Source organism: Schistocerca americana, chromosome 1, assembly GCF_021461395.2.
Source record: "Schistocerca americana isolate TAMUIC-IGC-003095 chromosome 1, iqSchAmer2.1, whole genome shotgun sequence".
Lineage (NCBI taxonomy): Eukaryota > Metazoa > Arthropoda > Insecta > Orthoptera > Acrididae > Schistocerca > Schistocerca americana.
This window is the reverse complement of record NC_060119.1, coordinates 137962943-138107121: the sequence shown is the minus strand read 5'-3', so window position 1 is coordinate 138107121 and position 144179 is coordinate 137962943. Positions and strand designations below refer to the sequence as shown.

The 144179-nt window shown below is 40.1% G+C and overlaps 1 protein-coding gene and 1 long non-coding RNA gene across 7 annotated transcripts; one reads left to right on the top strand and one right to left on the bottom strand.

The window, feature by feature from the left end:
* Positions 1-33882: 33882 nt before the first annotated feature.
* On the top strand, positions 33883-87560 carry LOC124550889. Its single transcript, XR_006967746.1, has 2 exons — positions 33883-34093; positions 87267-87560. It is a non-coding gene; the product is annotated as an uncharacterized LOC124550889 (long non-coding RNA).
* Positions 87561-87895: 335 nt separating this feature from the next.
* LOC124550852 lies at positions 87896-142255 on the bottom strand. Of its 6 annotated transcripts, none has more exons than XM_047125596.1 (7): positions 142227-142255; positions 141142-141285; positions 140951-141019; positions 137595-137885; positions 102412-102784; positions 99459-99502; positions 87896-90495 (listed from the first exon to the last, which is right to left on the bottom strand). In XM_047125596.1, exons 1-7 carry the CDS (start codon positions 142245-142247, stop codon positions 88069-88071), a joined length of 3369 nt encoding a protein of 1122 aa, XP_046981552.1. In that variant the 5' UTR covers positions 142248-142255; the 3' UTR covers positions 87896-88068. The 6 variants fall into 6 exon arrangements, with proteins under 6 accessions (XP_046981552.1, XP_046981543.1, XP_046981567.1 ...); XM_047125587.1 differs by having other exon boundaries at positions 87897-90495; positions 137595-137888; XM_047125611.1 differs by lacking the exon at positions 142227-142255 and adding an exon at positions 141987-142155 and having other exon boundaries at positions 87897-90495; positions 137595-137888.
* Positions 142256-144179: the final 1924 nt, after the last annotated feature.

Sequence of the window (144179 nt, the reverse complement as noted above, 5' to 3'; positions counted from 1 at the left end):
CCAAAACAGGAGGGCTTTCTCCGAAACATTTTGCTGTCTGTTGCAGTCCAGGAAGCTGCAAGATTATGTTGTGTTGCCTTGTTCTTACGTTAGCTGGTGGGTGCTGTTTTCTCCAGTAAAAACATCTGTTCTTGTCGAAGTAGTAATCTTCTCCATTGTCATCAGCTATCACATCTTCATCACTTTCAGTTTCCTGCTCTAAATTAGTGTTGTGATCACTAAATATCTCAAAATCAAAGTCATTATCACTGCCATCAAAGTCTTCACCTGAGGATTCACTGAGATGCTCTTGAACATCCACATCTGTCTTACGTAAAACATGTTGCATAGAAAGTCCAGCTCTTCCCGCTGTGGAGAAATGGTAGCATTCAACAGAATGATGACACATAAACACTATGGTACTTCTGTAAGATTTCTCAAGGGCCATAAATAACAAACAAAGAGCAGCAACACTGCAGGAGTTCTGGCACATGTAGCTTGCCATCCAATAGGAAGGTACACAGAAGATTCCAGTTCGCTTCGCAGGGATGTGTGAAATATAGGCAAAAAAATCGTAGCGGCCTGAGAGATGGTCCTTAGTAGTTAAGAGCTAGATTCCTCCCCCCCCCCCCCCCCCCCCCCCCCCCACTCACTGGCAATATATTTTTGCGGTTTTTCGGTTACACCTGGTAAAAGACACAATATTGAAAACATTGTCCTGTCAAAAATTGTAGGGCCTTAAATTCTGCATTAAATGAGACCAGATGTATATTTTTTGGACCGCCCATTCCCTTACTAATGCTCATCAGAGTTGGACAAATTTCACATATTTATGAAAAATTCTCATTTCAACTTCTGTTTTCTTCGTAATGTCATCTAAACTAGCCCATGTGTGAATAAAGTGGTCCATAAAAAAGTTTTAGAGGAATAAATTTAGCATTTATGAAACCAAAAGTGAATATCTTGTAGCACCTGTTTCCATACATCTCTTTAAAGTGGACCATTTCTCATCATCAGTGAAGACTGTTTATACTGAAGTACTTTAATAAGCATTACTTACACTGTATTAAACATAGTACTGTAGCACTCCATTGTTCCAGTCTTTTACTTAGGAGATGTAGTACTACAATAAAATATTAAAATTGTAGAATACATAAAAAGACAATACTGAAAAACGTTTTCCTGTAGAAATGATGAGATCCATTCAGCTGATATGAAGATGGAAGGAGGATAAGAAACACAGTTCTAGAAATGAATTAGTGATGTTATATTTCGTAATAACAAAAATTGTAGTTAAAGATATGAAGATGAAAAAGGGAAAAAGTTGATAGGTACAAAAATTTCACAGGTGCTGATGTTTGACTGTCATTGGGCCACTCAGCTGCTCAAAGTCTGTAATTTTCGATTTGGGGTCCATCGCTACCTCAGTCGGCTTCTCAAAGTCTGAAATTTTTCTCACCCAATATTATACAGTCCAGGCCTTCATCAACATCGGGTTTGTCAATTTCATCTAGTTGAAAGGAGCTAGCACGGGAATTCTCCTTGCAGTTAGCACACATCAGTCAGCACTTAATCCCAATCTTCTGACACCCACAACCACCTGCACACCCTTTGTTGCAATTGCAGAAAATTGTGGAGACAAAAGACTGTAGTGCTGGATCCTTGGAGGTATCAATGGGGTCAAGACCAAACTTTGAAGCCTGCCATCCTCAGAGTAGCGGACCCATCTGGTGTCCTAACCACATTTGTAGTTGTCTACATCTGCATCTATATCTATACTCTGAAAACCACTGTGAGGTGCATGGCAGAGGGTATGTCCCATTGCATCAGTTATTAGGATTTCTTCCAGTTCCATTCACGTATGGACCATTGGAAAAATGATTGTGTGAATGCCTCTGTGCATGCAGTAATTATTCTAATCTTATCCTCACAGTGCCTATGTGAGCAATATATCGGGGGTTGTATATTTTGAGTCATCATTTAAAGCCAGTACTTGCAACTTTGTTAATAGACTTCCTTGGGATAGTTTATGTCTATCTTCAAGATCTGACAGTTCATTTCTTCAGTATCACTCTCTCACAGATCTAACAAACCAGTGACCATTCGTGCTGCCCTTTTCTGTGTACATTCAGTATCCTCTGTTAGTCATATTTTGTACAAATCCCACCAACTTGAGCAATATTTTAGAACTGGTTGCTCCAGTGATTTGTAAGCAGTCTCCTTGATAGACTGTTTGCACTTCCCAAGTGTTCTACCAATAAATCGAAATCTCTACCACCTGCTTTGCACACAATTGGGCCTATGTAATTATTCCACTTAATATCACTACAAAGTGCTACACCCAGTATTTGTATGAGTTGGCCAATTCCAACAGTGACTCACTGATATTATAGGATACTAAATTTTTTTCATTTTGTAAAGTGTAAAATTTTAAATTTCTGAACATTTAAAGCAATTTGCCAAGTCTAGTGCCACTTTGAAATCTTGTCATGATCTGACTGAATATTTATGCAGCTTCTTTTAGATAGTACTTCATCATAGATAACTGCATAATATGCAAAAACTCTGAGGTTGCTATTAATATTGTTTGCAAGATCATTAATTTATAGCATGAACAGCAAGGGTCCTAACACACTTCCCTGGGGAATACCTTAAGTTGCTTGTGCATCTAACAATGACTGTCCTTCTAAGGTAACATGCTGTGTCCTCCCTACCAAAAAGTCCTCAGTCCAGTCACAAATTTCACTTGATACCCCATATGATTATACTTTTGACAATAAACATGGGTGTGGTACTGAGTCAAATGCTTTTTGAAAATCAAGAAATGCATCATCTATCTGACTGCCTTTATCCAAAGCTTTCAGTATGTCATGTGAGCAAAGTGTGACTTGGATTTCACATGGATGATGTTTTCCGAACATATGCATATTGGCACTGAGGAGATCATTCTTTTCAAGATACCTAATCATGTTGAGCTCAGAATATGTTTTAAGATTTTACAACAAATGGATGTCAAGGATACTGGTCGGTAGTTTTGTGGATCACTTTTACTACCGTTCTTGTAGACGGGTGTGACCTGTGCCTTTTTTTCCAAGAAGTGACCTTTTTTTTGTTCGAGGGATCTGGGACAGATTGTAGTTAGAAGAGGGGCTAACTTAGCTGCAAATTCAGTATAGAATCTGATAGGGATTCCATTAGGCCTTGTAGCTTTTTCAGTTTTAAGAATTTCAGCTTTCCCAATATCACTGATATTAATAATTATCTCATTTATCTTTTCAGTTGTATGAGGATTAAATTGGGGTAATTCCCCTGGATTTTCCTTTGTAAATGAACATCTGAAAATGGAGTTAAGCATTTCAGCTCTTGGTTTGCTGCCCACAGTTTCAGTTCCTGTCTCTTTTGCTAAGGATGGGACACTAATTTTGGTGTCAGCACCAGCCTTTACAATGAGTGAGGTGGTGCAGTTGTTAGCACACTGAACTCACATTCGAGAAGATGACGGTTCAACTCCACATCCAGCCATCCTGGTTTACAGAATGAGATTTTCACTCTGCAGCGGAGTGTGCGCTGATATGAAACTTCCTGGCAGATTAAAACTGTGTGCCTGACCGAGACTCGAACTCGGGACCTTTGCCTTTCGCGGGCAAGTGCTCTACCATCTGAGCTACCGAAGTTTCATCCTGGTTTAGGTTTACTGTGATTTCCCTGAATCCTTTCAGGCAAATGCTGGGATGGTTCCTCCAAAAGGGCACAGCCAACTTGCTTCCCCATCCTTCCCTAACCCAATGGGACCGATGACCTCGCTGTTTGGTTCCCTCCTTCAGAACCAACTAACAAAGCCTTTACATCAGACCAGAATTTCTTCAGGCTTTGTAAAATTCGTTTGACAGTAGTGCCATGGTAGTTATCGAAAGCATCGTGCATTGCTGTCTTGACAGCCAAATATGTTTCATTCAGCATCTCTCTATCTATAGCCCTGTGCTTTGATTTGCACGTATTATGCAGTAATCTCTCTCTATTTAGAAATTTCTTTACAGTGGCTGTATACCATGGAGGGACCATCCCATTATGAACTGTACTACTGGGTACAAATCTATCCAATGCATGGTCAACTATCCTTTTAAAATTGAGCCATAGTTACTCTGCATGTTCCTGTCCTTTGCTGAAAGTTTCAAGTTCCTCATTGAGATATGACACTACTATTTTTAATCTAGTTTACTGAACATGTATGTCTTTCCGCTCGTTTTAGCTGCCATTGTTGCCACAACAGCATCAGGGCCACTAATACCAATTTCAATGTGGACACCCTCAGAGAGGTCAGATCTATTTGTTGCCATTAGAATCCAATATGTTGTCATTGTGAGTGTGTTCCTAACTATCTTTTCTTGGTAGTTTTCAGAGAAGGCATTTAGTAATGTTCCACTGGATGTCTTATCATGCCCACCACTAATAAAATTGCAATTTTCCCAATTACTTGTTGGATGATTAAAGTATCCACTGATGGTTACAGTATGATTGGAAAATGTGCAAGTGCAATGAGGTTTTTCCTAAAGTTTTTGTTTCTATCAGGAGATGAGCTTGGTGGGCAATAGAAGGATCCAGTTATCATTTTGTGCCTACCCCTGATAATGAGTCTTGCCCAAACAATCTTACATGCAGCTTCAGTTTCTATCTCAGAGGGTCTGAGTTTCTTGTCCACTGTGACAAATACACCACCTCCATTTCCAATTTGCCTATCCTTTTGATATACATTTAAGTTTTCCCCAAAAGCATGGTTTCAGAAAACATCATTCTTGTGCAACGCAGCTAGCTCTTTATTCGCACGAAGTAATGGCCGCTATCGACGGGGGATCTCAAGTTGATTCCGTATTTCTAGATTTCCAGAAAGCTTTTGACACCATTCCTCACAAGCGACTTCTAATCAAGCTGCGGGCCTATGTGGTATCGTGTCAGTTGTGCGACTGGATTCGTGATTTCCCGTCAGGAAGGTCGCAGTTCGTAGTAATAGACGGCAAATCATCGAGTAAAACTGAAGTGATATCAGGTGTTCCCCAGGGAAGCGTCGTGGGACCTCTGCTGTTCCTGATCCATATAAATGACCTGGGTGACAATCTGAGCAGTTCTCTTAGGTTGTTCGCAGATGATACTGTAATTTACCGTCTAGTCAGGTCATCCGAAGACCAGTATCAGTTGCAAAGCGATTTAGAAAAGATTGCTGTATGGTGTGGCAGGTGGCAGTTGACGCTAAATAACGAAAAGTGTGAGGTGATCCACATGAGTTCCAAAAGAAATCTGTTGGAATTCGGTTACTCGATAAATAGTACAATTCTCAAGGCTGTCAATTCAACTAAGTACCTGGGTGTTAAAATTACGAACAACTTCAGTTGAAAAGACCGCATAGATAATATTGTAGGGAAGGGGAGCCAAAGTTTGCGTTTCATTGGCAGGACACTTAGAAGATGCAAAAAGTCCACTAAAGAGACAGCTTATATTACACTCGTTTGTCCTCGGTTAGAACATTGCTGCGCGGTGTGGGATCCTTACCAGGTGGGATTGATGGAGGACATCGAAAGGGTGCAAAAAAGGGCAGCTCATTTTGTATTATCATGTAATAGGGGAGAGAGTGTGGCAGATATGATACGCGAATTGGGATGGAAGTCATTAAAGCAAAGACGTTTTTCGTCGCGGCGAGATCTATTTACGAAATTTCAGTCACCAACTTTCTCTTCCGAATGCAAAAATATTTTGTTGAGCCCAACCTACATAGGTAGGAATGATCATCAAAATAAAATAAGAGAAATCAGAGCTCGAACAGAAAGGTTTAGGTGTTCATTTTTCCTGCGCGCTGTTCGGGAGTGGAATGGTAGAGAGATTGTATGATTGTGGTTTGATGAACCCTCTGCCAAGCACTTAAATGTGAATTGCAGAGTAGTCAATATAATGGAAGGAAACATTCCACGTGGGAAAAATTATATATAAAAACAAAGATGAGGTGACTTACCGAACAAAAGCGCTGGCAGGTCGATAGACACACAACCAAACACAAACATACACACAAAATTCAAGCTTTCGCAACAAACTGTTGCCTCATCAGGAAAGAGGGAAGGAGAGGGGAAGACGAAAGGAAGTGGGTTTTAAGGGAGAGGGTAAGGAGTCATTCCAATCCCGGGAGCGGAAAGACTTACCTTAGGGGGAAAAAAGGACAGGTATACACTCGCACACACGCACATATCCATCCACACATACAGACACAAGCAGACATCTGCTTGTGTCTGTATGTGTGGATGGATATGTGCGTGTGTGCGAGTGTATACCTGTCCTTTTTTCCCCCTAAGGTAAGTCTTTCCGCTCCCGGGATTGGAATGACTCCTTACCCTCTCCCTTAAAACCCACTTCCTTTCGTCTTCCCCTCTCCTTCCCTCTTTCCTGATGAGGCAACAGTTTGTTGCGAAAGCTTGAATTTTGTGTGTATGTTTGTGTTTGGTTTTTTTGCAGAGTAGTCATGTAGATGTAGAAAATCTCACTACCAACTGCAGGTTTCAACCAGTCATCTGTACCAGTTAGCTTCACTGCTTTCCATGAACGCTTCAAACTCTGGCACTTTGTTGCGAATGCTTCGGAAGTTTACCATTAGGATTTTAATATTTTGAGCTGTGGGAGTCATTTCTTTCTATCCTTCTCTTTTACTTCTGGGTTTCCTACAGCTGTCGTTACCTGGATTGGATGCAGAGTTCCCTAATCTAAAAAACCCTTGTGTGCACCCCACACTCAGTAAGCTGCCCGAGTAGTAGCCTCTGATATGTAGGGCACACCTATTTAGGGTAAGTTCTCAAGTAGGTAAGTTCTCAAGCAGTGTTGGCGGGCTGCTTCAGATGTTGGTGGTTAGGGATAACAGGTTGAATTCAGATTTCATGAAGGCTTTCAAAATCAGGTTGAAATTCAATTTATCTAAAGTATATCCCACACTACCTCCATAGAAGGTTATTAAAAATTGTAGGTCAGTTTCAGCAATAGCTTCAGATTGAGTGTCATACTCGAAGAAAGGTCTGATTTATTCTAGAGGACATTTATTTTCGATCAGCAGCTTCACCACCTTCTTCTTGCCCTGCTGGAATGGTGCTGAAGTTATGTCACATAAACTTATTGGTTGGGGAAATATGAGTGGTCTTCTGACTATGTCAGCCACTTCCCTAACAACTTTGAGGCATTCTTCTTCCTCATTTGGCTGTAGGATTTATACTATTGCTGGGACAAGATTTTGTAACTAGTATTGCAGAAGAAGAGTACTGTCTCTCAGTGTTGACCAACTGGTATGATGATGTCAGTCCCAAATGGTCTTGCAACCTTTTCTTCAGAGATTTCTCACTTACTTTTGGGAAATCTTTCAGGACCTCTTTCAAAGAAAATTGGCATTCATCTCCCTCACTGTAGTTTAACTTTTGGGAAATCTTTCAGGACCTCTTTCAAAGAAAATTGGCATTCATCTCCCTCACTATAGTTGTAAACATATTGTGGAAATACAGAAGCGTCCGATCTTACCCGTCGGCTTTGACCCATGACGTCACAAATACCGCGGAAGCGACTATAAACAATTCCAATATGGCGGATATAAAAACATCGCATACGTATTGTAAACACTGAAATACACAAGTTTCACAAAAAGCCTAATGACTGTAACGGGACAAGCGTGGGAAATTAGGGGTTTTTGGGTGCGGAGAAACTAAATATACAGAAATGTAGCCACCGACCGCCATTCAAAACCACGCAAAACAACGAAATAAATCAACATCACAAAACTGACCAAATACCAAAAAACACATTCCTATCCATAATCGGACACTTCCCTTAACCTATATAGCTCAACAGAACCTACCGATCACATCCCCCAATAGAAAACTAAGAAACGAAAGCTTCCCTTACACCTACATACATCGGCACTTATGCAGTTTAGCAGGTACGGAAAAAATTTTTCATTTTTTTTCAAAATTTGATCATCATGTGTCGTTATGCGGTGGGGGGAGTCTGCAGTGCCCCCCCATCCCCCCACAGGCTTCATTAGTGTCAAATCAATATTTTCGAATCATAGGCGGCCGCTGCCGCGGCCGCATTCCAAAAAAAAACTCCCAACCTAACCTCAAGTGGGCTACGCTACAGATCAATATGTTCATCAAATTGCTTCATATTACGTATACATGTTCATTAGTCTCAAATCAATATTTTCGAATCATAGGCGGCCGCTGCCGCATTCCAAAAAAAAACTCCCAACCTAACCTCGTATTCAGGGCTACGCTACAGATCAATGTGTAGGTCCCTTACGTCACGGGTCAAAGCCGACGCGTGAGATCGGATGTTTCCAACCTATACCCAATACACAAAACATACATAAATAACCAAAAAAAAAAACGGAACTTACCTCAAAAAAGTTCCAGCTCCACAAACTAGTTTGGCCACCACAATCACACACAAATGCACACACGCACGCACACACACACACACACACACACACACACACACACACACACACACACCAACGAAAAAATACTGATCCAACACCTGAGCAACAGAAAACTGACCCCACCACACGAAACAAACGAAAACCATGAACACACCACCAGAGAGCACGACAAACAAAAACAAGACATCTACAAACGCGCCACAATCGCAAATCAAACTCCGCGCCGTAATAACGTCACACACCACAACACGCTTACGTCACGGGTCAAAGCCGACGGGTAAGATCGGACGCTTCTGTTGACCCCATATTGTAAAACAGTAGTGACACCTTCATCCTGGGGGCCTACCTTTGATGTTTGTTGAACGTACTGGTAAGAAAAATTTTCTCACGCAGTTCTGATGGTATGTCCCCTCATCGGCAATCGAATCATTCCTCACTTCTGCCCACTGGTCTTCCGGGCAGCTACCATTTCCAAGGCACTGTCTCCAAATTCTCTAGTGGTTATGGTACTGACAACAACCCACCAATGAGCAATCAGTCTTAGCTTTTTGGAAATGAAATCATCACTGGCATCCGTGTTACAAAGAAACATGCTGACTGACCTGATCGGACTCGATGTGCAACTCTACTTCCACTAACTTTCTCTGCAGACGCCACATTTTTCTTTCTGGTGTAAGATTTATGACACTAGGCGTTACTTTTACGGTATCACGTGTCTTAAAAAGAGCATCCTTTTCATCACGTCTCTTCTTACTGCACTCCAACAAAGTGCTGATTCCTCTTGCTTTCACGGTCACTGCCTCATTCTCCTCATTTTCTTTTCACACACAGGACACAGGTGCATCATTTTTACATCTGCGTGTTTCCAACATTCAATAAAATTAATTGTAAATTTCAGATTTTAGTTAAATAACATATTACTATATTTACTAAGTACAAGACTAGTACTATGGTGTGTTATAGTACTATGTTTTACCCTTTACCTAACTTCAATACGAAATAGCGTGCAACAAAAATTCCCTACTCTTCCCCACAACCTAAACAACCAATGTGAGTTGGTCCAACTTTCAGATAGAGCTGCACAGGAATGGGTGGTCCAAAAAATTCACTTTCAGTCTCATTGAATGCAGAATTTATTCCTCTACAACTTTTGTATCAACAACTTTTTAATAGATGATTAGTTTGGATGATATTACCAAAAAGTAGAAATTAAAATGAAAATTTTTTGTAAATATGTAAAATTCATCTACTTTGGTGAGTGCTAGTATGGCAATGGGTAGCCCAAAAAATATGCATCTGATCTCATTCAATGCTGAATTCAATGCACTACAGATTTTAATGGAGCCATGTTTTTGATGTTGTGAGTCCGTAAAACCGCAAAAATACCCCTTTTGGAGACCCGAGAAACCTTCATCAATTTTTTACCTCCTCTCCCCCTCTCCCTCCTGACACACTACCACTACTTAAGCTCAATTCCATCGGCAGAGGCGAAAACCTAGAATATCCACTGCAAATGCAAATGAAGCCATTAAAACACTAACATGTTTTGTAGCAATTATTTCTGATTTGGATTTAAAGGATGCCGGCATGGAAAGACTTCTCTGTAAAAACACTTGGTCAATCATTTGCCCTGGAGGAACAAATTCTTTATGCACAGTGTCCTTACTGTCAAAAAAGGAAATCAGCATTGATTTGGTATTTGATTTGCTCATTCAAACTGTTTTTGGTCAAGGAGATGTCTCAGTGTTCCACTCCTTACTGTGGCACTATGTCTCAGGATCGTACTATAAAATCCAGTGTTCATCACCTGTGATCACACGATCGAACCTTTCATCGTCATCTCAAGATGATCAACACTCACGTTTCTTCGATTATCCTTCTGCTCAGTTGTGAGGTTTTTCAGCACCATTTTTGCACAAACCTTTCACATGTGTAAAGCTTCAGTCAAAATTTGATATATGGTGAAAGTGTCGAAGTTTAACAGGTTACACAATGTCCTTATTGTTAACCATCAGCCTGATCTCACAAAGTCTCCGTGAGTGAGGTGCCTCTTCAAGAATGATCTGTGCCAGCAGAAAACTTGTGTTCTTGATAAGGAATGTTCTCTATAGACCTATTTCAATTTTTGAAATGTCACGCTCATGGATTCCCTAATTTTTTAACACAGAACTGGACGGCGTAATGTTGCTCTATATTGTGCTGTTCCATTTTTGTAAAACACAATGAAAACACAACTTCACTGATGGCACTCTAAAAAATCACGTAATGGCTGTATGGAGCTGAAACTCAGACAGAGGATCTGGAAAGGATGAACACATCTGTCTGCACATCCGTGTGTAGAACAACACAGCATTGTCAGATTGCTCGCAGTGTTGCAATTACATGACTTTTCTCACACACTTTGTAAGTAAAGGAACTTATGTCTAACACTAGTATTGTAATCAATCAAAACATACATATAGGAACAGAAGAAATGGTAAACTAAGTTCTTAAAAATATTATTGAGTGGTGTTTCTGAAAATGAAATTACTCTCAATTTAAAAAAAATAAAAAATAAATAAATAACTAAATAAAAAAAGCAAACATGGAAGACTCAGTTCTGCACATCAAGATGCACAATGTCAGTGGTAAGTGTAACACATTGTGAGGAAATAATAACCGTGGCAGAAACTTCAATGGAATGGAACCCTAAAACAACTTAGTTTGGTCACATTTGTACTTTCAGTCATTGCAAATCGTGGGGAGAGACAAATCAGTAAGATAATTGATTTTCCATATTTCCATTCAATAATGTCATAAGGGATAATGATCTGGGGTAATACTCAGCTGTAAGAAAGATGGCACTTATGTTAAAAAATGCGCTGTTAGAATAATATGTGGTGCTCACCCAAGATCAGCTTGTAGACATCTGTTTAAGAAGTTAGGGATTTTGATTACTACTTCACAGCATATTTATTCCATTATGAAGTTTGTTGTAAACAAGCTACTAGAGTTCGAAAGGGACGATGATGTAAGTAATTAAAATACCAGAATAAAAAAATGACATTCATTACTCTACGTTAAGGTCAACTGTAATACAGAAAGGTGTGCACAATACTGCCATCAAAATGTTTGAAAGTTGTTTTTCTTGACAGGCAAGTATTTTCATGCACCCTTGGTTTAATCAGCTCCAGCTATTTTATTTACATTTCAACATTTCGTATACTTGAGCCCAGCTTTTTTGCATATTAGTAAGCAAGCTGTCATATTTGTTTATAAGGCAGTCCATGATTCATATTTTTACTTTTGAAAATGTAATCATGAAGCTTACCTTCTTCATCGACAATGATAACTTGTTGAAATGTTTAGTTTGAGTGATAACAATGTATGATGTTGATGTGTGATTACTATTTCTTAACTTAATATCTGCTGTGTTACTTCTTCTTAGTATGTCAAATAAAGTAGAATAGTTTAGCCCGAATAGTTCTGCAGCTCTTCCAAGAGACATGATATCTTTTACTGATTTCATGGCGATTGCAACTTTTTCCTCACTTGCTTTTGATATAATAGTCCAGTTAATGAAGGAAAATTAAAGGAAAAAATCGTGAAGTCACAAATTTTGTCACAGTGCTAGGAGCAATGTTCTAAAATCCTGACCAGTGAGGTGTGAGCATTTGGGTGGGGGAGCATTTGAAGGCCACATTTTTCTGTTTTTCTCAAATAAATTGAAAACCATGGCTTGTAGCATAGATGTTTCCTGGTCTAAAACTAAATTACATTCAGTTTCCTACAAAAAAGGTCCTATTCATTTTTCCTCAAGAAGTAATAGTTTTCGCATTGCAGGGGACAAAAATCACAGGCTGTTAAAAATATTGTTTTAATGTTTAAAATTAATTTTTATCTATAAATGAAGTGGGTTGAAAACAAATGTTAAATGAGTGTACCACATCTAAGTGCAGTACAGCCGCATTAAGGGACAAATTGTACTCCAGGGGTGTAACTGGATAGGGGGTGGGGGGGATAGAAGCACAAATGAAGAAGGTAGGTTGGCAGGTTGTGTTCATACTCTCCCCTCCTTCATAGGTCTGCAAATTTAAGGTGAAGCAGGTAATTCCCCACTTTGTATACCTTATTACATCACAAGAAGCTACTACATGTTGTCTCACAAAGTGTTCCTGACTCCCCACAGCACTGGTGACACAGTGTGCCACCAGGCCTGAGGGATGTTTATTTTCCACAAAATCCATTAACACAACATAGAATGCAGATATAAGTTACTAACAACACATAATAAATGCAAATAGACAGAATTTATATAAATCTTTACACACTGTTCTATAATGCAAGAGGGGAAATTGACTCTGTCATTCTGTGTGTTTGGTGTACTGTGGTACCGCACAAGAAGAATTTGTGACATTTAGTACCAGAACTACCATGTATGTATGTTTGCAGCAGGAATGTCGCTTTGCACAAACCAATCACGCTGTGCAGATCACGTCCGTGGAGGGAGGGGGGGGGGGGGCAATGACAACGGGAAGAGAGATGTGTGCTTAAGTCACCGTGCGCAAGCAAAAATTGTCAGTTGCAAGTTATGAGTCAGGACAAGTCGTGCTAGGGAGTTCCTGCAGAAAGTTCATCATGCCTTCAAGTGAGATAGAAACAATGGCTGACAGATTGACAGTGGTTAGTCTTCAGTAGAAACAGACATTGAATAGCATAACTGAGTATGGACAGAGACCACCTGCCTAGAGATTTAAATGAGTGCTGTTAGTTTGGAACTGTTCTTCGAATAGTGCATCAAGACAGAAGATTAATTTTTTCCAACTTTAGTTCAGAGAACCTTATTTAGTTTGTGTTCGTGGACCTGTAGTCAGCACAGGACATATAGGTTAAACCTGCATTCTACAATTGCTGTAACCAGTGTTACCAAAGTTGAATAATATATTTTACTATTCACTAGTCTGAAATACTTTCATTGTGTGTGTGTGTGTGTGTGTGTGTGTGTGTGTGTGTTCCCACAGTCCACAACAGGACAGCCTTTAAAACAATAGCTGAAAAGTGTTTGATCTGTAAATGTAATGTTGTCAGTGACCTATGTAGTATCGGTGGGAAAGGAATTGAACTGATAAATGGGACACCTTGCTGCTGTGTATTGTCAACCGCAAAGCAGTGTACTTGTTAATGGTAGATAAATACCACCTCAGATGTATTGTAATATTGTGTTACAACTGGTTTCATTCTTTGAACATCTTCAGATTACAGAATTGTGCTAAAGTCATGACATAAATGGTCTGGTTGTTGCAGGTAATGTTAAAGACCAAATCCAGAAGACTTTTAGCCAGCAGCTGCTGGCCATGACAGGGCAGCAACAGGGAAGTAACTGATTTTTGTGACTTTTATAAGTTCCCAACTGGAAGCAAATTATATACTTTGATATGTGTGCATTGGTTGTTTAGTTTTTAAATTACTGCTTGTCAATTTAATATTTGATAGATGCAGTTATCGTGTTTTCATTTGTGTTGAAAAGTAAACCGATTTTGTGACATATTGCAAGTACCTAAACAAGAGCAAATTATTCAGTCTCACCTGAGTGCCTTGGTAGTTTAGTTTGTGAAACTCTGTGTGTTACCTAATTGTTTAGACACACTTATTGTGTTTTTATCAGTCTATAGTAGCTCTGCATCACGTGTTGATAGTGCTTTGTTTGTCTGTGTTGTGCTGTCTTCCATGGTCTTTAGTATGGATAGGGACTGTGGTTGCTGTGTGTGGATATGAGCTAAGTTGGTGACACTTTACTCTCAGCTCCAGGCTTCAGTTACACTACTTGAGGTTGCAGTAGATGGGTGTCACTGCTATGGGCCAGCAGTGGGAGTCCAACAGACATCCATCATGACCCACGAGTTCGCCAATTGGCCTACCCTGGTGGCCAGCCCAGTCACTGCTTGCACTGAGGTTGACTTCTCACCTGTAATCTAGTGGGAGACCGCCTTGGGTTGTGGCAGGCTGCAAAAGACTTCCTGGGGGCCGAACATAAGGCCTTCTTGGTAAGTCTCACAACCAGTTTCCAGGTACTGTCTGTGGCTGACACTGTCCCTCAGCCAGATGCAGTCATTTGTCCTGTTTCAGAGGAAACCTCTCAGCCTGCAACATCCGGGCAGCCACAGAGGATGGGATTATTGGTAGTTGAGAGCTCCAATGTTACGTGCATTATAGAGGCCCTTAGGGACATGGCTGCTGAGGAGGGGAAGAAAGCCAGTGTGCACTCCATGTGCATACCAGATAGAGTCATTCCAGATGTAGAATGGGTCCTTCCAAATACCATGAAGAGGACAGGGTGCAGCCAACTGCAAGTGGTGGCATTCATAAGTACCACTCATGTGTGTCACTTTGGATTGGAAGAGATTCTCTCTGGTTTCGAATGACTATCAGAAGTTGTAAAGGCTGCCAGTCTTGCTTGTGAGATGAAAATAGAGCTCATCATTTGCAGCAAAGTCCACAGGGCCATTTGTGGACATCTGGTACAGAGCCAAGTTGATGGTCTGAATCAGAGGCTCAGATGGTGCTGCGACAAAGTAGACTGCAGATTTCTTGACTTGCACCATATGGTGGTGGTGTTTTCGGTTTGCTAAATAGGTCAGCTTCCCCATGAACCATGGACCTTGCTGTTGGTGGGGAGGCTTGCGTGCCTCAGCGATACAGATGGCCGTACCGTAGGTGCAACCACAACGGAGGGGTATCTGTTGAGAGGCCAGACAAACGAGTGGTTCCTTAAGAGGGGTAGCAGCCTTTTCAGTAGTTGCAGGGGCAACAGTCTGGATGATTGACTGACCTGGCCTTGCAACATTAACCAAAACGGCCTTGCAACACTAACCAAAACGGCCTTGCTGTGCTGGTACTGCGAACGGCTGAAAGCAAGGGGAAACTACGGGCGTAATTTTTCCCAAGGGCATGCAGCTTTACTGTATGGATAAAAGATGATGACGTCATCTTGGGTAAAATATTCCGGAGGTAAAATAGTCCCCCATTCGGATCTCCGGGCGGGGACTACTCGAGGATGTCGTTATCAGGAAAAAGAAAACTGGCGTTCTACGGATCGGAGTGTGGAATGTCAGATCCCTTAACCGGGCAGGTAGATTAGAAAATTTAAAAAGGGAAATGGATAGGTTAAAGTTAGATACAGTGGGAATTAGTGAAGTTCGGTGGCAGGAGGAACAAGACTTTTGGTCAGGTGAATACAGGGTTATAAACACAAAATCAAATAGGGGTAATGCAGGAGTAGGTTTAATAATGAATAAAAAAAATAGGAGTGCGGGTAAGCTACTACAAACAGCATAGTGAACATATTATAGTGGCCAAGATAGACACGAAGCCCATGGCTACTACAGTAGTACAAGTTTATATGCCAACTAGCTCTGCAGATGATGAAGAAATTAAAGAAATGTGTGATGAGATAAAAGAAATTATTCAGGTAGTGAAGGGAGACAAAAATTTAATAGTCATGGGTGACTGGAATTCGACAGTAGGAAAAGGGAGAGAAGGAAACATAGTAGGTGAATATGGATTGGGGCTATGAAATGAAAGAGGAAGCCGTCTGGTAGAATTTTGCACAGAGCATAACTTAATCATAGCTAACACTTGGTTCAAGAATCATAAACGAAGGTTGTATACATGGAAGAATCCTGGAGATACTAAAAGATATCAGATAGATTATATAATGGTAAGACAGAGATTTAGGAACCAGGTTTTAAATTGTAAGACATTTCCAGGGGCAGATGTGGACTCTGACCACAATCTATTGGTTGTGAACTGTAGATTAAAACTGAAGAAATTGAAAAAAGGTGGGAATTTAAGGAGATGGGACCTGGATAAACTGACTAAACCAGAGGTTGTACAGAGTTTCAGGGACAGCATAAGGGAACAATTGACAGGAATGGGGGAAAGAAATACAGTAGAAGACGAATGAGTAGCTCTGAGGGATGAAGTAGTGAAGGCAGCAGAGGATAAAGTAGGTAAAAAGACGAGGGCTAGTAGAAATCTTTGGGTAACAGAAGAAATATTGAATTTAATTGATGAAAGGAGAAAATATAAAAATGCAGTAAATGAAGCAGGCAATAAGGAATACAAACGTCTCAAAAATGAGATCGACAGGAAGTGCAAAACGGCTAAGCAGGCATGGCTAGAGGACAAATGTAAAGATGTAGAGGCTTATCTCACTAGGGGTAAGATAGATACAGCCTACAGGAAAATAAGAGACCTTTGGAGAAAAGAGAGCCACTTGTATGAATATCAAGAGCTCAGATGGAAACCCAGTTCTAAGCAAAGAGGGGAAAGCAGAAAGGTGGAAGAAGTATATAGAGGGTCTATACAATGGCGATGTACTTGAGGACAATATTATGGAAATGGAAGAGGATATAGATGAAGATGAAATGGGAGATACGATACTGCGTGAAGAGTTTGACAGAGCACTGAAAGACCTGAGTCGAAACAAGGCCCCGGGAGTAGGCAACATTCCATTAGAACTACTGACAGCCTTGGGAGAGCCAGTCCTGACAAAACTCTACCATCTGGCGAGCAAGATGTACGAGACAGGCGAAATACCCTCAGACTTCAAGAAGAATATAATAATTCCAATCCCAAAGAAAGCAGGTGTTGACAGATGTGATAATTACCGAACTATCAGTTTAATAAGCCAAAGCTGTAAAATACTGACACGAATTATTTACAGACGAATGGAAAAACTGGTAGAAGCCGACCTCGGGGAAGATCAGTTTGGATTCCGTAGAAATATTGGAACACGTGAGGCAATACTGACCTTACGACTTATCTTAGAAGAAAGATTAAGAAAAGGCAAACCAACATTTCTAGCATTTGTAGACTTAGAGAAAGCTTTTGACAATGTTGACTGGAATACTCTCTTTCAAATTCTAAAGGTGGCAGGGGTAAAATACAGGGAACGAAAGGTTATTTACAATTTGTACAGAAAGCAGATGGCAGTTATAAGAGTCGAGGGGCATGAAAGGGAAGCAGTGGTTGGGAAGGGAGTGAGACAGGGTTGTAGCCTGTCCCCAATGTTATTCATTCTGTATATTGAGGAAGCAGTAAAGGAAACAAAAGAAAAATTTGTAGTAGGAATTAAAATCCATGGAGGTTCCCTGATTACACTGTAATTCTGTCAGAGACAGCAAAGGACCTGGAAGAGTAGTTGAACAGAATGGGCAGTGTCTTGAAAGGAGGATATAAGATGAACATCAACAAAAGCAAAACGAGGATAATGGAATGTAGCCAAATTAAATAAGGTGATGCTGCGGGAATTAGATTAGGAAATGAGACACTTAAAGTAGTAGATGAGTTTTGCTATTTGGGGAGCAAAATAACTGTTGATGATCGAAGTAGAGGGGATATAAAATGTAGACTGGCAATGGCAAGGAAAGCGTTTCTGAAGAAAAGAAATTTGCTAACATTGAGTATAGATTTAAGTGTCAGGAAGTCTTTTCTGAAAGTATTTCTATGGAGTGTAGCCATGTATGGAAGTGAAACATGGATGATAATTAGTTTATACAAGAAAAGAATAGAAGCTTTCGAAATGTGGTGCTACAGAAGAATGCTAAAGATTACATGGGTAGATTATGGAACTAATGATGAAGTATTGAATAGAATTGGGGAGAAGAGGAGTATGTGGCACAACTTGACAAAAAGAAGGGACCGGTTAGTAGGACATGATCTGAGGCATCAAGGGATCACAAATTTAGCATTGGAGGGCAGCGTGGAGGGTAAAAATCATAGAGGGAGACCAAGAGATGAATACACTAAGCAGGTTCAGAAGGATGTGGGTTGCAGTAAGTACTGGGAGATGAAGAAGCTTGCACAGGATAGGGTAGCATGGAGAGCTGCATCAAACCAGTCTCAGGACTGAAGACCACAACAACACAACAAATAGGTCAGGAGTCCATTACATGCAGAAGGAAGCTGCAAGGGTAGTGGGGGCTGTGTGGCATGGACTGGGCCTTTTTTATGTTAGAGGATATCAGGGAAACATAAAAAGGGCTTCAGGCTCAAAGGCTGTTGGTCAAACACAAAAAGAATGTAGCTTTAGGAGCCATCGTTATGGCATTTGTAAACTGTCATAGCTGTGTAGGGAAAGTTCCAGAGCTCCAAGCACTAATAGAAAGCACTGATGCTCAAATTGTTACAGGCACTAACAGCTGGCTAAAGCCAGAGATAAGTTCAGCCAAAATTTTCGTGAAGGACCTAATGGGGTTCAGAAAGGATAGACTAAACACAGGTGCAGTGGTGTGTGTATTGCTGAAATTGGAGTAGATAGTTCCTGTAAGTTTGTACAGGCAGAGGTCATTCTTGGCAACCAGAATAAAATAATAATTGTATCCTGTTGCAGACCTGCCAACTCAGATGATACAGCTGCTGAAAGTTTCAAAGAAAACTTGAGTATAATTTCAAACACCACTCGAGTCATACAATAATAGTTGGTGCTGATTTTAATTTACCTTCAGTATGATGGTGAAGGTACAGGGTTATTACAAATGATTGAAGCGATTTCACAGCTCTACAATAACTTTATTATTTGAGATATTTTCACAATGCTTTGCACACACATACAAAAACTCAAAAAGTTTTTTTAGCCATTCACAAATGTTCGATATGTACCCCTTTAGTGATTCAGCAGACATCAAGCCGATAATCAAGTTCCTCCCACACTCGGCGCAGCATGTCCCCATCAATGAGTTCGAAAGCATTGTTGATGTGAGCTCACAGTTCTGGCACGTTTCTTGGTAGAGGAGGTTTAAACACTGAATCTTTCACATAACCCCACAGAAAGAAATCGCACGGGGTTAAGTCGGGAGAGCGTGGAGGCCATGACACGAATTGCTGATCACGATCTCCACCACGACCGATCCATCGGTTTTCCAATCTCCTGTTTAAGAAATGCCGAACATCACGATGGAAGTGCGGTGGAGAACCATCCTGTTGAAAGATGAAGTCGGCGCTGTCGGTCTCCAGTTGTGGCACAAGCCAATTTTCCAGCATGTCCAGATACACGTGTCCTGTAACGTTTTTTTCGCAGAAGAAAAAGGGGCCGTAAACTTTAAACCGTGAGATTGCACAAAACACGTTAACTTTTGGTGAATTGCGAATTTGCTGCACGAATGCGTGAGGATTCTCTACCACCCAGATTCGCACATAGTGTCTGTTGCTTCATCACTGAAAACAAGTTTCGCACTGAACGCATCCTCTTCCACGAGCTGCTGCAACCGCGCCGAAAATTCAAAGCATTTGACTTTGTCATCGGGTGTCAGGGCTTGAAGCAATTGTAAACGGTAAGGCTTCTGCTTTAGCCTTTTCCGTAAGATTTTCCAAACCGTCGGCTGTGGTACGTTTAGCTCCCCGCTCGCTTTGTTCGTCGACTTCTGTGGGCTACGCGTGAAACTTGCCCCACGCATTCAACTGTTTCTTCGCTCACTGCAGGCCAACCCGTCGATTTCCCCTTACAGAGGCATCCAGAAGCTTTAAACTGTGCATACCATCGCCGAATGGAGTTAGCAGTTGGTGGATCTTTGTCGAACTTCGTCCTGAAGTGTCGTCGCACTGTTACGACTGACTGATGTGAGTGCATTTCAAGCACGACATACGCTTTCTCGGCTCCTGTCGCCATTTTGTCTCACTGCACTCTCGAGCGCTCTGGCGGCAGAAACCTGAAGTGCGGCTTCAGCCGAACAAAACTTTATGAGTTTTTCTACGTATCTGTAGTGCGTCGTGACCATATGTCAATGAATGGAGCTACAGTGAATTTATGAAATCGCTTCAATCATTTGTAATAGCCCTGTACATGTCTAAATCAGAAGGTAGGCATGAAACATCATCCAAAATTGTGCTAAACCCGTTCTCTGAAAATTATTTTGAGCAATTAGTTCGTGAGTCTACCCAGATTGTAAATGGTTGTGAAAACGCACTCGGCCTCTTAGCTAATATACAGGGTGTCCCAGCTATCTTGTCCACCCAAAATATCTCTGGAACAATAACAGCTATTGGAACACGACTTTCACCGGTATCAATGTAGGGCTGGGGCCCATGAATGTACATATTTGGAAACATTCTAAAACGAAAGCATATGTGTTTTTTAACACAAACATGTTTTTTAAATGTACCTCCTCTATTTTTTCTTCAGCAATCCATAGTGTGACAAAGCACATACACAATGGCGTTGATTGCAACGCAATATCCCATTACATCCTGAGATATTGAGACGCGAAGTTGACGCTTGAAACACCCGACATGCGCTGCTAGCGCACGTCCTGGTAGGTGGATTGGATGAGGTGACCCAGTTAGGTGGCCTGCCCGATCTCCGGACCTTACACCGCTGGATTATTTTTTTTGGGGAGCAGTGAAGGATGCTGTTTACCAACATGAACCAACAACACCAGAGGACATGAAGCAACGCATTATTGATGCTTGTACAGCCATCAAAGAGGAAACAGTAGCACGAAGTAGGGCACCTCCTTCATCCGCAGAGTGACCCTATGTATGCAAGCCAACGGGCATCACTTTGAGCATGAGATGTGAACGCTATGTTTAGTATGTAGTACTGGTATCACAGTGGAAGTTTCTACAAAGGGCCATTTTACCCAGTGATGTTAAGAAACATTTGTTTGCAACAATTTGTCATTTAATGCATTAGATAAACATAACATTGATAATTATGTGATAATAAAACTAATTGGTTAAACATGTTTGCATTCATCTTCTATGTCCTACCTGAACTTCCCAAATCAAAACATTTTTACCTAAACAACAGTAAAACTTTTAGTCCACTTGCTCGTTTCACTAAAACCATCAACATGAATTTTACTATTACGAGTGAATGATTAACTGTCACTTGCACTAGATCTACAGTAAAGTAAAGTTTTAACGTTGAACGGCATTACCTTTTTAGTAACGGATTAACGATAAGCGAAGTTAACTTTGTGACTAATGTTGCGGTACACAGATATGTTACAGAACCGCATCGCCCCTAGCCTATGGGATAAATACCTGCTGGAATGTACGACGTTAATGCAGGATGGCAGCAGACCGTATTATTCGTTTCGGACCTCTTGATAAGTATGTAAGTGTGATTACGCATGTCAATCACATCGCGATTACGGGCAGCATGGGGTTCACGCCTGAGCCTCAGGACGTGCGCTAGCAGCGTATGTCGGGTGTTTCAAGCGTCAACTTCGCGTTTTAATATCTCAGGATGTAATGGGAATATTGCGATGCAATCAACGCCATTGTGTATGTGCTTTGTCATGCTATGGATTGCTGAAGAAAAAATATAGGAGGTCCATTTAAAAAAACATAAGGTTGTGTTAAAAAACACATATGCTTTCGTTTTAGAATGTTTCCAAATATGTACATTCATGGGCCCCAGCCCTACATTGACACTGGTGAAAGTCGTTTTCCAATAGCTGTTATTATTCCAGAGATATTTTGGGTGGACAAGATAGCTGGGACACCCTGTAGATATATATAGATATATATGGATACAGGGGTTGGTGAACACAGGGTTGTCATAGCAAGATTGGATACTGTAACTCCCAAATCCTCCAAAAATAAACGAAAAATTAATCTATTAAAAAAGACAGATAAAAATTCTCTTGACAATTTCCTGAGAAACAATCTCTACTCCTTTCAAATTAACAATGTAAGTATAGACCAGATGTGACTCGAATTCAGGGAAATGGTGTCAGCAGCAGTAGAGAGATTTACCCTAAATAAATTAGTAAATGATTGAGCTGATCCCTCATGGTACACAAAACAGGTCAGAACACTGTTGCAGAAACGACAAAAAAAGCATGCAAAGTTTAAATGAACACAGAATTCCCAAGACTGGCAATCTTTTACGGAAGTTAGAAATGTAGTGCGGATTTCAAAGTGAGCTGCTTATAATAGTTTCCAAAATGAAACTTAGCAGAAAATCCAAAGAAATTCTGGTCGTATGTAAAGCGTGCTTGCAGCAAGACACAATCAGTGCCTTCTCTGTGCAATAGCAAGGGAAAATGACAGTGCTGCTAAAGCAGAGTTACTAAACACAGTCTTTCAAAATTCCTTCATCAAAGAAGAAGAAGTACATTTTTCAGAATTTGAATCAAGAACAGTTACCAATATGAGTAACGTAGAAGTAGATATCCTTGGAGTAGTGATGCAACTTAAATCACTTAATAAAAGCAAGTCATCTGGTCCAGATTGTATGCCAATTAGGTTCCTTTCAGAGCATGCTGATGAAATAGCCTCATTCTTAACAATCATAGACAACTACTTGCTCGACGAAAGATCCGTACCTAGAGACTGGAAAGTTGGACATGTCATACCAATATTCAAGAAAGATGATAGGAAAAATCCACTAAATTTCAGGCCAGTATAAGTAATGTTGATATGCAGCAGGATTTTGGAACATATATTGTGTTCGAAGATTATGAATTACCTTGAAGAGGATGGTCTGTTGACACACATTCAGCACAGATTTAGGAAATATTGTTCTTGTGGCACAAAGTTTTGAATGCTATTGACAAGAAATTTCAAACTGATTCCATATTTCTAGTTTTCCAGATGGCTTTTTGACACCGTACCTCACAAGCGGCTTGTAATCAAATTGCGTGCTTATGGAATATTGTCTCAGTTATGCAACTGAATTCATGATTTCCTGTCTGGGATGTCACAGTTCATAATAATTGACGGCAAGTCATCAAGCAAAACAAGTGATTTCTGGTGCTCCCCAAGGTAGTGTTATAGTCCCTCTGCTGTTCCTTACCTATATAAACAATTTAGGAGACTATCCGAGCAGCCCTCGTAGATTGTTTGCAGATGATGCTGTTGTTGATCATCTAGTGAATTCATCAGAAGATCAAAACATTTGCAAAACAATTTACAAAATTGTATGGTGTAAAAATTGGCAATTAACCCTAGTAATGAAAAATGTCAGGTCATCCACATGAGTGGTAAAAGGGATTCTTACCAGTTAGAATTAATGGAGTAAATTGTTTAAGTTAAAAAAAGGGCAGCACATTTTGTGTTACCGACAAGTAGGGGGGAGAGTACCACGGACACGATACAGGATTTGAGGTGACCATCATTAAAACAAAGGCGTTTCTCATTGTGGCTGAATCTTCTCACAAAATTTCAGGCACCAACTTTCTCCCACGAATACAAAAATATTTTGTTGACAGTGACCTACAAAGGGAGAAATGATCATCACCATAAAATAAGGGTAATCAGAGCTCATGTGGAAAGATATAGGATTTTGTTTTTCCTGCGCACTGTTTGAGAATGGAATAATAGGGAATTATTGTGAAGCTGATTCGATGAACCCTCTGCCAGGCTCTTAAGTGTGATTTGCAGAGTAACTATGTAAAAGTAGATGCAGATGCAGATTGCTTATAAACATTCTGCTGACCACCTAGTGCAAATATGGTGAGCTAAACTGTATGCTTGCCATACTTCTGCCAGGCAGTCAGCAGAATATTTATGAACAGTTTTTTGGGTTGGTGTTTTTGATGGTCAAAGAACAAAACTAGTCATAACACAATAGATGTGTAATAATGCAGCTGAAATGGTTTTTATTAATTATTAACATTGGCGTCAGCTGTAAGCTAAACATGATCAACGTTATTTCCATGTAATTGTGTTGTAGTCACTTGGTGGTGAAGTAATGAATGGCCAGAAAGTTACTACACTTCTCTCACTGGTAAACTACATAAATCTCTTACATTCAGGAAATGCTGGCACTTGTAGAGTTGGCTTCACTGAGTGGAGCCACTTATGATACATGCACAGTGTGTCTCCCAACATAGAATGGAATGGGAATGATGATGTTTAAGTCTAAAATCCGCTTATATGCAGTGCTTGATTTATGTTGAAATACGAGGGGTGTTTGAAAAGTCCGTGCAAAAATAAAAACTACTTAGATGTTTGGGGTAAACCTTTTTTATTTTTGGACATAGTCTCCTTTTAGACTTATACAGTTCATCCAATGCTGTTCTAATTTGTTGATCCCTTCCGAGTAATAGGAACTGTCCAAGTCTGTAAAATAGCTATTAGTTGCTGCAGTCACCTCCTCGTTCGAATAAAATCTTTGTCCTGCCAGTAATTTCTTCAAATTGGGGAACAAATAATAGTCCGAGGGAGCCAAGTCTGGAGAATAGGGGGGATGTGAAATGAATTGGAATCCTATTTCCATTAATTTTGCGATCACAACTGCTGAGGTGTGTGCTGGTGCATTGTCATGATGGAAAAGGACTTTTTTGCGGTCCAATCATCAGCATTTTTCTTGCAGCTCGATATTCAAATGGTCCAATAACGATGAATAATATTCACCTTAAATAGTTTTACCTGTTTTCAAATAGTTGATGAGAATTATCCCATGCGAATCCCAAAAGACAGTCGCCATAACCTTTCCAGCTGAAGGAATGGTCTTCGCCCTTTTTGATGCAGATTCTCCCTTGGTAACCCATTGTTTAGATTGTTGTTTGGTCTCAGGAGTATAGTAATTTATCCATGTTTCATTCAAAGTGACGAAACAATGCTTAAAGTCACACGGATTCTTCCTGAACAGCTGCAAACCATCCTTGTAAGACTTCACACAATTCCGTTTTTGGTCAAGCGTGAGCAATTGCAGAACCCATCGTGCGGATAGCTTTCTCATGTCCAAATGTTTATGCAAAATATTATGTACCCATTCATTCGAGATGCCCACAGTACTAGCAATCTCGCGCACCTTAACTCTTTTGTCATCCATCACCAGTCATGGATTTTATCAATGATTTCTGGAGTCGTAACCTCCACAAGGTGTCCAGAACGTTCAGCATCACTTGTGCCCATATGGCCACTCCAAAAATTTTGAAACCATTTATAAACCGTTCTAATAGAAGGTGCAGAGTACCGTAAAGTTTATCAAGCTTTTCTTTAGTCTCCTGAGGTGGTTTGCCTTTCATAAAGTAATGTTTAATCACCATACGAAATTATTTTTCGTCCATTTTTTGACAATCACTCGACTTCCTTGATTCACACGAATGCCAAACACAAAGAAATAGATCAATATGGCTGAAACTTGGTGTGCGTCCCTTTCAAAGATGCTACTAACTAAACATGCGGAAAGACTTACCTGTCCTTTTTTCCCCCTAAGGTAAGTCTTTCTGCTCCCGGGATTGGAATGACTCCTTACCCTCTCCCTTAAAACCCACTTCCTTTCGTCTTCCCCTCTCCTTCCCTCTTTCCTGATGAGGCAACAGTTTGTTGCGAAAGCTTGAATTTTGTGTGTATGTTTGTGTTTGTTTGTGTATCTATCGACCTGCCAGCGCTTTTGTTCGGTAAGTCACCTCATCTTTGTTTTTTATGGATATATAAAAAAATATACCCAACTAGCAGTGGCAGGAGAAAACACATATAAAAGGCATTACAACTGCAAGCTGCTTATTGTGGCAGAAGGGTTGAAGGGAGAAGGAAGAGGAATGACAGAAAAGGACTGGTAAGGTTTAGGAAAAGGGGTGGAGTTTGGAAAAGTCATCCAGAACCCTGGGTCAGGATAGACTCACCGTCTGGTCTCTTGCCAGAAGAAGGAGCTATGGTGCCAAAAGCTTGCATACATAATACCATTTATATGCCTGTTCTATTGCCACCACTTGGTGAGTAGATTTTTTTATCAATTCTATGTTTAAGTGATATTTCTAGAAATTTTTGTCACTCTTGATTGTAATTACGAGATCATGTTACACATTCTGTGTGGTCCTCCAAGAAGTGTGCGGGGTTACCAGAGTTTTGTCAGATATTATTTCGTTCTCTTTAAAAATTAAATGACATTTGAAGCTTTATTGTTTCACTGCTTGTCTCTTTTTACGTCTTAATTGCAACAGCTCACATCAGTGCAGGTTAGTTGAACTAGCTGGCTGGCCAGTTCTGTTCAAGTTAAATACACAGGTAAAACTGAGTCCCATATTATCACTCAGTTGATGTGTACATAATGCACAGCATAAACTATATCCCTATTACCATACTTGACTCTGCGCGAGACGGCGTGGCTTCCACTCCACGTGAAATGAAATCCAATTAGATTCCAGCAAATGTGGAAGAATACATGAGATGTCGTTTGCTTCAGGTTTATTCTTATGATGAAACAGTGTGGCAGCCATGGGCATCAACGTCAGTGAGGCCATAGAAGGCTGACAGTGGCCACCTGCTGCCGGCGGTGTGTGACAGGCACATCTCCTGGCACCTTGGATGCCTCGTGGTCACTGCGTACAATGCAAGAAAAGACAGTGTTTAAACTGTAGTTCCAGTATGTTTGTGTTTAAAAGTGTATGCCCACACTAGGCAGTGGCCAGCAACAATGGTCACCTACAGAGACTGGCGATCAGCAGCAGCATAGCCAGGCAGCCCATAGCCCAGACTCGAATTCTCGACCCACTGGGGAGGTGCCCCCCAGCAGAGCATAGTCCACATACAAATGCCAGCTCAGCACACACCTGCAGCTACTGGAGTCAGACTCCGTCGAATGTGGCTGGCTGCTTCGTCAGTACTGCAGTGGTCCCATCTTGAAGTTAACAGCTGGCTTAGATTGTCACATTCAGCATCACTATTGTCATGTACGAGAATGTCATTGAGCACTTGAGGCTGAGAGTGAGAGTCAAATCTCGGGGAGTACGTACGTGAACTGGCCGGTTAGTATTCCTCCAACAGCAGCACTTGTAGCATGCTGGAGCAGCAGAGTATTCCCTTTTGACAACGATGGCGCCATTTTCTCTTAATTTCTTGTTTGTTCAACTCGTCCGGAGCCCTGCTGGAACTGTAAGATGTCTCAACTTTGCCTTCTGAGGCATAGGTTGGCATCTTCCACAATGTCAGCATCCCAAATAAGTGCTTTTGTACTCTGAATACACCTTCTTGAATAATGGTATCTGGACTTTGGGTAGATGATTACTTCCTGCTGTATGATGTCATTCTGCTGATTTCCATAGACAGTTGATCATCCCTGCAGAAGTGTAGTACAATATTCCTCCCTCCATTAAAAAAATCTGGTCTCCAGATTTTTCCCTGTTTAGATTTCTGGACAAAAAATATCTTAACACATGTTTTATAAGTTGACATAAAAAGTAAAGGATTCCCCTCTTCTCCTTCTTCTAATTTAATGTATACAGGATGGTTCATTAACTGTTCCTTGATGTAAATGCTATTTTGTATAATTACATAAAAGGTAAAATAAAATTATGAGATTCTCCCATCTTAACAAATTCCTTGATCAGTTAACATCAGATGGTACCATTTGGTTAATTTCTCATGCTTGGAATTTCTCCTTGTGTATCAACTGTTTTCTTAACTCTCTGCTTGGTATCATCATCTGGAATTTTGTCTTTGCAACAAAAATTTACTTTATGTTTTTCTAGAAAATACATATGTAATGGTTAGCTCTCACAATATCCATGCAAGATACTACCACACAAACTATACTGGTCAGAAGCTGCACTTACTACCATTACTTCAAAGCTAATTAAAGACTGATTACTTGCACTGCTATTCTTTCTTATCCCTCCACACACCAAAAACAACTTCCTTGTGCCCTTTGTCATTTTGTCACATGAATTAAATCTTAACAATTTTGTTTGCAGTTTAGTTGTACTGTTGTGATGGAAGAACTTGTGACAGTGTATCACTGGTAGTAGACTCCTTCAGCTGAACCAATGTTCCCTGAATCCGACAGTGCGCTGCCGAAGAACTGTGATGTAACTTTTTTTTTTAACCTCAGTACCTATTTCACTGCAAGCATCATCAACTTTATGCACCTTCTGACCCTTATGTACACACTCATAAAATAATTCAGTCTTGTCAGTTTGATTATTAGCCTTACAAACATGTTTCCACTTTCTTCTCATCCTCCCCTCCCCTCCCCCCCCCTCCCCCCCCCCCCTCTTTCCCAATCCCGCCTGCCCCCCACTTCTGAGGAGGTGACAAATCTGTAGCCAATGGAAATAATGTGCCAGTACCACTTCCTCATTCCTAGCATAACTAACATCATCAGTAGCTTTCTGTGCATCCCTCATAGTATCTACAACTGCAGTGCCACTTTGCATGACAAAAATCACTGAGTGAGGTGGCACAGTGGTTGGCTCACTGGACTCACATTTAGGAGAATGACAGTTCAAATCCGTGTCTGGCCATCCTGATCTAGGTTTTCCATGATTTTCCCAAATCACTTCAGTCAAATGTTGGGATGGTTCCTTTGAAAGTTGCCTATTTCCTTCCCCATACTTCCCTAGTCCGTTGGGACCAATGACCTTGCTGTTTGGTCCCCTCCCCCAAACAAACCAACCAACCAAGACAAAAATCAGTGGCACATTTACTTCCCCAAATGTCTGGAACAGGCTCCAAGGCCACCATACGTCACACTCATCACACAGTGGGTAAATACAACTGCATGTAAATCATCCATGTTGCTATCCACAAACTTATTTTCTTTGGTACAGCACACACTTACTCTGTTTGGCACTTCAACTAATTCAGACTTGCACTGCAACTAATTTAGACTCAGCTTTTCCACAATATATTGGAGCTAATAATTCTATATTACTCTCCTTAACTGCTACAACATTAGTGCTGTGTGTATCACTTAAACTTACACCATTAACTTCTTGCCCCATACTTTCTGCTTCCATGCAAGCATTTTTCTTTTTTAGTCTCGTAGTAAACTGCACAAACCTGTCATAACTTATCAGCAGATGATCATACAGGTGCCTGTTTTCAACCCATCATACCTGTCATGCTGCCTCTTCTCTGCATACTCTGGAGTAATTTCACTGTGCAAAGTGAAGGTCTTGTCCTTCTCAACTCTTACCTTCTGTGCTATACCTGTCTGGTCTGCTCCCACAGCCTTTACTTTCTTAGACATATTTGCACTGTCTGCTTGGAACCACGCTACATGGGCTGCTGAAATTTGTAACTTTCCTCCAGTGTAGCCTGCTGTTGTATTGAAAGTGACCCAGTTAACCCTGGCCATGGGAACCAGGATGGCTCCTTCCTATGCCAACCTTTCCATGGGACGCTTGGAGGGTGCTTTCCTGGGATCCATAAGTCTCCAGCCCCTGGTTTGGTTTAGATACATTGATAACATCTTTGCCCTATGGACCCATGGTGAGTATGCTCTGTTAAAATATTGGAACCTCTAAATGCCTTTGCCCAATTAAATTTCACCTGGTCCTATTCCAAATTGCATGCCACTTTCCTCAGTGTTGATCTCATCTTCACTGAAGGCCAGCAACACATTTCTGTCCACTCATCAAATCCACTAACAAACAACAGTACTTACATTTTTACAGTTGCCATCCTTTCCATCTCAAATGTCCCCTCCTATATAACCTTGGCATTCAAGGCAAACCTATTTGTTCAGATGCAGACTCTTGGCAGCAATACATCACCACTCTCACTTTAGCCTTCACTGGGCATAATTATCCCAGCAGCCTAGTCCAAAAGCAGATTTCCTGGGCCATCACATCCGATCCTGGTACTGCTGATCCCTCCCAAAAAAACTACATCGGAGCACACTTCTTGTCACCCAGTATTATCCTGGTCTTGAATGTATCAATCAGCTACTTCAACAAGGTCATGACTTCTTAAAATCATGCCCTGAAATGAGATCCATTCTGTCTGAGATTTTGCCCACAACACCTAGAATAGCTATTTGTTGCCCTCCCAATCTCCGCAATATCCTTGTCAGATCCTATGCTCTTTCTTCACCCATCTCCCTACCTTATGGCTCTTACCTCTGTGTCCATCCCCAGTCCAAGGCTTGCCCTATGCATCCTCCTACCACCACCTATTCCAGCCCTGTAACTGGCAAAATATATACTCTCAAAGGGAGAGCCACCTGTGAAATGTCACACGCCATATACCACGTGTTATGTAAATACTGTTCAGGATTTTACATTGGCATGACCGCCACCCAGTTATCAGTCAGGATGAATGGGTAGAGGCAGAGGGTGTATACAGGCAACACACAATATCCTGTTGCAGGGCATTCTGTGCAATATGACAGTCATGATGTTGGTGCCTGTTTCACCACACACACCATCCGGATTCTTCCACCAGACACCAGTTTCTCAGAACTCCGCAGGTGGGAAGTAGCACTACAACATGTCCTCAGTTCTTGCCAGCCAACTGGCCTTAATTTATGTCTCAGCATTTATTCACAGTAACTACTCTTTTCTTCACTCCATTTCAGTTTTCTACATCTTTCATTTTCTGACATGTCTATTTTTTGCTGTCCCCCTTTGTGTCTCTGTTAGAAACAATGCACTTAGCTTTTCACTCTTATTAACTCATGCGTGATGTTTTAGTAGTAATCTGTCTCTTGCATGTTACCTGTCTTCCACCTTAAGCTCTCAGTATTTCAAATCTCGTCCAGTGCAGTCCCCAACAAAAATCAGTCTTCCCTTCTTATCCCATCTAGTAAATCTCCCCTCACCTGGGGTTCTAGGCGACTTTTCTAAACTGTACCCCTTTCCCTAAACCTCTCCAGTCCTCTCCCTTCACCCCTCTTCCTACCCCTTCAACTCTTCTGCTAGAAGAAGGAACCCCTGGCTCCAAAAGCATATGAAAGTTCAAGACTTTTGTGTGTGTGTTCCCCTGCCACCACTTGGTGAGTAAATTTTTTTAAAATGAAGATATGCTGTTTAGAACAACTTCAGCTTCTACCTTTAGTTATGGTACCAGAAGACCCTTTGAGAGTTGGCTCTTCAGAAAATTCAAACAATGCATTGTACGTATGCGGTAACTTGTCCCCTGATGGGTGTCAAGGCTTTGATCCTGCTTGAGCACTGAGTATCACTCATGATGTTGCAGTACATCCCATCAATGTGGCAGGGCAGCAGAGAATACTTAGTCGTGTATGGCATCAAAAAAGCCTGTTGCCTCTATGCAACACAAAGCAGCATTATTGAGCACGATATTCTGTGTGTGGGAGCTGCAAGGGACATAGAAGCCACAATGATTGATATCCAGAGTTTACCTCTGGAGACCAAATTCCTTGTCCTTCATGCTGCTACCACATATCATAGCCCTGACCTCATAGGTCATCAGTTGATAATGACAAGCTTTGTAGCTGATTGATCAGAACAAGACTCATCAATTTACCAGTGGTTTCAGTTACTTGTATGAATCCCAAAAACTGCCCCTTTATTCGAATGAGGTTACTTTCTTAGAATCCTTCACCAGAAGACTGAAATGGTTGTTCCTGAAGACAGCATGATGTCCACAAATCTTATGATCCTGGTCACTTGTTCTGTGTGGCTGATATGTGGTTGCGAGTAAGAATGAATGTAAAATACTTTGCATTTTTTACCAATGAAGTTATTTTGTCTTTGATAACACTTTAATCAGTTCGTTTTGAATAATATTGCCTAAATTGTGAGCATGTCTTCTATCCTTGTTTTGAACCCTCCAAAATGTTCATTAATAACAGGATCAAACAAGGTGAGAAGTTCCACATTTTTAAGAAAATTGCCATTGTCGTGGACATGCAGTTTATCATTGTTGCCGTGGTAGGCCAAAATTTGTGCACCAGAAACTTTTATGATAGATATTACACACATAAGCTCTGATGCCAGTACGTTTCATTTTAGTCAGGCTTTTTTGTATTAATACTTTCTATAGTTATGTCTTGTATATGGGCCCTTCGAGATATGGAGGCTGCTGCTATGTTTGACACTGTTTTCATATGCAAATTGAATCACTGATTTGTTATGCCTATCATTTCATCCATTCTGAGTGAGATTTATACTTGTACTCGAAATTCTATGAAATACATTGTAGCAAAAACAGAAAACTTTATTGGCTGACACAGGATATTGGAGGTATTCACAGTAAACCACTTCTTCCTTTGGCTGTCGTATATTGTACAAGTGAAACCTTCCTGTTTTCTTAGATAAAGGGAATTTGTGGTTCACTTGTTTTGGCCATTTTCAGCCAAAAAAGTTTTTTTCTTCACCTACTGGTAAGTCTAAGCAGGATCTGAGTGATCTATTTTAATGCTTTCTTTAGTTATTTTCAGGCATTTACTTTGATCACTGTCTTCATATTCAAGGCTATACTTAGCAGTATCCACTACAATGCGTTCTTCTTGCTCTTATCTGTTAATTTCTGTGTCCATTTCTGGTAGACCTGTGTTATCATCTTTTTGTCTGGTTGAAGTTGATGCTGCAGCACTGCAGGACTATAGAGGATGCAGGAATTTTTCAAAAGACCCCTTCAATTTGTACAGTTCTATTTCTCTATCTGCTTTTATTTTTCTGTACTGAGCACCTGAGAGTTTTTTCCTGTGTATCATTTTTCATCCTTTTCACCTGAAAATATATAGGACAATAATAAATCAGAATATTGTATCAAATAATTCTGTTTATTTCATTAGAAATTTGTAATAAATTACTAAATAATGTAAGAAGCCAGTAACATTAATGGAAACAATTAGGGTCAGACTTGGTACAAGGAGTGCTGGTGGCATATTGATGCCAGGGGGCTCGCAGAAAGTATTAATTGTACAAGGAGGCTGGGAGCAGGTATTGTCATCCCGGGCAACTGAAGGCAACAATTTTTTAAAATTTCAAAATGGTGTTCTTACTTTTAGCACATTCCAAAATAGTAATTGTTCAATGAGAAAGAGGTATGCCTTTAGGGCTAAGGTCAAATGCAGTAAAAAGTTCTTACATATTCTGATATTTATATTTTAATACAGTTAACAGTTCAATTAAAATTGTAATGTAAACTGTAATTTAATGATTATAAAATAAACAGAACTTGTTTTTACTATGTTGTCACACCTGGTGCATTTTATTGGAACCTTACTAATCAGTCAACAACTTTGCCAAACTTTTGGAAGACACAGTGAACTCATTTATGACTTTGTTGTTAAACACATCAGTGTTATTAATAATATTTGTTTCGATGTTCAAGATTGGGAATGCTTCTAAGACTTCTTGTCCTAACAGTGGACAAAGCCTAGTCTCTATACACTTTAAAGCAGAAAAAGTTCTTTTGCACATTACTTGTGTAAATGCAACCATTAGCAAAGTACAATATGTAACACAGAGATTGCAGTATGCACTAATGGGCAAATTATACTGAGACAACAGCTTGCAAGCCCAAGGCACACAATTTCTACATTTATGTCCCATCGATAAACAAGTCATGACACACTTCTTCGTTATTATTTACATACACATCAAATTTTAAGGAAAGACAGTTAATTTGTTTGTCTTTTCTCAATGTAGTTCTTTTCTCATGCTACGAGTCTCAGACACTTAGAGGCATAGTTGCAGACAAACACCAATATTTATGATGAACTGCACTTACCTTTTGCTCCTTTTAGATATGTTGAAAGAGAAGTACAAAACCTAGCTTCTGAAGATGTGATCACTTATCCACAGGAAATAATAGTGGAACTGGAAACATCAACAAATCTACTCAATACAAATGGTGCTTGACAAATGGTCTTCAGAGACAAAAACAAAAAGAGGGACTGGGGGAGATATGGTATCAAGCTGCAATATGATCACAAGCCAATGCATGTGCCCACTCCAGCACTTGACCGAGATAAGGCAAGGTCATGTTCGTTTCCATTTTATACTCAGTATTGGGTGCTTTAGTTTCGAGGTAAGTAGAGGCAATGTGTTTACTGTCATCAGAGTAAGTAAAGACTTATTAAGTGACTGTTCCAGATGCTTTTGAAAAGAATTTGGTGTTTCAATTTTTCATCTTTTTCATTTTTCTTCTCATTTTCTCAATTTGCTTGCTTTTTGATTTGTAAATAACTTTTTCCACGCTCTGCTGCCCCTAAAATTTTGCCGGCCGAGGTGGCCATCTAGTTTTGCCAAATCGTAGAAATGGCCCTGACTATATTCCACTGTGTCTCAGCATCATTTTCACTGCATTGTCAAGGAATTAATGTCTTGTTCTTGCTCTCTCTCTTGCTGCACAAAGTCAATGAATTCCTTAGATTATGATCGTCCACAATGTTTGACTTGTTCTGTGGATAACATACTGACTTGAGAAGACAAACTACATAAACCAAAAGGACTTACTTATGTTAACATTGTGTTGTCATTCTGATGAAGCAGTCTTTGAACATACAGTGTGTTGCAAAAAAGGAGACTATCATTGATGATGATGCTGTCAGTTCCATTGCTGTGACGTACAATGAGACAGTTTTAGTTTTTGTGTCATAGACTGAGTGCCTGGCAAAAATGAAGCCTTGATGAGCGTGTTTGTGCCTTACACAAATGCAGCATATATAAGTGACGGGCTTGTGATGCATTTGATCATCAGCTGTTAACAGAAACCACTCTTAATGACCTACAGTCAGAAACGGGCAGCATTCAAGACATTGGCAGTTCATGCAATATTTTGCAAATGGAGACTGGATCATGTCAAGGATGTGGAAATAAATCAGACGTGCCCTTTCAAAGTAACCATCCCAGCATTTGCTTGAAGCGGTTTACAGAAATCACAGAAATCCTAAACCTGGATGGCTGGACGCAAGTTTGAGACATCATCCTCCTGAACGCAAGTCCAGTGGCCTAACCACTACACCACCTCACTCAGTAGAAGAAGAAATTAAAATTATGCAAAGAAATCAGAACGATAGAAGCACACCAGCAAAGTCAATATTTTATACCCTAATATTGGCCTCCAATCACCAAATCTAGTCACATCATCAGAATAATAAAGCCAAAAGGATTATTGTTTGACACCACCACTTTTCACTCATAAAAATCTCTCTGTATGTCTATGAAGTCTTTCGCAATGGTGTGCTGAGGTAAAAAATATTTGGTTAACTTGCTGTGTCAAATTTGGATAAAATCACAAACTTTCAATTGTGGAAGCTTTCAAAGGCTGGAGACTTTATTCCAGTCTGAAAACACCTCTACCTCATGAGGTTTTTTCTCATGTGTTTATTTCCTTTGAATATCTACATTTTCACACATTACCCAACCAGATAGTGAGCAACTGCTCATTCTTTTATTTGTTATAGAAGGGAGTTCAAAGTGTTCCTAAATCACCACTAGCTATTGTAGCTCTATATATTACATCTATCTCAAACAGGCCAACTCAGACAATATTAATTAAAAATATACAGTGAACATCAGTTCCCTTTGTTCAGTGATACTACTATCAAACCTAGATATATCGAAGGCCTGTCTATATCAAATATTTTCCCCATTCCTTTCCCTTGGAAGCCCAAAACCTTGATATTTTGTGATAACACATCATTATATCGAAGTTTTTGGAAGGCCTGAGAAGTGCAGATTTCACTTCTATGTATCAAAGTTCAGTTGACAAAAACTCTTTATGTTGAAGTCATCTGTATGTATCAAAGTCTTTGTATGGTAACCCTGTATATTGAAATTTGCACAAACGGAAATCCCAGACCTACCTCTCCCTGCATTGATGCGGGTCAGCTAGATCTGCATCACATTGCAGTTTCCACACCCTCTGTGCAGGTGCTATTTGAGGCAGCATTATATATTAAAAAAGATGCTGTGACTTTCCAAACGAGAAAGCACTGGTAGATAGAAACAATAAAAAACACAAAAACACACACACAAATTTCAAGCTTTCGCAACCCACGGTTGCTTCATCAGGAAAGAGGGAAGGAGAGGGAAAGATGAAAGGATGTGGGTTTTAAGGGATAGGGTAAGGAGTCACTCCAATCCCGGGAGCGGAAAGACTTACCTTAGGGGGAAAAAAGGACAGGTATACACTAGCACACATATCCATCCACACATATACGAAACATTCCACGTGGGAAAAATATATCTAAAAACAAAGATGATGTAACTTACCAAACGAAAGCATTGGTATGTTGATAGTCACACAAACAAACACAAACACACAAACAAAATTCAAGCTTTCGCAACCAACGGTTGCTTCATCAGGAAAGAGGGAAGAAGAGGGAAAGACGAAAGGATGTGGGTTTTAAGGGAGAGGGTAAGGAGTCATTCCAATCCCGGGAGTGGAAAGACTTACCTTAGGGGGAAAAAAGGACAGGTATACACTCGCGCGCGCACACACACATATCCATCCGCACATATACAGACACAAGCAGACATGTGTAAAGGCAAAGAGTTTGAGTAGAGATGCCAGTCGAGGCGGAAGTACAGAGGCAAAGATGTTGTTGAATGACAGGTGAGGTATGAGCGGCAGCAACTTGAAATTAGCAGAGGTTGAGGCCTGGTGGGTAACGGGAAGAGAGGATATATTGAAGGGCAAGTTCCTATCTCTGGAGTTCTGATAGGTTGGTGTTAGTGGGAAGTATCCAGATAACCCGGACAGTGTAACACTGTGCCAAGATGTGCTGGCTGTGCACCAAGGCATGTTTAGCCACAGGGTGATCCTCATTACCAACAAACACTGTCTGCCTGCGTCCATTCATGTGAATGGACAGTTTGTTGCTGGTCATTCCCACATAGAAAGCTTCACAGTGTAGGCAGGTCAGTTGGTAAATCACGTGCGTTCTTTCACACATGGCTCTGCCTTTGATCGTGTACACCTTCCGGGTTACAGGAGTGGAGTAGGTGGTGGTGGTGGGAGGGTACATGGGACAGGTTTTACACCGGGGGTGGTTACAAGGGTAGGAGCCAGAGGGTAGGGAAGGTGGTTTGGGGATTTCATAGGGATGAACCAAGAGGTTATGAAGGTTAGGTGGACGGCGGAAAGACACTCTTGGTGGAGTGGGGAGGATATCATGAAGGATGGATCTCATTTCAGGGCAGGATTTGAGGAAGTCGTATCCCTGCTGGAGAGCCACATTCAGAGTCTGATCCAGTCCCAGAAAGTATCCTGTCACAAGTGGGGCGCTTTTGGGGTTCTTCTGTGGGAGGTTCTGGGTTTGAGGGGATGAGGAAGTGGCTCTGGTTATTTGCTTCTGTACCAGGTCGGGAGGGTAGTTGCGGGAATACACTGCAGCCAGAAAGCATGGATGACTTCAGAAGTGTTTTCCCAACTGGTTAAAGGATTTTGATAGGAATATGACTTGTGAAAACCAAAAAGTTGTGTTGACTGTGGACAGCTGCAGTGCACACAATGCTATCCCTCCATTAAAACTGCCGACAGTACAATTTTTACCACCTAGTATTACACCAGAATTGCAGCTCTTAGCTCAAGGAATAATCAAGAATGCCAAAGAAAACTACAGTACCAGTATGAAGTGGTCCAAATGACAGTCCAGAATATTGATGATGACAACCCTACAATCAGTGTTTTAGAAGCTATGAGAATGCTGGATAAAGCATGGAGAAACATGAAGGAGGAAACAGTTCTAAATTGTTTCTGAACATGAGGATTTTTGACAACAGATGGATCTGAGCAGCTGGTGGGTTTAATAGATAAGATTATAAAATCTTAGTTTGATTCTGACACTGGTTTATGGGAATTTTGATTAAAGTTTTTATTTGTACAGTACATGCAGGATGCACCCACCATCAGTATCTGTGAGCTGAATGAATGAAAATGGTGACTCACTTTAACATCACTCACATTTTTTTTTAAGATTTTGTTGATGTGGACAACAATGTTGCAGTAGCAGGACCACTATCAGAAGCTGAGATTGCTGACTCCATGAAGACAGCAAACGAAAAAGGCGGTGGCAATAATGACAAGGAGGAAGGGGGAGAGGAGAAGGGGGAGGTCAAGATTGATGTCAAAGAAGCACCACCAGTGATGGCCAGGCAGGCCAAAGTGGCTCTCGACACAATCTGAGCATATGTGGAGAAGTGTGTGGAGATAGAGGTAATGTGTTCCCGGCCATTGTAATCAGAGACAACAAAATTGACTCACAGGTGATCAAAAGTTTAAAGCAAGCCAACACTATGAATTACTTTTAAAACCAATGATTTCTGGAAACTTTTATGTATGCACTGCATATTCATTTACTGAATTAAATTTTTTTTATGATGACAGTGTTTTATTTTGAACTTATAAATTGTTTACTACTTCAGAAGAAATAAAACAATATACATAACAATTTATCTTGATTTCTTTTTTATATTACCAAAACTAAACATAGGCCTATAGTACACACGAACACAAAAAAATCACAGTACAGTAATACAACTATTTATATATAAAAACAAAGATGAGGTGACTTACCGAACAAAAGCGCTGGCAGGTCGATAGACACACAAACAAACACAAACATACACACAAAATTCAAGCTTTCGCAACAAACTGTTGCCTCATCAGGAAAGAGGGAAGGAGAGGGGAAGACGAAAGGAAGTGGGTTTTAAGGGAGAGGGTAAGGAGTCATTCCAATCCCGGGAGCGGAAAGACTTACCTTAGGGGGAAAAAAGGACAGGTATACACTCGCACACACGCACATATCCATCCACACATACAGACACAAGCAGACATATTGGTCTTTAAATATGTCTGCTTGTGTCTGTATGTGTGGATGGATATGTGCGTGTGTGCGAGTGTATACCTGTCCTTTTTTCCCCCTAAGGTAAGTCTTTCCGCTCCCGGGATTGGAATGACTCCTTACCCTCTCCCTTAAAACCCACTTCCTTTCGTCTTCCCCTCTCCTTCCCCCTTTCCTGATGAGGCAACAGTTTGTTGCGAAAGCTTGAATTTTGTGTGTATGTTTGTGTTTGTTTGTGTGTCTATCGACCTGCCAGCGCTTTTGTTCGGTAAGTCACCTCATCTTTGTTTTTATATATAATTTTTCCCACGTGGAATGTTTCCTTCCATTATATTGAATACAACTATTTATTTATTTTCAGAAATCTCGTTATATGAGACCTTCGATATATTGAATGAATTTTGCCTTCTTTAGACATTCGATATATTGAGGTTTGACTGTACATATGAAACTGTAATGGTAGCTGTTCTTTTTTTTTTTATTGACCAGATTTTTCAACTGACACAAATTGTTTTCTCTGAGCATACCATTTCCACCAACTTCCTGGGACGATGACAGGAGGACCAAATGCTGGACCATGTAACAGTTTCACATCACAAGTCCAAGATGTTCACTTGTTTCTGCCATCCAAGCTTGCATTGATAAACCAGCCCATGTAAAACATGTTTACAACAATTGTTACTTTATTTTTTGAACAATTTCTTTGGATATCTTGAAAATCTATTTTTATCAGGCAATCACATCTTGTGCTAGGTGCAAATGCTTCACCTTGGGACAGCAAATAAAATGAAATACTTGTTGGATTGCACAACTTCTTTCTCATGAGGAGCTTCAAAAAGGTGAATGATAATACATTATTATAAGAAAGAAAGACACGATAAATAATTTGCATTTCTACTTAATTTTGACCAAGTCAGTGACAGTTCAAGGCAGAACACACAGAAGAAATCAGTCCATCTGAAGATGACAAGTGGCAATGGTTCTATAGGTTAGCGAGTCAATGAGTCCAGCCTGCACTGCGATACGTGTGCCATTGTCAGCCCGGTAGCCCATGGGGTCAGTCTGGTACAGTGGAGCCTGGCTTGCCACCAGGGCCAAGCAGGCCCTGGGAAAACAGCGTAATCTGTGAGCCCACACCAAGCCAGCCCATCCGAGGCAGGGTGGCACTGGCTGGTTGCACACACCTGTCCTCACTCCTTTGATAGGTAGGTGTTTTTTCCTCTACAGTGGTTCTTACGAGAGAGTAAGGGTGACGTGTGTACCACATGTGGCTGAAATTAGTCCTTTGGTTTCAGAGGGGATGTGGAACATGTGAAGAGATCTACAAACATACGTAAATTAAGGAACAACAAGACATCCAGTGGAGATCACAGAATTACTAAAGAACCTCAGACCAAAGTTTTTACAGGAATTTACACAAATAATCAAAACCATCTGGAAAACAGAAAAACTTTCTGATTACTGGAAATGTGTGCATATCCAGGAGAGACGGTGAATGTGAAGAATTACAGAGGACTCTCTCTGCTACAAGTCACCCCAGTCATTCATGTCAGAACAAATCTTCAGTCTGAAAATAATTTTAAAATACAAGGCTATCAGGAACACTCCAATCATTCGCACTTCCATAGATTTCAAGACAGCATATGCTTCTGTTGACCAACAATCCTTATTCAGCATCTTAGAAAAACAGGAACTCTACCCATAAACATTGCGACTAATCAAACAGATATTGGCTGGCACATCAACTTTTAAATTCATGGGTGACATCATCTTTGGCTCTTTCATGATCAAAGTACAACAAGGCAATGGATTATCCCCACCGTTGTTCACCTAGTTCTGGACAAAGTAATGAGGGAATGAGAAAAAGGACTGTAAATTCAAGGGCAATGGAAACAAACACATCTATGATGACACCGGAATGGGATAGAAATCTCAAAACTAGTTTTCACAGATGACCTGACCATACTCCCAGATAACAAAGCAACCAAACAAATAGAAATACTATGAGAATGTGCAGAAAAAGTTGGCCTGCAGATTTCTTTCCAGGAGTATGACTTTGTCTGCTCAAAATTAAATGTACATAAATTAGACACATAATACAGCAAGATAAATAGAGTTACACATTTTAAATACACAGCTGAAATCTTCAAACCTGTAGGAGGAGAAAAGGTCTCACAGAAGACTCAGATACAAAAAATGAAGAGAGGCTATGGCAGAACACAACACATATATATTAAGAAATGTCTGTCCATTCAAACGAAGATCAGACATTACAACAAAATAATCAAGCCTGAAATAATGTATGCAAGTGAGACACTAATACTCCATACAAAAAGTGACGTGGAAAGCATACTGAAGGAAGAATGCAAAATCATGAGGAAAATTCTTGGCCAAAGCTGGCAGAAGAGGGTCACAGATTACACTCTAGGAAAACAACAGAGAAGATATCAAACCTAGCAGCAGATGTCAGAAAAATAAAGTTAAAATTATATGGAAACATCAGCAGGCTACTACCAGCAAGATACACAAACCGAATTTTCTCATACATACAAGGGGTCAAGTCAACAATAGCATGGATAACCTAGAAAGAGTTCAAATTTATCCAATGGAAATTCATGATAGAAACTTATACAGAGACAAGATATACAAGTGTAATGTTAGGTCGAAGAATGAAGTCCCACAGAAACCAAGAACAAAGTGGACTGAGGACAGAAGGAGACTCCACAGTGAAAAATGAGAGAATCGTGAAAGGAATGAGACTGCATATGTCATGTAGAATGGAACCAGCCATCAGGAGTGGGCAGGAAACAGGAAAGGATAGCAGGATATGGGTCAGGGAAGTGAAGAGCACTGTCTGACAGACCGTGCAGATTGGTAACAGGTGCAGCATCGACAGGCTGTGGGACAGGGAGGTAGGTAGGGGAGTGAAACAGGGAGGAGAAGAGTGGAAACTGTTGGCTAGAGGGTGTGAGGAATGTAGGTTATCATAGGTTGAGGGCAGGATGAATTTGGGAATTCAGAATATGTTGTAAAGATAACTCCCATCTACACAGTTCAGAAAAGCTGGTGGTGAAGGGGAGGATCCAGATGGCCTGCTCTTGGTCACAGATTGGCAATGGCCATTTATCCTGATGGACAGCTGGTTGGTAGTCATGTAGTTGTTGTTGTTGTTGTTGTGGTCTTCAGTCCTGAGACTGATACTGGTTTGATGCAGCTTGCCATGCTAATCTATCCTGTGCAAGCTCCTTCATCTCCCAGTACCTACTGCAACCTACATCCTTCTGAATGTGCTTAGTGTATTCATCTCTTGGTCTCCCTCTACGATTTTGACCCTCCACGCTGCCCTCCAATGCTAAATTGAGATCCCTTGATGCCTCAGGACATGTCCAACCAACCGATCCCTTCTTCTAGTCAAGTTGTGCCACAAACTTCTCTTCTCCCCAATCCTATTCAATACCTCCTCATTAGCTACGTGATCTACCCTCCTAATCTTCAACATTCTTCTGTAGCACCACATTTTGAAAGCTTCTATTCTCTTCTTGTCCAAACTATTTATCGTCCATGTTTCACTTCCATACATGGCTACACTCCATACAAATACTTTCAGAAACGACTTCCTGACACTTAAATCTATTCTCGATGTTAACAAATTTCTCTTCTTCAGAAACGCTTTCCTTGCCATTGCCAGTCTACATTTGATATCCTCTCTACTTCGAGCATCATCAGTTATTTTGCTCCCCAAATAGCAAAACTCCTTTACTACTTTAAGTGTCTCATTTCCTAATCTAATTTCCTCAGCATCACCTGAATTAATTCGACTACATTCCATTATCCTTGTTTTGCTTTTGTTGATGTTCATCTTATATCCTCCTTTCAAGACACTGTCCATTCCATTCAACTGCTCTTCCAAGTCCTTTGTTGTCTCTGACAGAATTACAATGTCATCGGCAAACCTCAAAGTTTTTATTCCTTCTCCCTGAATTTTAATACCTACTCCAAATTCTTCTTTTGTTTCCTTTACTGCTTGCTCAATATACAGATTGAACAGCATCGGGGAGAGGCTACAACCCTGTCTCACTCCCTTCCCAACCACTGCTTCCCTTTCATGCCCCTCGACTCTTATAACTGCCATCTGCTTTCTGTACAAATTGTAAATAGCCTTTCGCTCCCTGTATTTTACCCCTGCCACCTTTAGAATTTGAAAGAGAGTATTCCAGTCAACATTGTCAAAAGCTTCCTCTAAGTCTACAAATGCTAGAAATGTAGGTTTGCCTTTCCTTAATCTTTCTTCTAAGATAAGTCGTAAGGTCAGTATTGCCTCACGTGTTCCAACATTTCTACGGAATCCAAACTGATCTTCCCCGAGGTCGGCTTCTACCAGTTTTTCCATTCATCTGTAAAGAATTCGCGTTAGTATTTTGCAGCTTTGGCTTATTAAACTGATAGTTCGGTAATTTTCACATCTGTCAACACCTGCTTTCTTTGGGATTGGAATTATTACATTCTTCTTGAAGTCTGAGGGTATTTCGCCTGTCTCGTACATCTTGCTCGCCAGATGGTAGTTTTTTGTCAGGACTGGCTCTCCCAAGGCTGTCAGTAGTTCTAATGGAATGTTGTCCACTCCCGGGGCCTTGTTTCGACTCAGGTCTTTCAGTGCTCTGTCAAACTCTTCACGCAGTATCGTATCTCCCATTTCATCTTCATCTAAATCCTCTTCCATTTCCATAATATTGTCCTCAAGTACATCGCCATTGTATAGACCCTCTATATACTCCTTCCACCTTTCTGCTTTCCCCTCTTTGCTTAGAACTGGGTTTCCATCTGAGCTCTTGATATTCATACAAGTGGCTCTCTTTTCTCCAAATGTCTCTTTTATTTTCCTGTAGGCTGTATCTATCTTACCCCTAGTGAGATAAGCCTCTACATCTTTACATTTGTCCTCTAGCCATGCCTGCTTAGCCGTTTTGCACTTCCTGTTGATCTCATTTTTGAGACGTTTGTATATTTTCTCCTTTCATCAATTAAATTCAATATTTCTTCTGTTACCCAAAGATTTCTACTAGCCCTCGTCTTTTTACCTACTTTATCCTCTGCTGCCTTCACTACTTCATCCCTCAGAGCTACTCATTCGTCTTCTACTGTATTTCTTTCCCCCATTCCTGTCAATTGTTCCCTTATGCTGTCCCTGAAACTCTGTACAACCTCTGGTTTAGTCAGTTTATCCAGGTCCCATCTCCTTAAATTCCCACCTTTTTTCAATTTCTTCAGTTTTAATCTACAGTTCACAACCAATAGATTGTGGTCAGAGTCCACATCTGCCCCTGGAAATGTCTTACAATTTAAAACCTGGTTCCTAAATCTCTGTCTTACCATTATATAATCTATCTGATATCTTTTAGTATCTCCAGGATTCTTCCATGTATACAACCTTCGTTTATGATTCTTGAACCAAGTGTTAGCTATGATTAAGTTATGCTCTGTGCAAAATTCTACCAGACGGCTTCCTCTTTCATTTCATAGCCCCAATCCATATTCACCTACTATGTTTCCTTCTCTCCCTTTTCCTACTGTCGAATTCCAGTCACCCGTGACTATTAAATTTTCATCTCTCTTCACTACCTGAATAATTTCTTTTATCTCATCATACATTTCTTCAATTTCTTCATCATCTGCAGAGCTAGTTGGCATATAAACTTGAACTACTGTAGTAGGCATGGGCTTCGTGTCTATCTTGGCCACTATAATACGTTCACTATGCTGTTTGTAGTAGCTTACCCGCACTCCTATTTTTTTTTTATTCATTATTAAACCTACTCCTGCATTACCCCTATTTGATTTTGTATTTATAACCCTGTATTCGCCTGACCAGAAGTCTTGTTCCTCCTGCCACTGAACTTAACTAATTCCCACTATATCTAACTTTAACCTATCCATTTCCATTTTTAAATTTTCTAACCGACCTGCCCAATTAGGGATCTGACATTCCACGCTCCAATCCATAGAACGCCAGTTTTCTTTTTCCTGATAACGACATCCTCTTGAGTAGTCCCCGCCCGGAGATCCGAATGGGGGACTATTTTACCTCCGGAATATTTTACCCAAGAGGTCGTCATCATCATTTATCCATACAGTAAAGCTGCATGCCCTTGGGAAAAATTACACCCGTCATTTCCCCTTGCTTTCAGCCGTTCGCAGTACCAGCACAGCAAGGCTGTTTTGGTTAGTGTTACAAGGCCAGATCAGTCAATCATACAGACTGTTGCCCCTGCAACTACTGAAACGGCTGCTGCCCCTCTTCAGGAACCACACGTTTGTCTGGCCTCTCAACAGATACCCCTCCGTTGTGGTTGCACCTACGGTACGGCTATCTGTATTGTTGAGGAATGCAAGCCTCCCCACCAACAGCAAGGTCCATAGTTCGTGGGGGGAGGTTGGTAGTCATAAGCTGTGCAATAATCACAGTGGAGCTGGTGTGGCTACTCTCACAGGTGACCTGGCCTCTGATGGGATAGGATAAGCCTACAACAAAACTGGAATAAGTGTCAAGGGGGTGGATTGGGCAGGTCTAGCACCTGGGTCTCTCATGGAAATATGATCCCTGTGGCAAAGGGTTGCATTTTGGAGTAGCATAGGGATGGACCAGGATGTTGTGGAAGTTGGATGGGTGACAGAACACTGCTTTAGGAGTGGTGGGAAGGATCTTGGATAGGAGGATGTGTTTCATTTCAGGGCCCGATGATAGGTAATCAAAACCCTCATGAAGGACGTGGTTCGGCTGTTCCAGTCTGGAGTAGTGTTGGGTGATGGAGGGGGCACTCCTTTGTAGCTGTTTCTTTGTGGTTATGGGAGGATTGGGGTGTGTGGAGAAATGGTATGGGAGCTCTGTTTATGAACTAGGTTTGGCAGCTGGTACCTGTCTGTGAAGGTCTTGGTGAAACCCTCAGCGTACTTACTGCATATATGCCATACTCAGGTACCCATGCTGTATGAGAGGAATTTTTTGCTGTGGAAGGGACGAGAGCTGTAAAATGCAGGAATTGTTGGTGGATGGCGGGTTTAATGTTGACAGAAGTGTGGATGGAGTCATCAAAGAGGTGGAGGTCAATGTCCAGGAAGGTGGCATTGCTGAGTTGTGGAGAATCATGTGAAGCAGGAGAAAATGTTGAGGTTGTGAAGGGATGAAGATAGGGTGTCTTGGACCTGAGTTCAGCTCATGAAGATGCCATATACAAACCTGAACCAGACTAGGGGTTTGGTGTTTTGGGAGGCCAAGAAGGTCTAAACTGGTTGGCATAGTAGGGTGCCATGCAGGCACCATGGCTGTGTAGCGAATTTGTTTGTATACCTTCCCTTCAAAGAAGAAGTAGTAGAGAGTTAGGATGAAGCTAGTAAGGTGTATGAGGAATAAGGTAAAGGGTTTGGAGTCTGAAGGATGTTCAGAAAGGTAGTGTTCATTAGTGATAGATTGTGGGCATGAGGGGTGTTGGTGTACAGCAAAGGACCATCAGCAGTGATCAGTAGGGATCCAGGAGGTAAAGGGTGGGGATGGTGGAGAGATGTGTAGGATGTGTGGTTAGTGTTTTTGATGTGCAAGGCTAGATTAAGGGGCATGTGGTTGGTGGTGTTGGTCAATGAGGGCTGAAATTCTTTCAATGGGAGCACAACAACCAGCTACAATTGGGCGTCCAGGATTGTAGGGGCTTTGTGGATTTTGGTAGCATGTTCAAGGCGAGTATGCAGCAGTGCCAACATCACTCATACACATGATCTTACCACTATTGAACACTACCTTTTCCAACATCCTTCAGACTTCAACCCACTATGTTATACCTCATACACCTTACTAACTCGCAACTGCTTCCCTTTTGAAAGTAAGGTTTACAAACACTTCTGCAGCACAGCCATGGGCACCCACATGGCATCCTCCTATGCCAACATGTTTATGAACCATCTAGAGCAGACCTTCCTAGCCTCCTAAAACCCAAGCCCGTGGTCTGGCTCAGGTTAATTGATGATATCTTTGTGATCAGGACTCCAGCCCGTAACACTGTATCTTACTCCTTCACAACCTTAATATCATCTGTTTCACCTGATCCTCCACAACTCAGCATGCCACCTTCCTGAACGTTGACCTCTTCCTCTCTGATGGCTCCATCCACACTTTTGTCCACATTAAACCCACCAACAGTTCCTGCATTTTGACAGCTCTCATTTCTTCCACACCAAAATATCCCTTGCATAAAGCCTGGCCATCTGGGCACAGCATATCCGGTGTGCCAATAACGCCCTTGTTCAGTATTTGGAGGGTCTTACAAAGGTCTTCACACAAAGGCACCAACACGCATAACGTAGTCCACAGACAAGTTTCCTGTGCCATTTCTCCACACACCCCAGTCCTCCCATCGCTCCCAAGAACCACCTACAAAGAAGTGCCCCTTCGTCACCCAATACCACCCCAGACTTGACTAACTGAACCACATCCTTCATCAGGGCTTTGATTACCTAACATGATGCTCTGAAATGAGGAACATCCTGCCCATTATCTTTCCCACCCATCCTACAGTGATGTTCTGTCACCCATCAAACCTCCATGACATCCTAGTCCATCCCTATGCAGCTCTCAATCCCAACCCTTTGCCACAGGTACAAGACCTGCCAAATCCTCCCACCCAGCACTTCCTATTTCAGTCCTGCCACAGGCTTATTGTATGCCACCAGTGGCTGGCCACAAGTGAAAGTAACCATATCGGCTCTGCTGTAATCATTGCACAGCTTTATATTTTGACATGTCTACCAACCAGCTGTCCATCAGGATTAAGAGCTACTGCCAAATTGTATCCAAGAGCAGAGTAGAGCACCTTTGGCACAACATGCAACTGAACATAACATGCTTGATTTCAATGGATGCTTCACTACTCAAGCCATCTGGATCATCCCCTCCACCATCAGCTTTTGTAAACTGATCAAATGAGAGTTATCCTTACAACACATTCTCCTGAAATTATCCTGACCTCAACCTATGGTAACCTACATTCCCCACAATCTCCACCTAACTGTTTCTACCCCCTCTGTCCTTTCACCTCCTCCACAGTCTTGTCCCCTCACCTTTTTGTGAGCAGCTCCCTGCTAATGCACCTGCCTCTCTTTCCCCTTTCCCACTCTTCTCCTTTTTTGCTTTCCATTTTCATCCACTCCCTCTCCACTTCCCTGCCCCACTGCCTCCTGACACTGTGCTTGTTGACAATCTAGCCCCTGCATGTTCCACCAGACAGTGCTCTTGCCTTCCACCCACACCCTGCTATCCCTTCCCCTTCCTCACCACCTTAAGCTAGCTGCTTTCATTCCACGTGTCAGTTGCATTCTGATCTGAGCTGCTGGAGTTGGCAGTCACATGTGAGGGAAATCTCATAGTCTATAAGTGAAAGTGGTGTAAAGACTGTCAGATTATTTATTTTAGTTAAAAACACTGTTCGAACTGTGGTGTCACCACCAGACACCACACTTGCTAGGTGGTAGCCTGTAAATCGGCCGCGGTCCATTAGTATACGTCGGACCCGCGTGTCGCCACTGTCAGTGATAGCAGACCGAGCGCCACCACACGGCAGGTCTAGAGAGACGTACTAGCACTCGCCCCAGTTGTACAGCCGACTTTGCAAGGAAAGGTTCACTGACAACTACGCTCTCATTTGCCGAGACGATAGTTAGCATAGCCTTCAGCTACATTTGCTATGACCTAGCAAGGCGCCGTATTCAATTGATATTGAGATTCTATTAATGTATCATCAAGAGCGATGTTCTACAAATGTGGATTAAAGTTAAGTATTCTAGAAGCTACGTACTTTTCTTTATAGCATTCATTACGTATCCTGTTTCAGACCTCACGCCAGCCTGCGTGAGTTTAAGCGCGTTCCTTTCGGCTTCCTCTCATTGTGTCTAGGCTGTCTTGCCTAGACACAACAAGAACTTTTTAAGTACATGTCTGCTTACTGATAGGTGTTGAGGCACTACAGAGTGAAACGTAAAAGAAGTGAAAGCAACCATTCACCTATAGTGAACCAATGTTTGGAGCACAGAAATGTGTAACAGGAAACAGTATTCATATTAGCTTCCAAGTTTTTACTCTATTTTTGTAGAAAAATTACACACATTCACACACGCAACCACTCAGACAACCAAATGCAACCAGACTTTTTGCAGATGATGTAGTTTTCTACAATGAAGTACTTTTTGAAAGAACATGCATAAAAATTCAGTCAAACCTAGATAAGATATCAATGTGTGCAAAGATTGGCAGCTTGCTTTAAATGTTCAGAAACGTAAAATTGTGCACTTCACAAAATGAAAAATGTAGTATCCTATGATTATAATAACAGTGAATCACGCCTGAAATTGATCATCTCATACAAATACCAGGGTGTAACACATTGTAGGGATATGAAGTGGAATGACCACACAGGCTCAGTTTTGGGGAAGCAGGTAGTAGACTTCAGTTTATTGGTAGAATCCTGGGGAAGTGCAACTGGTCTACAAATGAGGCTGCTTACACAACACTCATGTGACCCATTCTAGAATATTGTTCAAGTGTATGGGATGTATACCAGATAGGATTAACAGGGGATATTGAACACATACAGAGAAAGGTCACAGGTTTGTTTGACCCATGGGAGAGTGTCACAGAGATGCTGAAGAAACTGGACTCCAGGCTCTTGAAGATATATGTAAACTACACTGAGAAATTTTCAAGAACAGCTTTAAACTAAGACTCTAGGAATACACAACAACTTCCCAGATACCATTCACATTGTGATTGTGAGGAGAAGATTAGATTAATTAAAGCACACACATAGGCATTTACACAATCATTCTTCCCACACTCCATATGTGATTGGAATGGGAAGAAACCCTCATACTAGTACAGTGGGACATTCCTTCTGCTATGCACTTTATGTTAGTTTTCAGAGTGTGGATGTGGATGTGGATGTGGATGTGAATGTAGGTGTAGATATAGATGCAGATACAGATGTAGAAATGCACACTCCCTTGCCTGCCACAGCAAGATTGATTATTGAGAGTCCTGGGCTGATGCAGATTGAGTGGAGGTAAGAAAAGATGCAAAGAGGGGGCAGCAGGAGAGAGGCAGGCCTATGGACAGATTACTCAGCAGCAACATAGCAAGCCCCTTCCTGTATCTCTTTTTGCCCTATCCTCTGTACTCCTTTCATCTTCTTGTGTGGCCACGGAGTCATCTGTCCAGAGATCTGCCTCTTTTTTTTGCTACTCCGTCTTCACGTCTTTCCTCACCCCCTCCCACCTCCATCAGCTTGGGAAAATGCTTTCAATGACTGAGTATCAGTAACCAGTTTTGCTGTGGTCACAAGAATGCACATTTTGGCATCTGTGTGGTTATGTGTGTGAGTGTGTGTACATTTGCTAGAAGAAGAGCAAGAGCTCGAATGCTAGTGTGAACGCTGTTTACTGTTATGTGTTTCTGTGTTCCATGATTCAGTGAGTAGTTGTCTATCCCATATTTTATTTACTGTTGAACCTTACAAATGAAACACTACAGAGTTATTTATCCCTGAAGGATTTATTTATATTTTAAGCACAGCATTGCACACACTTTAAAACTACACAAGTCCTATTTTTTTGGAGAGATCAGAAAAGCAAGACACAAAAATGAAATTGAAAGTAATATTCTTTCTAATGATCAGCAGTCCTAAGCAATTTTGGAATTACATAAAATCTGTAATTCTTAATTCATACTCTGAAATGAGCCAGAACTGTTGTTAGTTTTTCTGACATCCGCAGAGTGATCTTATCTGGTCTGCTGAACCTCACCATCTTTCATTATGTCAAATGACCACATGGCTTTTACCTCAAGGTGGTATCACTTTAAAACCTGCTGTATGCACTCTGTCAGTATGAAGTCTAGCATTTTATACTGGCATGAGCAACCTGTTACATCCCCTTCCCCTACCCCATTTACTGAAAGTTGTAGTGGAACATGTTGTTATTATTTTATGATAAATTTCACTTATTCTGTTAATCCAATGAAAGACAAATGGAGAAAAGTTATTTAAATAAGTAGCATATAGAAAGACTTTCCCACTGTGCCCATGTTTGTTTGATCCATGTACTGATGTGAGGAGAGAAGGATGAGCACAGAGCATCAACAAAGTGCAATGGCCATTGAGTATTTCCATCTGGGAGGGAGGGTCGATTATACTTTGGTGTCACAGCTTGGAGGTGTCATGGAAGGCACGAAATAAGAGGGGTTGGTGACAATGGCTGTGAGCTTGTCTATGTAAGAAATTGGCAAAATGCTGTTAGCAATGAGGCTAATGGGCAAGGCGCACTACATAAGTAGAGTGTGGATAAGTTGTGAATTTGAGTCTGATGGGAGGGATGCTAGGGCAGTCCGTGCAGTTGCAATGTCTACTACATCCAGATGGGTTAGTGGTCAAAGCATCTGCCTAGTAAGCAGGAGATTTGGGTTTGAATCCTGGTCCGGCATTAATTTTCAACTTTCCCTATTGATTTCAAGGGGGGGGGGGGGGGGGGGGGGAAGGTTGTTGGATTCTGCTTCTGATGACAATGTACAGGAGGTTGAGTGGTCAGGACTTGTGAGTGGGCATCCAGGGCTGCTGTTAAATGACAGAACATGAAATTACGTAAAATAAAGAGAATATATTTCAGTGTACAATATACCAAGGGTGCGCCTAGGATAGGAAGTTACCAGGTGTAGGCCAGTCTAGGAGGACAAACAACTTAATTGTTGGCAACAGGTGGGGAGTCAGTTCATGTTAACTTATGTTTGTGACTGGTGATGGAATGCAGAGCCAGAGGCTCCACCTCCCAAAAAAGACGTCTGTTCTGCTCAAGGTCTGAATCACAAGAAAGAAGCAACTGTGTTCTGTACTGCAGAATGCTCCAGCATCCACAAACATAACCTGTATCCCACACACGCTATTGGTTAAAACCAATGGTGTGATTCACTAGCAATTCCAGCAGAGGGCTCAAGGGTCTCTTGTCAGCAGCTTTAACTGGACAGAACTGCCTTGGTTCTGAAAGGCGGGCAACTTTTATCATGTACACACAGCTCTGGGAGAAAACTTGTAAAGATTTGACTGGGTCTTTGGAATACATTTTTTTAAACCAATCCCCTAAAACATTCCTTGACTGGCTGCCAACCTGTACACAATGTCTGTAATTCTTGTGTGTCTTAATGGATGTGATAGCTCTCGACCTTCTGTAGATGGGGAAGAAGTCAGGTAGTGTAATGCATAGAAGGTCCACAGCACCAAGAAACTATGAACAGGTGACTGTAAGACAAAAAATGATCACAAAAAGCATCAGGGTGACAGATCATTGATGAATTTGTTGATTCAGTTACAGCAAATTACTGGAAACATAAACACTTCATTTTTAGTTCTGTGACAGGACTGATTAAACATTTCATTTTGACACCCAAGATGAAGGATGCAGATAAGAGGTGCTGAAATAAGAGCGCTTTTGCAATAATACAAAGAATTTTTAGGTAATAACAGAAAAATATATGACGTTGTCTAGAGCAACCTAAGTAAACGGTGAAGAAGAAATGAGCAAACACACAATGTTGTGACGCCCAATGCAATTACGGTATTTAAGAAGTAGTAATTTTTTTATTTGGTACAAGCCAAATAAGTGTGAATTATCACAATAGAAGAATTAAACAAATAAGTTGACTATAACTACCAGGTCAACAACAAGAAATTAAGTATTGAAATAATCGTCAACATATGAGTCAAGAAATAATACATTGAGGAAATGTAAGATTTTGGCATGCTGATATGGATCTATAAGTGCAGCAGCAACTTCCAAAACCATTGGCAGCAGTCACCCATCACAAAGGCAGCACAGATTCACTTTGCAATGTGGCAGTCGGTTAGCTGACTACGGCAGTGGTTGCAAAGCAGCTCCTCATGACATTGCTTCGCCCATGCATGATGCATCATCAGAGCAGTGCAGCTTACTGTGTGACCAATTAGGTGAGTTGTAAACAGCTCCAAGATTATTTATTTCTGTTTCTTTAGTGATCTGTGTGTGATGTAGGTATACATTCTACTGATTCTTTGTGTTGATATCGAAACAAAATCATAGGATTACAGTGGTCTTGAGAATATATGATGTTGTTATTACTTTATGCCTCTCATGACATGCAAAATGGATAAGTCTGTCAGAAGTACTAAGGAAACTGGAAGGTCAGACAGCCTTAAATTCATTAATCAAGAGTTATCTGATAGTATGAAAACCACTAAACAAGAGTTATCTGATAGTATGAAGGCCAATAAAGGAGAGTTGTCAACTAGTATTACAAATTTAAAAACACAAGGGGAGGAGTTACCTACAAAAGTAGAATCTTTAAATGGTAAAACTTCCAATATAAATGCAACCTTATTAAAATTACCTAAGGGGTTACAGCTTGAAATAGTAAAACAATGTGATTTGGTCAGGAAGGTGGCAGTTTAAAGAGTCAGACTGCAAAATAAAACTCATGAATTCGAAAGTATAAACAGTCAAATCTCACAGAAATGAAATCAAGCCGAATCAAACTTGTTGAAATAACTAGTGACCCAAATTCTTTGACCAATTTGGAGAAGCTTTTTCAGGCATTAGTAGAACAACAGGTAAAAGAAAAAGTAGACTCCACTTACACTACAACTAGTTCTGTGGATGACACTACTGAGTGTCATACAATGATGTGGTGGAACACCCAGAAGAATTTTAATCATCATAATAAATTTCAGAAGTGCTAGAAAGCAGTAAGACCACTGTATCTAACTCAGGGTTATCGAATGATCTTCTAGAAGAATTGTGTACAGGAAATGGTAAGGAATGGTCAAAACATTTTCCGAAATTTAAACCAGATGGTGAGATAAATCCAACGTATTTCTTAAGATTATTCTTTCAGTGTCTACCCAAGAAGTGGGAGGATTCCAAGAAAATAGATTTTACACTGAGTCATTTATTAGCTGCTCATTCTGAAGAATATGAGTCTTTGCATGATGTCCAGGAGAAATTTAAAGGAAAGTATTGGTCACCAAGTACACATTTAGATCCATAGTACTATAATAGTACATATGGTAGCTATAAGAAGTACATGGTGATTATAATTAAAGCTAAACTTTCAAAATTCTGTAGAAATAACACCACTGGTCAGAATGACACCAAATTGCAATGGAATATTATCATAGAAGGGGGAAAACGAATGGCAGAAGAAAAGAAAAAAAAATAGTGTGAAAATTGGTCAGTGGAAGGTGCTGTATGTGTCAAAATACATAACTGAAAACACCTGTCATGCGCACGACCCATTGAAGTTGGTATCAACACACCAGGTACATGGCTTTTCCTCCTTTTGCGTCTGCAACGTTCACCATGACTGTCTCAATGCAGGATCGCTCTCTGCTTGTAAAGCTATATTACAAGAATGATGACTGTACACACATCACTCTGCAGAAGTTCGGGACACTGAAGGGTTTGAAAAAAGGCGTTGGTTCAATGACTGCCATAGGTCTGGAGAAAATGATTCGTAAGTTCGAAAAGACGGGTTCTTTTGGTGTGCAACCGTGTGCAGGGAGGAAACGAATTAATTTTACATATGTGGAAGCATGGCCACAGCAATGCAGGAGGAGATGAGTGGTGGTGTGTAAACGTGTAGTGCACAGAGAATTGCCCTAACATTGGACGTACCCATGAGCACAGTGCGTAAAACCCTACGAAACATCCTTCTTTGCTGCCCATTCAAAATTACCCATATGCACGAGTTGCTTCCTGTTGACCTGCCAGCAAGAGAGACCTTTGCTTTAGAATTTCTTGCTTGCATGGAATTGGACAATGATTGGCATGGAAGATTTTGTGGGCAGACAAAGCCCACTTCCATCCGACACAATGTGTCAATACACGGAATTGTTGAATATGGGCAACGGAAAATCCACACACAAATCAACCACTACCACCTCATCCTGAAAAGGTCACTGTGTGATGCAGGTTTACGGCATCATTTATCATAGGGTCATATTTTTGCGAGAGACAGGTGCTTTGGTCCTGCTGCCTGTACCGTTACTAGTAAGCCCTATGAGTGTCTTTTGCACAACCACATCATTCCAGCTCTCCAACAGTGTGGATGGGATCATTTTTATGCAAGATGGTGTGCCTCCGCACATTGCAAATCCAGTTAAGCAGCTGCTGAAGCACCATTTTGGAAATGCTAGAATTATCAGCCACCATTTCCCTACAGCCTGGCCATCCTGATCACCTGATCTTAATCCCTGTGACTTCTGGCTCTGGGGCTATCTGAAAGATGTTGTGTTCCATGTTCTGATTGCAAACTTAGCTGCACACGTTGCACAACAAATTCTGAATGTGACCCAGGAAACACTTCGATCAGTTGTGGAACATGCTGTTTTTCGATTCCAACTTGATGCAGAAAATGGTGGACAGCATATTGAAAATGTTTTGCGCCAGTCACAAGGAAATTAATAATCCGATTTGAGTTTGATTGATGCTTTTTGTGCAGTTTTTGGCCTCAGAACAATTAAAAACCATTGTGACTGATGGTTTTTATGCGGTTTTTGGCCTCAGGACATTTAAAAACTGATGTGAGAGAAGCTTTTGATGTGATTTTTCGCCTCAGGACAATTAAAAACCGATTTTTCCCATTCGATGTGATATTACCTTGCCGTGGCGGATGGGCTTACATAACCAACAGTATCACACCTGTTCACCCATGCACATTGAGTAGTACAGTTTTTTTAATGTCAAATGTAGGCCTTAGACACTGTTGTATGATTCATTTGTCATTTGTAGTTGACCACTATTAAATTATGATGCTTACAGCGCCATCTATTACTACATTTTGTAACTATTTATTTTTCTTCTGCCATTTGTATTCCCCCTTCTCCGACAATATTCTGTTGCAATTCGATGTAATTCTGATCAGTGGTGTTATTTCTACAGCAGTTTGAGAGTTTAACTTTAGTTATATCACCCTGTATATTGAGTGGCATTTGACAAGATCTAAATATCCGAACAACCCACTAGAGGGAAAACAGTTAGTACAGGCTCTGGTTAGGAGATTACCTTTTCTATACAGAAAGAAATTTATTATAGGGAATGGACTAATGTAGTGATCTGTTAACTGTTATAGAAAGCCTACATAAACAAGGTAAAAAAGGGGAGATTTCACTCAGGGAGAGAATTGGCATAAAGAAAACAACGATGATAATTATCCATCTAAGTTTCAAAAGAAAAGGGAAAATAACTTTTCTCATATAGATAAGTGACACAACAACAGAGGCAACAAAATGAGAGAGAATGAAATAGCAATTCACAGGTATTTGTACCCAGAAACATAAATGTCATTGACACTACAGTAAAATGTAATACCGGGTGGCTATAATCAAACTGACAGTGTTCAGAGTGCTACAGTGTGGGCTGTATATATTGCAGGATACTGATACCTATGATGTATGTTCATTAATCAAAAAAATAATAGTTTCACTTTCTGCTTCCAGGTGAAAATATGGTGCTGTAAACAGCCAGAATATGAAATGTTTCCTGTTTTGACATCAGTATACTGTTTGTTGCTGGACAACAAGTGTCAATTTCTTTTCTGAAGTGACTGTTGGTGTAAAGGGTTAAGAAGGTTGAAGTTTTGAAATTTTCCATATGAAATGCAATGTCTGTCAAGAATGAAGACGGTCCAATGCTAGTGAAGTTGTTTTATCAGAATGGCAGCAATAGGAGTGCTGCATTGCAGGAATATAACCAACAGAAACAGCTGTGAAGAAGCGCCATTACTAAGTGTGTGAAAGAATATGATTGAGAAATCTGAAGAAACAGTTGAATTAGGTGGCGCAGGAGAAAGAGGGAGTTTGCCCACTCCGATGGCAGCTGCTGATGAAGTTGCTGTAGCTATAGCCAACTGTGCAGCACATACCTCAGATTCTGCAGTCAGTGCTTGAGCTGTGTCAAGGGAATTCTCTCTCTCATGGTCAGCAGTTCACAACACTTAGTGGCGCATTTTACACTGGTATGCCTACACATTTCAGAATGTGCTCTTCCATTTTTTGGCATGCATGGAAATTGATGGTGTATGGATGAGAAATATTCTTTGGACGGGCAAGGCACATTTTACTCTGCGTGGTGCCTTGAATGCAAGGAGCTGTCACATATGGGGTTAAGCTCCACCACTTGTTGTGCAGGATCACCCACTGCAGTCAGCTTATGTGACTGTGCAGTTTCACAAGTTCCTTCATTCCCAGTCTGTTTTTCTTTGAGGAGAAGGCACTCGGTGGGCCTGTTAGGTGTTCAGTGACATCTGCATGTTACAAGGACATCCTTGTGCAACACGTGATTCCAGCATTCAAGAATGTAACTGTGTTCACACCAATATTTTCATGCAAGGTAGGGCAGTACCACATGTCACTTACCAGGTGAAAGATAGTCTGAAGAAACCTTTGGTATTGACCAGATCATCTGTAGGCAATTTCAAGGTGTGTGGTGTTCCAGATTCCCCGACCTAAATCTATGTGACTTCTGGCTGTGGGCATATCTGAAAAATCGTGTCTATTAGGGATGCGTCCAGACTCCTCCTGATGTAAGGGGCAGTATACAATGACATAGTGCTCTTATTATAGTGGATGTGCTGTGAGCAACTGTTGACCATGCCGTGTTATGGGTGTGGCACATTGCTGAGTCTGGAAACCATACTGAATACATTGTGACTGCATCCTAAAAAATGTGGCGAAACCACCATTATCATGAGTTGGATCATTCCTCCTCTTTTCTTGCACAAACACCATATTCTGACTGCTTACAGCACCATTTTTTCACTTGGTAGCAGAAAGTGGAACTACTATTTTTTTCAGCATCCTCCTCAAACATACCAATTAACGAATGTGCCTACGATGTTTTAGCGTCCAGCAATGTGTACAGCCTGTATTGCAGCACTTGCAGCACCATCAGTTTAATTATAACCACTTTGTATACCTTTTCCTATACAAAGTGATGAAAGGGATTATTATCCTCTTATAGTAACAGGAAATGAGTAACATCCTGGAACATGGGCCGGAATCCAGGATAACACCACAATCATAGACCCATATACTGAAAGGTTCATTGCTTTTACACAGAATATTAATTAGAGGAAAAACACAGTTACCTATAGATACAAATAACTTCAAGCAAGCTCTCTTACTAGTCCCAGATGTGAATATACAAATACTATTAGGTATTAATTGGTTATTGACTTATTGTTTTTGTGACCTTCATTCTGAAGATTAGTATGGTGCAGTTCTCCAGAGGAAAGACAGTTACCCATAGCTACAAATAACTTCAGCAAAACTAAACTGGTGAGCCTTTGATGTCTCAGAATGTGTCCTATCAACTGATCCTTCCATCTAGTCAGGATGTGCCACAAATTTCCTTTCTCCCCAATTCTATTCAGATCTCCTCATTAGCTACATGATCTGCCCATCTGATCATTAGTATTCTTCGGTAGCACCACATTTCAAATGTTTCTGTTCTCTTATTATCTTTCTTAACACTTAAATCAATATTCAATGTAACCAAATTTCTCTTCTTCAGAAGTGTTTTCCTTGTCAGTGCCAGTTTACATTTTCCATTCTCTTTATTTCGGCCATCATCTGATTTTTCTGCCCAAATAGCAAAACTCATCTACTAGTTTCAGAGTCTCGTTTCCTTATCTCATCCTCTCAGTATCACCTGATTGAATTAGACTGTATTCCATTATGCTTATTTTGCTTTTATAGATGTTGAGCTTTTATCCTACTTTAAAGACACTCTCCATTCTGTTCAAGTGCTCTTCCAAGTCCTTTGCCCCCTCTGCCAGAACCACAATGTCATTGGAAAAACCCCAAAGCTTTTATTTCTTCTCCCTGGAGTTTAAGTCCTACTCCAAATTTTTCTTTTATTTCCATTACTGCTTACTCAATATACACATTGAATAACATTGGGAATAGGCTACAACCCTGTCTCACCAACTGCTTCCCTTTCATGCCCTTCAACTCTTTATTATTGTTGTCTGGTTACTGTACAAGTTGTAAATAGCCTTTTGCTCTCTGTATTTTACCCCTGCTACTTTCAGAGTTTCAAAGAGAGTGTTCCAGTCAATTTTCAAAAGCTTCCTCCAAGTCTACAAATGCAAAAAACACAGGTTTACCTTTCCTTAACCTATCTCCTAAGATAAGTCATGGGGTCAGTATTGCTTCACATGTTCCTACATTTCTCCAGAATCCAAACTGATCATCCCCAATGAGGCTTCTTTCAGGTTATGCAACCATGATTTATTAAACTGATAATTTTGTAACATTCACATCTATCGGGACCTGCTTTCTTTCGAAATGGAATTATTACATTCTTCTTTAAATCTGAGGGTATTTTGTCTGTCTCATACCTCTTGCACACCAGATGGAAGAGTTTTCTGGATCTCCTGAGGCTATCAGTAGTTCTGACAGAATTTTGTCTGTTCTAGGGACCTTGTTTCGACTTAGGTCTTTCAGTGTTCTGTAAAATTCTTCTCACAGTCTCATACCTTCTATCTCATCTTCATCTACATCCTCTCCCATTTATATAATATTTCCCTCAAGTTCATCTCCAGGGTATAGACCCTATATATACTCTTTCCACCTTTCTGCTTTCCCTTCCTTGCTTATGATTGGTTTTCCATCTGAGCTCTCGATATTCATACAGCTGCTTCTCTTTTCTCAAAAGGCCTCTTTAATTTTTCTACAGGCAGTATCTGTCTTTCCCCTGGTGAAATATGCTTCCAAATCCTCACATTTGTCCTCTAGCCATTCCTCCTTAGCCATTTTGCATTTTCTTTCAATCTTGTTTTATAGAGTTTACAGTGATAAGCTAAAACATTATCACCACTGCCCACCACGATGTTGGATGCCACCTAGTGGCATTGTGGGCACATAACATGGTAACAAAAGTTTGTAAGCAGAGCAGACATGGATGGGGGATCACCCTCAGGAAGATATGGGCCACAAATGAGGAAATGCATTGAGATAAGCAATGTTGACAAAGGGCATATCATTATGATGCAGAGCCTGTGAATGAGTATCTTGAAAACAGCAAAGTGGTCAAATGTTCAGGTGCTGCTGTCGTGACCATCAACAGAAAGAGGTAGGATGACAGTGAAACTACCACTAGGGGGTAAATGGTTGGACGTCCATAACCCTTCACAGAATGTGGTATTTGGAGGATTGTCTGCTCTGTAAAGTAGGACAGAGGTTGATCTGTGGTATCTCTGCCAAAAGAGCACAATGCTGGTGTACACACAAGTGTTTCAGAGCACACCATTCGTCATACATTGTTGAACATGGAGCTCCGCAGCAGATACCCATACGTGTTCACATGTTGACCCAATCACATAATCAATTATGACTGCAATGGGTATCGACCATCAGGATTCAACCGTTGATCAATGGGAACATGTCGGCTCTTCAGGTGAATTATATTTTTGCTACAGTAGGGCACTAGTTATCGCCATCAAGATGACTGGCAGTTCAAAAAGTGCAGCGCATCATGAACATAGGCTGGTAGGAGCAGTATGGTGCTATGGGAGGCATTCTTCTGCAATTGCTTGGGACTTGTAGTAGTAATTGAAGACACGCTGACAGCTGCGAACTGCTTACATGCCTTCATGCTTGACGTCTTCCCCAGTGGCAATGTCATTTTTTCATAGTGTGATTCTTGATGTCTCAGAGCCAGAACTATGTTGCAGTGGTTTGAGAAGCATTATAGTGAACTCATGTTGATGTCTCGATGACCAAATTCGCCTGATGTAAATCCTATGGCACCCATCTGGGTTGCTATCGGGCGCCATCACCACATACACAAATCAGTGGACATTATTTACATGACATGTGCATAGAAATCTAATGCCGCATATCTCCACAAACCTACCAACAAATTGTCGGATCCCAGATACACAGAATCAGTGATGTATATCATTCCAAAGACAGACAAAAAAGCTACTAAGCAGGTGCTCGTAAGTTGTGGCTCACCAATGTATATTCCCTTTTGCCTGCTTCATTTTTACAACCTCTGGTTCTTTCAGCCTATCCATTTGTATCTCCTTTATTTCCTACCATTTTGCAAATTCTTCAATTTTAATCGACAGTTCATAACTAATAAATTATGATCAGAGTCCACATCTGACTCTGGAATGTCTTACAATTTAAAATCTAGTTCTGAAATCTCTGTCTTACCATTACATAATAAATCCAAAACCTTTCAGTGTCTCTGTGTCTCTACTGGGTGTACAGCCCTCTTTCATGATTCTTATATCAAGTGTTAGTGATGATTATATTATGGTCTGTGCAAAATTCTACCAGGTGGTTTCCTCTTTGATTGCTTTCCCCTAGTCCATATTCACCTACTGTTCTTCCTTCTTTTCCTTTTCTTTCTATCAAATTCAAATCCCTCATCACAATTAATCCTCATCTCCCTTAATTATCCGAATAATTTCTTTTATCTTGTCATACATTTCTTCCATCTTTTCATCGTCTGTGTAACTAGTTAACATATAAACTTGACCTGTTGTGCTGGGGGTGGGCTTTATGTCTATCCTGGCTAGGCTGATGCATTAATTATGCTGCTCATAGTAGTTTACGTGCATTCCTATTTTCTTATTCATTATTAAACCTACTTTTGCATTACCACTATTTGATTTTGTATTTATAATCCTGTATACAGCCTGTATGTCCTACCAACCGATCCCTTCTTCTAGTCAAGTTGTGCCACAAACTTATCTTCTCCCCAATCCTACTCAATACCTCCTCATTAGTTACGTGATCTACCCACCCAAGTGGATGCTATCATCATTTAACCAGGCAATAGAATTGCATGCCCTCGGAAAAAATTACGGCTGTAGTTTACCCTTGATTTTAACCATAACAGCACAGCAAGATCATTTTAGTTGTTGATATAAGGCCACAACAGACAATTATGCAGACTGTTGCCCCTGCAACTACTGAAAAGGCTGCTGCCCCTCTTCAGGAACCATGCATTTGTCTGGCGTCTCAACAGATATCCCTCCATCTAATTTTCTAACCCACCTACTCGATTAAGGCATCTAACATTCCACGCTTCGATCCACAGAATGCCAGTTTTGTTTCTCCTGGTGACAACATCCTCTTGAGTAGTATACAGGTGGGTAGATCACGTAACTAATGAGGAGGTATTGAGTAGGATTGGGGAGAAGAGAAGTTTGTGGCACAACTTGACTAGAAGAAGGGATCGGTTGGTAGGAGATGTTTTGAGGCATCAAGGGATCACAAATTTAGCATTGGAGGGCACCGTGGAGGGTAAAAATCGTAGAGGGAGACCAAGAGATGAATACACTAAGCAGATTCAGAAGGATGTAGGTTGCAGTAGGTACTGGGAGATGAAGAAGCTTGCACAGGATAGAGTAGCATGGAGAGCTGCATCAAACCAGTCTCAGGACTGAAGACCACAACAACAATCCTGTATTCACCTGACCAGAAGTCCTGTTACTCCTGCCACTGAACTTCACTAATTCCCACTGCATCTAACTTCAATCTATCCATTTCCCTTTTTTAATTTTCTAACCCACTTACTCGATTAAGGCATCTAACATTCCACGCTTCGATCCACAGAATGCCAGTTTTGTTTCTCCTGGTGACAACATCCTCTTGAGTAGTTCCTACCTGCAGACATGAATCAGGAACTATTTTACCTCCAGAATATTTTACCCAAGTGAATGCTATCATCATTTAACCAGGCAATAGAATTGCATGCCCTCGGAAAAAATTACGGCTGTAGTTTACCCTTGATTTGAACCATAACAGCACAGCAAGATCATTTTAGTTGTTGATATAAGGCCACAACAGACAATTATGCAGACTGTTGCCCCTGCGACTACTGAAAAGGCTGCTGCCCCTCTTCAGGAACCATGCATTTGTCTGGCCTCTCAACAGATATCCCTCCATTGTGGTGGACCCATGTTACAGCTGTGTTGCAGAGGCACACAAGATACTCCACCAACAGCAAGGTCCATGGTTCATGGTTCATAAAGTAAAATTAGACTTCTATGTTAAAGTATTATGGTAGAACAGTGGAGATTCTAAATACCTAGTGACATTTAAGATAGATTGTTTCATAAATAGCTCTAACACATCACTAGATAAAGTGTATGTAGTTGCTATTGATAAGGTAGTGAGCAAAGAGGAATCAGTAATGAATTTTGATGAATTAAGTGAACAAGTTAGGATTAAAGCTTACAAATCTAATCTGATAACTGATGAATTATACAGTTTGTATAATATCTTGCTGAAATATAGTAGTGTGTTTTCTGATAAGCAAGGACTTTTTGGTGGTCTGTGGATTTAAAATAAAAGATATTGAAGCATTATTTTGCAAGCTGTATCCTATTCCAATAAATCTAATACCTGCATAAACAAAGAAAGAAACCAAATGGTAGAAAATAATGTAACAGAAAGAAGTTTAGGCTTACATAAAAATCTTTTACTAGTGGTTAAAAAGCTACAGGAAGTGTTCGCTTGATATTAGATGCACGAACACTTAATAAATATATAGAAAAAGAAAGAGATACCATTATGTATAGATGAATTACTAGCTAAGTTTGATCAAGCTAAGTTTGATCAAGTATTTCAGCTCACTTGATTTGACAGCCGGGTACTGGGCAGGTAATTGTAAGACAATTCACAAAAGTTCACAGCCTTTTTGTTTGACAGCAAATGATATCAGTTTAGAGTATTGCCCTTTGGATTGAATATTTCAATCTCACTATGCATACAAACACTAAATGAACCTTTAGGTAAACAGTTATTACAACAGTTAATTATATGTGTAGGTGGCATTTTACTAGTGTCCAAGACATGGGAAGAACATTGTATTTTGTTAACTAATGGCTCATTACTATTAAGTTATCAAAATCGCATTTTGAAAGAGGAAATCAAGCTTTTAGGACATTTAGTTGGAATTTGTGTAATAAGACCAGGTCCAAAAAGAATAAGAATGATTAACGTATGTCATGAACCGAAAAATGTAAAACACTTGTCCTGTGGTTAGCCAGATTTTACCATCACGACATACATGGTCAGCCTATGAACAGTCCCAGATTATTATCCTTATTCAAACAAAGAATGAAATAGGTATGGAATGAAAGGACATTGGAGGCTTTACAGAATATTAAGCAGGCTTTAGTGGATGCACCCATATTAAAACATCCTGTAATGAACGGAGTATTTAAATTAGATGCTTTTGAATGTGGTGCTGCTTGTGAACTGTTCCGACGTGGCTGGGATGACTGAGATAGAGGAACTTAACACTATAGCCTTTGATAGTAGAAGTCTAAATAAACATGAACTCAACTGTACAGTTACAGAGAAAGAGTTGTTAGCCATTTTATGGAGCACACAAAAGTTTCAGTCACTAATTTGGGGTTCTAAGTTCATCATACATACAAATCATCAAGCTTTGACTTTACTTACAAAAGTAGATTGCTACATAGTCAATGAATATGATGAGTGTTATTTCTTCAAGAATATCAAATAGAAATAAATTATATAAAAGGTTCAGAAAATAAAGTACTAGATGCATTGTCACAGCTACGATTAGCCATGATTGAAATGATGAGAACTGGAGGACAGGTGTTATTTTTTATGTCTATATAGCTCTGGTCAAACAATAGAAATGCCATTGATCATTCCCAAAAATTTATGGTGAACACAATTCAGTTTCACATCTCTGGCATGGGACCCTAATGCATGAATACCAACAATTAGCTTGATCTTTGTAAGCAAATTGTAATTCGTACAAATCTCACAGACTATCTTACAGTGACATTGTATTAGCTGAGCTATGCCCCCATGGGGCTGTGAGGATGAGTGACTGCAAAACTGTCTGCACCAGCAACATCCAATACCTTGTTGCTAAGTATGTTCCAGCAGAAACTTGGGCACCTGTGTCCGTAGATACATCATTTTGATCCTCCATCACAGCACCAGCGCTTCGTAATACTGGAAAAGCAAACTGGATTTCACCATGTACCTGGCTGTAATGTATGCCAACCTCTTTGCCTCTATTCCAACTGTATAGATTTCTTTCCTCCAATCCAGTGCTTGATTTGTGAGGGTTCGCACTGGTACACAATACTATATGTTGTTGTTGTTGTGGTCTTCAGTCCAGAGACTGGTTTAATGCAGCTCTCCCAGATACTCTATCCTGTGCAAGCTGCTTCATCTCCAAGTACCTACTGCAACTCATATTCTTCTGAATCTGCTTAGTTTATTTATGACTTCATCTCCCTCTACGATTTTTACTCTCCACGCTGCCCTTCAATACTAAATTGGTGATCCCTTGATGCCTCAGAACATGTCCTACCATCCGATCCCTTCTTCTAGTAAATTTGTGCCACTAATCCTCTTCTCCCCAATTCTACTCAGTACCTCCTCATTAGTTACATAATCTACCCATCTAATCTTCAGCATTCTTCTGTAGCACCACATTTCAAAAGCTTCAATTCTTTTCTTGTATAAACTATTTATCATCCATGTTTCACTTCCATACATGGCTACACTCCATACAAATACTTTCAGAAAAGACTTCCTGACACTTAAATCTATACTCGATGTTAACAAATTTCTCTTTTTCAGAAACGCTTTCCTTGCCAGTGCCAGTCTACATTTTATATCCTCTCTACTTCGACCATCAACAGTTATTTTGCTCCCCAAATAGCAAAACTCATCTACTACTTTAAGTGTCTCATTTCCTAATCTAATTCCCGCAGCATCACCTTATTTAATTTGACTACATTCCATTATCCTCGTTTTGATTTTGTTGATTTTCATCTTATATCCTCCTTTCAAGACACTGCCCACTCTGTTCAACTACTCTTCCAGGTCCTTTGCTGTCTCTGACAGAATTACAGTGTCATCAGCGAACCTCAAAGTTTTATTTCATCTCCATGGATTTTAATTCCTACTCCAAATTTTTCTTTTGTTTCCTTTACTGCTTGATCAATATACAGACTGAATAACATCGGTGATAGTTTACAACCCTGTCTCACTCCCTTCCCAGCCACTGCTTCTCTTCCTTGCCCCTCGACTTTTATAACTGCCATCTGGTTTCTGTACAAATTGTAAATAGCCTTTCATTCCCTGTATTTGACCCCTGTCACCTTCAGAACTTGAAAGAGTGTATTCCTGTCAACAATGTCAAAAGCTTCCTCTAAGTCTACAAATGCTAGAAATGTGGGTTTGCCTTTCCTTAACCTACCTTCTAAGGTAAGTTGTAGGGTCAGTAGTGCCTCACATTTCTACAGAATCCAAACTGATATTCCCCAATGTTGGCTTCTACCAGTTTTTTCATTCATCTTTAAAGAAGTTGTGTTAGTATTTTGGATCTGTGAGCTATTAAACTGATACTTCGGTAATTTTCACACGTGTCAACACCTGCTTTCTTTGGGATTGGAATTATTACATTCTTCTTGATGTCTGAGGGTATTTTGGCAGACTCATACATCTTACTTGCCAGATGGTTGAGTTTTGTCATGGCTGGCTCTCCCAAGGCTATCAATAATTCTAATGGAATGTTGTCTACTCCCGGAGCCTTTTTTTGACTTAGATCTTTCAGTGCTCTGTCAAACTCTTCACGCAGTATCATATATCCCATTTCATCTTTGTCTACGTCCTCTTCCATTTCCCTCAAGTACATTGCCTGTGTGTAGACCCTCTATATACTCCTTCCACCTTTCTGCCTGCCCTTCTTTGCTTAGTCCACCCCAATAGACTGCTGTCCTAAGGGGCCCGGTTTCGATTCCCGGCTGGTTCGGGGATTTTCTTCACTCAGGGACTGGGTGTTGTGTTGTCTTCATCATCATTTCATCCCCATCTGGCGTGCAGGTCGCCCAATCTGGTGTTGAATGTAATAAGACCTGTGCAAATGCGGCCGGACCTGCCCCATAAGGGGCCTCCCGGCCAATAACGCCAAACGCTCATTTCCATTTCCATTCTTTGCTTAGCACTGGTTTTTCATATGAGCTCTTGATATTCATACAAGTGGCTCTCTTTTCTCCAAAGGTCTCTTTAATTTTTCCATAGGCAGTATTTATCTTACCCCTAGTGGTATATGCCTCTGCATCCTTACATTTGTCCTCTAGCCATACCCGATTTGCCATTTTGCACTTTCTGTCGATCTCATTTTTGAGGCATTTGTATTCCTTTTTGCCTGCTTCATTTACTGCATTTTTATATTTTCTCCTTTCTTCAATTAAATTCAATATCTCTTCTATTACCCAAGGACTTCTACTAGCCCTCGTCTTTTTACCTACTTGATCCCCTGCTGCCTTCACTATTTCATCTCTCAAAGCTACCCATTCTTCTTCTACTGTATCCAGGTCCAATTTATCCAGGTCATACCTCCTTAAATTCCCACATTTTTGCAGTTTCTTCAGTTTTAATCTACGGTTCATAACCAATAGATTGTGGTCAGAGTCCACATCTTCCCCTGGAAATGTCTTACAATTTTAAACCTCATTCCTAAATCTCTGTCTTACCATTATATAATCTATCTGAAACCTTCCAGTGTCTCCAGGTCTCTTCCACATACACAGCCTTCTTTCACGATTCTAAAAATCAAGTGTTAGCTATGATTAAGTTATGCTCTGTGCAGAATCCCATCAGGCGGCTTCCTCTTTTATTCCTTACCCTCATTCCATATTCACCTACTATTATTCCTTTTCTTCCTTTTCCTACTATCGAATTCTAGTCCTCCATGACTATTAAATTTCCGTCTCCCTTCACTATTTGAATGATTTCTTTTGGCTCATCATATATTTCTCCAATCTCTTCCTCATCTGCGGAGCTAGTTGGCATATAAACTTGTACTACCGTGGTAGGCATGGGCTTCGTGTCTATCTATACTGGATTTGAGATGGGGTATGATAACTTTCACTGTGGTTGAAGGAAAACCATTGTAAATATATCATATAAGAGGTATAATTAAGGAAGCAGTGTCATATGACTCCCCTGAGACAGTGTTATTGTCGTTACTTCAAAAGGTTCAAGAAGGCCTATTATCTCTTGTACAGCTAAATAATTTTCTGCTGTGAGGAAAGGCAGTGTTCTGGAACTTTTGTTGATCACAGTCGCTAGCTCACTTCGTACTTCCAAAATTCTTTTGAGCATATACTTTGTATATGAGAGCTGTTCTATTGAGTCAGCATTTTGTGTATCAGTTTTAGTTCTTTTTTGAATACTGCACAGTTTGTCACTGTTTAGTGTAGAGTTATGAAAGAAAGTAGTAGACTTTGTTTTCAGTAAAATTTTGGAAAATCTTGTACTGTTATGTTGATGCACTGCACAAAATAGGGTGAATGTCTAATCCCTAAGATTTCGACAGTTTTTTTTTTTCTAACTGCAGCATTGTCTGTAACCACTACTACTGTCTTATCACAAATATTGTATTCTAGTAAGATTTGATTGATTGCCTGAAAAAAATGTAATGTTGAAATTAACTGCCAGCAGCCCAAAATTTTGCATAATATTCTAAAAAATTCTTTTTTTCAATGTCTTGTTATTTGAAAAGTTACTTTCATATATATAATAATTCTCACAAAAATTGGGCCAAAGCAGGAGGAGGAGGAGGACGAGGAAGAAGGTCACCACGAGGAATAGGGGTGCAAGAGGGGAAATGTTTACTGATCTGCCAGGCAATACTGCCACTTGCTGATGAACTGCAGCAGGTATGGTATAAACTGCAAATGGGAATAACAAGATTTAGTGAAAGCACATTGAAGAGACCAGGGGTGGCTTTGTTGCTCGCTATGTTTTTTCTCAGTTGCATTGACCGTCAGTACAAAATAAGAGGCCCATCATGCTACTACAGCTGCTACGTCGCTGAGGTCAGCAGCACTCTTGATCTTAATGTAGTCTACACAAAATGTACAGCTTGTATAAGTTTTCTTGGGAGTCTTCAGGGGAAGCACATGGAGCAGTATAAAGAGCACAATAGTAACGAAGGGTAAGGAAAACTGTGGGGAGAGACAGCAGTTCTGGTGCCTTCGCCCATCATACTGATGTATTTCTATAATATACCAGGGCCTCTCAAAGTTTTTAATTGACAGATCCTAACAGATAGTGTTTCATTGGCTTCACTGTAGTTGCAATACACCAGCTTCCATTACAGAATAGCTGTGCGGTGTTCCATTACCATTGGAAAGTTCTGATTCGGTTGATACGGTCCATATTCACAACTTGCTATTGTTAGCCTTTTTCAGCAAAAGATATGCATTAATACTGATGCCATTTTATAAGCACCAAAAGTATTAATTCTGTTCTGATTTGCTAACACAATGGAAGCACGTCTATATAGATCACACACCATAGCACATTGTTTATATACTTGGAATACAGCAACACACTAATTGTAATGCCACGACCAGCTGATATTGCTATGCTGTATTACTTTTGGTTCAGACAGCGTTGAGGCTTGCATTCATTTCTCACTTGTTACTCTTAAGTGTAAACTTAAGGTGGCTCCTATAAATGGTGCATGGAAGTAACAGTGTTTTGAAAAAGCACTCCATGTTCAAATGTGTTACTTGTTTATAGTAATGAATAAGAAAATAAATTAAGCCTGTTGTAACACAATTATTCAGTGATTTGTTAAGGGTGGCAGTGTCCATAAATGGAACACAAATGGCACGATGACTTCAGATTTCTATCAACAAAAGGTGTGAGAGGCAGGGGAAGGTGAAGCTGCCAAGAAACGCTTTACAAGCTATACCTATTAGACCTATACCAACATGTATCAATCACAAGAATGAACCAGAACTCAGTATGGCACTGACAAATTAAAGAAGGAAACATTTTTAAAAAATTTTAGTCACATGGGCCATAGATTCTGCATTGTGATGGTCTGCAATCCTATGTCTGCTGTCTGAGGCATGAAAAATTTTTTTCAAACCTTGATGACCAGAAGTTCTGTATGACAGTATATCTGTAGCGATCATTTGTACATAGATAGAAGCAAGTTCTTTTTCTTCTTTTGAAGATGTGTCTTACAACTGACTTCTGTTAAAATAATTTTTTATAGAGCGTCCCAATTTTTTGGTTGCACCTCTTGCATTTGATATAGTTCTCAAGTTGATCTCTCACTTTTCAGTTCTATTACTAATCCATGGTCTAATAGCTTTTATATTGCTTTTTTTAAATGGACTCTTAAATGAGGCATATTCCCTGAACATGTATATTCCTTAATGCATGGTACATCTCACAAACTGACTATTATCTCCCACTTTCTTGAAAAAGTTCCACACAGATGATTGATTTTTACAATTCATTTTCAAAACAATAAAAAAACTCTATTTTTGCACTTCTTACATAAAGTAATCTTGGAAGTGCAGGATTTCCTCGGCCAATAGTGATTATCAGTGGCCTGTGAAAAGTACTGACCACTTCATGGTGACAGTGCTCTCTGTCTCACCACTGCCAATGACAGCAATTCAACAGTTGTGGCACTATAGTTGCGTGAAAAAGAATAATCCTGTTGTGTGGTGTTTAAATAACAAAAAGAAGGATGAAGAAACCACTTTTGGCAGACTGAGGTCACCTCCTACGATAGCTCGAAGAGCTAGATGCTGTAGGGGCAACATTCTTACACGTGATGCTCAAAATATTGTTAATCAGGTCACAGAATGCTATAAAGTCAAAAACATAAAAAAATAAAAATTATGGTGAGCCAGTTCACCCACCGCACAAGTTCCAAACAGGGGATTTCAACAGTAATGGGCAAGAGCTAAGAAATACCTACAGGTTTAGGCATTTTGCAAAAACATTTCCGGACATTCACTGTCAACTCTTGGCAAGGAAAGATTAGTTTTGCCTCACATCCATTGAAACATCATATTTCACCTGCATGAATGAGTATGCATTGCAATACTGTGAAAGCTGATAGCATGTAAATACAGCTAAAAATTTAATTGATTATGCCCAGCCACCATGTGAATAAAGAACTTTAGACTCGACAGATTGTGATTTTATTATATGAAATTTTGTGGGAAATGATGTATCCTTCAAGGAACAAGCTCCGCTAATCGATCTCAACATGGTGCGTCTACAAAAGCAGAAATGACACATAGGCGTTAAGAATGCCTCAGTGTTTTGTGTTGTTGAATCACATTAACATATACAATTGAAAACACTTGTACGTACATTGTGGACTCAGAAACATGGGAGGAAAACAGCGGGTGTGTTTAAATAAATAAATAAATAAATAATAATAATGAATAAACAGTCATCATAAAGGAATTCAAGTTCAAACACTCTCTTTCAATGGAAATAATTGAAAATAATAATAATAATAATGATAATGATAATAATAATAATAATAATAATAATGGTCATCTTTATTTTAAAATGAATTATGCTGTATGCTCGCAAGTACTTAACAAGTCTATAAATTGTAATTTTTTTTCTCTACTAATTGCATTGTATTACAACAGCCTTATTTACATTTGTATTCCTTGCTACAAGTATGTACGTTCACACATTTGAAGATGATAATCTGTAAAATGTGCATTTATGAATCCATGTTATTTATATATGTAATTTTTAACACAAATATATGATCGGTACCTACCCCACATCGGGCATATATTAACAATATATGTGTGTAAACAACAAACCTGGCTATGGCGCCACTGTGTTTGATCGTGATTTAATACCTCCATGCAGTCTACTTTCCCTCTGCAGTCCACATGCCTTGATAGTAAGTAATAGGGTCCAACAATTTTTCACGTACCAATTTAAAAAAAAAATAATAATAAATTATAAACAATATGACTATCAATATTTAAATCAGGCTACCAATAGTGATGATAGTGCAAATGCTATTGCTTAATCAATAGTTTATCGATGTTTAAGTAACACTACATTAGTCCATTCTTTACATCTGCCCATTCGTTTCTCGTTCTACTGCTCATATATTCTTGTCTTACATTATTTTATTTCATCAGTTCCTCTTTTTTTTCTTTTATAGTTTAATCTTTGCCTTTGGCTTACTGATCATCTATAGCAAGTTATCATTTGTCCTCTGGAATTTAAATCTGTGTTGTCAGTCCATTGATGTTTCCTGAACATTTGCTGTAACATTTATCACTTGAACCAGAATTGTGGATGACTTTCCATTCAACACCTGTTTGTCATTTACTTTTCTTTATTCTGGTAAAGGTCAATGTCCTTGTCATGGTGGATACACCAGTCCCTGAAGTAACAATGTCAGGTGCGGTGTACTTGGATGGGTAATCACATGGGAACACCAGGTGGTGATGGCTCAGGGATACACAAATTGCTGAAGTGGCATCCAATTGAAAGACATGCACCAGGCTATTCAGTCATACAACAGTATTATTGTTGTCATACTGACAAAGAAATTTTTGAAAAGTCAATGGTACATTTTAAGATTTGTATGTTCATCAACACTGTTCATTACATTCCCTATGTCACTGGATATGCAGTCAAAGATTTTCATTGCTGAATAGCACACCCCTTCCTGTGCCATGTTAAGGCATCCTGAATACTGTAAGTCATTTATACATTTACAGCTATACTCTGAAGTACAAGGCACAGGATATGTCCCATTGTACCCGGTATAGGGTTTCTTCCCATCCCATTCACATATAGAGTGCAGGAAGAATGTCTCTTTCAATGCCTCTGTGCATACTGTACTTAATCTTATCCTCACGATCCCTACAGTCTATTGGGGTAACTTTGAACCCTATTTTACCATTTTTTGAAAATACTGGACACAAAATAAATCATACATAGCAACAGACAGATCTTACACATTCAAGGAGAACTTGTAACATGTGACTTTCAGTTCAGGTTCTTATCAATACAACACACTAAGAATTTATAATATTGTGTTTCATTTATTGTTATAGGCTCATATGTTATTTCTAATGATGAGCTCAGGCTTAGTACAGGACAGAATAGAGTGTGTTATATTTTGTCTGCTTTCAGGGAAAGTCCATTTGCAGAGAACGAATTATTAATTTAAAAAAATATGTTATTTACATTTTCAAGAGTGGAGGTTACTCCATTAGAACTGATTATTATGCTTGTGTCAGGGAGGGGGACTATTTTTCTCGTTGAATATATGATTTAAGATCGTTTCTGCATAATGAAATCAAGTATCAATGCCTGAAATATGCCTGTAGTGATTATTGCTCATTCTGAAGATGCTGTTTCATTGTGTATAATCCCTCAGTTTCTTCTACATCTACACTGATACTCTGCAAACCACCATGAGGTATATGGCAGAGGGTGCGTTCCATTGTACCAGTTATTAGGGTTTCTTCCCGTTCCAATCATGTATGGAGCATGAGAAGAATAATGGTTTGAATGCCTCTATCCATGCAATAATTATTCTAATCTTATCCTCATGATCCCTGTGTCAGCATACACAGGGGGTTATAGAATATTCTTAGAGTCATCATTTAAAGTGGGTTCTTGAAGCTTTGTTAATGACTTTCTCAGAATAGTTTACATCTATCTTCAAGAGTCTGCTAGTTCAGTTTCTTCAGTATCTCTGGGACACTTTCCCATGGATCAGACCAACCTGTGACAATTCGTGCTGCCCATCTCCGTACACATTCAATATCTCCTGTTAATTCTATCACACACATTAGCAATATTCTAGAACCAGTAGCATGAGTGATTTGTAAGCAATCTCCTTTGTATACTAACTGCACTTCCCCAGTGTTCTACCAATAAGGGAGGAGATTGGGTTTAATGTCCCATCAACAATGAGGTCAATAGAGATGGAGCAAAAGCTCAGATTAAGGAAGGATGGGAGAGGAAATCGGCCATGCCCTTTCAGAGGAACCATCCTGTCATTTACCTGAAACGGTTTAGGAAAATTGCAGAAAATTTAAATCAGGCTGGCCAGACATAGGTTTGAACTGTCGTCCTCCTGAATGTGAGTCTAGTGTACTAACCACTGCGCCACCTCATTCAGTATTCTACCAATAAACTGAAGTCTACCACCTGCTTTACCCACAATTGAACCTATGTGACCATTCCATTTCATATCCCTGCAAAATGTTACACCCAGGTATTTGTACAAGTTGGCCAATTCCAACTGCGACTCATTGATATTATAGTCATAGGAGACTTAATTTTTTTCATTTTGCAAAGTGCACAATTTTACATTTATGAACATTTAAAGCAACTTGCCACCTTTGCACCACTTTGAAATCTTATGAAGATCTGACTTGATATTTATGCAGCTTCTTTCAAACAGTACTTCATCATAGCTAACTGCATCATCTGCAAAAAGTCTGAGATTATTGATGATGATTCTCCATCCAAGATAATAGGTTGCAGCCTTGCTACCAAAAAGTTCTCAGTCCAGTCTAGTTTCACTTGATACCCCTTATGATCATACTTTAGGTTAGGTTAGGTTCAAGTGAAAAAAGTGCAAGTTGGATTTCACATGATCGATGTTTTTGGAATCCATGCTGGTTGGCAATGAGGTGGTCATTCTGTTCAGAACACCTCATAATGTTTGAGCTCAGAATATGTCCTAAGATTCTACAGTAAATCTGAATCAAGGATATTAAACAGTAGTTTTGTGGATCACTTCTACTACCCTTCTTGTAGACTGGTGTGACCTGTGATTTCTTCCAAGAACTGAGTACTTTTTTTTTCGTTCAAGGGATCTATGACAGATTATAGTTAGAAGAGAAGCTAATTCAGCCACAAATTCAGTATAGAATCTGACAGGAATTCCATCAGTCCCTAAAGCTTTGTTCAATTTTAACAATTTCAGCTGTTTCTCAACACCACTGACACTAATACTCATTTCATTCATCTTTTGAGTGGTACAAGGAGTAAACTGGGGCAATTCTCCTAGGTTTTCCTTTGTAAAGGCATATTTTAAAATGGAGTTCAGCATTTGCTTTTGTACCCTCTCAGTTTCAGTTCCCGTCTTATTTGCTGTATACGGGGCACTAACTTTGGTGCCACCAACAGCCTTTACATATGACCAGAATTTCTTTGGGTTTTGTGGAATATTAATTCATTCTTAATGCAACACTTGGCATCCTTTTAGTTAGATTGGATGAAAACCAGTTAGAAGTAAGATCCCTGATACCACAACATTTCAGCTCCTCTAGAAGAATACTGCGAACTCCACAGTCAAATGCTTAAATCACAGAAAATACCGGTTGGCAACTTTTGTCATTTAAATTTTGTATAAACTGGTTCATGAATTAAAAATGAATTTTCTGTGGAGAGACACTTTTGAAATCCGAACTGAGACAATGGATCTTATTTTGAGATATGTGTGTGTTATGGTTTGTTGCATGCATAATCTTTTCCAGTACCCAGTCTGCCCCTCCCTCCCTGTAGGTCAAGGCATAATGTGATTTCTCTACATGTATGAGGGATTGTTTCTTGGATACACTATTGCTTCCCCCCTTATCCCTTATACCCATCAAGCCAGCTTCTGCTTGCCTCCCAGGAAGTAGTTGTAAAATACAGGGTTGCTACAAATGACTGAAGCAGTTTCAGAGATTTTCTGTAGCTATATTATTTGACATATTGTCACAAGACTTTCAACACACACATAAAAACTCTAAAGGATCCCCCCCCCCTCCCCCATATATATTACAAGTGCTCCATATGTAGCCCTCTACTGATTCTGACAATATCAAGTTAATAATCAAGTTCTTCCCACATTTGATGCAGCACATCCCTAGCTATCTGTTCAAAAGTACTGTTGATGCAAGATCATAGTTCTGGTATGTTTGTTGGTGGAGGAGTTATGAACACTGAATCTTTCATGTAAACCGCCCCCCCCCCCTTCCTAATAATAATAATAATAATAATAATAATAATAATAACTGTATGAGGTTAGATTGGGAGAGCTTGGGGGCCATGACATGATTAGCAAATCATCAATCTGCTTTCTCAGTTTCTTCTTTGTGTAAGAATTCACAACCAAGTGAGGTGGAGCACCATCTTGATTGTACATAAAGTACACACTGTCAGTCTCCAGTTGCGGCAAAAGCCAATTTTCTAGCATGACCAGATTCATGTGCTCCGTAACTGTCTTTTCGCAGAGCAAAAAGGGGCCATAAACTTTCAACAGTTGGACTTCTTAGAATACATTAACTTCTGGTGAATCTTGAACGTGCTGAACAATAGTGTGAGGATCCTGTGTCCCCAGATTTGAATATTGTGTCTGTTCACTGTGCCATTCACAAACAGTGTTGTGGCATCACTGAATAAGAGTTTCTCACCAAACCTATCCTTTTCCATAAGCTGTTGGAACATTGCCAAAAATTCAAAGCCTCTGACTGTCTTTGGGAATTAGAGCTTGCTGCATTTGCAAGTGGTAAAACTTCAGCTTCAGTTGTTTCCTTAAGATCTTAGAAACTATTGGCTGTAGTATGTTCAGTTCTCTGCTTTTGACTATGCTATGTGCAGTCTGCTGTTTCTTCATTCACTGCAGGCTGACCCATTGATTTCCCCTTGCAGAGGCATTCTAAAGCTTCAAACTGTGCATACCGACACCAAATGGAGTTGGCAGTTGATGGATCTTTGTTGAACTTCATTCTGAAATGTGATTACACTGCTGCGGCAGATTGATGCGAGTGCATTTCAAGCACAACATACATTCTCTCGGCACCTATCATCATCTTGCTTTACTGCTCACTGCTGTGTTCTTAGGGGCAGAAATCTAAAGTATGACTGTATGCTTTCATTTACTATTTTGCTGTTTCCTTTAACAATGAACTCCTCATATAGTTCTTAACTGATTTCTTTGTTTACTCACTTAACTATTTTACGTACAGATTTAATGTTATTATCCAAATTATTAATTTCAGTGGTCATGTAGAGGTTTTATGACTTTTCTTATGACAGCACAGTTTTGCTTGTAATACAAAAACAGTCATCGTCCTCTGTTTGTCCTAACCATTTCATAGAACTTTCTCACACACATTTTTATTCTTTGTGTCTTATTAGTGCCTTAGTCTATTGTTTTCTAAAGAAAGCAGCTGTTAAAGACTGATAAAAACCATGTACAATTATGTTAAATTTGGAATTTACATGTCACATTTTACCCATCCCTTCACCAAGTTTCCAGTAAGGCTGCCCTGCACATTGATGTCTGTTCGTTAATTACTCTGCTTTCCCTGATATCACTCCTGTAAGTTATTTAGTATGGCTAGTGTGCACTATGTTCATAGAGACCATTCACTACTGGATAAAAATTTATATAGTTGATAAAATGTTCAGCAACAAATTCGAGGACCCCCCCCCCCCTTTTTTTTCTCTTCAAGGTCTGATTAGTTGTGAAATGGAAACCACAGGGAAAATCAAAACTGTTTTATTTGCAACAGTATAAGGAAAAGGATACATTGCTACTCACCATAAGGATAACACGCTGAGTCGCCGTAAAGATGACACACAGAGTTGCACACAGGCACAACAAAAAGACTCTTATACATTTAGCTTTCTGCCAAAGCCTCTTCAGGAAACACAAGCAAGTAAGCACACCTCACAAACAAATGACCAGCTCGGACTGGAATGCCATTCCAGTATGAGCTGCTGGAGATGGCGATCGCTCGCACAAAATAATAAAACAATGGGTACTTCTTGTTGTAATGTCAACAATACAAGGAAAATAATGGATAACTACTCTCTACAAAGATGACATGTTGAGTTGCCTACAGGCACAATGAAAAGACTGTTACACATTTAGCTTTCTGCCAAAGCCTTTTATCCATTATTTTCCTTGTATTGTTGACATTACAACATGAAGTTCCCATTGTTTTATTTGCAACATTTAGCTACACCTTCCAACTACTTCATTACATAAGTGCCGCACTGACTTATGACATTTGTTGTAGCATGGTACCAGCTGTCCAATACCCTCATCATAGAAGGCTTTCAGTCAACTCTTGATGTTGGTCTACAGCTCATTGTCTGTGCCAAAATGCTGTCCTCCTAGTCAATGTTTCATGTGTGCATAGAGATGAAAAGCAGATAGCACGAAGTCTGGGCTGTATGATGGGTGATAACACACTTCTCATCAAAAACACTGTGGGGAGTATCTCTGTTGCAGCTGCCTTGTGAGCCTGACCATTGCCATGAAGATGGACAATGTCTTATGACAACATTCCTCTTTGTTCCGAGTTGCCCTTTGCAGATATTGAAGAGTAACACTGTATGAGGCTACCCTGCCCTTTCAGTTCCCACTGCATGAATTTCACCAACAAAACTTTTTGGTCCTAGAACACACGTTCTGATGGAGAAGGCTCACTTGCATTTCTGTGCTTTACTTGGGGAATGATAATGCACCCACTGTTGAGATCGCTCTTTTGTTTTTCATTTTCGAAATGTCTCATCTGCTATGACAATTTTGATCAAAAAATCCTCTTCAGCATGGTAGTGCCCATTCACTATGTTTTGTGATGAGGTACCAATCTTACTCTTTTAGCATTACTGAAGCCTCTCACTTACGATGGTATAGAGAGCTAACCTTGAAATATCAGGAAATGAATCGCTCCACACAGAAATTGTTTACAGATGGTTGATTTGAACTTCCCAATCCACTCGCAGAACAAGATCATTCACTGATACTTGCTTCCTTCCCTGACCGCCTCCATTCTGTTTTTCCTGTTTCAAAATACCTGCACCACTGTCGCACTTTGTTGTCACTCACTAAAGTTTCACCATACACATTACTTTCTTATTGATGAGTTTTGGCTGCACTGCACCCCTCGGCAAGAATAAATCTAATGACAGCTCACCCTTCACATGTAGCTGGAGGAACTACTGTTCTAAGCATGTTTATATGCTCACTGTGCACTCAGAATTGACTAGTCCAAGGTGATTCAGTTGATGAGCACACATCTGTTTGAAGCTTCATTGGATTTTCACTGTGGTCTTGATTGGGCGACCAGTTGGACCTTGAAATAAATAAATAGCTCTCTCATGTTGTCTGTTGCTGTACTCCGTTCCTCTGTAATTTTGGTGGGAAAATTAACAGATTCAGGCTACAATGGCTAAGCAACATTTCCAAAAAGTGTCTCATCTGAATCTTTCAGAAAATTAATAATTAAGTTCCCACAGACTATCATCTGCTTTCTCCTTGTCTGCTAGGTGGCATAACAACTCAATTCTTTCTAATAATTTTTGGAAATTTCCCTTTGGGGATCTAGTACTGCAATAATTATAAATGACTTTTCCAGCAGCAGCAGTTTATAGGCACAAGCTTGAAATTCTTAATACTTGCAGAAAATACTTGGACTTGCAGTTATTTCTAATTTACACAAAAACTTTTTTCTCTGTAATTTCCCTTCAGAAATAGGCTGTCAAATATGTTTAACATATGGATTCCATTAAGTACATGGTGTTCTGACAGATAAGACATCAACTTCCTTTTGATGATCTAGGTCATGTAAACAGATAAAAACTATATTAATTTTGTTTTTTGACTGTCTAATATTCTGACTCTTTATAGCAAACTTATTCAAACATGTTTGTTGTGTGACACTTCATATATCTTGACCTCTTTTAAAGCAGTCCATTTGAATGATATTGAGCCTTTAAAAAATTGCTTTTGACACCTGTAATTTTTGCATTTGCATTCCCCTGTCCCTTCAGTTCCCACTGCACATATATCTTGTTCCTCCTATTAAGGTGTATGGCATATCTTGTGTATCCCCAAAGCACACCTCACACATACATGACCACTCTCTCTGGTTGCTGCAGGCAGAATGCAATGATGTCCCATTGAGTGGGGAAGTAATATTGAATAGGTGGGGAAGGAGGGTAACAGGATCCAGGTCGGGGGGCTGGGGGAGGAGGAGGAGAGACAGGAGTCAGCACTGCTGGACGGAGTGTGCAGGGACTAGACGAGGCTGACTGTTGCAGTATCGGGAGGGGCTGGGGGGGAGGTGGTAGGGGGGAGTTGTGAAGGAGAGCAGCAGAGAGGAGGAAAAGACTGGTGGTATTAGTAGACAGTGGAGCACAAGGAGTTTGAGAGGATGTGAAACTGGTGGAGGTGATAGGAAAGAGGAGCTGGAAACTGTTGGCTGGAGGGTGTGAGGACAGAAGGTTACCTTAGGGTGAGGCTAAGATGATTTTGGGAGCGGAGAATGTGTTGTAAGGATAGCTTCCATCTGTGCCGCTCAGAGAAACTGGTGGTCGAGGGGAAGATCCAGATGGCCTGGGTTGCGAAGCACCCATTGAAATCAAGCATATTGTTTACTGCATTTTGTGTCACAGAGGGGTGGGGGGAAATCCACTTTGCTCTTGACCATAGTTTGGCATTTGCCATCCATCCATCCATCCTGGTAGATAGCTAGCTGGCAGTCATGCCAATGTAACAACCTGTGCAATGACTGCAGCAGAGCTGATATATGACATGGCAACTTTCACAGGTGGCCTGGTTTCTGATGGGGTTAGGATAAGAGTGTGATAGGACTGGAGTACGAAGTATTGGGCAGGTCTTGCACCTGGATCTTCCACAGGGTATGACCCCGTCACAAGGGGTAGGGTTTGGCAATAGTATAGGGATGGACTAGGATGCAGTGGAGGCTGGTGGGTGTCAGAACACCAATTTAGGAGATGTGAGAAGGATAGTAGGCAGGATGTCCCATTTCAGGTGGTGATGATTGATAATATAAAAGCCCTAATGAAGGATGGCAGTGGTGAAAATACAGGTTTGGGATTTAATGTGGAGAGAGGTGTGAATGGAGTCATCAGAACGTCCAGGATTGTGACTCGCAGGGTCCATGTGAAGCAGATGGAAGAGAAGGTATTGAGGTTTTGAAGGAATGACGATAAGGGAGTCCAGATCATGGAAATATTGTCAATGAACACTACCAGTGAGGGGTTTGGAGTTTTGTGAAGTTATGAAGATTTCCTCTACATGATCTATAAACAGGTTAGAATAGGAGAGTGCCATGTGGGTACCCATGGCTGTGCCATAGAGTTGGTTGTATACCTTCCCTTCAAAGAGGTAGTAGTTGTGTCTTAAGATGGTTAGTAAGGTGTGTGAGGAATAAGGTTGTGGATTTTGAGTCTGAAGGATGTTGGGAGAGGTAGTGTTCAATAGCGACAAGACTAGGGGCATAAGGGATGTTGGTGTTTCGGGAAGTGGTGTGAACAATGACAAGTAGCAATCCAGGGAGTAAAGGTGTGGTGATCGCGGAGAGACCGTGAAGAAAGTGTTTGGTATCCTTGACATGGGAGGCTACATTTTGGGCAACTGGTCGGAGGTGTTTGACAACGAGGGCCAAAATTCTTTCAATAGGGTCAATAACCAGCTACAGTGAGGTGTCAGTATTGTTGCATTTGTGTATTTGGGGAGCATGTAGATGATGGGTGCACGGGGTGTCACAAGGTTGCAGAGGGAAATGGATTCAGGGAAGAGGTTCTGGGATGGGCCTAAACTTTTGAACGGGGATTGGAGATTGTGTTGGGCTTATGGAATGGGATTAGTCAGGTAGAGTTTATACGTGGAGGAGTCAGACAATTGGCAGAGGCCTTCCCACCAGGTAATCACTGCAGTTCATAATGACAATGTTGGAACCTTTGTCTGCAGGTCATATGATTAGGTAAGGATCTGTGTGTGGCTGTCCTTTCTTCTGTCTAAGGTAGGTGTCCTTAAGAAGGTTCTTGGGAAATATGGTGAGGCCAGGTTGGAGGTAAAGATCCTGGAAGATGACGGGGGATAGTTAGGTGGATGAGGGGATCATCGTGGCTCGATGGTGATATGAACTGGGAGAGTTAGGGTTCAAGGCTGGGATTAGCTGGCTTTGGTTGGAGGGATTGGTGGCAAATTTATGGATCACGAGAAGGGTGTAGGTCTTTGACAAGTCCAAAATGTTTAAATTTGGGTGTACAGCTGAAGATGATACCTTCTGATAGGCCTGGCACTTCTTTTGGGGCTGAGGATTTTGGTGGAAAGGTTAACAGTGTTGTGGGATTGTTTTTGCTCTGGATTTAGTTGTGTGTTGGCAAGGAGTTTCGGGGGGGATGTATCAAGTTGAAGTGGCAGCTAGGCAGTCTCTGGGTGCTACAAGGGCTTGATGAGGAGGAACACTTTGGGGAGGATACAGGTTGGACGGTGGTGTCTGAGATGCTCTTCCAGGTGCTGGAGAGCAATTGATTCGATTATTGCTTAAAGCCTTTCCCAGAAACACTCCCATAAATCCACTTTGATCCTCACCCCTATGACACACTCACCTTGCTCCCCAGAATCAACAAAACCCAATTCTGGACACCCCACTCTAGCTGGCTATTGCACCCAACATCCCATAGTCTTGTCGCTGTTTAACATTACCTTTCCCTACCTCCCTCTTGACTTCAAACCTCATTCCTCATACAGCTTACTAACATTATGTTAACACACAACTACTTCTCCTTTGAAGGGAATGTATACAACCAAATCTGTGGCACAGCCATTGGCACCCAGAGGCTCCCCTCTCATGCCAACCTGTTTATGCGTCATCTAGAGGAAACCTTAATAGCTTCCAAATATTCCAAACCCTTAGTCTGGTCTGGTTCACTGACAATATCTTCATGGTCTGGATTTAGGGCCAGGACTTTCTATCCTCATATCTTCAAAACCTCAACACCTTCTCTCCCATCTGCTTCACATGGGCCTTGCGTGCCACCATCCTGGATGTTGACCAGCTCTTCTCTGAGGACTCCATCCACTCCTCTTCCCACATTAAACTCACCAACCACAAACAGTACCTACATTTCAACAGCTGCCATACCTCCCACACCAGATAATCCCTCCCATAGAGCCTGGCCACTTGAGGATAGCATATTTGCAGTGACAAGAACTCCATTGCCCTGTATGCAGAAGGTCTCACAAAGGCATTCACAGACAGGTACTATTCCCCATACCTTGTCCGCAACAGATTTCCCATGCCATACCGCCATACACCTTCAATCCTCCTACCATTTCCAAGAACCAGCTACAAAGGAGCACACCATTTGTTATCAGTACCACTCTGGACTGGAAAAACTGCACATCATCCTTCACCTGGTCTTAGACCATCTACTATCATGCCCTAAAATGGAAGACATTCTAACTCCCGATCCCATCCCCTTGCCTGTCTGACCAATACGAATTCCACTCCCAAATTACAACCAAGAGCAAAGTGGACCATACCATGGCGAAACATAATGCTCAATTTCAATGGTTGCTTCACAACTGAGGCCATCTGGATCCCCGTTTACCACCAACTTCTCTGAACTGAGCAGATGGAAGTTATCCTTACACCACATTCTCCGATCACAAAATCTTACCAGCCTCCACCTAAGGTAATCTACTGTCCACACACCCTCTGTACAACAGTTTTCATCCCCTCTGTCCTAACACCACCTCCCAATTCATGTCCCCCTGCCTCCTTGTGCTCTGATCTCTGCCAATGTTTCCCCTTTTTGCTGCTCTCCTTTCCACCTCCCACCACAGCCACCCGACGTCATGGTACACAGCCTTTTCTGGACACCATCTAGTCCCTGGATGCTCTGTCAGGCAGCACTTACTCCTCTCCCCATCACACATACCCTGCAATCCCTTCCCCTGCCCACTTAAACTTGCTGCTTCTGCTCAAGATGACACCATAGCATTCTGGCAGCAGCGGCCAGAGGGAGCATTCATGCATGCATAAGGTGCATTTGCTTGTGTGAGCGTACGTGTTTTTTCCTTTTCTTTTCTTTCCTGAAGAAGACTCTGCTGGAAGGTAAGTGAGCAACAACAGTCTTTTCATTGTGCCTGTCTGCAACTCAACGTGTCATCTTTACTGTGAGTTGCAGTCTATCCTTTCCAGCATACTGTTAACCTTGTACAAACTTAACCAAATCCAAAAGTATGTCAATTCCTGTAGATAAACAGTAAATACCTGACAGCTGGCTGTTTAAAAGAAATATATATTTATAACATGAAATATTTCTAACTGCTCCGTCTGTTCTTTTCTTTTTGTGGCACAGAATAAGTAATCAGCCTTCTCTGTTCACAAAAATCAGGATTTAGTTATGTGGTTATACTATTAGAATTAAATCATAACACTTGAACTCTAATAGGGTGTCAAAGTCACTCAGTCTTTATTGTTGATTACATAGGAGAACATTCTATATCACAGCCTACATAACAGGATCATTAGCACTTGTTAAAACTGATGTAACATCAATGCTAAATTATTTTCAGCTGCAAATAGTAAAATGATTAATACTACTTCATGACCATAGTAGAATACTTCACACACATCCTGAATAATGCTAAATGAACTAGCACAACAGGCACCAGACAATCATCGATGTGTCCTGTCACTTACATCACATATCACAACATGATTCCAACAAACAGATTTGTGAAGGACCATCTGACTAGGAAGCTTGGATCCTCTCTGTGTTTGTTCTTTGATACAGAAGGAATAAGATCAGTTAAATGTCAAATCCTACAAAAAATTTCAAATAATAATGATATCAATCTGGTTGCCATACAAGATACAAGGGCTGAATCTGAAGAAAACCTATCTCAAGGGGCAAAATATCTGGCTTTGATTTGCTGACGGAGGCATTCTGTGTCAACTTATACAAATGCACAGGACAGATACCACCAACTGAGGCAATTATCAGTATAGTCAAAAATGTCATTCCAGAGCCTATCAGAAGAAATACATCTCCAGCTGGATTGTCAAATGCAAGAAGTTGCATGAAGAATTCCAGGAAAGCAGAGACCACTTGAAAACACTGAAACAGCATGATGCAAAAAGTTGGGTGAGACCATTGAAGGCTTGGATTTCAGAAAGTCTAGTAGGCTTGGTCCTTACTGAGGATGTTAGGAGTTGGTAGCCCACTGGAATTTGTATGAGGCACTCTATAACCAAATCAAGTTGCTAATCATATTGTGGCAAACTCAAGAGCTCAACCAGATCGAGAGCATTCAGTTAACGCTAAGAAAGATCTGAAGACCCTCAGAACAGGGCAATTCCATGAAAAGTAAAGGTTTTATTGTGTCTGTAACACTTCCTGCTCCTTTATTTAGGGGCAAATCAACACAGCTTGCATCATCAAACTGTCGCTCTATATTGCTCTTTTTGAAGTCTATGTGAATTTTCATTTTCATGTTAATATTTCAGTTTCGGTTGTACAAAATGCTAACATCTGGAACTATGGAATGAACTAACAGCTAATTAGGAAAAGCCCCTGGTTTCAATGGTATCCATACAAAATCCTCATACATTTCAGTAACAATACATGAAAGTGCTCCCATATTTTTCACAGGTATTTTGCAGACAGGCAATGTTGCCTATCAACTCAAGCAAACAAGGATCTTCACTATCTTAAAACCAGGAACAACAAATGACTCCCTGCAAAGCTATAGATTAACTGCACTACTCTGTACGATTTACAAACTTTTGGAATGATTATTCTGTAACAGAATCAGACAAAATACTGAAACATATCTGAACTGAACAGGCAGGATTTTGCTCTAATTGAAATTGCTAGGATCAAGTTTTTTTCTCTTATTAATTATGTTCATAGATGCAGGCTACCAAAAACAACTGAAAACATCAGCTGTGTTTATTGATCTTACAGCAGCATACGACACTGTCTGGAGGCAGGGCATGATATTAAAACTCATGGTCATTTCCATTCTTTCTAATAAAAACTTCCAAGTGCTGATGGGTAACAGGTAAGCACGCAACAGAAGCTAAACATTGGCTTTCCACAGGGATCTGTTCTGCTTCCCCTGTTATTCACCCTTCATGTAGCTAATATGCCTGAAACATCCTCACAGAAGTTTGAAGATGCCGACAACTGGGCCCTGGCAGTAAGTTTTAAAGATATAGAGGCCACTGAGGATATCTTGACAAAGGGCTTAAAAGTTATTGGGAAACACTGTTGCTGTTTGAGAGTACAACCAAGGCCACAAAGACAGAATTCTCTACATCCCATCTCGACAGCAAGTTAGCCAAGGGAGAACTCCGTTTTCTCTCACAAATCAAACTACTGTCTCACAAACGAAATGCAAAATATCTAGAAGTCACTCTAGATAGTTCACTGATCTTCAAGAATCATCTGTCAAACACATTTGCCAAAATTAGAACTAACAACATGTTTGCAGAATCGTGCTAACACTTCATGGAGATCCTCAAGCACCACGCCACGGACTTCTGCATTTGGGCTAGTTATCTGGTTGTGGAATACTGAGTGCCAGTGTGACTTAACAGAACTCATACTAGTTGCATCTATTTTCAACTAAATCGAACTATGCACCTTACAAGCACAATACAGGTGACCCCAACCTATTTACTTACCGCACAAAGCAATATAGCTCTTCTCTGCCTGTGATGAGAGAAATCATTCCTACAGAACTCAAAAAGTTCAAGAATAACCCTCCTGTACAAATCCATCAAGACATCCCTGACAGAGAGAGAACTGGATGTGCTCTAGATATCCACCCTTCACGAGTGCTACAGTTCTGGATGAAAATAGATTCATCGTGGATTGCTGGGAAGTGGAGTGAACCTAACACATACCACCTACTTTTCATAATAAGCCTTGCCTCACCACCACATCACATCGATTTGACAAGCCTCACAAAACCTGGCCAACCCTAAATACGAGGGCCATCCAGAAAGTAACAGAAGTTTTTGGCTATCGTGGCAGTGGGCAGGGCTACAGCCACCATCTTGGTCCTATTACTTTCCTACATTTAGTATGCTTCCAGCGGTGATAGCATGTGATCTGTGTCTCTGCTACTTCACTTTCTGTGGTGTGTTAAAATGCATACACTGCAATAGAAAATCCTTCAACTTGTGAGGTGCATTCTGTGTTTAAATTTTTGTTGGCAAAAAACAGCAAGCCAAGTGAAATTTGTCAAACGCTGAAATTAAGGGGCGATACAAATGTTCGTTGGGGAAAACTTTTTGTAAACGTTTTTCAGGACAATGCACATCCACAGATGGTCAATTATATGCAAGAGCTCCTGTGGGGTTTTGGATGGGAGTGTTTGATCATTCACCATACTGCCTGGATTTGGCACTGAGCGATTACCCCTTCTTCACAGCAACGAAGATACAGCTTACCACACAATGCTTTGATACTGATGCTGAAATGCACGCTGGTATAATCCAGTGGCTGCAATCACACGTGGCAAATTTTTACAGAGACGATACTGAAAAACTTTTACCACAGTATGATAAGTGCCTCAGTTTCAGTGGCGATTATGTAAAAAAGTAGCTGAAGAGTGCCTTTAATGTGTACGTAATAAAATTTGGTTTGTCCATATTGTAATTGTTTTATTTTAAAACAGATAACCCTTGCAGAATACAAATTTCTCCCAAGTGTGACTGTGGAGCTGCTACGCAAACCGTCAAACATAATATTTGAAGATCGACTACTGACAGACTTCACTTGTGACCACTCCATGCTGCTGGAAAGATAGTAGAATATACCATCAATATGGATATCCAGCTGCAGTTGTGTTCCCATATATTTTTTGGTTTTATATCTTTATTTATGTGACCCACATGTTTTATGTGCATACTTAATGTGTGTGTATTGTAGACTATTTGTATGTGATGTACAATGGTGTACACTAAATAAACAAAAAATGAACCCAACTGGATTTAAATTCATATAATATAATGAAATGGTACTGCTATTAGTTAAGTAGGGAAAATACTTACTCTTCGCAATTGTATTTAACAACTGTCTACTGCTTTACAAAATATAAATGTTCTTCAGGGACACAGTAAAAGAACTACTGAATGCACCAAAACATTTGATTTCGATTCTCTAACATTTAGCACGCACGCACACAGGCACACGCTTTTTGTAGAGTAACAAGATGCAAGTAAAATATCAAAAACCTCAAAAATTTCTCCATATATTAAATTAAAATGCAGAAACAGTATACAAATTAATTTTATTCTTGTGAAAATTTTATGCTTTTAATTTCAACACTCATTATTTACAGATTATATACACATATAAACAAATATAGCCAGTGGCAGATACTTAATATAACAATGAATACAATTCATTTGTAAAATATGTTTTTGACACAAAAATTCTTTGTACATTAACAATGGATACTTTCTAACATTGCAGTTCTATCTTTTTACACTCTCAAAATTAGATTCAGTACTACTTTCATTAACATCACTCTGTCCTTCAACCAATGTCATGATGATATCACTTTTGTCACTATACACTTTAAGTTCAGACTGTGGCACTACACTACTGATACTGCCTGTGTCCTCCAACTCTTTTACCTGTGAGGAATGATCATCATCTTCCTTGATACTAATACTGGACATGACTTCTTCAGTCTCAACACTGTTTCCTCCTTCATTACACAGGTCTCTCTCTGATGTTCGAAAGTCAAATTGTTTCACGTCACAACTGTCGGCTGAGGCAGTATCATCAGTATATTCCTGTTTATTGGGGCTAACAGCTTGTCCTGATGTAGCTGTCTCAAGATGTACATTGTCAGTTACAAACACCGTACTTAGATGTTCCTGTGCACTCAGTTCAGTCTGATGAGTGCTGCCTACAATCACTGTTTCCACACTATGTGTAATCACTTCGTCAACAACATCTTGCATAGGGGAAGAAGGCTCTTCAACAGTATTTTGCTCAGCTGGATCTGAATGTAAACTTTTTACATTGTCCTTTAAGTCTTCCTTATCAACCTTGACACATTGCTTGTTACTGAGCGAATTCTCTGCCCTTTTTTCATTTTCTACTTCAATGAGTAACATATTACTGTTGGTAACTTCACTTTCAGGTACAGTAGTTGTGCTGGTAACACCTTCTCCGTTGTTGCTGGCAGGACTATCACTGTTCATATTACCACCCAACTCATCACTTTTCCTGGAAATGTCACCACCACTGTCTGTGTTACCATTCTGTGCTGGGTCCCAAACATGTGTGTCTCTAATAGTATCGACACCTTCCATTTCAGTTTCCTTTACATTGGTACAAACTGGTTCAGAAATCTGATTTTCTGGTAGCAGCCAATTTCTTTCTGTCTCTCCCACTGTAAGTGTTTCTGGTGGATCAGAGTGACTAGCAGTATTTGTCCACATTGTCATTTCACTACTACCATCGGTGGTAGTGGATGTATTGTCAGCTTGGAGCCAAAGGGGATTCTCATTTACAAGTGTGACATTTGATTTCAACCACTCATTTCCATTTTCAGTTGTCTGAACAGGCTGCAGTTGTGCATCATTTTCCATTAGCACTGTAACACTTGCTGTAGTGGTTGAAATTGTTTCTACAGGATTAAGAGATTCTGGCAGCCATTGAGACTGCTCCTTCAAGACTTGTAATTCATTTTCTTGAGTGCTTTGATCCTCATGTTCTTGACTTGGCTCTACAGTGTTTTCTGTGTGACATGGGTCACCCCAATGTCGATCTCTACTATCCTCTACCATATCGTCACTTCCTTTCACAACGGTTTCAGCACTCTGCTTGGATGCAGATGGCCGAATCCTTTTGGGTAACATTATCAAACCCATTTCATCCAGTAAAGCCAACTGTTTTTGATATTTTTCTTCTGTGTCTTCATTACAGGAACTAGTTTCAGGCTCAACATCCATCTCCTCTGCACATATTTCAGAATCTGGATTTTCTGTAGTCAATTTCTTTAAACCTGCTTCATTCTGTTCTTGTTTATGACTTTCATTATTACTGACAACCATTAATGGACTATTTTCCAGCAATGGAACATCAGCTAAAGTTTTCACAAAAGCTGTATTCAAACTTCCTACATTCTTTTCCTCAGACATATCAGTTTTGTCTTCTACATCCATTGGCTCATCATTAAAGTTTCCAAATATATCTCTCAGCTGCCTTGCCACTACATCGTTACTGAAATTATTTTCTATTGGGACATCGTGATGAACTGATATACTTTGTCTTCTTTCATTTGGGAAAGTCAGAAGGATATTAAGTGTCCCTTGCTCAACACTAGTCCCACTCTGCTGTTCATAAATAGCACTTGTATCTTTAGTTTCACTTAGGGTACTCGCCACAACAGTTTCTTTATTATGTACATTATCAATCTGTATTTCTGAAGAGGATTTAAATTTTTCTGGGGTTACTGGTTTCATTGTGGTAACGATACCTGTGGTATGTAATTCTTCAATCATTGTTTCCACATAATCCTTCACTTCTTTTGTAGCTTGAACTTCTGGTGCTTCAGTGTGTGGAATGACCTCATTTTTATTAGCTATTTCTCCATTGCTTGTTTCTGCATTCTTGCTATCCAGTATTTTAAATCCTTTGGGCAGTAATGCATTGCAGAAATCACACCTATAACTACTTTGAATATGTCTCTGCAAATGGAAGAGGAACACTGACTTATGTTTACTTTCAAAGTTGCAGATTTTGCAGTGATAATTTTTCTTATCCTGCTCAGCATCAGTCTTTTTCTCAGGTACTCTGTCTACAAGTAGCGTTTCATTTTTCTTTTTATCATCTGAATCACTTGGAGCCACTGTCTTATTCTGTAACGCAGCATCACCTGATGTATCCTGTAACAGAAAATATTGGTATTAGAAATATTCACATTTTTTTCATAGCTGGTGTCCCCAACTATAAAACAACTGCTATTAAAACAATGGAGGATACTAGCCAGTAAAATTATTATGATTAATGAAGGCTAGAAAATAATGTATACTTTAAAAAAGGAGAAAGAACACGATACAAAGATACAGAAAGAAAGGAAGAGTTGAGGCAGAACAGGCAGTAGGTGCGGGAAGTAACCTTGAAGCACCAATGGACTCAGTTCTGTGCTGCCTAAAGTTCAACATGAAATGACTGCTTTCCCAGGTGTCTATGATAGGGTATGATATACTTGGAATTGTTCTTTAACAGGATGTGTTGTGCGAGTTCATATGAAAGGTCTTTAATGAGGCAAAAGACCAGGAGTAGCTCTGGCGTAAGTATGGAGGAACATAGTTTCCTCATTAGGTGGGCTGAGGGAAACCATTTTGAGAAGAGTGGGAAGAATTTTGGGAAAAATGTTGCCCATTTTAGGACATGATGAAAGATAGCCAAATCCCTGGGAGGGAATGTCATTAAAATTTTCCACTCAGTGGTGACATTTGTGATAGAGATGAGGGTTAATTCCTTTGCAACTGGTTTATGTAGGAGTTGGAAAATTCTGGAAACACGTGTATAAGCGGGAAAGCTGTTTGTGAACTATGATGAACTGTGGCTGACTTAAGATTTTCAGGATAATGGGTTCACGATTGCTCATTACTGCACATACACCATCCGTGGGTGGCCAAAGAGTACGGAAGAGACAGAATATTGTGAAAGGTTTGGCTGCCAAATACTTCATAGTATTGGTTATGGTTGGAGTGCTTGATACTGACAGATGCTTCTTGGAACAACTGGGAAGGACTCATGAATAGAACTGAACCATAAAAAGGTGTTAAAGATATTGGGTGGCTTTGAACGATTCTTCTAGATTGTCCACAGAAAGGTTGACATTGACAGTGCTATGAGTGTGCCATTGGCCATACCAAAGATTTGATGTGTATCATTCTCCATAGACCAAACATGGGCCCAAGAGCAAGTTTGACCACTAATTGAAGACTCCAATGCAGGCACAAAAAATAGTTGCTTCAACAACCCGAGCCAGCTTGATCCTCCTCACCCCATCCCTCAAAACAAGTTTCTGTGAATTACGTAGATGGAAATTGTCTTAACAACAGATTCTTTGATTTTCCCTATGATTTTCCTCGCCTTGATCTATGCTTGACACCCACACCCATCTCAACAACTATTTGGTATGTCTTCCTCTTTAATCCATTAATCAAAACTCTCTCCTTTCTTTTCATGGACTTCTTCCATTGTTATAACCCCCCCACTAACCCATTCCTCCACTTCCTGTGCTACACACAACTTGCCCATAAGAGCCACTGTGCTACAGTCAGCCTAGCTTCCCCTACACGTTTTCTTACTCTTCTAACGCGCGCGGGAGGGGGGAGTGCAGCTGCATGTGCATGTGCATTAGTTCTGATGGAGGATATTGTCCAAAGCGTCATCAATATCTTCAGTGTTGTTCATGCGCCTGACAACTGCTCAATACCTCAACTGTATAGTGCACTGAGTTGTTACCTGTACTCCTTCCATTATGACAAATCTCCTACAACAGGTCTAACCTGTTGACGCAGTAACAAGCAGTGCCACAGAACCGAAGTTACCTCAGACCAGAGGCGTAATATGGTCAAGCACAGTAGAAGACAAGGCCTCTTAGCATCGGTGCCCTGATTACCCCATGACCAAGCCAGTGTACTGTTTTGAGTTATGTGACAAATCAACACTTTGGCACAACAATATATATATATATATATATATATATATATATATATATATATGTATATATATATATATATATATATATTTTTCCAATATATGTATGCAGACTGGCAGCTACCATATAAAAGGAAAGCTAAAACAACCTATGGGTCGATCAAGTCTGCAAGCTGCCACCGCCAGGCTCTACTAACCATTTACACAGAGTACGCGAAGGAACTTGCCTCTTGCAGCGGTGTACCGTAGGTCTCTAGAAGAGCGTAGCATTCCAAAGGATTGGAAAAGCGCACAGGTCATCCCGGTTTTCAAGAAGGGACGTCTAACAGATGTGCAGAACTATAGACCTACATCTCTAATGTCAATCAGTTGTAGAACTTTTGAACACGTATTATGTTTGAGTATAATGACTTTTCTGGAGACTAGAAATCTACTCTGTAGGAATCAGCATGGGTTTCGAAAAAGACGGTCGTGTGAAACCCAGCTCGCGCTATTCGTCCACGAGACTCAGAGGGCCATAGACACGGGTTCACAGGTAGATGCCGTGTTTCTTGATTTCCGCAAGGTGTTCGATATAGTTCCCCACAGTCCTTTAATGAACAAAGTAAGAGCATATGGACTATCAGACCAATTGTGTGATTGGATTGAGGAAATCCTAGATAACAGAACGCAGCATGTCATTCTCAATGGAGAGAAATATTCCAAAGTAAGAACGATTTCAGGTGTGCCGCAGGGGAGTGTCATAGGACCGTTGCTATTCACAATATACATAAATGACCTGGTGGATGACATCGGAAGTTCACTGAGGCTTTTTGCAGATGATGCTGTGGTGTATGGAGAGGTTGTAACAATGGAAAATTGTACTGAAATGCAGGAGGATCTGCAGCAAATTGACGCATGGTGCAGGGAATGGCAATTGAATCTCAATGTAGACAAGTGTAATGTGCTGCGAATACATAGAAAGATAGATCCCTTATCATTTAGCTACAAAATAGCAGGTCAGCAACTGGAAGCAGTTAATTCCATAAATTATCTGGGAGTACGCATTAGGAGTGATTTAAAATGGAATGATCATATAAAGTTGATCATCGGTAAAGCAGATGCCAGACTTAGATTCATTGGAAGAATCCTAAGGAAATGCAATCTGAAGGCAAAGGAAGTAGGTTACAGTACGCTTGTTCGCCCACTGCTTGAATAGTGCTCAGCAGTGTGGGATCCGTACCAGATAGGGTTGAGAGAGAAGATCCAGCGGAGAGCAGTGCGCTTCTTTACAGGATCATTTAGGAATCGCGAAAGCGTTACGGAGAAGACAGATAAACTCCAGTGGAAGACTCTGCAGGAGAGATGCTCAGTAGCTCGGTAGGGGCTTTTGTTAAAGTTTCGAGAACATACCTTCACTGAAGAGTCAAGCAGTATATTGCTCCCTCCTACTTATATCTCGCGAAGAGACCATGAGGATAAAATCAGAGAGATTAGAGCCCACACAGAAGCATACCGACAATCCTCCTTTCCACGAACAATTCGAGACTGGAATAGAATGGAGAACCAATAGAGGTACTCAGGGTACCCTCCGCTACACACCGTCAGGTGGCTTGCGGAGTATGGATGTAGATGTAGATGTACTACTACTTGCAGCAGGCCTGCCAACTGTGCAAAGTCCATGCGGGCAACTTAGTGCCTTGTGACCAGTGGGCCTCCTGCAGGCCAACCATCAGACACTGCGGGCCTCCTACCTACAGTAGGCTTACAGTTCAAGCCTGGGACAGTGCAGCTGCTCACTCATTTTGCCTGCGCAAACAACTACCAAAGCTGCTTGGTTCCACTTGAATGTGTAGGCATTTTAGATGAAAGTCATCTCCCCCATGTTGGGACATCGGTGCCTTGGCGAACTATGTCCTGGACAGCAAGGCTGTCACTCATCTGCACTGTGAACTGCTGCCACTGCTGTGGTCAGTGCCTTGGTGGAGCTGTTGCCAACACTGCTCCTTTATCCCACCATTGGTCATAATTCTGACAACCACCCATTGCTGCTTGCCACTGTAGAGTTCACCCACCACATCCTTAGTTATAACAAATACCTGCCAATTTCACCTGCAGCAGCTAAAGTATGGATTTAGCAGATTTAGTACTAGCTAAACGTAGCCAGTACCAGTTCCAAATGTAGGTAAGGATTGGTGATTGGAGACAAGACACCTTGAGGAAAAATTATGACACTTAGTACCTCAGTTTTAACAATGATACTCATAACTTATCAGCATAATGGAAACATCTGCAAATAAAGTAGCTACTTCAGGCGCTAGTAAATATATCAAATATCTTATTACTGGATTCTGGAAGACACAGTGTTACACAGTTTGGTGATGATCATTATGAATTTAAAGGGACAAAGAATCTTTGTTATCAGTCCCTCATTGCACTGGAAATTCACATAAGGTGATGTGTGGAACAAGGAAAGGAGAACTGACAGCGCCAGAGTTTGTGACGGTTGTCACAGCTGTCAATTTGCATGACAATAGCTCAAGTCAGATGATTAAAAGCAAGATATCACCAAGGCAGCTAAAAACTCAAATCTATACACCAAGAACGGTAATCACAGAAATGGGGTGAAAAAATGAGAACTGCATGGTCCTGAGACAATCAGATGAAACTGTTAGACATACATAAAAAGTTTAAAAACATGACACTACAGGGCAGAAATTAGTCAGAGAAGAAGAAGAAGAAGAAGAAGAAGAAGAAGAAGCAGCAGCAGCTAACAGGTAAGTCTGGTGTGGCCAATACACAGGTAGAATGGTATGATGGCATCCTTCCATGGCACCTGAAGGGAAGTATCCATGCCTTGGTGTTCTCAGCTTGTTGAGGGATGTGGCAGCCTGCTGTTCTATATCCTAGATTTTGAAAATTTGATGTCAACAGTTGTGAATGTAGGTCTGTGCCCTGTACTCCGAGTTCAAGTTTTGTCTCTTGTGGTTACTTCTTTTGTCAGTGAACTCATTTTGTGGAGTGCCCACATGGCTTAGTGTCCACATGAATTCAGACAGTCGTTCCAGAGCAGTGGAGGTCTGGGATGTTGGTAACCAAAATGTTTTTGTGGTAATACTGAGAAATGCCTTGTAAGCAGCTCATGGAGTCACTACAAACCAGTAAGTCCTTTGCAGTGGGAGTTTTAATGTGCTGCAGAGCCTGTGATATGACAACCAATTCTGCAGTGTATATACTGCACGCACTCTGCAGAGAACACTTCTTGGGTGCCTTTGTGAGCAGGAAAGGATAACCAACCCTGTCACTGACTTTTGACCCATTTGTGTAGATACTTGCCACATTGGGTAGTTTCGAGTACTGATTGGAATGGACTTAGTCAAATGCATGGATTAGCATTTTCCTTAGGGCTACAAAAGAGGTCTATCCAAATCGTAGGACCGGGTATATAGCACAGAGGAAGGGTGCAAAGGAGTGGCGTGGTGTGTGTGTGTGTGTGTGTGTGTGTGTGTGTGTGTGTGTGTGTGTGTGTGTGTGTGTGTGTAGGGGGGGGGGCAACTATTTGTACACAGACAAGGAGGCAGTTGTTGCAAAGAGCTTTGAATTGTATCCCAGCTGGTCTACCTAATTTTGGATGATTCGAAAATAGTCTGAACCCGGGGTTATAGAGTCAAGGAACATGCAGACAAATCTAAAGAAAAATCAGTAGACATGGAATAAGCACTTTACAATGTAAAATGGCGCAAAATGTTTGAAATTCTGAGAAAAATAGGGGTAAGCTATAGGGCAGGATAAGTAATATACAATATGTACAAGATTCAAGAGAGGGAGACTAAGTACAAAGTGTTCTGATTAAAAAGGGTGTAAGACAGGGATGTAGTCTTTCGCTCCTACCGTTCAATCTATACATCGAATAAGCAATGATGGAAATAAAAGAAAGGTTCAAGAGGGGAATTAAAATTCAAAGTGAAAGGATATCGTCATAAGATTCACTGATGACACTGCTAACCTCAGTGAAAGTAAAGAACAGTCTAATGAGTACAAAATATGGATTGAGAGTATATTGAAGAAAGATGCAAGTAATGAGAAGTAGCAGAAATGAGAACAGTGAGAAACAACATCGGAACAGGTGATCATGAAGCAGATGAAGTGAAGAAATTCTGCTACCTAAGTAGGAACATAATCCACGATGGATGGATGGAGATCAAGGAGGACATAAAAAGCAGACTAGCACTCGCAAAAAGGGCATTCCTGGCCAAGAGAAGTCTACTAGTATCAAACACAGACCTTAATTTGACGGAGAAATTTCTGAGAATCTACTTTTGGAGCGTAAATCCGCTCTCCCTCAGGAAACGCAAAACTTCGGCAATGGCTGTCTCGTCATCTGCAAGCATCTGAGGTAGTAAGGTAGGCAAACAGAATGCTTCAGATTGGCCAGCAGGGCACATTCAACAACAGCACACATTATCATCAATAGACTGCTGCAGCTGCAGTGAGTAGGCTCCCTCCGAAGCAGAAGGAACTCGTGGGTGAGTCTCGAGTGGCTAATGCATCGTCAGCGCAACAGAACTGCATCTTTCTGAGAGGCCTTGAAAGATGTATGCCACAGCCCAGTGGACCCTTTAATCGCTCTCAACTTGTTTTGGGCCGTAGAAGCCTGCCATTCTAATTCCCAGAGTCTCAAAATATTGTGTTGAATTTGTAACCTTATGTCTATGTCTGGTATCCTGAAATCAAGTTGATCTCCTGTAGTCGGATCTTTAGCAAGATGATCGGAATTCCTGGAATGCCTATGTGGTTTGGTGTCCAGATGAAGGTCACTGTCTTTCCAGAGCTGTAGAGGTCAACCAGTAGGTCCTGGATGTTGGCGACCATAAGATTTTTGGGATAACATGGGGTTATGCCTTTTAAGCAACTCACAGAATTGCTACAGATTAGAAAGTCCATCGTTGCCTGGGATTTGATGTACTGCAAAGCCAGAGATACGGCAACCAACTCTGTAGTGTATACACTGGTGGCACTTGGCAGGGAGTGCTTCTCATGTCCCCTTGAATGTGCAAAACTGTTACCAATCATCTTGTTCACTTACCTGTCCTTATAGGATAATCATGAAGGATTGAAAGAAACAGGTCTTGGAGAAGGGCAGGATCAGCTTCCCTCTTTGGGCCACATTTTTAAACATCAATAATTTATATGGACTAATGTTCAAATAATTAACATGCTTTCAAATATTAAGTATTTTAAAATTTGTAATTTATGAAGCTCAATAAAATTAAATCCCAATTAAATCCTCAATTTTCCAAGTTAAAACTTAATTCTTTGAAAATTCCAGGTTTTCCAGACGGATCACCATCCTGAGCCTGTCATCGTAGCTGAGTATATGAAACTATTCCCATGTTTGGAAGTACTTATTGACATGAGCAGCTATTTTCAATTACGAAAGCAAATGAATCTCCTGTCAGATTAAAAACTTCAGACTTTCACCTTGGGTCAGTTTTGAAAGTAATTACTGAATGAAAGTTTTCTCCTGAAATATGGAAGACAGTACCAGGAAAGAGATGTCGGGAAGAAAACATTAATATTATCATTGTTCCTGCACTTTGTAATATATTTTTCTAAATAAATTTATGTTTTTATGAAAATGACTTTGGAGTCATTATTTGAGTTATGCCCTTGTGACCGTGTGTGGAACTGGGTTAGTGAGTTGATCAGTGGAGGCTTCATTACGTTTGGATACAGGCACAACTTTTACAGCTGGTGGTCAAAAGAACGTTATTTGGTAAGGTTAAAGAACAAATATTTGAGACAGGCTGAGAACCACCTCTGCTATAAATCCCACTGAAGGACCATAAGAAAAAGGTAAGGGAGATTGAGACACAAACAAAGAGCAACGTTTCCTCAAAATCCATTTACAACAAGTGAGAGGGATGAACAACGCTGATAAAAGTGCTGGTTGCTACTTTTGGGTATGTTCACTTAGTTTCAATCTCTACAACTTTTACTCTCTTCACTTTTCTAATAGGAGGTTTTGGAGTTTGCACAATCTACAAAAGTTTGTGATCAGACTGCTTAGGGTTCCACAAGTTTTTAAACATTGGGTCACTGTATACTTCAATGTCATTATGTCACACTTTGCAACAATACGGAGTTCAATCACTCTGCTGACCTTGTGATCAACCGAGGCAGACTTCTAGACCAGAAAGAAAGATGGGGTACAAAATTAGTTTTTCTTCTTCTTCAACACTTGTACTGCCAATCCTGTCAATGTCACGGGATGTAAAAGTGCTGGTAGACAGCTGATCCTGTCATTTGACAGGGTACAATTTCTGCTTTTATATACACAATCACGTATATTGAAGGGCTCTATCCTTATTTTGTTCTGTTGCAATGGCCATATTGTTTCTAAAACAGTAATAAAAATGACTGGCATTCTAAGAAACAGCTAGGTTTACATGTCCAACAGTCAAAGTTTTAAAGTAACCATCATCTGAAGTAACTCAGGGACAGCACATAAAATTTAACTGAGACCCAGAGAACCATTCGAGCCTAAAGCACATCATTGGTGATTTTGATATTGTAGCATGTATGCATGCTCCTGACATCTATTGATCTGATGAGCCAGTTTTATCTGTGGTGTAGGGCCATATCGTACACATGAACAGCCAAGAAAAGCTCTCTTACCAATTTCTCTACATTCACTTCATATAGATCTGACAATGGTGTGCTCTAGGTCCTTATGGTTCTCAGTGTTTCAATTCACGATTTCAAACCATTCTTTCCCAATATCTCACATTGTCAATAATCTTGAGAATTACCTCCATACTACTGCAAAGCAAAATTTAGGTGGCAGTTTTTATTCCAAGATGAAATGTGGGTTATTTAATGGACATACAAAATATAATACTACAAATTTCATCTTATACCAATATGAGCTCATTTAAAGTCATACTGTTTTCAAACAAATACCTCTGTATTTTTAATACACATCTCTGATAAAAGAGTAAAGACATAATAAAAACACTGCTGTGCCTATCAGCAGAACTGGTATTTCCTCTCTTGAAGGTAATAACTGGCCAGCAATTCTGGCTAATAGTTGTATAGTTTTTTCAAGTGAATTTTCCTTTTGATACAATTAAGAATATAAAGCCTAATTGTAATAGCTTTTGATACAAACTACTCATGATGATGGTGTTCTTACCTTTTCAGGCACATCTATAGCAGGATCATGCTTCTCTACAGGAACTGCAGGAAGAAAGAAGAAAATTTCAAGAAACTGTCTCAGTTTTCCGAAAATACACACAATTTAAAGAAATTTATGCTCAGGTATTTTTTGTTGTAGCTACCGAATTCAACACACAATCAGCAAGACTTGTTAAGCCTGATTTTATGAACTACAGATGCGAGTAATGGTTTAATCATAATTTTATACACTACAGAATCTAGTTAAAGGGTCACTTATTTGAAACCCGTCATTTTCTCCCATTGTAACTGAAATCTGAAACTTAGCTCGATGGTGCCTGCCACCTTCCTCTGTAATGGTACAGAAGCTCAGTGAATGGCAATGTGGCAGTAGCAATTTTTGGAGGATAGTTTGCCTGTGACACTTGACGTGGGTTAATGATGCCACACTGGCACCACAATTTTGCTAAATGCTCCCACAAATGTCACACCACAGTAAGGCTTTCGCACTTCCTCTTACCCCTCTCAACACCACTGCGATCGATGTCAACTTGGACGTGCCACACCATGGGAAGGTCATTGCACCTCCCCTTACCCAATGATGCCTCTGCAACAGAGGTAAATGTGGACACGTCACACAGGGGGAAGGCCATCACTCCCCCCCCCCCCCCACCCCTTGATGCATCTGTGATGAAGGTCAGAACCGTGATGCCCAGACTCAAAATCCGGAGGTTTTCTTATGGGTGGATGAGGGAAACACTTCAGAAATACTGTTGCTCAGAATCTAAACAAGACCTCAAGAGGTGTCACAAGAGTGTGACTGAAACCATCCAGTCTCCTGGCTCATTCATTTTCACATATTTCGTGACCAAAAATGACAGTTTGCATTTTTGAAGTGCCCAGCGAAGGTGTGCAGGTGGTACCAAGAGTGTTACTGAAGGGGAAGGGGTCTTACAGGGACCTCTTGCTATTTTGCCATTTTATTCACCTGCATGCCAATATCGCATCCTCCTGTGCACATGGTTCAAGAGGGTGTAAAAAAAGGAGGGATGAAGAAACAGATACACTTTCCTCCTTCCAATCATGTTCAAATTTTGTTGAATGGTCCCTAGTGGTTCCAATCTATACACCAGAACAAAAAGTACAGTCACACCTCATTCCAAAGGGATGGGGTCATGTTAAATGGGGTTGTAGTGTCCACACTGTCCTTAGAGGAGGAATGAATCATCCAGGGAGTGCCAGGAGTGTCGAAAGTTTCTCAAGAACATAATCCTGTTGCACATTATGTTACAAACTGTCATTTCCCTTTGTGAAATGTGTGAAAATTAACATCCTTAGGGAAGGGGGTAACGTCAGTCACACCCTTTATGACACCTCCTGAGGCCCTTTTGTGTTAATTCTGAACAGCAATGTCTACAAAATGTTTTCGTCGGCCACCCATTAGAAAATTCACGAGATTTCAACACTGCGTGCCGTGGTTCCGATCTCCATTGCACAGGCATCAAGGGAATGGATGGAATGTAAGTAAAGGGTTGTGTGATGAACTTCCCATAGTGTTACATGCCTACGGATACACTGGGCAGAATTTTGGTGAAATGTGGTGCCAATATGTCAATTAACCCACCTTACATCTCACAGGATGTTATGAGGTCTGGGCTTTTTTCCTTTTTTTTAACATGTCAATACCATGGCTCTTTAAGCGTCGCTAAGCCTGAGGGTGATGTCCAGGGGGCCACTCTTCTACACCATTGCAGAGGAAGGTTGTAGGTGTCCCTGAGCCAAATTTAGAATTTTTGTGTTGCTATGGTCGAAAATGGCAGGGTGCAAAAAAGTGATCCTTTAATTTTGTTGCGCAGTGTATAAAAGCAATAGAAAGTTCAGGTTGTAATAACAACAATATGGAAAGGATAGATTGCTACTCACCACTGAGGAGCACTTACGAAGGCCCGACTGGGTCTGATGTGGACACCAATCTGGGTGGAGGCATGTCGCCGTCCACACCCAACCCAGCAGGTTGCTGCTCACATCTGATACAGTCGCAGTCAGGCCTTAGCTCCTGGAGACAGGAGCCATGTGTGTGCGTGCGCAAGTTGTGTGACTGTGCTTCTGAGGAAGGACTTTGTCCAAAAGGTTAAATATTTCTAGTATTCATTTCATTGTGCCTTTCTGTGGCTCAACACTGTCTATGTGATTAGCAGCAGTCCTTTCCATATTTTGTAATGTTTATATAACATATAATAGGAAGTTTCCTTTCATTAGGAATGTGGGTGCAATCAAGGACAGTGATACGACTTGCACAGCACAGCAATGGCACCCTTTTCTTTCAGGTTTTATTAAGCAAATCTAGATTTCACCTAGTGCCTAGCCACTATCAGTACTTTATTTCACATTTTAGTACAATAGTCCCCTGTTGTTCAGACTTCTATCACAGTTCATTCAAGACAGTCTATGAAACAGAGCACTGACAGTGCCTAGGCACTAGCTGGAATCTAGATTCGCCAAACAAAACCTGAAAGAAAAGGGTGACTGCTGTACTCTATCATTTCAAATAAATTATGAATTTATTCAGAAATGAAAGATTAAAGCTTAACATTAAATTTTCATGTGTTATTGGTAATGTACTTCAGAGTTTTCTTCCACAATAACAAAACAATACAAACAGAAGAAAAATGGGAAACTATCCACACTCTGCTGTCAAGAATATTAACATAAACAAATAAAATATAAAATAGATGGTATCATTACAACATTCTCTCTACTATAAGAACATAAAAGGTTCATCACAATCACCATATCAGAATCCTCAAGACAGTTGCCATAAACAACTCACTCAACTAGAATAATTGCATGGTTCTCCCCCTTTTCGCCATTTTATGCTGAAATCCTTGAAAATTAGTTTCAACACTTCCTGTTAGCAAGCAATATTAAACAAACTGACCATATACACAAAAAAACCAAATACTGTGACTCACTTATGGAGTTTTTGCTGCGATCTTCTATACTGGCGAGAACAGCTTCTGGCATACGGTTATCACCTTGCACGTAACCAAAACCAAACGTCCGTCGCATACAATTCAGAATTGATTTTGTGAGCATACTATGCTCCACTTCAATTCGATCCATGTAGTTCAGCAGACGACAGCAGCCATGGCAAAGTACTCCATCTTCATCAACAATGAGATCCAGCTCTGCTCCTACAACTCTACCAAGTTTTTGGTGGAGTTGGATTTTTGTAGTGTTTGTAACTGCTGTGAGGGGCGATCCTGTTGATCCAGCGGCTTTGCTGCACACAAAGCATTTCCCCCCGGGTGTGATAACTGCTGGCGGTGGCCCAGGTCCTTCTAACTGCGAGAACAAGCAAATTGATGTCTGTGGTAAATGTTTTGCAAAATTAATTTATGTTACACTAGACCACAATACTGCATACTCTAAAAGGAGCAACTAGAACCAAATTGTACAATCATCTTTAGTTTCTATTGAGTCAAGCTACCAAACTAATATCTGTGAATGCCAATTAAATGGGCCATCCAAAAGGATAGACTTTTAGAAACCACAGGGAATCACAAACAGCAATAAATTAGGAAAACAGCTAATACGAAAGTTGTTTATGTCAATATCGGAGTAGAGGAACACTAGCCCACATAATCTAGTCACTGTCATTTGCCAACAATATACATGCACAGCAGCCATCTGTGAAGTTGAGAGTAGGATTGTATTTGGCGTTGTGAAGGCAGACACACGGAATAAATACTCACTTGGTCGAACGACACCAAGATGTCATTTAATTAATGCACTGCAATGGAGGTTCGTTGTCAAATGGAAGGTGATCAGTTAAAGTTTACCAAGTTGAGAGGTACCCCTGTTCAAAAGTCGAAATACAAATAAAAATGTTTTGGACATAATGAGATGGGTCCGTTCTACCACCCACCATTATCACTTACCTTAGAAACTTTGAATTTGTGTACAATCAGTGTTTGAAGCTCAATGACTAATTACACACAATTTATCAGGTTGAAAATTTTTTATTGATATTGCACATGGCTTCTGTTACTTTTTTACTTAGCTGCCATGTTTTTTCCATGCAGGTTTGGTAAACCAACAAATTTTTCCAAACCAATACTGCACCAGGCCAGGTCTTGTGCTCGTAACCAGTTCACCATTGATGTTAAGGCCTTACCTCACATATGCCCTTTGAACTGGAACATCTGAAAAGGTCAGGGGAATACAGAGTATATGGGAACATTTTCCAGTGTTAATCTTCTGAGCTCCATCTGGGTCATTCAAGCTGAATGTGATGAATGAAGAGAACTTTGTGAGGCAAAAATTGAAGTCATCTTCTTTTGACAACACCTCACAGATTCCTCAACACAAGCACAGGTATAGCACTGGTTGGAAGAGAACTTGTCTCGCATTAGCGAAAAGGTTTGAAAAAACATGGCACCTATGTAGAAAATTAACAGAACATTGTAAAATGTTAAAATTATTTTAACATGACAACTGTGTCTATGTTCTTATAAAATAAGGAAACATACTTATTGGACACCCCCGTACATAGGGGTACTTTCCAAAATAGACGTTGCTGTGTTGTCATATGTTCCTCCCGTTTCTGCCTTCAAAATATAAATGTGGAGTTTCAATGAAGTGATTAAAACAGGATAATGGGACAGAAGACGTCCCTGCCAAGGCAACACATGGACAGGTTACATAATTTTCAGTAAGTACCCACTGCAGCAGGAAATATTAAAAGCCACAGTGATCTTTGAAACAAGCTCTTGTATTCTGCTGTATTTTAATCACTTTAGTGAAACTCAGCATCCAGGAAGACAACAATGTCTCCTCAAAAGTTTCTGCTTGAGCAGTATGTCATGATTTTATCCTTTAATGGGACAGTATTCAACTACCCGAGGCTCATCTTGTAGACAAATATTTTACATGAGAAATAATTTAGCACCAAGTTGGTCAGCTGCAGCAACCAATTTAAGTCCCCCCCACCCCCTGTGTGGGTGTGTGTGTGTGTGTGTGTGTGTGTGTGTGTGGGGGGGGGGGGGCAATTAATGATGGGGTAAATTTGGTCAGACAGTACAAGGTTATCACAGAGTAGAATCAGAACCCAGGAAAGAGATGGGGGTGATTAGAGATTGGGGGGGGGGGGGGGGGGGGGATGGGACATGTACAGAGAGGCTCTAGAGATACTTGAGACTTGGCAGGAGAAAAAATCTGAACAGGAAGTTTCAATCTAAACACTGTAAATAATACTGATTTTATGTGGTAGCACTTGCTGTCTTTCAGTGCACAGAATCTCCACTAATATTGTTGTTATGGTCTTAACTCTGAAGATATGTTTGGTGAAGTTCTCCATACTAGTCAATCCTGTGCAAATATCTTCATCTCTGCACAAGTACCACAACCTGCATCCATTGAACATGCTTACTGTATTCTTGCCTTGGACTCCATCTACATTTTTTGCCCTCTCACCCTTACTTCCACTACAAATTCAAAGCTATCTTCTTCTTGTCCGACTTGTCTATTGTCCAAGTTTCACTTCCGTAGAAGGCTACACTCCAGACTATCACTAAAAAAAAAAACACCAACATGTGTCTAACACTTAAATTTATATCAGATTAGTGACATGCCCCATATTTGTGCAGCACTAAGCGTCTACGGCAAGGCGACTTGTCTGCCATAATGGTAATATTGATTATGGGGCTCTGCATCATGTTATGATTTAAATTCAGTGAACAATCTTAGGTACCACAATATCATAACTTTCATATAACAAACAATATTGGTAGTGCATGCTCAGAAACTTCTTGTGAGGCACAAATGTTACCTATTCCATACTTAATTGGCATTTAGAATGACATCTCATGGCAATGATGGGAGCTGCAAGCTCCTGTGTGAGCTTTCTTGTACTTGCCAAAGTGATGCTGGTGCAGAGTGCCCTCTGGTGTGTAGCATTGGTACAAAGTACCCCATGCCATGCAATAATGTGTGGGTGATTCCAAGGAGAGTTGCCATTTACTGCTTGACCTCAATGTCACTGTTCTCACACTGGCAGGGACTTCATTCGTTACAATTCACTCAATTTATATGAAATATTTATAATTTATATACACAAACCTTCCTGGTAAGTCAATCCACTGAGTAGTGAAAACTGTATCAAGATCCCTACAATCATTCCAGATATTAGCACAAACATACAGACACAACTGTGGAGGGAATTCAATTTATAAGTGTATAGAAGAAGAAGAAGAAGAAGAAGAAGGCGAATCACTGGTTAAGAATCAATGGTTAAGAATCATTGGTTATATTGTGGTCAAAATAGGAAAACCCATATTTTTAGTAACTCATTTCCTAACCTAATTCCCTCAGCACTCCAGATTTAATTCAATGATACAAATTTATCTTCTTCTACTTTTTTCATATTACAATCCGTTCTTAGTTATATGTGGTGACTTCAATATTAATTGTATAAGTGATTGTGCAAGGAAAAAGATGCTGGTAGACCACCTTAATTCATATAATCTTATGCAAACCGTATTCTTTCAAACGAGAGTGCAAGGGAACAGTAGAACAACCATAGACAATATTTTTGTTCATTCGTCATTATTAGAAGGGCATTCTGTTAGCAAAAAGGTGAATGGCCTTTCAGATCATGATGCACAAATTTTAAGTCTAAAAGATTTTTGTGCTGCAACACATGTTAAATATAGTTACCAACTTTTTAGGAAAGCTGATCCAGTTGCTGTACAGACTTTTGAAAACCTTATCAAGGAACAAGAGTGGCAAGATGTTTATAGTGCTGATACAGTAGACGATAAATATAATGCTTTCCTCAAGACTTTTCTCGTGCTCTTTGAAAGTTGCTTTCCGTTAGAACGTTCAAAACAGGGTACTAGCACAAACAGGCAGCCTGGGTGGCTGACTAAAGGGATAAGAATATCTTGTAGAACAAAGTGGCAATTATATCAAAACGTTAGAAACAGTCAAAATCTAAATGCATCAGCCCATTACAAACAGTATTTTAAGGTGCTTAAAAAAGTTATTAGGAAGGCAAAAAGTATGTGGTATGCAGATAGAATAGCTAAGTCTCAGGATAAAATTAAAACCATATGGTCAGTCGTAAAGGAAGTGGCTGGTCTGCAGAGACAGGTCGAGAATATAGAATCAGTGCGTAGTGGGGATGTCCGTGTTACTGATAAGTCGCATATATGTACAGTACTTAATAATCACTTTCTGAATATAGCAGGTGAACTAAATAGAAACCTAGTCCTAACAGGGAATCATATAGCGCTCTTAGAAAAAAGTGTTCCGAGACTGTTACCTGAAATGCTCCTCCATGATACTGACAAGAGGGAGATTGAGTTAATAATTAAATCTCTAAAGACCAAGAACTCTCATGGATATGACGGGGTATCTAGCAGAATACTGAAGTATTGTTCCACGTATGTTAGCTCAGTACTTAGCCATATCTGTAACTTTTCCTTTAGGAGTGGTCGGTTTCCTGACTGATTAAAGTACTCGGTAGTGAAGCCACTTTATAAAAAGGGAGACAATTGACAATTATAGACCTATTTCTATGCCATCGGTGTTTGCTAAAGTTATCGAGAGGGTTGTATATACAAGGTTACTGCAGCATTTAAATTCACATAATTTGCTGTCAAATGTACAGTTTGGTTTTAGAAATGGCTTAACAACTGAAAATGCTATAGTCTCTTTTCTCTGTGAGGTTTTGGACGGATTAAATAAAAGGTTGCGAACGTTAGGTGTTTTCTTTGATTTAATGAAGGCTTTTGACTGTGTTGACCACAAAATATTACTGCAGAAGTTTGAACATTATGGAGTAAGGGGAGTAGCTTACAATTGGTTCGCCTCCTACTTTAAGAACAGAAAGCAGAAGGTAATCCTCCGCAATATTGAGAGTGGTAATGATGTTCAGTCCCAATGGGGCACTGTTAAATGGGGCGTTCCCCAAGGGTCGGTGCTGGGCCCACTGCTGTTTCTTATTTATGTAAATGATATGCCTTCTAGTATTACAGGTGATTCAAAAATATTTCTGTTTGCTGATGACACCACCTTGGTAGTGAAGGATCTTGTGTGTAATATTGAAACATTATCAAATAATGTAGTTCATGATATAAGTTCGTGGCTTGTGGAAAATAATTTGATGCTAAATCACAGTAAGACTCAGTTTTTACAGTTTCTAACCCACAATTCAACAAGAACTGACATTTTAATCAGACAGAATGGGCATGTTATAAGCGAGACTGAACAGTTCAAGATCCTAGGCGTACGGATAGATAGTAAGCTGTTGTGGAAAGCCCATGTTCAGGATCTTGTTCAGAAACTAAATGCCGCTTTATTTACCATTAGAACAGTATCTGAAATAAGTGACATTTCAACACGAAAAGTAGTATACTTCGCATATTTTCATACGCTTATGTCATATGGTATTATTTTTTGGGGTAATTCTTCTGATTCAAAAAGGGTATTTTTGGCTCAAAAACGGGCTGTTCGAGCTATGTATGGTGTAAGTTCGAAAACCTCTTGTCGACCCCTATTCAATAGTCTGGGAATTTTGACATTGCCCTCACACTATGTATTTTCTTTAATGTCGTTTGTTGTTAGCAATATTAGCTTATTCCCAAGAGTTAGCAGCTTTCACTCAGTTAATACTAGGCAGAAACCAAATCTGCATGTGGAATGCACTTCCTTGACTCTTGTGCAGAAAGGAGTGCAGTATTCTGCTGCATCCATTTTCAATAAGCTACCACAAGAACTCAAAAATCTTAGCAGTAGCCCAAACACTTTTAAGTCTAAACTGAAGAATTTCCTCATGGCTCACTCCTTCTATTCTGTCGAGGAGCTCCTGGAAGAGCTAAAAAATGAAGCAAATTCCAGTGTTACATTCTTGATTTTCTTTATTTAAACTAACGACTTGTCGCCTGAATATGTTTCTTATATTTCATTTTATCTTCTGTTTCTACAATCGTGTTATAATTTCATGTATTGACTCGTTCCATGACCATGGAGACTTCTCCTAAATGTGGTCCCACGGAACAATAAATAAATAAACAATGTCCATTCTGGCCAACTGCTCTTCAAAGTCCTTTGCTGTATCTGATGGAACTACAGTATCTTCAGCAAACCTGAAAGCTTTTATTTCTACTTTCTGGCTACGATTCCCTTTGCCATTTTCTGCTTGGTATTCTTTATTGCTTCTTCAATGTACAAATTTAACAACATTAGGGATAGGCTACAACCCTATCTCCTCCTCTTCTCAACCACTGCAACCCTTTCATGTCCAACTCATAACTGCAGTCTGGTTTTTGCACAAGTTGTAAGTAAACTTTTGTTGCCTGTATTTTATACCTGATACCTTCAAAATTTTAAAGAGGGTAGACACATTACAACTGTCAAATCATCCTTTAAATCTCCACATACTATTAATGCAGGTTTGCCTTTTGTTAACATATCTTCTGAGATACGTTGGAGGGTCTGTATTGCCTCATTTGTCCCAACAGTTCTCAGGAATCATAAATTATCTCTGATGTAACCAAAAGTCCCAAAAGTCCCAAAAGTCCCAAAAGTCCCAAAAGTCCCAAAAGTCCCAAAAGTCCCAAAAGTCCCAAAAGTCCCAAAAGTCCCAAAAGTCCCAAAAGTCCCAAAAGTCCCAAAAGTCCCAAAAGTCCCAAAAGTCCCAAAAGTCCCAAAAGTCCCAAAAGTCCCAAAAGTCCCAAAAGTCCCAAAAGTCCCAAAAGTCCCAAAAGTCCCAAAAGTCCCAAAAGTCCCAAAAGTCCCAAAAGTCCCAAAAGTCCCAAAAGTCCCAAAAGTCCCAAAAGTCCCAAAAGTCCGTTAGTTCAGCTCTGTCTGCCTAGTCTAAGTGTTATCTCTCACCTCGGTTACTATTGTGGATATCATACTCTTCCTACCTCACAGACTCATGTTGGATATTGCAATGGACTTGCATTGAAAATCAAATAAGGAAGTTTATCCAACACTACATGTGCATTTTATTACTTTGTTTCTGTAACAGCTGTGCGAGTTTTCTTACAGAATCGTGGCCATTAGCCGCCTGCAACACTGAACACAGAACATTTACCCTGCAATACTGTATATTCGCACTTTTCAGAAGCTGATATTTCTAGTGACCCTAATTTATACTTTCTTTCATCTTAGCTTAAAGGTTGCACTATTTCTCTTCAAGTATAATGTATGTGTGTGTGTATGTGTGTGTGTGTGTGTTTTAGATCATGGCCAGACCCCGCAAGAACTTTCAGTAACTTAGACTTTTCAGGTTCAGGCACAGCAAATACAACAACTCATGGAAACGATGACCAGACTGCTCGCTGCACAAGCAAACAGAGACACTGCCCCCAGCACCACCACAGCAAGCAGCCCCTGACTGCCATTCTGTGCATTGGTTCTCAACAAGAGGAATGATTCAATTATCGCACACAACTCAACTCTCTCTTCATGGCACATCACACTGAGTGTAGAACCAAATTGCCCATTTACCAGTTACTCTGCAAATTTCCTTCCCACCACCCACTCTCAGAGTGTTCCTTACAGTGAACTAATTGTTGCACTAGACAAGTACTCTGATTAACAGACTAATGTGGCAACTGCACAGATTAATGTGGCAGCTGCATTACAAATTCTTTAATTTGTGTAGTAAACCTAATCAGGCACACAAGCAATGGGTGTCTGAACTGCAAGGACTTACACGTCATTGCAATTCAAGTTTGAATGTGGACATTATGATCAGGGATGCCCTACTCGAAATGTGTCTGAACCATAGATATATGAACAGATTCATAAGTACCCTCATCCTTGCTGGCACCAAGTACTCTCACCCTTGCTGGCAACAGGTTTTGGAATTAGTGGAATTGGGACTCTTATGATAGTGCAGCAGTAGACTGATTCCACTCCTATTGGTGCAGTTCAGAGTAATGGTAAACGGGTTGTGCCCTTTGCTCAAGCCCCATAGCACACAAAGTCTCAGCAAGGGCTGTATCATAAACAAAACCAGTGTGCTAGGTAGTAGGCTAGATGATTTAAGTCCTGCCCTCAGCGTTTCACTGCACACAAGCAACAGATGTGCCCCTGCTGTGACACTAAGTGTTGTTATAGTGGCAAGCATGACCACATTCAATCTGTCTGTCTGCACAAACGCGAAGTAGTCAGCCTACTTCCATCCATTGTCAGGCTAGCAAATTGTTTGCACTTTGCAGACTGTCAAATGCAAAATTTATATGCAACTGGATATGAGTGTCCACGAGTCTTCTGAATAGAAGCACATACAAACTGTTAGGCAAGCCCTAACTATGTCACAGACAACTCTTTCTGCTTACAACAGACATTTCTTTACTAGGTATTTACGGCATACCTGCCATGTTTCGTATTGTGAAACACACTCGTTCCTAATTTTGTGCTCATGTGAAAGTGATACCGGCACTGACTCTTGATCTGTTTGGTCTGTGCATTCAAGGCAATATTTTCTCTGTGAACTCCTCTGTGCCTTCTGACAGGTTAGCTGAACTTTGTGACTTTTTCAAGATGGTCTAAAAGCTAATAATTTTGAGGCTCATATTACCATGAAGGACAAGGCACAATCACAGTTTTGTCGATCACAGCCTGCCCTTCACTACCAGAGACCGAGTAACACAGAAACTCTTATCTTGGCAGGACAATAGCGCTATTTCCCCTGTAGCAGCCAGTCAGTAGGCATCCCCATTGGTGGTGATAAAGAACCTTCAGGTAACTTATGCTTATGTGCAGTCTTCAAGGCAGTGATAAATTCACAGACTGTGACCAATTTTTCCTTTCCCGCTACCTGAGGAACTTGTGGCCAAGTTTGATGTAGTTCAGTTCTTTTCCAAGATTATCTTCACATGATTATTTCCAGCTTCCCTCAGATAAACAGTCTCAACGAGTTTTTGACACTGACATGGGGTTATTTAAGTTCTTACGATTGCCCTTAGATAGTGTGTTTGCAGCTGCAATTTTTCAACAGTACTTATCAGAGCTGACTGCTACAGTTCCTTATTTTCAAATTATTTGGACGACAAAGTACTTTCGGGTCATACTCGTGATAAACATCTTTCCCATCTCAGGAAATTGTTTCAAGCGCATTCAGATGCTGGGTGAAAATGTAATAAAGACAAACATTCCTTCTTCCAGACGAAGGTTGAAAATTTAGGACACATTATCAACATTCAGGGTACCCATCACATGCTGTCATACTTACTATACTGCCATCTGGGACCTCCCAGCTTCTCTGTCAGTGAACTGCCGGCTGTATTGGGTAAACTCACTTATTACATTCAGTTCATATCACCTGCTGTGCACACTGCAGCTCCACTGCATTGTCTTTGATGAAAGAACATTCTATTTGAATGGTCTTTCGGGTATCAACTTGGATTTCAGAAACTGAATGACACCTGACTGAGCAATCTCTGTATGGTTCATTTTGATCCCATCAAGCAAATTGTACTGGCGGTTGATGCATTCTTTGTAGGATGGGTGCTGTTCTCTTGTACAGAGTGTCATCACTGGAGGCCAACTGCCTTCACATGCAAACTCTTAAAGCACAATGCAACTATTTGCAAACTGAGAAGGTAGCTGTTGCTGTCACATATAGGATGACTAAATTCCATCAACACTTTTAGGCAGAGATCACAAGCCTCTTACCTTATTGTTCAGCCCTTCAAAGCTAGTCCTCTATACATGGTGCAAATGTTGCAGTGTTGGTCCCTGTTTCTCTCCAACTACCAGTATGAAACCGTGTTCAGGCCAACAGCTAAGCATTCAAATGCTGACACTTTTTCTCTTACCAGTTAGCACTGATTTGGCTTTCAACACCACAGAAGATTCTTGTTTTCACACTTCTGTCCAGGACAATGGAACCCTTTATGGTTTTCCCATCCACCACTGATGGATTCCTCAGCCAGGACTGTGAAACCCAGTCTCAACATTCTGTTGCAGTGCCTCTGCACTGGTTGGTCACACTCAATTAACCAAATCAGCAATCCAATTATACACTTATTTTATGCTTTGGCACAGCTTATCATCCCAGTGGGGCATCATCCTCTCACATACAAACAATGACCAGTCCTGCGTTGTTGTGCTAAGTTTGCTTTAGAAAGAAATTCTTCACCATTGGGGAATCATATGCACTAAGCACTGCACACGAGTCAGCAAGGATGCTCAAATAGAACAATTAACCTCACTATGTTCAACATATGCGGAACATCAGGCTGCTCCACCGCAAAAATTTTTCAACTGGCCCACACTCTGTGCCCTTGGCAATGATTCCATATAGACTCTGAGGGTCCCTGCTGGAACTCTCATTGGCTTATTGTAGTAAATGCCTTCAGCAAGTTTTTGTTCTTGGTGGCCATGCACTCCTCCATGACAGCTAGCACCATCAAGACCCTGACATCAATCTTTTGCATCTAAGGTTACCAGAAGTGTTGGTTTCGGAGAATGGACCACAGTTCAGATCGGCATCGGCAGAATTTCAGCAGTTTTGTGATGCCAAGAGCATCAAGCATGTCATGAGTACATTGTTCCACCCCCAAACCAACGGTGAAATGGAACATTTAGTCAGAATTTTCAAGTAACACATGACCAAGTTCTACACCTCCCGTACATCGGAACAAGCTTTAGAGTTCTTTCTACCTTCCTACTGTTCTCAGCCTATAACATTATTTGTTTATGGTTCATTAAAATTTTTATAACTTTTTTGCTTTAAAATTTCCACATCTTGGCACTATATTTTCTGTAGATGTAAAGTAAAGTGTGCTATACTGGAGTTTGAGGTTTTTTGCATTGTATGTGAGTAATGTATGTAAAATACTGTGTACATTGTTTAGTATGTTAAATAATTTTCTGATGACTTTTGTATTTAAAATATTTGTGTGTATAAATTGTTCATGTTAATGTAAATTAGACAATTTAAGAAATGGACACGCTTAGGAACAATGTAAGAAATAGGTATCATGTAAAAGCCAGTGTGCTTTTATTTGAAATGAAAGTGGCTCTGGAGAGTGGAAAAGGAGGCAAGGGCGAACTGGTGTGCTACATAGAGCAAGTGCTGGAAGTAAGTCACACAGCGTGTAGGCAGCAGTGATTGAGTCCACACCTTTGTGGAGCAGAAGCAGCTTTGCCTGCAAATTTGCACAAAATGGCCTCAGATGAAGACTGCAAATGGCTTCTATGGCATACCTGCAAGTTGTTGGGCTAAAGTATGTAAAATTGAATGGCCCCCAAGAAGAGAAGTTGAGCCCATACTGCAAGATACTTGCAGGCCATACTGTGGGTAGTGTAGCTGTCATAATTGGTTGCCATACCCAAGCCTACAGCCACTGGATAAGATTTTTTTGTTTTTTCTTTTGTACAGCATGAACCGTTAATTTAAACTGTGTTTTAATGACCATTCTTTAACTTTAAAGGAACTGGTTCACCCTGTTATTTCATCCTAATCATACACATCTATAGGGTTCCTTCCTGGTGTGTGATTAACCTGAGTATCCTGCTTTACAGATTTATGAAGCGCCAACTTAATATGAAGAGGCACCATTTAATTTTTGTTTTGTTTTCTTAACTACTGCAAAGTGTTATGGTAAAAGTCTGCTTATGTAAAATTCAATCAGAGTGTAGCCAAGTTACTAGAATATGTTAAATGAGTATACAGAGTTAGTTCAAAGAATAATAGCTTTTGAAAGTAAATTCCAGCAAGAAAGAGGTTTTCTTGAAGTGAAATGTTCAGTATAAAAAGTGTGTGCTTTAGTATCTAAGTATTTTAGTGTTTAAGTTTGTTGATTATGGAAAGTTATTTTCTAAGGTCCACCTGGCCAAATTTTTTTAGCTTCCTTGAAGTTACTTACTGGGCTTTTTCCTCTTTTAAAAACATATTGTATAAGGGTGTCGTCCAACATTGTTTAAATGGACTAAAATTTATTTGAAGAACCAAATTAAACAGTAGCAAGATAGGCAAAATTCATACTTCTGCTTTTCCAATACCTCACTGTTTCACTGCCCGGATAAGCTAGCGACCATTAGTACATGTTTTAAACCACTAAATGGACTTTGAACTGAGTTGTCCTAGCTTCACTAAAATATTATTCATACTTCATTTCTATCTAACCGCTGGGTAAGATCTTAGGAAAAGAATTGAATAGTCCGATTTACTTAATTAGACACAACATACGGTCCAAACCTGTAAAAAGGGTAGCTCTATTGACTATCTTTTCCTATAAACTGGACTATGATCTTGTAGGGTACTTTATTTGGAAGCTAAACTAAATTTTAGTAAGAGGATTATACGTGGCAACATAGACGAAGGGTTTCTGTTATTTACGTAAAAGCATACTAAATTACAATAGTAGTGGTAGGGTTATAACCCATGCAACGGCAAATCACTGGAAGACCCTTCACACTGTGGTGGTACACCACATAACGTGATAAAAATGATATTGAATAACTTCGCAAATATACCAAAACTGACATCTTAACTAATCGTGAACATTATCTCAGGAAAATAAAGACACTGCAAAAATTAATACAATCTGCAAATGTAATTGCCATCTCAGTTTTTTTTTTCTTTTTTTTCAGAAGATCGCTTGCTCTTCCCTTTTGTTTCTTCGTAGTGTAAGAAGCCATTTTGTGACAAGGCCCAAAAACGTGCAAGTTTCATGTAATACTTAGCCTAAATATAATCAAATATTACTTAAAAGAGTTGTCAATGTTTATCAGTACCATCTCCTAAATTCATGAAGTGGTCAAATTAACTTCTTTATTAAAATTTTATAGGGGAACATCGGTGCTGAGGTCAGTGTCGTCATCCTAAATGATAACGGCCCAGGGTTGTAGTACATATCTTAATATTCTGTAATTTTGACAAATAAAAAATAAATGTAAATGTAGGAGATTTCTCTTGATTAGTGGTTCTTCCACTGAAACAATAAAAGTAATCAATATTTCCAATATTGAATCATATTTGAGTAAACTGAGTTCAGTAAAAATTTTTTCGATCCCCGCTTAACGGAGTTGCAAGAATCTCCTTAGCCTTGCACTTTCGCAAAAGTAAAAATAATTTACAAAAAAATCAATTTTAACAACAACTGCAGTTATATATCAGGAATGTTGTTTGTTGGTGGTGTCTTCTGATATAAAAACACCGTGTCGGGCAAACTAACTGCGAGAAGTACCACAACTGAGTCACTGACCTAAGTAATTTGCCAGTTGTGATGCAGGCACAATAACATCCCTTTGGCTCCTGAACTGCCTGTGCACACAGAGAGAAAATGAACACTGAAGCGGCAGCAGTGCCAGTCACCCCAGTCACAGGAGTTGGGTCCCTCTCGCATTGCCAGTGGGCTGCCTTAAACCCTCCAGTTAATGCTGTGCCTCTGCTGATAGAAGATGATGATCTGCCCCTGGGCAATGGTGTGCAACCCTAAGGCTGGTCTTTCAGCTGATGTTTCCAGCCATTTGCAAGATGAATGTCATGATCTGGGCAACAGCTTCTCATGTGCTGAAGTTCCACCTCTTGCCTCTTCAGTGGCACATGCACTCAGACCTCACCCCCCCCCCCCCAAGCATCATCTCTGGCATGACCAGTTTACAACAATGGCAAGGAGTTATGGGGGAGAAATGTGGTGGTCATCATCATCATCATCATCATCATCATCATCATCATCCTCATCCTCCTCCTCCTTTATCTTCGACAGTTTTCAGCCTCTGGCTGGGTCTGTTAGGAACATAAGCCTCTCCATCGTCTTCTGTCTTGCCATCATCTCTCCCTCTTCACCTCAATCCAGTCTTCTCCTTTCTTCTAGATGCATTCCTCCACTCCTTTCAGCCATCTGTCTCTCAGTCTTACTCTTGGTCTCTTTCCTTCCGGTTTCATCTCGTGTATCCTCCTGAGTATCCTCTTCTCCTCCATTCACTTAACATGCCCATACAATCTCAGCCTTAACTTCTCCATCTCCTCTTGTAATGGTTCCATCTTCATTAACTCTCTGGTCCTCTCGTTACTTAACCTGTATCTTTGTCACTCCAATACTGTTCCTCACAAATATCATCTCACTAGCTCGTACTTTGCTTTTCCCTCTTCCTTTCATAACCCAGGTTTTGGATGCATACGTCAGGATAGGGTCATAGTACGACCGGTATATAACCTTTTTACTGATTTGGGGTACGTCGTTGCTCTATATCAGGCTTCTGACACTTCTTCCGAAAAGCTTCTGCTTTTCTCCCCCACTCGTTTATTTCTCTGTCCTTTTTTCCATCTTCCTGTATCAAGCTTCCTAGGTACTTCAAACTCTCGACTCTACTCAATCATTCCCCATCAATAGTTATTCCAGTTGTTTTTGTGTACTAATAATATCACACTATACTGCTACACTTTTAAAAGTTGGCAACTGCCATGAGACTGCAGTGCCCCCCCCCCACCCCTTTTCCCTTCTTTGCTTAGTCCTGGCTTGCAATCTGAACTCTATATTCATAGAGCTGATCCTCGTTTCTCTGGATGTCTCTTTAACTTTCCTACGGGTAGCATCTATCTTTCCCCTAATTAAACATGGTTCTACAGGTTTACATTTATTCTCTAGCAATTCCCACTTAGCAATTTTGCACTTTCTGTAATTTTTTTTTACACGTTTGTATTCCATTTCATCTGCTTCACGTGGTACATTTTTATATTTTCGCCTTTTGTCAAATTAAATATCTACTGTGTTCTCTAGGGAATTCTACTAGACCCTTTCCTTTTTACCTTTGTGAACCTATGCTGCTCTTCCCCATTTCATCTCTCAAAGTAAGTCATCCAGTTTCTTTGTCTGCTTTTCCTATTTTGGTTCAACATTGCCTTTGGCTCCCTCTGAAGCTATCAACACCTAGTTTCTTCAATTTATGCAGTTCGTAACTCCTTCATTTTCCACTTTGCTGCAATTTCTTCACTTTTGATCTGCAGTTCATAAATTGTCGCGAAAGTCTACATATGCCCCTGGAAGAAAATGCCTTACAGTTTAAAATTTGGTTATTCTGAAACATGTCATACCACTATATGAGCAACCTGACCCTGCAGTGCCACAGGACTCTCCCACACATACGAATTTCTGTCACTGTTATTAAACCAAGTATCAGCAATGATTAAATTAAGCACTGTGCAGAATTCTATCACACAGCTTCCTCTTACATTTCCCTCAGCCTGTCCAAGTTCTCTTACTTTTTTAATTTACTTCCTTTTCCTATTCCAGTCGCCTATCACAGTTAAATTGTCATCTTCCTTATCTACACAAATAGCTTCCTTTATCTTGTCATACATGCTTCCAATTTCTTTATCATTTGCAAAGCTAGGTGGCATATAAACTTTTACTATTATGGAAGCTACTGGCTTCATGACTGTCTGGTCTATGATAATGCATTCACTGTACTATTCTGGATAGCTTACCCAAATTCCTACTTTCTTCTTAATTGTTATGCCTACTCTTGAATTAACCCTATTTGATTTTGTGTTGTACCAAGTTAACTGTAAAGTCCTGTTCACCCTGGTACTATAACTTCAACCCATCCATTTTCCTTCTTAAATTCTCTACCCTAATCACCCGATTAAGGGGTGTAATGTTATTTACAATAAATTCATGGGTCCAACAGGCATGCTGATATCAATGGATTTTCTATATGATTTTTCCATCTTTACTACATGTCAGGGAACACACCATTGCTGCTGTTAGGATGACCGAGTGAGCCAAGGGACCGCACAAGGGTAAGGGAGGCAGCAAAACAGTCATACATACAAGTTATCAGTGGAACTTCAGGCTAGTGACAAAGTTTGTGCAGCTAACTCCAGTTGACAAATGTATTCCGCAGTGGTGGATGAGATCTAATACAACTAGGCTGGACAATGCAACTGACCAGTAAACAACACTTCTATAGTCCAAATACAATAAAATTAATGCTTTGTAATATTTTGCTAAAACTGTTCAATCTGTTTCCCAGAAAGTGTTGCTATGTTTTGTCATGCTGGTTATCTTGAGTCATCACATACAAGGTGTCCCATTTATCTTGACCACCCTAAATAACTGTTTATCCAGATGCAAATTACAAACTGTTTCAAGCAAATGTTCTTTAGCTTGTGTTTCAGTGAATGGTACACTGTGACATATTTTTGAATAGGTCTTTAGGAGAGGAAATGAATTACCAAATAAAAAATACAGGGTGCCATTTAAAAAAGTCATACCGCTGTTTGTATCTTTGTAAAAAACAAAGCTACCACGAAGGCAATCGTGCTAATTGATGTCCCCCAGATGGCTAATGTACATTTGCTTGAAACATTTTGTAATTTGCATCTGGACAAACAGTTATTTAGTGTGTTCAAGATAAATAGGACACCCTGTATAAACATTTATTATCAAAAAGAAATTAAAAAATACTATACTGTGCAGTAGTTCCAGCAGTTGGATGTCCAAGTGCATAACACGTGATCTAATTGACGAAAAGCAGTGTTTTGTGTCTCCCACATAGCTACCTGAAGTTGGTGTTCTGCTGTGCATAAGGATATGTCACTATAAAATAAGTAATGATAATCAAGAATGAAATTTTCATTCTTGCATTGGAGTATGTGCTGATATGAAACTTTCTGGCAGATTAAAATTGTGTGCCGGACCGACACTCAAACTCAGGACCTTCGCCTCTTGCGACCAAGTGCTTCACCAACTGAGCTACCCAAGCATGACTCATGATCTGTCCTCACAAACGTCTGTGGAGTTTGGAAAGTAGGAGGAGAGATGAGGTACTGCTGGAAGTAAAGCTATGAGCACAGGTCATGATTTGTGCTTGGGTATCTCAGGTGGTAAAGCACTTGCCTGTGAGACTAAAGGTCCCAAGTCCAGCACACAGATTTAATCTGCCAGGAAGTTTTAAAGATCTCAAACATATCGTGCTGCTGTGACTATAGGGTCAACTGCTTGTTTATTGCAATTGCAAAAAGAGTGTTCCCTAAGAAACATAACTTTCCTGCACATTTAAGCTACTGAGGGTCATGCCCACCCTTACTCTAAACAACCTAAGTCAAAGTTTATACAGAGAACTGCAAATTTCCTCATAAACACGTCTCACAATGTTGATAAAATGTGATGTCATCTTGCTGTATCATAGGTCTTTGTACATAAAATAAATACTGCAATCAAATGTCGATTGTGCACAAAGGCATCACTAATCATATGACAGTTTCTAGTTCAGGATCTTTGGAATCCATGGTGGAATCAGGAAAGGAGATTTCTAGATTCCCAATACCAACAAAGCCATCTATTACCAAACCTTTCTAATAGTTTACCAAAATTAGTTGTTAGGTTAACCAGTCTGTAACAGTCTAAACCAGCAGCTGCTAGTCTCCAATCAATGGTACAAGACAACACAGAATGTTACAGGGAGTGCAACAATTGTTCATGGATGATGCCAAGAGGTTAGGTGCATAATATGGTGATACTTCCTTGCAGTGGTCAGACGTGGTCTACCAGAACCCTGATGATGACATGCCTGGCCTCATATTCCCTTGTGGCCCACTATCAGAGTCGCTGTCACATCTGAAATGCCCACAAATCTGGATACTGTACAATTAGACTAGCTTGCAAAGTCCAAGCTGTTCCAAGTTTTCTTACGTTCAAACACCAATGATACTTTCCTGCAGAAATTAAATGAATAATCTGATAGTATTGCCAACTATACCTAATAAACTGTTTATGCCTATTGAGAACATCAACAGTCCTGTTAGATTTTGTTGCGGGCACTCTCCATTTACTATCATTTTTGTTGAATAAATTCTGTGCAGCAAAATGAACTAGGTTCTCATAACCGATTCTTAAACTTCTGTTGTGGCATTGGAAGAGATTTGAGTCCTCTCAACTTTCAGGTGATTATCCACTTTTAAATCTATTCCATGTTTATATTATCAAAGGCATTTACAAAGTCTATGAGACACTGGTTTCATTACCGCCTAAAATAGAAGATAGTTATCCTGTAGACTGGTTGTTGCCCTCTACTCGTGATATAAAATATATTCAATTAAAATGTGGTGTATGGATATCTTAAACTCCAAGAACTATGCACACGTGGGTTCTCTTGCTGAATAAGGAACCAAGACACCATAGGATGGGGTCCCATCTAGAGGCAAGTTAAAATCACTTCATCTCTATCAGTGTCTGGTAGGTCGAGATGTATAGCCAAACTAATGACTTCAGAGACTGCAACTTTCCAATCGCAACCCTACCCATCCTCCTACTTACTGATGAGTAATCCTGTGCATCAACAGCAAGATTGCTTCTTGTAAGGTTACTCTGCAATTCACAATTAAGTGCCCAGCAGAAGGTTCATCGCACCACCTTTACGCTGCTTCTCTACCATTCCACACTACCAGCGTGCGAGAAAACGAACACCTGAATCTTTCCGTGTGAGCTCGGATTTCTCTTATCTTATTATGATGGTCATTTCTCCCTATGTACACAGGCAGCAACCAAATATTTTCACACACTGAGGATAAAGCTGGTGACTGAAAAACTGCCCTTGTTTTAATAACTGCCACCCCTGTTCATGTATCATACCCATGACTCTCTTTCCCTCATTCCACAATAATACAAAACGAGCTGCCCTCATCTGAACTTTGATATCCTCCATCACTTCGATCCGATGCAGAACCTACACCGCACAGTAATACTTCAGAAGAAGGCAGACAAGTGTAGTGCAAGCAGTCTCTTTAGCTGTTACATTTTCTAAGAGTTCTGCCAATAAATCACAGTCTTTGGTTTGCTTTCACCACATTATCTGTGTTATCTCCACAAGCTCACCTGAGCTAGTTACTTGCATCTAGATAACTTCAAAAGTAGACTCCATTTCAACCTCAACAGACAATATTTTTGTTGATTGCAATGAATAATCCCCCTAGTCTAGAGTCTAACATGTCTTTTCAATACATATTCAAAGACCCTCTTAGTGTTCATAGGGGCTCTCAGCACTGGAGAATACTTTAATGAGGTGTTGCCTGCAGAGAAAAGATGGTTTTATTGCCACTTTCAGCATAGTGACTGAGTTTAAGAATACATCACTCGAACCCACACAGGAGCAAGTTGTTTACTGGGAAGACTTGTCAGAAAATGAACACACATAGCTGACGAGTTCCACATTATAATGACTAGGTGACAATATATGGGCCTCCTAGGATTTCAAGTAGGAAGAACAAGATTTCCTCCCTTCCTAATCCCAGCAAGTCTCCAGTCAGTCAAATTTTATTAAAAATGCACGAGGAATTCTCTTGTCTGCCTTTTAAGATATCACCAGCCGCAGTACCAGATTTAGTCACTGACTGATGCAGTTTTCTGGGCCTCAGACAATACACAATAAGGTCCCAACATGGAAAGGTGCAATTTAAGCATCAGTATTATAGAAATGGAAATTCCACCACACCTCTGTAATTACGCCAGTTATCAAAGGGAGTAGATCTTTGTTTTATCCTCATGGAATACACTTTGGAAAAACCCCTGCTTCAATAAAACAGTGTAACGTTATATTAAAAAGCATTTTGACTTTGGAGCTACTTTAATCATGGTGAGTGGGTCTATAGTTAGAATGGTAAGTGGAGTAAGAGTACGACTGAAGTGAGAGAAGTAGCCAGAGTGATTAATCATTTGTCATCGGTAATATACATGCCAGTGCACTAAAAACTTCTGATTTAAGTAAAAGTTTAATGGTTCAAATCTTTCAAGTAGTAATGAGTGACCTAGCATGTGACAATTCAGCTCCTGCTCTCTCGCATCAATGCCTGACAAGTGACGATGAGTGATCAGGACAATGTTTCATGAACAAAGGGAAGAAGAAACTGAAATCTTAATATTGAAGTTGCGAGTAGTGTTGAAGAGCCTAAAGTTATATGCCAACAAAGGAGCCAGCAATAGATGGGCCTGTTCAAATCATTTGACAATGAGTAGGAACCAGTGTAGCAACATTAACTATGAAGTCAAAAAATAAATTCCCAACTACAGCCATCAAAAGGATGCTGTGGTGCAGTTTTTGACATTGCCATAGAGTACACCATGCAGCCCCAGCAGATCAATGTAGTGAAAAGTAAATGTCGCATGAAGCAAATGCTGCAGTTTTGCCTAGCATTGTTGCAGTAGAATTTTTGGGGGTAACAGATGTTTTTTGGGTCTGAAATAGTACATTAAGATTTAGAGCTAATTGTGATGTAATTTTAATATACATATTTATGGGCCATCCCATGCTGAGTGGTCTAATTTTGGACAATGTTCCCACATCATCATGGATTTTGCTGAAATATTGTGTGAACATTCGCACATGCCCCAATAAGCACTAGCAATGTTTTATGATCACTAATTCAATTCTTCTGGAGATATAATCATTTGTTTGACCTCATAGTGCAGTTATCAACTGTGTACCCCTGAATTTTTGGCAACTTTGAGACATAATATTTCTGCATATTTTCTTGAAAGAAACAAACCTAGGCCATCTCTTACAACTTCTTGCACTCTTGAGCAAAATAATAATAATAATAGCGGAGGCCTATTCTTTTCCCAGGCCTCCACGGGAATAAATAATAATAAATTTTCTGAGCAATTCTCACATAGATAAATTGTACCATAGTCAGCCGAAAAACTATAGAAAAAATGTGAAGTTTACCTTTCATATTTGTAGAAATAATCGCGGGATTAACACGAAACCTGTCGTATAATAACTTACCAATATGAAGTCTTCTAATACAAAATTTTATTCTCTGGCTGATTTCCAGTTGCTCACAAATTGAGGGTAAGGTTTATGATTTTTCTAAAAATGCAAAAAATGGCTATTTTTGGCTCACTTTTACAAAATAGAATCTTCTGAACACTCTTAAACCATTTTCATTTGAAAAGACCACATTCTAAACCACCTAAAAACTATATTTGGTTCTGGAATAAGAAATCCAATAGAAATAATAGTTTCCTCTTTTTGCAATTAAAAATTTGAGGTAATCACATTTGAAAAAGAGTAATTTTTTGAGTCTTGCCTTACTAAAATTTCTTCCCAGACAATCCCATCAGTCACTTCACCTAGCCGGCAGTATCATGACATTCTACAGAAAATTAATGAAACCTATGAAAATTCAAGTAGCTTGAAGTAAACATAAGCTTAGGATCCTAAAAGAGACCTCTTATAGCTTTGGCTCGACACATACATAAATGTATCATCAGCATGGGATTCTGTGTAAAGAAACCCAGAATGAGGTTTGGGAACCTGTGATAAAGAAACTCACCCATGGCTGCTGTTGTACAGCTATTGGGAATGGCCCCTATGATGATGGGGGTGCTGGTTTTCTCACTTTAAAAAGAAACACCAGTAGCTAAGCAACTACGGACCACAGCAACACATTTATACAATTTTTCATCAGTACACTAATGTTCCACATAAATCGTAACACAAAGTACACTATACATTAAATCTGAATTAAACTAGCACATCAACAGCATTACATAATAAATTGAGACACTAATAATTCTCTGTAACATGAAAACAATTCCAAAAGATGTCAGGCAGATTGCTATGAACATCACCAAAATTTACACGATGTGACAATGGTGTAAAACCTGAAGGCTACTTATAAGTTGTGTGCTGCAGCCGTTATGCAACAATCTTACTGTCATGGTTTCCATTGCCTTGGCAATGATAAGTTAAATTGTGTAGTTCATAACCAGTCTGATTCTGTAGTTAGAGCAGAAAAACAGACAAGTATGTCACGATGAGTCATGACAAAAACACACTCCTCTTATGAAGTTCTTTGAGTTATTTGGACTTTATCCCACTTATGATAATGCCTCTCCCAGAAAGTACCATACGAGTTAAAGTCCAACTAACCCAAAGTACTTCATAACAAAAGATGTCAGATTTGAGTACCAGTGGAATATGGGCCTAATTTGAATGCACCTTCACCTTATTGTTTTTAGAGCCTTATGTACTCACTTTGCAAAACCGAATCTAGTATTTAGGTGATTTATAAAATGGTCTTTCTAATGAAAATGGCTTCAACAGAAAAATCATCATCTTTGCCCTCAATTTTTAAACTACCGGAAAGCATATGAGGATGAAATTTTAAGTTCTAAGAGCTTGTATAAGTAAGTTATTACATGTCAAGTTTCAGTTTTATCCTGCAATTACTCCCGGATATACAAAAAGCTAAACTTCAAACTTTTTTCAAGCCTATGTTTTTTCAACTGACATTGCTTCAAATTATTCATATGATAATTGCTCAGATTATTATTATTATTATTATTTGATTTAAGAGAGCATAAACAGTTGTACCAGAAGACCCAGTTTTGTTTCTGGAGATAGTATGTCTCAAAATTGCTGAAAACTCAGGGGTTCACTGTTGATATTTGTGATTTGGGATCAAACAGATGATTATCTCTCTAGAAGTACTGAATTAGTGATCATGAAACAATACCAATGTTTACTGGGAACATGTGCAAACGTACACACAAAATTTTAGCAAAATCCATGATGGTCATGTGGGAACCTCTAGACCACATTGCATGAAATGATCCTTGTTCGAGCCGAGTGGTGATTGTTAACCTTGCACTATTATAAATTATCATGGTGGCAGAAACAACAGAAGTATTTAGTGGGATCAACAAGCATCATGGTGACAACAAAATGGAACAAGGGGACGAATCTAAAGATTCAGGACCTTTAGAAAGTACAGAAGAGTGGGAGAAAACCTTACACATAGTAGCACACCTTGCTCAGGGTTGCTTATTGATCAACAATAGGAAGGAACTACTAGTTGTTAACTGGAACTACATAATCAACTCAATGCATTAATGGGTTTAATATTGCAACAGAAAAAAAGAGCAGGAGGCACATCAGCCAAAAAAAAAAAAAAGAATGAGAAGCAATATGTAGAAAACATCATGAAATACTGTGCCAGAGGAGCTAATGAAGTAGTGGAGGATGAAAGTGGCAGTGAAGTACTGTAACAAAAATATTAAAATTCCACACACTCTTCTTAGAGCATATTTCAGTAAGCAGCTATGCTAGGCCAAAAGTGACTGAGTTTAAAGAAAGTAGTACGATAGGGACCCAAAAACACTTTAGAGTTTGTTCCCTAATTTAGGTATAAGTGGATGAATATGTAGCAGACACTCAGGTGCAATATATTTTTATTTCATGTCTCCAATGTGCCGAGAGTTGTCGGCAACAGAGCCAGTAAAACTGAATGACAATCTGTGCCAGTGCAGAGCAGGGCTGTACCCTGCTAAAATGCAGCAAGCTGTGCCAGAGCCGGACATCAAATCTGTGATGTGCAGGGTGAGCTTGCTCACTCCCCTCCATTGCGGCAAACACTGCTAGCTGGGCTGCACTACCAGTCGTGACTAGGCACATGCATACGGTGATGTGGCTTACCTATGCTGGAGCACTGACCCCATTCAGTGCTTCAAATCAGGTGGCAATATCTGTCAACAAACCCCATACAGAAGAGCACAGTTGGTATGATATGACATGTCTGGCAAATGCATACTTTTACTTGGATAGCACAGCCCAGCAATGATTCAAGAACAATGAAGAAAAGCGCATTAGCTGGGATAAATTCCAGCGGAACTGAAGAAAACATTTTGCGACAATCAACAGCAAGTTCACTTATCAGAACAACTAGTGAATAACAACAGGTCCCAAAGTCATGGATAAGCGTCACAATCATACATACAGAATGTTTTGCCATGTTTGTGAATCCCAACAAAATCTCACAATTGATGAAAGGAGTCAGAGAAGACATGTACCAAACTCTTCTGGTAAATGATATCACAATGACAGAGGAAGTTATCAAGTGGTGACAGCGAATTGAACTCCAACAGAAAAGAGTCACACAAAAGAGGTATGATTGACTGTCAAATGTGATCCCTACAGCAGAAGGGGAAGACCACCACGAGCTTGCCTTTTTCACATTCCAGATAATAAAAGAGAAGAGAGACAGCTGTGTGTGGCAGCCAACACATCAGGAGGTAATAGAGAATATTGAAGATGAAGTGAATTGATCCTTTGCACCAGTTTCCACAATCAATCAAAATCGCTATGAAGAATGGACTGTCAACTAGGATATACACTGCCACCACCAAACACCAACCCAGCTTAGAACCAACGCAGTTATAATCAACAACAATAAGTAAAATGGAGGAATCGTGCCAATCTGTTTCCATTGTGGGCACCCTGGGTACGTTGCACATTACCACAGAGAAAGATTATGAGTGCTCGACGACTATAATGCCACAAGACGCCAACCATCACAACAGTCCTATTCACATCAGTCAACTGCAGTCAATCATAATCTACTTGCTGACCGAAGTTCATCACTGAACCCTGTAAGAGGTCACTCAACACGCCATACCCATTCCCTATTACAGAATTCAAGAAAACTAAAAAAGTTGGCCATCTATGGAGGTGACATTGCCATAGACAAAATCATCCATCGATGACAGTTACCAAGATGACAGGAAATCTCGTTGACATTATCTTCGGCCAAGTCATCAAGGCTCTAGGCGAGTCACAGGCGTCTGTTCCTGTAATACCTAATGTTTATTGTCACGAAGGAAAACTATGTTCCAACATACAAAAGTGATTGTACTGGAGTTGCAAATGACGAATATGTCCAGGTGACAGGAACATGTATTTCAAGAATAACTATCAATGACAGAACACAGCCACTTGAATTTGTCATTTTAACATAATATAGTGATGATGTTATCTCGTATGTGACTTCTTGCAGGCATTGGAAGCAGTCAGACTGTGGAAGATCACAGTTCCAGACTGATGAAGCTATTCCCGTAAGCACAATAACAAAGATTGGTTTGTGCTGTTGTTTACCACTGAAGGTGGTATTATCCCATCATCATCATCATCATCGTTGTTCTTGTCATCGTCATCAAGACGAATTCCAGTTGCCAGTCAAGACGCACAGTTGAACTGGGAATCTTCTGTCAAGTTAAAAACAGCTACTCTGGCTCACAAAGAAATCTACATACCAGCTAGGATCATAAGCATTGTAGATGGTCATGGAAATCTTTTCATCACTAATTGTCACTAGCAGCAACCACTCATCCCTACAATTATGTACAGAGGGACATCTGTACCCATCCAGAAAGGACAGCATAGTGTCATCAATGAAGAACTGTGCTCTGCTACCGCAACAAACAATGTAGAGGAGGAAACTACAGTAGAACTGCCAATAGGACCTGATTGACTGAGGAACAATGTCAGCGAGTAACAGCCATTCTGCATCAATGTTTACAGATCTGAAGTGAAGAAACGACACACTAAGTGGCACACGATAAAATGCCTTGTCAACACTGGGGATCATCCACAAATTAGGCAGTGCTCATATAGTGTGTTGCTGGCTGAATGACAGATAATCCAGGAGGAAGTAGAGAAGATGTTGCAAGATGACATGATTGAAACTTCAGAGTGTCAATGGTCCTCTCTGTCAGTCCTCCTGAAGAAAAAGCACAACAAGCCATTTTTGCATCAACTGCCAAAGGCTGAACAAAATCGTTAAGAAAGCTGTCTTGTCCATTGCTGAGCTATGATGATCATTGACTGCTTGGAAGGAGTATTTCTCAACTATGAACATACAGGCAGGCTACTGGAAAGATGAGGCTGACTGAGAAAAAGAAAGCCTTCATTACTCCTGATAGTCTCCAAGTTTAAAGTTATGCCATTTTGGATATGTAACATTCCAGCCGTTTTGAAGGTATGATGGACAGTCTGCCTTTTCTTTGCTGTCTGGATGACATTATTGTTTTTTCAATGACAAGCAAGTTAAAGTATTTCAGAACGCAGGTCCTCCAGCTGAGTCCAGAACAGTGCCTCTGTCACCCAAGAAATAAAAATCTTGTGGCATCGAGTGAATAGTGCTGGAGTCTGTCCTGGTCCAGAGAAAATTAGAGCAATCACAGATTTTCTGACTGCTCAACACATTTGTGATGTGAGAAGTTCTCTCATAATGTGCTTCTACAACTGGCAATTCGTAAAGAACTTCTGTACTAAGACCATTCACTTTCAAGAACTACTGCAGGGAAATGCCCAATTTTTCTGGAACGAGTTGCAATGAAAGTAGTCTTTCACTGTCCTTACGGAGACACTATCATCATCTCCAGTCTAGGATTGGAGGACAAGAATGTCTACATAGTACTTCACACTGATGCTAATGGTTTTGGGATAGAGGTAGTTCTAGCACAAATTCCAGAGTGCTCTCCAAGTTCAAGAGGAGCACTGAACGAGTGTCCGAGTTGTTTGGGCTGATAAGTTCATCCACATTTGTTTGGCAAACCATTCACAGTTGTGATGGCTCACCATTCCCTATGCTGGTTGAACAGCCTCTAGGACTCATTGGTTCAGCTGGCAAGATGGGCACTGAGACTTCAGCAGTATTTCATCACAATGGAATACAAAAATAGATGCAAAGAAAAGGATACTGACTGCCTATCAAGGAATCCTTTGGCGGAACACAACAGCGTGAACGAAATTTCAATCATTGCATTAAGTGAAACTGCTGCTGACCAGCTGGGAAGATCCAGCATTGCTTAAAACCAAAGAAGCCTTGAAGAATGAGGAACTGACCAAAGGAAGATTCCAATTAATAAAGGGAACGTTAAATAAGAGCAACTATCATCCAATGGTCAGGAATGGTTGCTCGTCATCCTAGCTCATCTGCAGCCAGCAGCCATGAAGTATATCCTAGACAATTCAACATCTGATCACTTGGGATTTGAGAAGATTCAAGATTGAAATAGGTATCACTGGCCAGGTCTCTACCGATCCACTGTAACAAATGTCGATGATGGAAGCATATGCTGCAATTACCTTTGAGGCATCCAGTACCAAACCCACTTGCAGCAGCACTGTTCCACCAAATTGGAATTGACATCTAAGAGGGTTCGTGAAGTCAACAAACTTTAATTGATGGATAATGGTCTGCACTGAGGGGACAAGAGGGGGGACAATGTATATTGGTAGCATTGCTTGAAGCTAAAAATGTGATCAAACTAATTTGATCCCATTATTGTAATACTTACAGAGTAAAGCAGCATTATCATCCACCGATTTGCAGAATTGACATGATGTGAAATAATCAATGCACACAAGTTACTTCATATATGAATAAACTAAGGTAAATTACCGAGTTCTCATTTGCAGTCATCAGACTATGTATTGATGATACTATTAATGTGTGTTATTAAAAATAAATTTCAGTCCCATGCAAAAACAAACAAATATCATCAACATACAATGCTGGTGTGATTGTTTGGTTGATCGGTCTGCAGCTTTTTCTATTTTTTAGGTCTTGTCCTGGTTTTGGTATAGTTACTGTGATATCCTCTCTCCATTGGGATGGAAATTCACTGTCTTGCCACATCTTGTTAAAAAATTTTGAGGCAGTTTCTACTACTGGCACCAAGACATTTAAGCATTTGATTATGGGTGCTATCTGGTCCTGGGGATTTACACCAGTATTTAGTTCCCATGCTGTAAATGGCACTTTGTAGGTCACCATGTCCATTGAGATTTACATACCATTAAAAGGTGACGCTGGGCAAAAGTACAATGATAATTCTAAGATGTCGACATTTCTGCACATTACACCTGTGGTCTAGGGGTAGCATCTTTGAATAGTAATCAAAACATCCTCAGTTCTGGGTTCGACACCCACCCCCACTTGAATTTTGATTGATAATCAGCACTGGCAGCCAAAGACTTCCAGCCTACGAAGTCGCCCTCATTTTGTCAACAGCACTGTCAAAGAGGACGGAGGAATGGACAGAGGTTCAGGGAACTCTTGTCCTTGGGGTGTGGAACTGCCCCTAAATGCGGAAGAGTCAGCAATGATAAACGGCATGAGGATGCAGAAGGCAATGGAAACCATTGCATTAAAGACACAATGTGTATCCACAGGACATGTGGCCTGTAAGTAAAAAAGTGTCATGATTATCTCTCCACTAGCAAAAGATTCTGGAATAGTCCCCCATTTTGACCTCCAAAAGGGGCCTGCCAAGGGGGAGTTGACCATGAGAAAAAGACTGAATAACAAATGGAAGAATAACGTTCTACGGGTCAGGATGTGGAATGTCAGAAGCTTGAACGTGGTAGGAAAGGTAGAATATCTGAAAAGGGAAATGCAAAGGCTCAGTCTACATACAGTAGGGGTCAGTGAGGTGAAATGGACAGAAGACAAGGATTTTTGGTCAGATGGGTACAGGGGAATATCAACAGTAGCGGAAAATGGTATAACGGGAGTGGGATTCATTATGAATAGGAGGGTAGGTCACAGACAGTTACTGTGAACAGTTCAGAGATAGGGTCATTTTCATCAGAATCCACAGCAAACTAACACTGACAATAATAGTTTAGGTACACACGCTGACGTCACAAGCTGAAGATGAAGAAATAGAGAAAATCTATGAGGATATTGAGAGGGTCATACTGTACATGAAGGGAGACAAAAAAAAATTAACAGTCATGGGGGACAGGAATGCAGTTATAGGGGAAGGAGTAGAAGAAAAGGTTACAGCAGAATATGGGTTTGGGACACAGAATGAGAGAGAAGACAGACTAAATGAGTTCTGTAATAAATCTCAGCTAGTAATAGCGAATACTCTCTTCAAGAATCACAACAGGAGGTGGTATACTTGGAAAAGGCTGAGTGATACGGGAAGATTTCAGTTAGATTACATCATGGTCACACAGAAATTCCAAAATCAGATACTGGATTGTAAGGCGTATCCAGGAGCAAATGTAGACTCAGCTCACATTGTAGTAGTGATGAAGAATAGACAAGTTTAAGAGATTATTCAGGAAGAATCAATATGCAAAGAAGTGGGATATGGAAGTACTAAGAAATGACAAGATACACTAAGGTCTCTAAGGCTATAGATACAGCAATAAGGAATAGCTCAGTAGGCAACACTATTGAAGAGAAGTGGACACCTCTGAAAAGTGCAATCACAGAAGTTGGAAAGAAAAACATACGTACAAAGAAAGTAACTGTGAAGAAACCATGGGTAACATAAGAAATACTTCAGCTGAGCAATGAAAGGAAGAACAAAAATGATCAGGGAAATTCAGGAACACAGAAATACAATTTGTTGAGGAATGAAAAACAGGAAATGCAGGGAAGCTAAGACGAAATGGCTGTATGAAAAATGTGAAGAAATTGAAAAAGAAATGATTGTCTGAAGGACTGACTCGGCATATAGGAAAGTCGAAACAACCTTCTGTGAAATTACAAGCAAGGGTGGTAACTTTAAGAGTGCAACGGGAAAGCCACCGTTAAATTCAGAGGAGAGAGCGGATAGATGGAAACAGTAAATTGAAGGCCTCTATGAGGGAGAAGATCTGTCTGACGTGGCAGAAGAAACAGGATACCATTTAGAGAAGATAGGGGATTGAATATTAGAATGATAATTTAAGAGAGCTTCGGAGGACTTAAGAACAAATAAGGCAGAAGGGATGGATAACATTCCATCAGAATTTCTGAAGTCATTGGGGGAAATGGAAACAAAATGACCATTCACACAGGTGTCTAGAACGTACGAGTCAGATGACATACCATCAAATATCTCCCACATAATTCCGAAGACTGTAAGAGCTGACAGGCGTGAGGATTATCACACAATCAGCTTGACAGCTAATTCATCCAAGGTGCTGACAAGAATAATATACAGAAGAACACAGAAGAAAATTGAGGATTGTAAGATGATCAGTTTGGCTTTAGGAAAGGTAAAGGCACCAGAGAGGCAATTCTGACATTGAAGTTGATAACAGAAGCACGACTAAAGAAAAATCAAGACATGTCCATAGGATTTGTCAACCTGGAAAAAGCATTCGAAAATGTATTACGGTGCAAGATGTTCGAAATTCTGAGAAAAACAGGGGTAAGCTATAGGAAGAGAGAGGTAATATACAATATGTACAACAGCCATGAGATGATAATAAGAGTGGATGACCAGGAACAAAGTGCTCGGATTAAAAAGGGTGTACGATGGGGATGTAGTCTTTCACCCCTACTGTTGAATCTGTACATCAAAGAAGCAATGAAAGAAATCAAAGAAAGGTTCAGGAGAGGAATTAAAATTCAAGGTGAATGGGTATCTAGGATACAACTGGCTGATGACATTGCTATCTTGAGTGAAAGTGAAGAAGAATTACGGTATCTGCTGAATGGAATGAACAGTCTAATGAGTATAGAAAAATTAAGAAGTAGCAGAAAGAGAACAACAAGAAACGTGACATCAGGATTGACGGTCATGAATTAGACGAAGTGAAGGAATTCTGCTACCTAGACAGCAAAATAACCAATGACAGATGAAGCAAGGAGAACATCAAAAACAGACTAGCACTGACAAAAAGGGCATGCCTGGCCAAAAAGGGCATTCCTGGCCAGAAGAAGTCTACTAGTATCAAACATAGGCCTTAATTTGAGGAAGAAATTTCTGAGAATGTATGTTTGGAGCACAGCATTGTATGGTAGTGAAACATGGACTGTGGGAAAACCAGGAAAATTAGGGGGACTGATAGAGTAAAGTACGAGGAGGTTCTGCACAGAATCAGAGAGAAAGGACTATGTGGAAAACACTGACAAGGAGAAGGAACAGGATGATAGTAGATCTGTTAAGACATCATTCATGCTACTGGAGGGAGATGGACCAGGCAAAAACTGTAGAGGAACACAGAGATTTGAATAAATCCAGCAAATAGTTAAGGGGATAGATTGCAAGTGCTACTCTGAGATGAGGCGGCTGGCACAGGCAAGGAATTCCTGGCAGGCCACATCAAACCAGTCAGAAGACTGAGAAAAAAAAACTGCTAAAAGTTCAGCAATGTCAGAGGAACTGGTGTTAATTTCAGTATTCCCTGGATACTATCAGTGGTTTGAAATCCACAAATCTGCAGTAACTTGGACCACACTTGTGAAACTGCGGTATGTACTGTCACTGAAGAAACATGTAGTTCCCAGCATTCTTTCATCTTTGATTTTACGTATGTTCTTTTGCCCTTGGTGTTTAAAATAAATCAATGTTTTGTAGAGGGGTGGTACCAATGTGGAAGCCCACTGCACTGAACATCAATGCCACACTTGCCTTTTGCAGTCAAGTAAGTCTGCTGTTGCCAAACTTTGCACCTCAAGCAGCTATTTAATGGAGTATATCCACAGCAACATCTCTCTGGACTCTACTGTCAACGAATCCATGGAAATATGCACGACGCCAAATCTGGCAACCACGGTAGTGGCTACCATCTGGTAATGAGTGGAATCCTGTCACATCCACAATTTGCTCGAAACTACAAATGCACAGATGGCTGTCGCGAGCAGCTATGCTTACGACAGCCAAGTTCCATGTTCCATATTACACCAGTGAGGGCATTGCCACTGGTTAATGTAGTGCGGCTGTCAACTTTATTTTGATGCATGCAAGGAATTCCCACAGTACACTATCTATTGCGGAACAGAAGACATCTTTGTCTGTCTCATATGGCTCACGTAAAGGTGACTGAAAGGGGTCCAGTTGAAATATTGTCAGCAATTGTATTCCGTATAGTTTACACAAAAAATTTGTTCGTAAAGTCAACCTCTGTGTAGTGATCTAATGAAATTTACACATTTTGGGTCTGCCGTGTCGGGGATGATGTGTGTCCAAAACATAAGCATCAAAAACCTCTCCTGGGATGACACTACCTTCAAAACCTAAGACGAAAGCACCAGTAACTAGTCTGTTATCTTTTGAACCTTTCTGTACCAGACAGACAAAATTTATTTCTCACCATTTTAGATTAGCCCATAGCTCCTCTCCTGTATGGAGTTTAAGATCTTTCTAAAAAGTAACTCCCTGTACCATATTCACTCAAAGTTTTATGTGGAGTAATACTCACTGGTATGTCGCCCAGTGTTTGGCATGTCTGCAGCACTTGAGATTGTGCAGCACAGGACGCTTTAATCATTACGACCCCTTTCACCTTTTTTTTTTTTTTTTTTTTTTTACAATTCATCTACTTCTCCAAATAATGGTTTCATTACTGAAAAAGTATTGCCATCTACATCCATCTCTTCTGGCACAGCTCGAGGTATTGAATAAACTGTTTCATTACCAGTCTTCTGGCTTGTCTGTCTTCCCATAGGGTAGCCAGGGTAGGGAAGGCAGTTGGATTGTTACCTGCTTTGAAATTCTGATACATATCTCTTGAGATAGCCAGATCAGAACAGCCATTGTATTGCTTTAGAATGATGTGTTTCATATGCCAAATGACCATGGAGATGCCACTTATTCGGATCAAGGTTTCTCCTCATAGGCATCAGCTAACCACAGGAAACATTATTCAGCACGATAGTGATTGCCAGAAATCCTGATGTCCTAAGACGAAGGGCATCTACTCTGTGGCAAGTCTGGGGAGCTAGCAGCTCAGGCATTGAAAGTGTGGTCCTTCAGCCATTATGAGGTAAGGTGTGCTCTATTGAAAAAATAAACAACAACCGCCACCTTGTCAGACTAGCTACTACGTCGGCTTTTAAGTGCACAAGTTTACACAGTTACTGTGCGCAAACGATCTTCAACAATGTAGCATTATTCTCCAGTCAGTACACAATTAAAAAAAAAAAAAAAAAAAAAAAAAAATTAAAAAAATTGTAGGTCGAACCCAAAAGGGGACCAAAAATTACTTCAGCCAGAAAATTATGTAAAATAAATGGATACAGGTATAAATGAATGAAAGTGGTACCCAGAAACATCAAAAACAGCTACCACGGGGTACAGAGTAAGAGAAATAAAGTGTAGGCAGTCTTTTTAGTAGATCTGTTACATTTCCAAAGTGTCCTGCCAATAAAACACAGTCTTTGGTTAGCTTTCCCCACAACATTTTCTATGTGTTCCTTCCAATTTAAGTTGTTTGTAATTGCAATTGCTTGATATTTAGTCGAATTTACAGCCTTTAGATTTGACTGATTTATCATATACCCGAAGTTAAATGGATTCCTTTTAGCGCTCAGATGACCTCACACTTTTCGTTATTTAGGGTCAATTGCCAATTTTCGAACCATACATATATCTTTCCTAAATCATTTTGCAATTTGTTTTGATCTTCTGGTGACTTTACTAGTCGATAAATGACAGTATCATCTGCAAACAACCTAAGACGGCTGCTCAGATTGTCTCTGAAATCTGTTTGTATAGATAAGGAACAGCAAAGGGCCTATAACACAACCTTGGGGAAAGCCAGAAGTCTCTTCTGTTTTACCCTATGACTTTCCATTAATTACTATGAACTGTGACCCCTCTGACAGGAAACCACAAATCCAGTTACATAACTGGGACCATATTCTATAGGCTCACAATTTCACTACAAGCCACTTGTGTGGTACAGTGTCAAAAGTCTTCCAGAAATCCAGAAATACGGAATCAATTTGAAATCCCTTGTCGATAACACTCAACACTGAGTGAGTAAAAAGCTAGTTGTGTTTCACAAGCATGATGTTTCCTTCAAGGTAATTTGTAATGTTCGAACGTAGCACATGTTCCAAAATCCTGCTGCATATTGATGTTAATGATATGGGCCTGTAATTTAGTGGATTACTCCTATTACCTTTCTTGAATATTGGTGTGACCTGTGCAGCTTTCCAGTCTTTGGGTACAGATCTTCGGTCAAGGCATTGATTGTGTCTTGCCACTAGCATACTTCACATATGACCAGAATCTCTCTGGATTTTCTGCCAGGTTTCGAGATTGTTACACTGTGGAAACTATTACAAGCATCTCGCACTGAAGTAAAAGATTGCCAATCTTGGAGATTTTGCATCTTTTTAAATTTGGCATTTTTTTCATTGTATCTGCAACAGTGTTCTTACCCTTTTGTGTAACAAGGATGATCAGCTCCATCACTTGTCAATTTATTTGGTACAGATCTCTCAATTGCTGCCAATACTATTTCTTTGAATTCAAGCCACATTTGGTCTGCACCTACATTGTTAATTTGGAAGGACTGGAGATTGCCTCTCAGGATAGCGTCAAGTGAATTTTTATCTGCTTTCTTGGAAAGATATACTTTTTGTTTGTTTTTGGAGGATTTGGGGTTACAATATTCATTCTCGCTATGACAACCCTGTGTTCACAGATCCCTGTATCTGTTTTGCTTGCTAATGACTTTTACCCTAACAGCTGTCTAACTCCTCAGCATTTACAGACTTATTGGTTGAGGGACTTTTATAGCAGTTGTAACCCCTCTCATCATTTGAGAAGTTAACTTTTTTCATCAGCATGCTACATGGTGGTCACTGAAGTATGCCCAGCACTTGTGCTCTTATAAGACTGCAGGATCACAGCTCAGGAACTCCCGATTCACCAAACTATTTCAGACATTGAAGACTGAGCAATCCAATGAGCTTGACATTTAGAACGACATAGAAGTCATTGGTAGCTAACTGGATGCTTTGGATGTAGTGAGTATTTCCATCCAAAAGAGAGAGCCTTTATATGGAGTAGAATAGTTTCTTTTTTTTTGTGCGGCTACAGTGAAACTGTCACAAAAAAATCACAGTGAACACAATTTTACATTCAACATTACAGCCTGTTACAGATAGTAAATCTTATAATGTATGTCACCTTAAACAATCCCTTTCCCTTATATCCTGTCAAGCTTGACATTGCCTTTGCAGTGTCTATTCACATATTCATTAAACGTCATCCAAGAGGTCTTAAATGAGGCACATATTGAAACTTCCTGGCAGATATAAACTATGTATCTGACAACAACTAAAACCTGGGACCTTGCCTTTCAGGTGCAACTGCTCTACTGAGTAATCTATCCAAGCACGACTCTTGACCTGCAAAGGCATAAGGCAAAGGTCCCAGTTCCAGTCCAGCATACATTTTAATCTACCAGGAAATTTAAATTGTTGCACACTCCATTGCAGAGAAAAAGAGTCATTCTGGAGGTATGTACAGTTTTTCTGACAATTTCTAAGATCCAACTATGTCTCAAGAAATGAATTCTGCAGCTCTGACTTCAATGTACAATAAAATTTCTGTAAACAGAGTACTGCTCATTTTAAATGCTGTGTTCTAGTGAAACCTACCTTGGGTTTTGGACCCGGTCGTTGTCTTTCATTAGCCACTCTACCACGGCCTCGTGGAGCCTTTCGAACTGGGGACACTGACGCTGCCTGCCTTCCCCTTCCACCTCCGGCAGGTGGTCTGCCACGTTTGCGGCCCCGCACAGCACGTGGTCTGTCAGGAGTCCACTCGTCAAGATCATCATTTGGACGTTTCCTCGGCCGTCCACGTCTCCGCCCACGTGTTGATGTCTGGCGTCCTCGAAATGTGTCTCTGACTTCATCAATACGAGCTTGTACAAATGTCATCCTCTGCTGCTGTAGATATAAAGAAACAATTACATATCAGCTTTAATACACGAGACTGAGTTTCAATTTATATTAAGCACTAGCAATCAGAAATTCAGATCATCTATGTCAGGCTTGCCATGGAAATGGGAGTGTGAGTGTGTGTTACTAATGCTGGAAAAAGATCTAATGCTCAAAAGCTAGTGTGAATGCCATCTTTTGTTGTGTGTTACTGTGCTCCATGCATCAATCTGCTATAGGTGAGTGGTTGCCTTTCCCTTATTTTGTGTGTTATAAATGGTGTGGCTACAAATTTCACACAAAGTTGCAGTGAAGAGAGATGTCAGTTTCTTTAACTTTCACATTTTTGAAAAGTCTCTTCAGCAGCTTAAGAAGGAATAATTAAAAAACACTCATCTGTGAGCCTGAATAAATGAAGATGTATACAGTGCGCACACCTAACTGACCAATTAGTGTGTTTCAAGGATCTAATGAATAAAGCTCAAATCCACTAATAGGGAGCTGTGGAGGAAAGAAAGAATGAGAAGGGAGTAAGCTCCACCTACCTTTTCTTGTAATATTACCAATGAGTTAAAACAATATAGGCAATGAATCGTTAAATGTTTCACATACTTAAAACTTCAAAGTGCTGTGTAGAGTAATAAATATGCCAAATAATATATACTGTTGCCTGATAACCAGCTGTTGCCACAACAGAACAGAAGTGCAAGAAGAAATGGTTAACAACTGTGGTGCTGTCAGTCAAATGATGAATTTTTGTCCGAATATAAAAATTGGTGGGTGATGTGACATGTTTGTCTCAAGTACTTTAATTTTGACTGACTGACAACTAAGGGGTCAATGTGTCAACGGAAAATGCAGACCAAATATATTTATTACACTCACAGTTCCTAAGGACATAATATGTTAACAAAAAAAATTTGTTTCTTTAGCATTCAATTAGCCTATGTGCCGATATCATCACCACAATTGCTTTTAAAAAAAAGCACACACACACACACAAACTGACTGGGTCTCTTACAGCCAGCTAAATTCAGAAAAAAAGAAGGCTTAAAAGCACAAACAATACATACTTAAATCTTTTACTGTACTAAGAGAAGTTGCAATATGTTAAAGCATTCAACATCGGTAATTGAGTATGGTTATTATCTGCAATGAGTATTTCAGCCACAGATCACACCAACAGAATCACACTCGGTTCTGACTTTTTACAAAGTCTTCACATCATGATTAAACAGAAAAAAATGGGGGATAGTAAACTACTTCATCGCCCTCTGCCTTTCACAGGTTAGGCCTATCAACCAGTTCTAGCCTCCGTTTTGTCTTTTAATTGGCCATTCTCTATCCCTCTTTCTTTTAGGTTTGTATTTTAAGGCCATCTTTGGAATCCTTGTTGCTTTCATCTCTTCCAGATGTTCCCTCCAATTTTTTATGTTGTTCTATTTTGTTATTCACTGCAAATATATCAAATTCTTGTCTAATGTTTCCATCATGAATCCTGTCCAACTTGTGCAACCTCTTACTGCTCAAAAATTTCACAGCCACCCAAACATTCCTAAAATTTTTCCTCCTCATACTAAAAACTAAGTTACAAATTTAACTTCTATATGCACTTGAATATATCACACATCAACTTGTCAACTGAACAGGCCCACAAAGGCACTCACAACGCAAACATGTCTGCACTCTGATTGTTGAAACTGAAGGCTACCGTTAACTACATAACAAACAGCAACCAGAAATTTGAAAATATTTAGAACATAAAACAGAGAGAGTCTAAGCTAGACATGCACTAGAAGCAGGTTACATGATACTCGCTCACACATAGGATCCTTTAGTAACGAACTAGTAGCTAGCAGTTTGTAGTGTACACTAAAGTGTTTCAGTCTCATTATTTAGTGTCCAGTTGCGAGACAGCCAGCTATCAGTATGCAAATCGAGATTACGCCTGCAGACGAAGGATCACGTATCCTGTTTTTAGTGCTCGCCCAGTTATACAGGTAAGTGTTTACGTATAATTCTGAATATTTCTAACTTCGAACCAGTCAGTTAAGACTTTGTTGGCTACTGATACACTCTTAACCGTGGGCACCAATTTCAAAAATTTTAGCGCTGTTGTGTGTACACTGCGGGCGCTTCTCCAGACTTGGTCAGTTGATAAGTTACTATGTGACAATTCATGTATATCTAGTTCTTTATTAAAGTTACTTTGATTTATAATTTAGTTTCGAAGTGTTTTCCTATCTTCTTTTTGAAAAGATTATGTAGTGATGACTTTGAAGAAAGAAAGAACTGATAATGATACTATTTTGTGTGAGGAGACTAAAACACTTAATTAAAATAAAGTACAACCATTTGGCTAGACATGTTTGGGTTAAAGTGTAGTACTGGACCGACCTTTAAAGCTTGGTTGTGGTGTTAGATTGATTGGTAACACACCCCAATGTCTATGTTAGACTGAAATTTGACAATTTGAATTATCAAAGGCAAGAATGTTTATATCCTTGCTATATTGAAATATGTAAGGCGAGTCCAGTACATAATTTTTACCTATAGTTGACACTTATGTAGGACATAAGACAGTTATACACAGATAATATCACAACGAGCACCTCTCTCACAGATCTTCAGTCTGTAAATTAAAAAAAAAAAAAAAAAGATGGTGTGGTGTCAAACTATACATTAACTGCAATTAATACGTTCACAACTACATCCCTCAGTTCTTTGAATTTTAATGCAGTTATACATATGTTAGAGAAGACTCTGTAATGGGAAGCACAAAATTTACAGGGACATTAATTCGAATATCTTCATTACCACTGCAAAAACATTCATAATACTGCACACACTGTACAAGAAAAATAACATGTATTCCTAATTGGTGAGATAAAAAGAAAGGAGTCCGATTAAGCAATTTCATAGGAGAACACACAATTTCAAAGTGTAACATGGTAACACCAAACAAATTCTCCATTGTAGGTCTGTCTTCACTGTATGCAACAAAGGTACCATTTCATGGTCTGTTATCAACATCCAGTTAAGAGAGAGAAAAAAATATATACTATTTTTACCTCGACCATCTCTGCGTGATCATCATCTGACTCAAAGATGGTTATGCTATCTTCATAGCACAATGGCTCCTGTAAATTTAATACAAGTGTGACATAAGGTGGTTATGCTTTTTCGCATCATTGTACAGATGATGGGAACAAATCTTAGTTGCATTAATAACTTTGAAGGTTTCAATACCAAAAGCACTTACATTATTAATATTATCTGTCCTCTGTAGTCTGCCATATGATGTGGGGCCTCTCTCCAGAGTAAACAAAGTGGGCACAGCAGTAGGTTTTAGTCTCCTGTAACCATCTGCTCGATGGTTTTCAAACTGATTGTCATCGAAGTGAACCTAAAATAATGTCGTTAAATGAAAACACGACAGGGATCACAACACAAATTTGCGATTTGTACACAAACAATCTTGCAGAGCTAGGTCATAAATTTAATAAGAACTTTCTTTCCTGGTCTTACGTGGAAAATTACTCTTTGTTATAACTAAACTACATGAAAGTCTACGCAAAATAAATAGCATCAACAGAGAGATTTTAAGGTACCATTACGTATGGAGTCGCTCTTGTACGCTCCAGCTGACTTTCAAGTTACAGGTCTTTAAAAGTGTAGTTACGGTATAAGGCATGTCAAACAATACTCGTCTCGTCATGTCATCGCTGGGTATTTTGGACTCATTAAAGGTAGAAATAAACTGCACTTTATTTCCTAATAAACACGTATGATGTGCCGAGTTATCGTATTAGAAGTAGCAAAGCCTGAGTTATGAAACTCTCTTCGTTTCAAGCACTCCTTAATACTGAAGGACTCTTAACCTACAATCCGCACACTTCCAAAACAATCCATCACATCGACGCCAGTACCTTCGAGTTATTACAAACCTTCCCATACCTCACATAAACACGAACCTGGCGTCGGCAGCCAGTTGAATCGACCACAGTTTCTTAACCATTTCGTTAAATTAATGGGATCTTTTGGAAATCTATAAAATTTGAAACCTTGAGTTGAATTATTTGTACAGTGAGCTGCTGAACAACTGACCATTTCATATTAGTTTTTGCTTGATATTTATGAAGACTTTTACAATTTACGAATCATCAGTTACAATCTTTGGACGAAGTAAATAACACAATTTGGAGCAAAATGAGTCTTTGTTTCCCAAATTTTATGAATTTTCATAAGTTCTTATCCTATCTAGAAACAAGTCACTCTAGCCTTTGCTTCAGTAGGTCACTAGGTGTATTTTCTTTTAACCGTAGAAAAAAAATTGGATATACTAACAAAATGGCTTCCAACCATCATTACCTCGTACTGCATTTACCTCGGTTGTCGTAACGTTGGCAATATCGGTTGAATTGAAACTCACAAATAAAATTTTCAGAAGGCAGTGGTGTTCCGAAGAAAGTAGTGTGTGTTTTGTAACGAAGAATCCATTATCTTCTGCGTATCAACGAAGTACATATTACACACGATTACAATAAAGCATACTACGGACCTGTAGCATACATCCTGCTGTTGATTTGTGTGGCTGTTTGGCTTTAAAGGAGCTGAAGTATGGAATTGTGACAGTGGTGGGAACATTTATGCTTTTTCTTTGGTGACACCTCGTACAGTAGTAGTTAGTTGTTTTTCGTCATTGATCTATCTTATGAATTATCATGGAATAATTAGTTGTTTGATAATCTGTGTTCCTGGCAATATGATGTGTTTCAATTTAATCGAGCACAAGTCAACTTTATAATCTCTTGAAGGACTGACTGGAGTCTGTATCCAGTAGGTAATGTGTCCAGGAGATCAGAGAAGTTAACAGATGTATAATGTAATATATGCACAGAAACTGATAGACCAAGATTGCAAGGATCGCCGTGGCATAAACTGTCGCTACGGTACTTATACTCACGAGTTGTCGTATTTCGCGTGTATTCGATATGTTGCTATGATACTTTTGGGGAAAAAAATTAAAGATTTATTAGGTGAACGCATCTAAGGTGGTTTTGGGTGAACAATCACTGTTCAATTTTGGAACGTTGGATCATGGCTAAACTACAGAGACTAGAAATTTACAGCCAAAATGTGCGATACCTAAAATATTAGTGTCTATAGGAAATAATTACCGGCGGTGATGAAGATCCGAAGACTGTACAGAGACCATTATCCAAAATATACATTTAACTGCAAATTCATCTGCATGTCTAAAACTTTATGGAGTAACCGCTGCTGAGGGAAAATTACGCTCTGCATTCAAAAATAAGAGTTTATCTAGTTATATTCGGCTGCTGTAATGCTTAATGAATGTACGATTGACTTTTGAGAAATATATGGAAGAGTATTCGCCAAAAATTATACCATATGCTCAACAAATTCGAAGTACTGGTGGATGTCGGTGCAAGTAGGTGTTAGCTGTCCGCACAACTGTAATCCGCGTTCTGAATTCTCAGCATATTGGAGGAATTACGAACTCCGGGCACCCACTGAACACAGAATAGATACCTGATAAGACCAGAGGTACTAGTTAGTCCACTACACATGCATCACTTTATCGGGTGAAGTGGTGAGGGGTCAGCTATCGGGTGGTCAAACCCGTCCGACAGCTTGACGAAAAAGGACGGTAGGTCGGTTGGCGAAAACGCCTACACACATCCAGTTTGTCTTCCGATCGGTCGGTTGGTGCGTGTGTAGTGCTCTTTAGTGCTAGAGAAGAGTTTGATAAGAACTGTCTATCACTGCGAAGAAACTATTGTCCTGTAAACCATTCATGGAACGTCGCTCTGGACATAAGAGTGGAAAAAACAACTGCGCCTCTGGCGGCTGGTGCATAGGCTCTTTGGCAGCTGAAGATCTTGTTCGCTTTACCAGCCCCTTAGTGTGAGCGAAGCTTTATCCAAAACTCTTGCTGGGAAGTGCACTCAATGGCTGGAGCGTGTTCTTCAGTAGGTAGCGGATCTGCTTTGGATGGATGCGGTTGTAATTGAGGGTGAGGTTTGTTGAGTCGCAAGTGTGCTGACGATAGGTCCTACTTCTAAGTTTACATACTACTCAACCTAAATTATCCTAAGGACAAACACACACACCCATGCCTGAGGGAACACTCGAACCTCCGCCGGGACCAGCTGCTTTCAGAGATCCACTGATGAAGAATCCAAGTCTGGTTTATATGTTTTGCGACGGCCAAGTAGGACCATGAATAAGGCTGTCGTCCTACTACTGTCATGACAGGTCAGTGCAGCTTTCAGG

Coding starts and splice junctions, on each gene's coding strand:
- LOC124550852 (XM_047125587.1), bottom strand. CDS start 142,247: ATGATGGTTGGAAGCCATTTT. Junction 141,286..142,226: donor TGATGGTTGGAAGCCATTTT/GTTAGTATATCC, acceptor ACATTATTTTAG/GTTCACTTCGATGACAATCA. Junction 137,889..140,950: donor ATCACGCAGAGATGGTCGAG/GTAAAAATAGTA, acceptor TTATATCTACAG/CAGCAGAGGATGACATTTGT.